Source organism: Amblyraja radiata, chromosome 23 (assembly GCF_010909765.2).
Source record: "Amblyraja radiata isolate CabotCenter1 chromosome 23, sAmbRad1.1.pri, whole genome shotgun sequence".
Classification (NCBI taxonomy): Eukaryota; Metazoa; Chordata; class Chondrichthyes; order Rajiformes; family Rajidae; genus Amblyraja; species Amblyraja radiata.
Genome location: NC_045978.1, coordinates 26,520,681 through 26,664,859, shown reverse-complemented (window position 1 = coordinate 26,664,859; position 144,179 = coordinate 26,520,681). Strand labels below are relative to the sequence as shown.

The 144,179-nt window shown below is 43.3% G+C and overlaps 1 long non-coding RNA gene across 1 annotated transcript; it reads right to left on the bottom strand.

Annotated features, from left to right (window-relative positions):
- Window positions 1-37,804: 37,804 nt before the first annotated feature.
- LOC116986395 lies at window positions 37,805-133,488 on the bottom strand. Its single transcript, XR_004415466.1, has 2 exons — window positions 133,445-133,488; window positions 37,805-38,163 (listed from the first exon to the last, which is right to left on the bottom strand). It is a non-coding gene; the product is annotated as an uncharacterized LOC116986395 (long non-coding RNA).
- Between the last annotated feature and the right edge of the window lie 10,691 nt (window positions 133,489-144,179).

Below are 144,179 nucleotides of genomic sequence, written 5' to 3'. Positions count from 1 at the left end.
GTTTTGCCAAGAATTTATTGTAGTAATTGAAAATTGAAGATATTTCTTCGGCTCAGTTACATTAATTGGGCTAGAAGCATGGGTAATGGCTTTTACCTTCTCTTGAACTGGGTGTAGTCATTTAACATCCTTGCCATGCTCCAAGTACTGTACTTCATTTGCCAAGAAAACACACTTTCTTCTCCTCATATGCAGACCTGCCTTTTCAAGAGTCAAGAGTCAATAGATTTTTATTAAAATAAGTACCAGAACCGAGTAATGAAATTCTTACTTGCAGCAGCAGTAAACACAGGTTTGTAAACAGAGTACTCAATAGATAATATAAGAAACAAACAATAAATCAAAATCCCCATATAATGTAAAAACAAAACAAAGGCCAAAGTCCCTAGTGCAACCTAGGTAGTTCGTAGTCTGGAGTTTAGTTGGAGTTTATAGTGTTCAACAACTTGAAGGTTGTTGGGAAGAAGCTGTTCCTGAACCTGGATGTTGCAGTTTTCACACTCCTATACCTTCTTCCCTATGTCAGGAGTGAAATTAGAGTGTGGCCAGGGTGGTGTGGGTCCTTGATGATGCTGGCTGCCTTCTTGATAGATTGCCTCTTATAGATCCCATTGATGGTGGGGAGGTCAGTACCTGTGATGGCAGTGTTCACCACTTTTTGTAATCTCCTTGGTGTTCGAATTGTCGAACCAAGCCATGATGCCACTGATCAATATATTCTCCACCGTACGCCTATAGAAGTTCAAGGGGTATTTGCTGACGTACTGAATCTCCACAAACTTCAAGGGAAGTAAAGGCATTGAGGTGCTTTCTTAATGATTGCATCAATGTGCTGGGTCTAGGACGGATCTTCAGAGATATGTACGCCCATGATCTTGAAGTTGGTGACTCTATCCACCACCGACCCATTGATGAAGATAGGTCTGTGGTTTCTCTGCCTTTGTCTTCAAAAGTTAATGATCAATTCCTTGGTATTTCTGACGTTGCGAGCAAGGTTGTTGTTCTGGCATCATATAATTGGATGACCAACCTCCCTCCTATACTTTGTCTCATTGTTATCCGTAATTCTTCCAACAATGGTGGTATTATCAGCGGATTTAAATATGGAGTTGGAACGTTGTCAACCTACATAGTCATGGGTATAGAGTGAGTAGATCAGACTGTTCTAGTCTGATCACCATTTCTTTCAGATTCTGCATGTGGTCAACTCCCCAGGATCCCATTTCAAGGATACTGTCCAAGTGTAGACTAGTACTCTGCAGCAACTCCTCCATGGTTTCCCAACAAATGCATATAAAACTTCAAAGGATGGTCAGTTGTACGTGAACAAGTCATTGTAGGGAAGATTTGGATAGAGTTACTGCCTTTCAGCTCTAGAGACCTGGGTTGGATCCTGATTACAGGTGCTATCGGTACGGAGTTTGTACGTTCTCCCTGCGACCACGTGGGTTTTCTCCAGGTGCTCCGGTTTCCTCCCACTCTCCAAGGATGTACAGGTTTGTAGGTTAATTGGCTTCAGTAAGTAGTAATATTGTCCATAGTGTGTGTAGGTCAGTGTATGGGGGGATCACTGATCGCCACTGACTCGGTGGGCCAAAGGCCTGTTTGTGAACAGCATCTCTAAAAATCTGTGGACAGTTAAAACACTTCTTAGATGACTCGTCTTGCGCTGTATATTGATATACGACCCATAACCAACCTTGTGAACTGCTTATGTCCAGCTTAAACTGCAAATAAGTTTGGAGACAGAAGAAACTGCAGGTGTTGAAATCCTGAACAAAACACAAAGTGCTGGAGTAACTCAGCAGGTCAGGTTGACGCGTTGAGTTACTCCAGCACTATGTGTTTTGCAAATAAGTCTTCCATTCAAGGAATAGGACGAGACTTCAGGGACAGATACAAGACATGTTTTGAATAAGCCTCCTATTCTCGGAATGGGATGAGACTCCAGGGATAGGGACAAGATTCATTTAATCGAGTCTTGTTCCACGGACAAGGCTTGTTTAATGGAGTTCTTGTAACCTCCACATAATGGATCCATCCAGCTTTAACAATGGGTGCTGCCCTTTCAAGTACTTAACAGGTTCATTTTGTCTCTGTGGAGCCTGTAAAATTCTGCTTTTCATTGCATAAGGCACTGACCTTGGCTGGGAGAGAACTGTGGTGGAGTGCCAGGATGAAAATCGTTCCCTTCTATGTGTTGAATTGATCTTTGAAAACATTTATATAACTCCGTAGCACTTCCTGTAATATTGCAGCCTTAACCACCTTAACTTAATGAATGTGCCTCAGATCCAGGGAAAGTTCGTTCGGCCAACATTTTCCCAACAGATTTGTTCAGGAACCTGCCACAACAACGAGTAGTGATTTAACTTGTCCTGGGATCACGCTGGTAACTGCTTCACTGCTTTGAACTTATGTAGGTTTCAACGTGCAGTTGCACCCTTATGCAGTGTTTTCTGCCCATACAGTTGCAAACACAGTCTGGTATTTGACAGAATGCTTTGCCCTTCTGTCAAACTCAGGGAGCCAGAGGGTGGTGAATCTGTTGAATTTATTCCCACAGACAGCAGTGGAGGCCAAAGTCTTTGGGTATTTTTAAAATGGAGATTGATAGGCTCTTGATTAGTAAAGGCTGTTAAAGATTACAGGAAGAAAGCAGGAGAATGGGGTTGAGAGGGAAAGATAGATCAGCCATGATTGAATGACTTGATGGGCTGAATGGCCTAATTTTTCTCCTATGGTTTATGAACTTATGAAGTGTCATATTTCTGATATTACCCTACATGAAAACAATAATACAATACAATACAATACAATTCAATTTATTGTCATTTGGACCCCTTGAGGTCCAAACGAAATGCCGTTTCTGCAGCCATACATTACAAACAAATAGACCCAAGACACAACATAATTTACATAAACATCCATCACATTGCTGTGATGGAAGGCCAAAAAAACTTATCTCTCCACTGCACTCTTCCCCCCCCCCCCCCCCCCGATGTCAGAGTCAAAGTCAAAGCCCCCGGCGGGCGATGGCGATTGTCCCGCGGCCATTAAAGCCACGCCGGGTAATGCAAGGTCGCACACCGGGTCTTGGTGTTAGAGCCCCCGGCGTGCGCTCGCAGTCCCGCGGCCACTCCAAGCTGCGCGGGGCGATGATGTAAGGCCCCGCTCCAGGAGCTCTTCAACCCCGCAACTCGGGCGGGAGAAGTCGCCGTTGCGGAAGCCCCGAAAAGCGGTCTCCCTCCAGGGACCCGCGGGCTCCCGGTGTCACTGTCCGCCAAACCCGCAGTTGCAGCCACCGAATCTCCGGAGGTCGGGCCGCAGCAGCGTCCACCACAGCTCCACCCGCTCTGGACTCGGCCAGCTCCGCGACGGTGAGGTGAATAGTCGGCACCACAGCCCCCGGTCTTCCTGTTGGAGGCCGCTCCTCGTTGCAGCCCCAACGACAACGGAGACCCGACAAAGAAAAGGTCGGGTCTCCCGTGCAGGGAGAGATTTAAAAGTTACCCCCTCCCCCCCCACACCACCCCCACCCCCCCACACACATACCCCAACAAAAAATAACAAAAACTACATAAAAACATAGACATAAAATAATAAAAACGCAGACGGACTGCAGAGGCCGCTGCTGACGAAAGTCGCGCTGCCCACCGATGATAGTACTTTTGTTAAGTCAGCTCATTGTTCATTACACATGATGAATATTATTTCGGTAACATGGTCTTTATTCACTTCCTTTACGTGGTGAGAATGGTGGAACATTTCAAAGATTTTGAGCTTTCTTTCATTACATTTGCTCAACCCAATGATGATTCCTACAAGGTCCAGCAGAATAATCTTTCACGGAACACACTGATGAAATTTTTCTCACCTGAACTAGTATTCACACGGCATATATTTCTCTCTCCATCAGTTATAGTTTTGTTTGAGTTTTCAAAATGAAGTTCAAGGCAGCACAATGGCACAGCTGGTAGAGCCTCTGCCTCAAAGCGCCAGAGACTCGGGTTCGATCCTGACCTCGGATGCTGAGTGCGTGGAGTTTGCACGTTCTGTCTGTTACCACATGGACATCCTCTCAGTGCTCCGGTTTCCTCCCACATCCCAAAGACATGCAAGTTTGTGGGTTAATTGGCCTCTATAAATTGCCCCAGATGTGCAAGGAGCGAATGTGAAAGAGTGATAACGTATAACTAATGTGAACGGGTTTTGGATGATCGGCATGGACTCGATGGGCTGAATGGCCTGTTTCTAAGCTGTATCTTCAATCAATTCATTCATCCAATAAACGAATAATGCAACTTGCCTATTGTCCACATGTACACCTTAACACAGAACATTCTCACTGCAAGTCCTGTATGTTGTACCTGCTGACTTTGCAGATGTTTTCAAAGGTCAAATTTGCTTCTGAGAAACATTGAAACATAGAAAATAGGCACAGAAGTAGGCCATTTGGCCCTTCAAGCCAGCACTGCCATTCAATATGGTCATGGCTGATCATCCAAAATCAGTACCCCATTCCTGCTTTCTCCCCATATCCCTTGATTCCGTTAGCCCTAAGAGCAATGTCTAACTATCTCTTGAATACATCCAGGAAATTGTCCTTCACTGCCTTTTGTGGCAGATCTTCTGGTCTTAAGCCAACCGTCTCTGATTCTGATCATCATCATTCGGCACAATAACAGTATCTAAGAGAGTGCTTTGCCATAATTTCTTCAGTTCGGCTACTTACTCACCCATAATTTCGTACGGTTTTACAATCATGAATCAAACTTAAACATTTGCATGGCCTCACTTGAGTTGGGGTTAACAGGATTTTACAACAAATCCACCAAATTAATTATTTTTTATAGTCAGCAGACCTCTTATTAAATGATATGTAAGGTTTCCCACCACACTAATTAGGAACGAGTTCTGTTTATTTTCATCACTGATTTTATTTGCAGGAAAGGGTTGTGACAATTCCTTGCAATATTCCTCCCCTATCTGGATTTAAGAGTCTGATGCTGCAACCAAGCCCATTTTTGCAGGTTATTAGACATTCCTTCTCTTGCCTATGATGTTTTTTAAGAAGCATTTCTCATCTATCCCGTCTGACTTTGGGGCCAATTTTCAACATGGACGGCACGGTGGCGCAGAGGTAGAGCTGGGGACAGGAACTCGGGTTCGATTCTGACTACGGGTGCGGTCTGTACAGAGTTTATATGGTCTCCCTGTGACCACTGGAAACTCTGGTTTTCTCCCATATTCCAAAGCTGTAGGTGAATTGACTTTGGTAAAGATTGTGAATTGTCCCTAGTGTGATAGTGCAAGTGTATGGGGAAAGGGTTCTCACTTCTATCCTATCTGTGCCTTTCATAATTTTATAAATTTCTGTCAGATCTCCCCTCAGCCTCTAATGTTCCAGGGAAAACAATTCAAATGCGTCCAAGCTAACATACCTTCTAATCTATGCAGCATCCTGGTTAAAAACAAAATAACTTATGTACCCCCTACAAAGCCTCCACTTCCTTCCTGCAATGGAGAGACACAATATACACAATACTTCAAATGCAACCTAACCAAAGTTCTATAAAGCTGAATTGACTGAGCTAAACAAGTCTTCTTGACCTTTACATTCAAGGATGCCACCAATGAAGGCAAGCATATTGGATGCTTTTATAACCACTCTATCAACGTGGTGCTACTTTCACGGAGCTATGGATTTGGACCGGAGAAACACAACAGAATTAGAGTTGACCTGAGTGATGTAAAATTGCATTTAACAGACTGAAATTTGCCCCAAAATGAATGGAGTTACTTATGGAATCATCCGGGCAATAGTTTAACACTAGGAAAGCTAATGTCTGAAAGCATATCAAGGATTGGAAGTAACATTCTTCTAAAGAGCAGAGAAGTCACGAAGGATAGTCAACATTGATCGAGAATCAATTGGTCAAACCTCACAAATCTACTGCGATTATTTGAAGAAATAAATAAATTAGTGGCAGAGTTAAATTTAATGGACGTAATATATTTGGAAATTCAGCAGGCATCTGACAAGGTTTTGCATGTTAGCCTTCTGAAGAAGATACAAATGTCTGGAATTAATGAAGAATTAGTCAACCAGACTGAACTTTATTTTGGCAATAGTACTGGAAGATGAGAATGGATGTGTAGCAGTTTGCCTAGAAGCACTGAACTGATGGCGTGTTACCAAACTCTGCTCTGAGTTCCTACTGTTTACATTATTTATAACAATTATAGAGTTGTAATGTTGTTATGACCCTGACCATGCCAAAAACAGATTAGAACCAGAGGTGTCTGATATTTGAGGAGCACTCAAGTTCACCATTAAAATTGTAAGGTAAACATATACCTGCACCCCAAAGACGTGCAGATTGTAGATTAATTGGCCTCAGTATATTGCCCCTAATGTGTAGGGGGGTGCATATGAAAGTAGAATCACATACAACTAGTGAGAATGGGTGATCGATGGTTGGCATGGACTCGATGGGCTGAAGGGTCTGTTCCCTTGCCGTACCTCTAAACTAAGCACTGAAGAGGTGGCATTTTACGAAGCTCTGCTTTCTTTTATGTTTACACTGTTTACACTATACATAACAATTATGATTAATGCTGTTATATTCCTGATTTTCCCAAATATTGTTTCACTGATTGAAATAGAAGTGCCTACTATTAATGGGGCATGCAGGCATACCCTTCAAATGGTGAGATCATTGTTTTCATGCACACCCAGAATTTCACATTTTAACAGCAAAGAATGTTATTTAAACAGATAACTTAAGATAGATAAAAAGGCCTATACCTTTTCACTAAGGAGTATATCTCTGTTTACACAAATATTACTGAAGTTTTAAATACTCTAAAGAAATTTCATATATTGCCAAAAGAAAAATCTATCTCCCAAAATCACATTTTTATCTTTTCATTGAAGAGTTTCCAGCCATATTTAGATTTTGCTTCACTTAACAGCATTGCAAAGTGCTTTGTTAATGGTTTACATCTGATGGAGGATATTGCGGGCTTGAAATGGCAATGTCCATTCATCTGAAACTGGCCTGAAGATAGAGAGGATTCAGAAATTCATTTGCAACTAGAAGGACATAATGGGTGTCAGGGGTTATGGGGAAAAGGCAGGAGAATGGGGTTAAGAGGGAAAGATAGATCAGCCAGAATTGAGTGGCGGAGTGGACTTGATGGGACGAATGGCCTGATTCTGCTTCTATCGCTTATGAACTTATGAAAATCGTGCACTCCACTGATTATCTCTCCTCCCACATTCCCTCGTTTTGGTCCATTATTAAGTCTTCTTCCAGACGCTCAGATGAATTCCTCAAATAAGATAGCTATCCTGAAATAATCAACAAAGAAGAAATATAAACAGTCCTCTGACATCTGAACCACAGTAATCAAATGTTTCATGACTTCATAGATAGGTATGATTTTCAGAATAGCATTGGAAATTCCTAAACTGCTTTCACTTCTGATCAACCTTTATTGCTGCATCAATGCATTGCATAATCCTGTCTCAACCATGGCTAAAACCATATTTTAGCTAACACCAAATGAAGCGATATATATTCAATTGTGTTTTTTTTTTTGCTTTTCCAATCAATCTTTGATATGATCCTGTAATAAAATCTTTAAGAAGCCTATTTACTTTTAAATTGAACAATTGGAAAGACGTATAATCCAAATAATTTGTATTATAATTTCACATACAGTTTATTTTGTCATCTTTTGGAGATCTTAATGAATACTTGTGGCAGGGCCAACGACAGTTTATTGGCTTAGTATAGATTTTCCTGGAGTAATATTGCTCAGGGCCAAAGTCATTGAGCAACATATCAGCTCTCTGCTTCCTCTGAACCAATATTTCTTAATTGTGTTGCATGGAATGAGGCTGGTAATGAAATAGACTTTGCGGAACATCAATGACCCAAATTTAGAAGCTGTATACATGAATGAAGCTTTACAACATTCTTACCTATCTCCTTCCACATTCATTCCCATTTTGTTTTCGAAAGGATAAAGCTGACGATATACGTACCAAAAATCTGCCAGCCAGCTTTTTTATCAAGGAGAAGGAAAAGACTCTGCTCTAAACTATTCTTGCTTTGAAGTACAGTATGTGTCCTTCCCTTCTGATGGAGTAAATTAAGAATGTTGTGTGGGCAGAAATGGGAGGGGACGAGGTGATTGATGTCTATTAAGGTAATGCTTGCCTTTTCATAACAATTACATCTGTGTAAGATCATTCAACATTAACAATTTCTATTAATATAATGCCTTAAATCTCCCATAACATGTCACAGGAGTGGCATTGCTGAAAAATGTTGACAATCTTAAAAAAAAGCTTTCAGTGTCTACTACCATCTGTAAATATCTGCACTCCCTCTTAACAAAATATTGAAGTAGCTTGTTGGATACCTTCAAGCATTTTGACTCCCTAAGTTGATCTCACCTCCCATTGAGAAATAATATAAACCTGGCTTTATAAATAGAGGTGCAGATTGCTACAGAGCCGATACATCCTCACCGAATAATGGTTCAATGGTACTTTATTGTCACATGAACCTAGGTACAGTGAAAATCGTTTTATTCATACAATTCAGCCAATTATTATTGTACACAAGCACAATCATAGCTTAGTACAAGAATGTAAGAATTGTAGATTGCACTGAGACAGTCTACAAATAGTTGCTGTGCTTTTAGTGCTATCTTGTATCCTTCATAAGTTCATAAATTCTAGGAGCAGAATTAGGCCATTCAACCCATCATGTCTACTCTGCCATTCAACCATGGCTGATCTATCTTTCTATCTCAACCCCATTCTCTAACAAAAAAAAATCTTACGCTGTGTGGGTTGAAATTATGTATTCTATGATCGATGACTAATGTCCGTAAATTGCATCATTTTGCACAATTGGAGGTTAATCTGTGCCTACACTTCAGCGTGAAACTAAGGCTGTCTGCGTTGTCAAAGTGCCATCTTTCGATGAGATGTTAAACCAATTTTCACTGCGCATGATGAAGTCGAAGATCCACTCCAACATTTCTCTCTCAACCGAGATTAACAAATTGTAATCTTATGTATTGTATTGGGGCCTGGATTTGTGCAGACTGGCAGACAAACTTGACTGTGTATAACTGTGGCTCCATTCCAAACTATTCATTGCCATAAGGCAATTTGAATTATTCTGGCATAGACAAGCTAATGGGTCATTCTATACTCTGCATGGCCATGGCATTACTAATGCTAACCAGTCTTTGATTCAGGCCTACAATTTCCTGTTCCTGGAGATAATGTTTTTTGGATTTCTTGAATAGAGAATAATGAGACATGGAAAACCGCACATGAAAGATGGTGCAGTGAATTGCAAGGACATTGCCAGAGATGGAGAATTAGTTATGAGGAGAGGTAGCCCTGGTTAGGATTCTTTACTTTGGAACAAAGTGCAGGCACTTTGTGTTTAACACAAGGGGTGCGTTCTTGAAAAGCAGCAAATAATTCAAAAATTAGTCAATTAAACATATATGTGACTACGCAGCCAGCTGTAAATTCACAAAAATATGAGTACATATATCAAGCTTTGGTATTTCAAAAACACATTACTCAAACACACGTAAAACACGAGGTGCCTGTATCGTTAGGAGTGATTTAATTGACAAAGATAACAATAGGAGAGGTTTAAAACTGAAAGATTCCATTTCTCTTTACGGAGAGACCTGTAACCAGGAGATACTGTATTGGTAAAAAAAAGTAAATGTGGATTTGAGAAAAAAAAAATCACTCTATAAGCCTGGAACTCACTGCTGCAAAGGATGGCAGAGGCCGAAATCTGGATGAACATATGAAGCGCGGTGACCTGTAAGTTTTGTGATCAAGAGCTTTATAGAGGCATATAAGATCACGAGGGGAATAGATAGGGTAAATGCACAGAGTCTTTTAGACAGAGTAGGAGAATCCAGAACTAGAGGACATAAGATTTTTTTCAAACTTGAGGTCTGTGACTAGTGTTGTGTCTCAGGGGGTTGGGCCCATCATTGTTTGTCATTGATTTCAACAATTTGGATGAGAAGACAGAAGGTGTGGTCAATAAGATTCACACAAAATGCTGGAGTAACTCAGCGGGACAGGCAGCATCTCTGGATAGTCAGAGTATAGAAGTGAGATTGACCGATTGACTAACTGGTGCCAGCAAAACAACCTGGCTCTCAACATCAGTAAACCCAAGGAACTGATTGTGGACTTTGGAAGAGGAAAGATGAGGACCCACAATCCTGTTTATATCAATGGGACGATGGTGGAGAGAGTCAAAAACATCTCATTCCTGGGCATGCATATTTCCGAAGATCTTTCCTTTCCAGCACACTGTTGCAATTATAACGGAAGCACATCAGCGCCTCTACTTCCTGAGAAGATTACGGAAATTTGGTATGTCAAAGAGGATTTTCTTGAACTTCTGCAGGTGAACAGCAGAAAGCATACTGACTGGTTGCATCGTGGCAACTTGAACGTCCAGGAGCGGAAAAGACTGCCCAGTCCATCACCGGCTCTGACCTCCCCACCATCGAAGGGATTTATCGAAGTTGCTGCCTCAAAAAGGCAGCCAACATCATCAGAGACCCACACGATCCTGGCCACACACTCATTTCACCATTGCCCTCAGGAAGAAGGTACAGGAGCCTGAAAACTGTAACGTCCAGGTTCAGGAACAGTTTTTTCCCTTCAGCCATCAGGCTACTAAACACAACAACAAATAAGCTCTGAACTACAATAGACCATTATTATTGCACAATAATTGTTTGTTCATTGAATATATGTATATGTGTATATATACACACTGAACTTTTTTTTTCTCACGTTATGTACTATATTTACATATTCTGTTGTGCTGCAGCAAGTAAGAATTTAACTGTTTTATCTGGGACTTATGACAATAAAACACTCTTGACTAGAAGGAATGGATGACATTTCGAGTCGCGACCCTTCTTCAGATGGTTAATAAGTTTGCAGATGACACTAAAATAGTGCGGCATCCTATGTAAACAGTGAAGAAGGTTATCGAAAATTACAGTGGGAGCTCTGATCAGCTGGGTAAGTGGGCTGGGGAACGGCAAATGGAGTTTAATTCAGGTAAGTGTGAGGTGTTGTATTTTGAGAATTCAGTAAGGGTAGGACTTTCACAGTGAAGGGTATGGCACTGGGGAATGTTAAAAGCTTTACATGTACAACTGTGTATGCATAAATCCAGCTTAAATGTGAACATTTGGAAACATTAATCTGTGCTCTGGATTTCATTTTGCGACCTAAAAGTTAACTGATCAAGATAATATCGGTGCCTTAAATAAAAAGATCAAATGTAGTCATTGCAGAAATTCAGAAGGGAAAGGCCTTGGGGAATGTTGTAGAACAGGGGACTTAGTAGTACAAGTAGATAGTTCCCTAAAGGGGCTGTCCCACTTGGGCGACCTAATTGGCGAGTTTAGAAGAGTTTAGGAGAGTTTGAAAAAATGTCATGTTGAAGACCTCCTTCGACTATGTTGAAGACTAGCTTTGACTAGCTACGACGAGCTACAACTAACTTTGGGAAAATTGGACACAGAATAGTGGAGAGTGAGGATGACCTCCTTCGATCTCCTTCGACCTCCCTTTGACTCTGATGAAGACTATCTACGACTACCTTCGACTACCCTCGATTACATACGACTAACATGCCGACCTACCACGACCTACTACGACTAAACCTACGAGTAAATAAAGTATCAATTTTTTCCATGGCGACCTTTTTGCTCGCGGGCATTTTTCAACATGTTGAAAAATACGCCGTGACCTAGCTGAGGCCTCGAGTACACGGGGAATACTCTCGAGCATGAAGGAGAGTTACAAAGACTTCCTAGGACCTCGGGTCGATGATGCTGCGAGTATGAGTCGAGGGCAAACTTGCCAGAACTCGCGGATTAGGTCGCCCAAGTGTGACAGCCCCTTAAAAGTGGCACTACAGTTGGACAAGGTGGTGAAGAAAGCTTTTGGTATGCTGGCCTTCATCAGTAAAGGCATAGAGTATAGAGGTTGGGACATATTGTTGCAGTTGCACAAGTTGTACTGTGGTGGCGCTGCAGTAGACTTGCTGCCTTACAGCGCTTGCAGTGCCGGAGGCCGGGGTTCGATCCCGACTACGGGTGTTGTCTGTACGGAGTTTGTACGTTCTCCCCGTGACCACATTTGTTTTCTCCCAGAACAATTAACCTACAGGTTTGTAGGTTAATTGGCTTGGTGTATGTGTAAATTGTCCTTAGTGTGTGTAGGAAAGTGTTACTGTGTGGGGATCATTGGTCGGCGTGGACTCGATGGGCCGAGGGGCCCGTTTCTGCGCTGTATTTCTAAACTAAACTAAACTAAACATTGGTGAGGCCACACTTGGAGTATTGTGTTCAGAGAGCAGTCATGGAGTAAAAAAGACAAAAAGTGCTGGAGTAACTCAATGGATCATGCAGCACCTCTGGAGAACATGAAGAGGTGATGTTTCCGGTTGGGACCCTTCTTCAGACTGATTCTAATCCGGGAGAAAGAAAGAAATCTGGGAGAGAGGAGGAGCAGAACAATATCTGGCAGTCAATAGGTTGAAACAGCTGAGGGGGGTTGATTCTGATAGGCAAATGTTGGACAAAGGCCAGAGATGAAAAGACAGAGGTGTAAGACAAAAGGAATGAAGAGTTGCGAATTGTGAAATTATGAAGCAGGAGGAAGGAATGTGGGTGGAAGGATAGAGGAAAGGGAGAAATAAGTGCGAGTCCAGGTGGGGAACAGGGGAGGAGAGAGTCGAAAGGGAGGGCAGGTTAGGGGGAAGAAGATAGCGGGGGAGTGTTTTGTATTTCGTAAAATTGGAGAATTCAATATTCATACCATTGAGTTGTAAGCTACCCTAGCGGAATATCAATGTAGCCTTTGTTTTTAGGTCCCACAGCACCTGAGATAGTGTTCCTCGAGCTCATTTCCCATGTGACTGTCAACACATTAGTGAGAGAGGTACATTTCTTCTTTCCAGTTACTGTCTGTGAAGATCTTTAATTTGGAAGCAGTTTTTTATGTATTGTGTATCGTTTATATCTGTGCAGCTCTTATCATTAGCACTTACTGGCCTTCCATAAAATGCCTTCAAAACAGAATACAGGCTTAAATTTACCATTGTCCAATGTAATTTCAGTTTAAGGTCTGTGAAAATCACAATCAGGAGATGTTCCATTGAAATTAAAGAAATATACATACATTTGTTTAATTTTCATGTGTTTAATAATTCAGGATAGAAATGAAAAGTTTTTTTACACTGTGGGTCCTAGATAGAGTCATAGAGTCATACAGCATAGAAACAAGCCCTTCGGCCAACTTGCATACACCGACCAAGATGCCATATCAACACTAGTCCCACCTCCCTGCATTTGGCCCATATCTTTCTAAATCTTTCCTATCAATGTACCTGTCCAGGCAGCATCTCTGCAGAGAAGGAATGGGTGACGTTTCAGGTCAATACCCTTCTTCAGGGTGTCACATGCAGATATGGTGGTCAAGAAAGCATTCAGCACATTGGCCTTCATCAGTCAGTGTATTGAGTATGAAAGTTGTGATGTTATGCTACAGTTAAAAAGGGTGGCATAGTGGTGCAGTGGTAGAATTGCCGCCTCACAGACCCGGGTTTGATCCTGACTACGGGAGCTAATATTTCCTTTATCATCCTGCTCTATCTCTCCATCTCTGAAACTTAACATATTCCATTTCTATTGGAAGTCCATTGACTTTAAAAGTTAACCTTGTTTCATTTCCTGTGGATGCTGCTTGACCCGTGGAATTACTCTGTTTGTATTGCAGATTTACATTTTTTTGTTTTGAATTAGAATTCTGTTGGAGAACGTGAGCTATTATCTTAGCATTGCTTGTCAGATAATTTAGCAATCTCACCATCACTCTCACTCATATCCCTGTACTAACATTGCTTCAAGCGTTTATCAAATTCTCTTTCAAAAGCTATGACTGAAATTGGCCAGTAGTGTAAATAAGCTCTTCTAAGCTTCCCCCAGTCTAGTTCAGTCAATAAACCACTGATTCAAGCACTGGAACAACTAATCTTTATTTTTGGATAGCACAACAAATCACCCTATACGATACCTAAACCACTGCAGGTTCTATCCTTGTGTCTGCCTGGCCAAGCCCTTCAGCCTTGTGCAAGCAGAAACACTCCAAAAGGTCACACAGTCCCAAGCGCTCTTCCAGAAGATCGACAAAGGACCTCGTGGGGGATGCCTTTTATAGGTCCCTGAACCTTGAGGGGCCGAACTACAGGGGGGTAGTACATTTACAATCCAATCAAACATATTAATTTCAACAATACATTATTGACAGTTACACAGACCAATGACAGAATCTCCTTACATTGTTGCAGGAGAAGCTTCCAGAAGAAGCTGACAGAACTTCAATAATGCAACATTTACCCTGGGATTCAAACAAACCACACAGGATTTAACATTTCAACCAATCAACAGTCAACAGGGTAATTGTATTGCGACATTATTTACAATATGTACACTTAGTTTGCATTTAACCAATTAACCATGCATTTTACATTTCTTCAGATGTCTTCTGCAGAAATCCCATCCATCTGTCAATTGAATATGCAACACTGATCTGGGCCCTAGACTTACTGGCACCATTCAGAAGCGTGTCCCATTTCTACAGAGCACACCAGACCTGACCAAAATGGCCTAGCAATACATGAGTCCTTATTAAATTTTGGGTACTATGGCTGCTTTAACATTCTATGCCAGGTTTAACATTCCTCCCTTTTATCAAATATGATAACCATCATTTATGATAACTAAAGATACATTGTTAACTAGTACATTATTTAAAAAATTAACAGCAGAATGATGATGTTTCTTCTCAGAATCTCATCAAGCTTCCCGAGTTTTCGTGGGCATAGCTTGATGATTCCCGTCTGATGAGTCATCACCTCCTGAGTTTTCATGGGTGCGAATCCCCTCCCTCTGTGTTGTCAATCCCTCTGTACTTGATCCATAGTTGAACCTATAATTCCTAAGAGAACTTGGGATGAAGTAAGTTACACTCCATACTTTCACTGATGCTTTCCCATCCATTCCTGTCATTCACTATTAACCAAAAGCCCTCTCTCTGTATACTATTACTATTCTATAATATAACCTTTCCCATACTATGATCAACACTAACAAGTAATCAGTTATCTCCGCAGTAACATGGTGGTTTCCAATGTACCTCTAATGAAGGTTTCTCATATAAATTTCAGCTGGGTTCAGTCCAGATTTCCTTACAGGCGTGACGTATTCAAAACAACCATGGGGAATTCTTGAATTCAGCCAAATTCAGTCTCAGCCTTTAATTTACTATTTTAAATTTCAGGGTCTGTCTTACCCTTTTCCAATCCACAGCTTGCAGTCGATAACACAAATCAATTCAATTTCTGTGGAATTCTCAGCTGTTTAATTTCATAAATTAATTTCCATTTGTTGTGGACCATTATTTCAAATCAAGCCAATTAAGAATACCGAATCTAGGGACAATTTTCTTTACGTCTTGATAACAGTAGCCGCTTTATTGTCAAGGGTTGGATACATTTCGATCCACCGGTCAAATACATCGACTCTGCCAACAATGGTTCCTTTTCATTCAATGAATTCAAACTATTGATATGTGCAACCTCTTTACCAAATCATTCATATACTTGTTTGCTGCCTTCTGATACAAAGGGCGGTACGGTGATGCAGCGTCATAGTTGCTGCCTTACAGCGGCTTAGACCCGGGTCCGATCCTGACGACAGGTGCTGTCTGTATGGAGTTTGTACATTTTCCCTGTGACCATGTGGGTTTTCTCTGGGAGCTCCGGTTTCCTCCCACACTCCAACGACGTGCAGGTTTGTAGGTTTACCGGCATTGATAAAACTGTAAATTGTTCCTAGCGTGTTTTAGTGCTAGTATACAGGGTGAACGCAGGTCACACAGACTCGGTGGTCTGAAGGGTCAGTCTCCACGCTGTATCTCTAAAAGTAAAACTAAACTAAAGCAAATGTTACCTCTTATGATCTAGCATTTTAAAGGATTCTGGCGTAATTATGACACTTGGTACTTTGTTTTTGGGAAACTTTATTCCCCTTGAATACTGCCTCTCTGATAGGGTGACAACTTTCTACCCCTACATGTGAAATGGGCTATCTTCTTCCTCATGAACAATTTACACTTGTTTATCCAACATTGAAGATAGTGAGCAAAGTTATTGCAAATTGTGACTTTGTACCATGTGTTATCTTCAAAACTACCTGCTTAAGACTTTGAACTCCAATTACTTTGGAATTCTCAAGACTGTAGTACAAAAGTACAATGAACATTATACCTGTTATAATAAACAGTGTATAAAATGATAAACTGATAAACAAACTATCTCAAATTGCTAATGACTACCTAGCAATTACTCATGCCTACCCAACAATTATCCAACTATATGTAGGAGAGAACTGCAGATGCTGGTTTAAATCAAATGAAGACACAAAATGCTGGGGTAACTCAGCGGGACAGGCAGCATCTTTGGATAGAAGAAATGGGTGACGTTTCAGGTCGAGACCTTTCTTCGGACCAGTCTTACTGTCTCCAACTACATTCTATCTATGTCCTGCCCACTCTCCTAACATCAGTCTGAAGAAGGGTCTTGACCCGAAACATTACCCACTACTTCGCTCCAGAGATGCTGCCTGTCCCACTGAATTATCCAGGTATATTGCTTATCAGAACCCAATGATTAAATGGACATGATCTCCACCAATTGTAGAAATAGAGTCTCCATCTATCATTTCCATTTGCAAGGGAGCAGTATAGTGATTTTTTTTGTTGTAAATGAGAACAAACCGAAATGGAGGGACAAAGGAACTGTGGATGTTGGAATCTTGAACAAAACACAAAGTGCTGGAGTAACTCAATGGGTCAGGTAGCAAGTGGGCAGAGAATATATTAATGATCTGGATGAGGGAATTGAAGGCAATATCTCCAAGTTTGCGGATGACACTAAGCTGGGGGGCAGTGTTAGCTGTGAGGAGGATGCTAGGAGACTGCAAGGTGACTTGGATAGGCTGGGTGAGTGGGCAAATGTTTGGCAGATGCAGTATAATGTGGATATATGTGAGGTTATCCATTTTGGTGGCAAAAACAGGAAAGCAGACTATTATCTAAATGGTGGCCGACTAGGAAAAGGGGAGATGCAGTGAGACCTGGGTGTCATGGTACACCAGTCATTGAAAGTGGGCATGCAGGTGCAGCAGGCAGTGAAGAAAGCGAATGGTATGTTAGCTTTCATAGCAAAAGGATTTGAGTACAGGAGCAGGGAGGTTCTACTGCAGTTGTACAGGGTCTTGGTGAGACCACACCTGGAGTATTGCGTACAGTTTTGGTCTCCAAATCTGAGGAAGGACATTATTGCCATAGAGGGAGTGCAGAGAAGGTTCACCTGACTGATTCCTGGGATGTCAGGACTGTCTTATGAAGAAAGACTGGATAGACTTGGTTTATACTCTCTAGAATTTAGGAGATTGAGAGGGGATCTTATAGAAACTTACAAAATTCTTAAGGGGTTGGACAGGCTAGATGCAGGAAGATTGCTCCCGATGTTGGGGAAGTCCAGGACAAGGGGTCACAGCTTAAGGATAAGGGGGAAATCCTTTAAAACCGAGATGAGAAGAACTTTTTTCACACAGAGAGTGGTGAATCTCTGGAACTCCCTGCCACAGAGGGTAGTCGAGGCCAGTTCATTGGCTATATTTAAGAGGGAGTTAGATGTGGCCCTTGTGGCTAAGGGGATCAGAGGGTATGGAGAGAAGGCAGGTACGGGATACTGAGTTGGATAATCAGCCATGATCATATTGAATGGCGGTGCAGGCTCGAAGGGCCGAATGGCCTACTCCTGCACCTAATTTCTATGTTTCTATGTTTCTAGATGACTCAAGTTGGAACCCTTCTTCAGACTGATTATGGTGGGGGGAAAGGAAGTTGGAGGAGAGAGATAGGCGTGGGTGACTGAAAGAGCTATTTTTAAGATAAAATCACACTTTGAAAACCACAGAAACTGCAGAATTCCCTTTAATCGAACGTTGTTTTCAAACTCCCTCTTTCCAAAGTCTCCCCAGTGCATTAGAACATCAAAAATACTTCACCAGAAAAATATTCTGAAACATTCACTTGAAACTTGGGATTTTTTTCAACAATTCCCATGTGATGAAGGTTCCACAGTGAACAAGCAGACCATCCCTCCCACTATATTTATTCCTGAGTTCCTTTAATTCAAACCTACTTCTGTAAGTTAATCTCTGTGTTGGCGGACTAGCCTTTGTCATTTAATAACGAGTGATATTTTTCTGGTTGTATCCCAGCAACATTGTTGTACTGGAAGTACATCCAGTACTTCCTGAATGTGGACTGGACTTTGGACTCTCGACTTTGGACTTTGGTCTTTTTCTTTCTCTTTGTAAACGACGCCAACAAATGACATGTGTAGGAAGGAACTGCAGATTCTGGTTTAAACCGAAGATACGACACATAAAGCTGGAGTAACCCAGCGGGTCAGGCGGCATCTCTGGAGAGAAAGGATATAGATGATGTTTCAGGTCATGAAGGGTCTCGAGCTTTACGAGCTTACTCCAGCTATCTTTTGTGTCTATCTTTACCAACTTTTGGCAACTGTGCCTTTGTGGGTTGTGCGAAAGGATTACAATGTGCTGTGCATACGTGATAATAAAGAAGCATTGAACCATGATAAATATAAAATAATGTTCAGCATTCAGCAAAGAAGGACCACTGTGCTGAAATATTATCTGTTCCCTTCTACACAGGTACTGCTTAACCAGTTATTGCCAGCATTTTTTTTTTTAAAGCTCAAATTACTGGAGAACTCAGCTGATCAGGCAGCATCTCTGAAGAACATGGACGGATGACGGGTCCGGTCGAGACCCTTCTTCAAGCTGATCTATGTCCACATTCTCCAGAGATGCTGCCTGGCCTGCTGAGTTACTCCAGCACTTTGTTACTTTTTTGTTGTTGTAATCCAGCCACTGCAGTTCCTTGTATCTATATTTGCAGCATTTTCTGGTTTTAGACTGGATTTCCAGCTTCTGCGGTATTTGGCTTTTGTAATATGTCTTTGTAATGACAGAAGAGCATCCTTCGTTACACCAATGTGAATATTTTTATTTCCCACGTGGCTCATCTCTTCTCCTACAATGGTCAGATTTACGACCAGTTGTAATAATGTGTGTACACAGGCGCACAGAACGGGACTAAGACTTGACAAACATAGTGTGTTTCAGAACTTTACAATAAACACACAGAGGAAATTTCAATTTCCAGAAGATTGACCTTGATCTCAATGTGGATAAGTAGATAATGTCCAACCCTCTGTGCCTGTCAGCCCCATCAAACTGAATGAAAGTACATATGTTGTTCTCTCTCTCCTGCATCTTGCAGTCTGTGAGTGGAAACCCAATGTTTTTTTGTTGTTACACGCACAGGGGTACAATTAAATGCGTGTTCTGCATGTTACACATCAAATCATACCGTACACAAGAACAATAGGTCCTCTTCCGGGACAGCAGACAGAGAAGCACCATGTTCCAGTGCCATCTTGCAACTTCCAAGTCTCTGAAAATGCTGATCTAAGCCTAAAGATGCATTCAATTATGATATATCTTCCTTTAAGACCCAGTGTTCTAGTGAGAGTGGATTGATGAAGAGGGGTGCAGGAAGGAACTGCAGATGCTGGTTTAAACCAAAGATAGACACAATATGCCGGAGTAACACAGCGATACAGGCAGCATCTCTGGAGAGAAGGAATAGGTGACGTTTCGGGTCGAGACCCTTCTTCCGACTTCTTCGTCTGAAGAAGGATCTCGACCTGAAGTATTACCTTTTCCTTCTCTCCAGAGATGCTGCCTGTCCCGTTGAGTTACTCCAGCATTTCGTGTCTATCTTTGATGAAGAAGGGCTTGGTCTGGCCCGGCGCGATGCTGTCAGCTCCTTCCATGACCGTTTTGTGCCGCTGCCACAGACAGCACACAAATTGAGTCGCTCAACCGACTGCTATAGGGGCTCTGGTGGCAGCCTCTGCCAGCACCACGACTCGACACCACTACACACATTCCACTTGGAACAGCATTGCAATCCAGCCATGCAGATTCCAAAAGTGTTTCCAAATAAGCATATTTCTCCTTGATTAGCAATACTGATCAACTTTACTGAATGCATCTACAATATTTCTATGTATAAGTCAGTTTAGGGTGGCACAGTGACACAGCAGTAGAGTATTCACAGTGCCAAAGACCTAGGTTCGATCCTGATTACTGGTGCTGTCTGTGCAGAGTTTGTACGTTCTCCATATGATCACGTGGGTTTTTGTCCGGGTGCTCCAGTATACGCCCATATTCCAAAGACATGCAGGTTGGAAGGTTAAATGTGTAGGAAAGAACTGCAGATTATGTAGGAAGGAACACAAATGCTGGTGTAACTCAATGGGTCAGGCAGCATCTCTGGAGAAAAGGAATAGGTGACATTTCAGGTCTGAACCCTTCTTCATATTGTCCTGGCCCGAAACGTCACCTATTCCTTTTCTCCAGAGATGCTGCCAGACCCATTGAGTTACTGCGGCATTTTGTATCTTTCTTCAGGATTGTAGTTTAATGGGCTTCTATAATTTTTCCCAAGTGTGTAAGACCCAGAGCTAGTATATGGGTGACCATTGCTGACATGGTGGGCCAAAGGGCCTGTTTCCATGCTGTATCTCTCAACTAAAGTCCTAAACTTCTCTGGTTATCACACTAAGAGTTTATCACTCATCCATGCAATAGCATAATTGGCGATTCACACTGCTGCATCTCTTCCCAGATCTCGAATGGAACATTGGACGAGCCCATGGGATTTTCCACCACCTTTACTTTAGACTTTAGAGATACAACACTGAAACAGGACTGAGTCCACGACGACCAGCAATCATCCCGTACACTAACACTATCCAACACACTAGGGACAATTTACAATTTTACTGAAATCAATTAACCTACAAACCTGTACATCTTTGGAGTGTGGGAGGAAACTGGAGTACCAGGAGAAAACCCACACGATCACAACGAGAATGTACAAACTCCGTGCAAATGATCATATTGAATGGCGGTGCAGGCTCGAAGGGCCGAATGGCCTACTCCTGCACCTATTTTCTATGTTTCTATGTTTCTATGTTTCAAACAACACCCATGGTCAGAATCGAACCCAGATCCCTGGCGCTGTAAAGCTGCAACTCTACCTCTGCATCACTGTGTCACCCCTAAACCTGTGATCACAGAAATTCACCCTCTCTTTCTCAGTACAGCTCAGCACCATTATAATTGTTGAGGTTTGAGGATATCGTAATTTCATTTAATTGACATTTTCTGGCTTATATAAATGAAAGTTTGAAGAATTAACACAGGAGCATGAATAACAACACATCGATTATGTCAATGTTAAATGTCTGTCACCATGTTCATTAATGAACTATTTAAATAACCTTTTTCTTGAGCATACCTTAGTTAAGCTGTCCATTCAAAAAAATCACCAATTTCACTATTGTTGATGAGAATGGAATTGAATACAGCCAGTTCCAAATTAATGAGGCTGCAAACTAATTCCCCTTGTACTTTTGTAAAAGGGTTACTGTGGCTGCATTGTATACACCTAGAGAGACATAGACACAACAAAATAAAAAGAAAATCTTCGGTTTGGCTTAGGACTTTCTAAGTCATGTTTATGCAAGTATTTCTTAGAGTGTAACTTTTCTCTAATGTAGAGTGGGTGCCAATTCACACCATGTGTGCTCTCTCTAACAAGTGGCACAGTGGTAAAGTTTCTGCCTCACAGTGAGAGTGACCGGGGTTCCATCCTAACCTCGGGTGCTGTCTGTGTGGAGTTTGCACTTACGTTCATCGGCTTTTGTAGGATGTGTAAGATGCCAAAGTGGGATAACAAAGAGCTTGTGTACGGATCCTTCCATAAGCTGCTCGGCATGGACTCGGTGGGTCGAAGGGCTTGTTTCCACATTGTATCTCTAAACTAAAGTAAACTGAACTGAACTAAATTAAACAACAATGTTAAAAAGGACAAATAATTTGTTTTTTTGTCTTAAAAAAAATTGCAGATGCTGGAAATCTGAAATAAAAAAGCTCATCGGGTCAGACAGCATGCGTGGAAGAAGAGTTCATGTTTCAGTTCAAAGACCTACTTCAGAATATGATGTGAGGTCCCGACTCAATATGTCATCTGTCTATTTTCTTCCACATTGACTCACCAGCTGAGTTCCTCCAGCTCTCCATTTTTTTCCTGGTTTGGTGATGTTGGTTGAGGAAGGAACATGGTTCAGAAATGCCCTGCTTTACTTCAGGCTAGTCTCCACCTGAGAGGATAAATGCAGCCTCCTTTTAATGTCTTCTCCAAAAGCTAATCAAAGGCAGCATAGGAGCACAATGGTAGAGTTACTGCCTCAGAGGACTAGAGACCCATGTTCGATCCTGACTACGAATGCTGTCGGTGCAGACTTTGTACGTTCTCCCTGTGACTGCATGGGTTTTCTGCGGGTGCTCCGGTTTCCTCCCGCATTCCAAAGGCATACAGATTTGTAGGTTAATTGGCTTCTATAAATTGCCCTCCCAGTGTGGAAGATGCAAAAATGAGATAACATAGAACTAGTGTACGGGTGATCAATGGTCGGCACTGACTCGATGGGCCGAAGGGCTTATTTCCATGCTCTAAACTAAACTATTAAATATGAATTGAAATCTATACAACTGGTGCATTAAAAAATCCTTGCACCGAGCAATCTTAAATAAATAACTCTGCTGGTTTGGAAAGCCCATTTTTGATCACTTGTAGTTTCCTAAGGAAGAAATAAAGCACCAAAAGCAATGACAGTATTGATATCCCAATCAGATACCTTCTTCAATGGCCACTAAGAGATATCACATTATTTCATGTAGTATGAATGCTGCAACTTAGAATTGTTTTTGATTCTAAGTTAAAATGTAATCCATCAATGATACAGCAGTCCCTGAATGCCTGAAGTTTATTTCATGCTTTGTTTATCTCCATTTTGTTGATTCATGAGGAAAAAGTAGCTTCAGGTCACGAGATGCAATATATCTGATTTACTATGGGGTCAGATTTCCTCTGGTCATTATGTGTTAGTGAACTATTGGGAAGGTTTTCTATGTTCACTGTTACTAGTGGAATTATAAAAACATTCTAACAGGACATGTTTACGATTTTGCTGGAAAGTTGCTTGGAGGCCGTAAATATAATATAGTCACCAAATAAATTCAGTAGAGGATTGGGAAGAGATTTCTTTGTCCAGAGAATGGTCTGAATATGGCACTCATTACCACAAGGAACGCTTGAAGCAAGTCATATAGATTCATTTAAAGGAAAGATTGATTCATTCAGGGAGGCAAATGAATGCGGGCTGAGCTGATGCTCAGCTGTTATCAGGCAACTGAACTATCCTCTCAACAACTAGAGAGTGGTCCTGAGCTGCTGTCTACCTCAATGGAGAACCTCAGGCTATCTTTAATCAGACTTTACTGGACTTTATCTTGCACTAAACATTATTCCCTTCATCATGTATCTGTACATTGTGGATGGCTCGATTGTAATCATATGTAGTCTTTCCGCTGACTGGTTAGCACGCAACAAAATATTTTCACTGTACCTCGGTAATCTCGGTGATAATGAACAAAACTAAAACCTAAAGATAATAATAATAATAATAATAAATTTTATTTATGGGCGCCTTTCAAGAGTCTCAAGGACACCTTACAAAAATTTAGCAGGTAGAGGAAAAACATGTAAGGGGAATGAAATAAATAGTAGAGACATGACTAGTACACAAAGTATAGACAGAATTCAATACAAAACACAATATGAGGCAATTAATGCACAGATGAAAAGGGAGGGGGACGTGGGGCTAAGGATAGGCAGAGGATGAGAGGAGAAGCTAAAGGTTTAGAGAAGCATTAGCATAAACATGGTCTTGTTGAACAGTAAAGTTCTGTCATGTGTACTTTTACCTGCAAGTTGAGGCAGGTACTATCACAATGTATAAGATACAATTGGACAAATACATGGATAGGATAGGTTTAGAGGGATATGGGCCAAATGCAAGCAGCTGGGACTACAGGCCCGTATGAAGCTTTCCAAAAAGGGGGGTGCCATGACAGGATTACAAAAAATGTAATGTGAAATAGAGTGTGCGCTGCACACATCATGAGCACGAAGCGTGAAGTCCCTCGATGCCGGGGTCCAGGCCCGCTTAAGGGCCCTGGAAGCTCTGGGGTTTTAGATGCTCTCTGATGCATTCTGAGCCTTATTTTGGAGCATTTTTACACCAAATTTATGACCAATATTTCAGAAATTAACAGGAATCTAAGAGGTAGCTTTTTCACACAAAGGGTGCTGGGTGTATGGAACGAGCTGCCAGAGGAGGTAGTTAAGGATGGGACTATCCTAATGTTTAAGAGACATTTGGACACGTACATGGATAGGACAGATTTAGATGGATATATGGGCCAAACACGTGTGAGTGGGACTAGTTTAAACGGGACATGTTGGTCGGTGTAGGCAAGTTGGGCTGAAGGGCCTGTTTCCACACTGCATCATTCTATGACTAAACAGTTAAGAAGGAAAATGAATGTAGATAAGTAGAGCAGATTTGAAAGAAGAGTGAAATGTAAAGGCAGAGAGAGGTTTATGGGTGGAAAGGAACATAGGAAAGGAGGGGGGAGAGTGGGCTTGGGAAGATGGGTGAAGGGAAAATAGACACAAAGTGCTGGAGTAACTCCGTGGGTCAGGCAGCATCTGCGTAGAATATGAACAGGCGACGTTTCACAGAGTGCTGGAGTAACTCAGCGGGTCAGGCAGCATCTCTGGAGAACATGAATAGATGACATGTCACAGAGTGCTGGAGTAACTCAGTGAGTCAGGCAGCATCTCTGGAGATTATATTTCGGGTCAAGACCGTTCTTCAGTAATATTCAGAGGGGGTACCAGGGTTACGTTTCTGATTTTCAAACCTGCAGTAAAACTCATTCAGGTCGTTCGTCAGCTGACGATTGTCCAAAGAGCGGGGGGGCTTTCCTCTTGTAGCTGGTGATTTCTTGCATGCCCTTCCAAACTGAAGAAGAGTCACTAGCCGAGAACTTGCTCCTCAACTTCTCAGAGTACCTTTCCTTGGCAGCTCCGATTCATCTTCTCAGCTCTTTATCGATTAGTCTCTTTTAACTCTTTAACGATTAGGCTATCTGCTTGACGCATATTTGCCCTCACCCCCCCACCCCCGATCTCGAAATGGAAATGTTACATCGGTATATAATGATCCCATTTAAATGTATATTTATGTCACAAACTATGGAATTTATATTTTTCAGTATTATTATCAAGAAAAAGAAAGCAGTTCCAATTGTTTGATATTATTTGATATTGTTTAAAATTATTCATATGGAGGAGAAAATATAATAGCTCTAAAACCTACCTTAATTTTGCAATCTCACTAAAGATAATCCCCTTTTCCCTCTTCCCTCCCCCATCTCCCCCTCCCACACCCCCCCCCCCCTCTTTCTGGTGGGGGGGGACGAAGATGAATGTGGCGTGGGCCCAGCGGAGTGGCGTGGGCCCAGCGGGGGTGGCGTGGGCCCAGCGGGGATGGCGTGGGCCCAGCGGGGGTGGCGTGGGCCCAGCGGGGGTGGTGTATGCCCAGCGGGGGTGGCTTGGGCCCAGTGGGGGTGGCTTGGGCCCAGCGGGGGTGGCGTGGGCCAGCAGGGGTGGCGTGGGGGGACGATGGCTTGGGCCCCGGTGGCGGGGGGAGGCGAGGGGAGCGGGCCCCGCCGCAGCGGCATCTGGTGTTGAGGTTACAGCCGCTAGGTTCAGATTCAGCCACTCCCGCCTGGCGATGGGAGGACGGTCTCCTGGTCACCTGGCTGGCCGTTGGTGAGGCTCCGACGCCGCGGATGGAGACACTGGACCGGGCGGGCAGACACCGCACACCCCCCCCTCCCTGGGCCCAGAGAAATGGGCACTCCCTCATCCCGCGGGCCAGATTTTATTTCCGATTTTTTGCCGATTTTTTTTCCCCCTCGGGATTTTTTCTTACTCTGGGGGGGAAAAGGGGGTGCGGTCGCACCCAATGCACCCCCCCTTTGGACGGCCATGGACTATGTGGATTAGGTATGTTGGTCAGTGTGGGCAAGTTGGGCCAAAAGTCCTGTTTCCACGCAATATGAGTCTATAACTATGACTCTATGACCATGGTGCAGAAGGAGGCAATTTGGCCCATCAGGTCTATGCCAGTTCCTGACTGTAATCCCATCAATACAGTTAACCCTTCCATATTTCTCTGTAGCCCTAGCACATATTCTTTTTCACAAAAGTCGCAGTGATTCTTTTGACACGATCAATGCCTCTCATACCTTTTCTCAGGTCTCTGCTCAGCCTCTGGTGCTCCAAAGAAATCAATACAAGTTTGTCCAACTTTATAACTAATATCCTCTAATCCAAGCAGTATTCTGATAAACCTCTTCTGCACCCTCTCCGAAGCATCCACATCCTTCTTGTAATAGATAAGTGATGGAACTGCACACAATGCTCCAGTGCAGTCTAATCAAAGTTTTACAAAGCTGCAACATAGCTTCCTGACTATTACAACCAATGTCTCAACCAATAAAGGCAGGCATATCATACACGTTCTTTACAATTCTAACTATTTGTGCTGCTACTTTTACCAGTTATGGACGTAGATTCCAAGATCCAATTCTTCTAAGAGTCCTACCATTAATTGTATGCTTTCCCTTTACTTTTCGTCTCCCAAAGTGCAACTCCTCACACTTCCTCGGATTAAACACCAAACTCGGTTTAGCATTTTGACAAGTAGACAAAATGTTAGGGGAAGCAAGGGATGAGCTAGCAGAGGTTTAACCATCATTTTCCAAAGACTCCCTGTTTACAGCCATGGCAATTTAGGTCTAAAAAGGTGCAATTTCAAGAGGGTTATTTAAAAACGAATAAAGATATTGATCAGCTAGTTGCAAGGAAGTCCACACAATTTTGGTAGGAAGGTTATTTAAAAAGTGTAAATTTATTTTTGGAAAGTAGCAGAACCTGCTGTTAAAATGGTTAAACATTGATTCGGTATTTGGGAAAAGGGAAGTCATGATAGAATTGTATAAAAGACTGAAGGTACACGTGACAATAAAAGACCTTTGAAACCTTTGCAAAGCTGGAGTAACTCAGCGGGTAAAGCAGCATCTCTGGAGAAAAGGAATAGGTCACTGCATCCAAAGATGCTGCCTGACCCGCTGAGTTACTCCAGCTTTTTGTGTCTATCTTCGGATTAAACCAGCATCCGCAGTTCCTTCCTACACTGTATAAAAGACTGGTTAGGCCACTGATAGAGGGCTGTGTACATTTCTGGTCAGCATGGTGCAGGAAAGATATGATGGCACCTGAGAGGGCGCAGTGGAGATTTACAATCATGTTCCCAGCTGGTGAGTTACAGTTATTATGAGGAAAGATTGGTCGGCCTGGATTTGTTTTCTTTGGAACAGAGGAGGCTGAAGGGAGATTGAATCGAGCTCTATGAATTTATGACAGACCTAGGTGGAATGAACGGGAAAGACCAACTTCGTCCAAACGGAGAGGTTAATAACAAGGGAGCATTGTTTTAAGTTAATTAGTGGGAGGATTGGAGGGGAGTGGAGGAAAAGTGGCTTCAATTGAAGAATGCTGGGGAATTCTCCGCCTGAGCGGATGGCTGAGGGTGAAACTCTCATCAGGAGTAGCATGACTGAGAGCTTATGAGTGGGATTAGTCTTTTTCAGCCTAAGTGAAATTTATGGAGGAAAAAGCCTCTTTTTCACAATATACATTTCTCTCAGTCTTCGTGTGCAGTCTACACGAGACCATCTTAAAAATTGCAAGAAAAATAAAGAAAAATCATTTCTCCCCCATGCTCGCAACATCCCTGCAAGAAATGAACACACAACCACTCTTCACCCTATTATAAAATCAGTAACTTTAGGATTTAATTATGGACCTCATCTTTTATATTTACTGTCCTTTATAGACCTCATCATTCAGTTTGTGTAAAGGCTGCTGCAGCAAATAGCAAAAAAGGACACACAGTGCTGGAGTAACTCATGGTTCAGGCAGCATCTCTGGAGGACATGGATAGGTGATGTTTCAAGTCGGGAGCCTTCATCGGACTAAATACTAAATAGTCCAAATACTAAATAGCGATCAGGAATAGGCACGACAGATATTGGGTTTCACGTCACTCCAACATCACTCACGAATGGGATGATGTACAGGTTTGTAGGTTAATTGGCTCGGTGGAATTGTAGATTGGCCCGAGTGTGTGTAGGATTGCTGGTCGGCACAGACTCGGTGGGCCGAGGAGCCAGTTCCCGCACTGAACTAAATACTTTTGCCAGGCTATTGAATGGACCTCCCATATGCTAAGGATATATTTCTGATCTTCTAATCTACCTTAATGAGGCCCATGCATATTTTTTATTATTAGCTGTAGCACTACATTCTGCACTGTTTATTTTCTCTTTTGCCCTACTTAATGTACCTATGGATGGTATGATTTGTCAGGATACCATGCAAAATAAAGTGTTTCATATATTTTGGCACACCTGACAATAATAAACCAATACTAATACTAATATCAAAGTTGCCGTGAGGTATCTTCTTGAAATGCTGCAGTTGATATGGCAAACGTATTTCCGAATTTTTAGTGTTCCGTGACTTTGATGCATGAAGATAAAGGGACATTTTACTTTTACTTTAGAGATACAGCATGGAAACAGGCCCTTTGGCCCATCAAGTCCGCGCCAACCAGCGATCACCCCATACGCTAGCACCATCGTACACACTAGGGACAATTTACAATGTTACCTCAGCCAATTAACCTACAAACCTGTACGTCTTTGGAATGTGGGAGCAAACTGGAGCACCCGGAAAAAACCCGCGCAGTCTCAGGGAGAATGTACATATTCCGCAAAGACCCATAGTCAGGATCGAACCCAAGTCACTGGTGTGGTAAGGCAGCAACCCTACCACTGCTCCACTGTGCCGGACAGATATCTATTTCCGTGCCAAGATTGGCTGCAACTTGCATACACCCACAATGTGTTGACAGTGGAGTGAGTGAATGTTTAAGACGTTTTAAGTCTTTAAAAATGGGACACTTTCCCCTGGATGTTCTCAAGGCTTCCTTGGTGTTAATGGCAGTTACTCTCATCCCTACACCACCATTACGTTCTCATGGCCAAGTCTGAATCAGGGCTGCGATTGCATCTGTTTTCCGCTGTTTTTCACAAAGCTTTTCACTGTTCCTTGGTACACGTTTAGTTTAGGTTAGCTTATTGTCACGTGTACGAGGTACAGTGAAAAGCTTTTGTTGTGTGCTAACCAGTCAGTGGAAAGACAATACATAATTACAATCGAGCCGTTCACAGTGTACAGATACATGATAACAGGAACAACAAGCATAACGTTTTATGCAGCATTTAGTGACAATAAACTGAATTAAATGGCAATGTGTCGTCCGAGAGAAAGCAGAAACAAACTTTGATGAATACTGCTCAGTAGATGTTGGAGGTAATTAAAAATCTTGTTCTTCTTCTTGCGTATGGTGTGCACAGCCTAAAGTTGTAGGACACCTTGTTCTATTTGATCTTATTTGATTGTGCACGCCGGGTTGATTGCATTCGTCAAAATAGGGCGAACCACGTGAGGGTTGCAATTTTCCACCCCAAGAATCTTGGTGTGCGTGTGTGTGTGTGTGTGTGTGTATGTGTATGTGTTTGTTTTACTAAATAGACCAAACCTGAGCAACTTCCTACATTTTGCCTTTACCTTGACTAGAATACCTGTATTACAGAGGCACTTCTGTTACATAGGTTAGCCTATAACAAAAATCTGATTAAAACATTGCAGATCAGCCGACTTATTGTTACAGGTTCTACATGGTGTGTCATCATGGCGTTCCACTGTGGTTGACAATACAACATATTAACTTACTTTCAGTGGTAATCCATTGTTCCCTGTTGAAATTGTATACAAAAGCACTCAGACCACATTAACAAGAGTCGAGGCAGGGTGTTGTATGGTTATTCAAGTTTATTTATTCAACCACCATCGTTCTATGATCACAGAGAAGCATTGCTACTGACACAAACAGAGTTCCAGATTTGGACCCCAATCTTATCCCAAACCCATCTGGTGCGATCACAGTACATTTGTACAAATCATCTGCAAAACTGCTTCCAAAACAGAAGAAACCCACTTCGATCTGTGTGTTTGAAATTGTTTCTCCTTTACATCTTCTTCACGGAAATCCCCGTCGCATAGCATTATCCAAAACACACAATCAACGTTTGTCACCACTTTTGTCTCTCTCATGGCTTAGTTAGTGAATATCTAAATGCACTCTTTTAATCGCCCTACTCCACCCATGTAGGTGAGAAACCTCCCTCCAGCCATTCCATAACTAAAGCATGCATTTGAGTGGTCTTTATATACACATATATACATAACACTTTGTATCCTGGTCTGCATCTACACTATGTACAATCTACTGAGGAACTGAGGAAAGGCTCCTTCACAGTATGTTATTATTCAGTTAAAATTCCTTAATATATTACTACAGAGCAAAATTCTATAAAAAAAGATTCATGCATAGAGTTTTTTTTAGTTATAAGGTAAGATTGCTTCTTACACGATCTTTCCTTTTGAAGTCAATTCTCTTCACATTGAGAATGCTGTTTCGCCTTTCTTGGTGAAATCAGACGTTTCCTGATATCTTGTCTCATAATTGGAATAATTTCCCTCTCAGCAAATGGTGGCAGCAACGGTGCAGGCCTAATCGAACGAAAGAAGTGACTGATTTTCATCCGGACATTATTTTTGGATACCAGAAGCTCGGGCTACCAAGATCAGGTAGAGTGGCACAGCAAGGGCTAAGTTGTGAGGTGGCAGGGAATGAGGAGTCGTGTCTGCTCGTAATCAAAGTGAAAATGACCCCACCTGTGGCAGCGATAAACAAAACATAAAGCTTAACAGCGAGACTCAGTCCTTAGCATACTGGAGAATAAGCTGTGCAGAATAATATGATGACATTCCCATGGAACTGCTATCAGCTGTAAGTCACATGACTCAGAGACGACAAACACCAATTATCTTGAACTTTGATCTCAGAGAGTCTTGCAGAGTGGAAACAGGTCCTTCAGCCCAACATGCCCACACCGACCAACATGTCCCATCTACACCAGTCCCACCTGCCTGAATTTAGCCCATATCCCTCTTAACCTGTCCTGTCCCTGTACCTGTCTAAATGTTTCTTAAACGCTGCAATAGTACCTGCTTCAACTACCTCCGGCAGCTTGTTCCATACACCTATCACCCTTTGTTCGAAAAGGTTACCCCTCGGGTTCCTATTAAACCGTTCCACACACATTAACCCTATGTCTTCTTGTTCTTGAATCTCCTACTCTGGGCAAGAGACTCTGTGCATCTACCCGATCTATTCCTCGCATGAGTTTGTACACCTCTATAAGACCACCCCTTATCCTCCTGAACTCCTAGTCTGCACAACCTTTCCAACTTACTCATGACCAAAGTCTGTCTTGCTGATAGTCAGTCCATCTGTGGGATCCTGTTGCTCAGTAGCATTATGAGGACAATGTGGTATCCTTCACTGCCCTCAATTCAAATGGTGTACTTCTTTGTTTTCCATAAAGCAGCCCCTTTAGGTCAAGAGAATCAAGAGTGTTTTATGGTCCTATGTCTGAAAACGGAACAATGACATTCTTATTTGCAGCAGCACAGTAAAACATGTAAACGTGCTGGAAATTGGGTGATGGTGGCGGAATTCTAAAATGTTCTCATGGCCTTATTGAATAAAATGCAGAATTTCCAATTGAATCCCAAGAACCTCTGCCCTGTGAATGCTTGAAATGGCAAAGGAGTATTTGTGAAAGGAGATGAAGAGGATTTTTTTTTTTGCCAGAATGTGGTGAATCTGTGGAATTCATTGCCACAGACACATGTGGAGGTTACGCCAATGGATATTTTTAAGTTGGAGAATGAACGATTCTTGATTGGTATGGGTGTCAGAGGTTATGAGGAGAAGGTAAGAGAATGTGGTTGAGAGGGAAAGAATGATCAGCCATGATTGAGTGGTGGAGTAGACTTGATGGTCCGAATAGCCTAAATCTGCCCCTAGAACTTATGAACTTATGATGGTTTGAGTACCATGAGCCCATGCATCAGGAATACATTGAACCCCTATCTAAACAGCGAAAGGTGCTTTACATTGAAGATAGACAAAAAAGCTGGAGTAATATAACGAGTATGACAGCATCTCTGGAGAAAAGGAATTGGTGACGTTTCGTTTCGAAAGCCTTCTTCTGACTGAGAGTCAGGGGAGAGAGAAACTAGAGGTATGAAAAAATACAGAACAAATCAGAGCTGGCACCGATGACCAAGGAAAGGTGGAGCCCACAATTGTCCATTGTCGGCTGTGGTAGAGGTGATAACGAAGGGATATATGTTTGTGAACAGTGGAACTGGCAGGATGACTAGGATGGGGGAGGGGCAGAGTGTGAGGGAAAGCAGGGGTTACTTGAAATTGGAAAAATCACCATTCATTTCACTGGGTTGTAAGCTGCCCAAACAGGCTGTTATGTTTTCCTACATGACATGTCTTTACTTCAAATGATATTTGACTGTAAAACATTCTGCGACATTTTAAGTTTGTAAAAGTCGCAATATGAATGCACAATTGTATTTTCTATCTGTTCTTCTCTCTCTGAGACAAACCTTTTACAGCAAAGTATCTCTCAGAAACTGATCTCTCAGTATTTCTCAGGAACTCAGTAAGGAACACACTGCAATACCTATTTTTATTTTGCACAATTGTTCTAACATGGTCAAGATGGCAACTGCTGAAAAGCTGTGTCCGAAAATATCTTGAAAATGAATGTTCATCACGAGGTTAGATGAGATACCTAATGGTTACAGCTAACTAAAGGGACGGCACAGTGGCGCAGCGGTAGAGTTGATGGCTTATGAAACCAGAGACCCGGGTTCCATACACCCGTGGATGCTGTCTGTATGGAGTTTGCTCGTTCTCCCTGTGATCATGTGGGTTTTCTCTGAGTGATCCATTTTCCTCCCACATTCCCAAAACGTGCGGTTTTATAGGTTAATTGGCTTCTGTAAATTGCCCCTAGTGTGTAGGATAGAATTAGTGAATGGGTGATCACTGATCGGCGTGGGCTTGGTGGGCAGAAGGGCTTGTTTCCATGCTGTATCACTAAGCTAAACTAAACTAAATATTATGCATATCATTTGCTGTCCGGTCTTAATGATTTTAATTTTACGTGTATATTTTTCAGGATACGGGCTTTGCTACAAAGACTAACATATATTGCTTTTCCATAATTTCTCCTACACTCATTTGCTGGGTCATTTCACAGGGTATTATACAATTAGCTACACGTGTAGGGCTAGTTGCTGGGTCCTGCGTTGTCATATACAATGATGTTTTGGATGAGCATGTCTAGTGTGGGACCAAATATTTCTGAGCCGCCATACTGTGTGCATTTTCAAGTTTCTATTAGTAATCAGTTCCCTATAATATTCATGTGATAGCCCACTCCCTCAAACTGCGTGAAACATCAAAGCAATGTTTCTGAAGAGGCACATACGTAAGAGGTTTAGAGGGATATGGGCCAAATGCGGGCAGGTGGGACTAGTGTAGCTGGGGCATCGTGGTCAGAGTGGGCAAGTTGGACCAAAGGGCCTGTTTCCACACAGTATGATTCTGTGACTCTAAATCCACACCTCAATTTGTGAATTAAAGGAGAGCCGATGACCACACCAATCGATATTGGAAATTTCTTTAGCATGATTAGAATTGAGCTGCGTTATTTATCATACTGTAATTTTAGGGGGGTTTTTGTTTTAGTTTAGAGATACAATGTGAAAGCAGGCTCCTCGGCCCACCGAGTCCACCCCGACCAGCAATCACGCCTACACTAGCATTACCCTACACACGAGGGACAATTTACAATTTATCCAAAGCCAACTAACCTACAAACCTGTACATCTTTGGAGCGTGGGAGGAAACTGGAGCACCCAGAGAAAATCCACGCAGTCACAGGGAAAACATACAAATTCCATACAGATAGCACCCATGGTCAGGATCGAACCCGGGTGTAAGGCAGCAGCTCTGCTGTTGCACCACTGTGTGGTCCTGAAATTGTATTCATTTTTTTAATGGAATAGCATTCTAGCGGAGGATTAGAATGAACAGTTTTGCTTAATAAACGAGATGCAAAAAATGCATGTCAGACTTTATGCACAACAGAAATCGAATAAAATCAAGAACTTGACCAATATGAAAGAAGAATATTACTAACTGACTCACTATTGAGAAGATAAAATCTCAATCGTGGGGAAGTGGGTGATGGAAAGAAGAAATGCTATCATAAAAATAAGGCTTAGATCGTGTATATTTGTCATGATACAACATGATATGAATGGAGCAGCTGGGCTTGTACACTCTGGAGTTTAGAAGGATGAGAGGGCATCTCATTGAAACATATAAGATTGTTAAGAGCTTGGACACGCTAGAGGCAGGAAACATGTTCCCGATGTTGGGGGAGTCCAGAACAAGGGGCCACAGTTTGAGAATAAGGAGTAAGCCATTTAGAACGGAGACAAGGAAACACTTTTTCTCACAGAGAGTGGTGAGTCTGTGGAATTCTCTGGCTCAGACGGCGGTGGAGGCAGGTTCTCTGGATGCTTTCAAGAGGGAGCTAGATAGGGATCTTAAAAATAGCGGAGTCAGGGGATATGGGGAGAAGGCAGGAACGGGGTACTGATTGGGTCATGATCTCATTGAATGGCGGTGCTGGCTCGAAGGGCCAAATGGCCTACTCCTGCACCTATTGTCTATTGTCTATTGCTATTGATTTAATCTGTGACTCACTACATCAGAAAGTAAACTTGTACATTGATGTGAATTAGTGACATGTTGTCATGACAACAGATAGTACCACCATACTGGACCTCGGATAGAAGTGAATCATTACACAAAAATGTCTCACTTTTGAGTACCACTACATTGAAAGGCCATCCCTGCATTGGAGAACATGCAACAACACTAGATACTGGTGTTAGACTGTCTTTCATAATATTAGGTACATCGACTCAAAGGATGTGTATCAATATACTGTGATGTGAAGAATCAATGTATTGAGCTTTTCATTGGCTTTGGTACCAGGAAGAATCCATTGTGAACAGGGATGTGGGGGAAGGAATGGAGGACAGTAGAAGGGCAACACCTCCCAATAATCAGTGAACTTATTGAAGGACACGAACGTTTATGTATAATCCACACCTCTGCGTAGATGCCCTATAAAAACTGTCAAATGGAAATGCCTATATACATCATGACACTGAGGAATATTCTTCAATGCCCTTTTAGGTGTTATTGATAAGCTGACAGGAGTGTCATCAATTGTTCCACAGCTTCTTCTGATATGGTCAATTTAGTTCATTTAATTTTCGAACAAATATAAATGCTGGATTCAATTGCTAAGCATGGGCTTCAGCCCAGTTAGACCTTTACCAATGTCCCAGTTGGCAATCTATCTTTAGTTGGCACCTCCAGTGTTGATATTAAGAACTCCTAGATGTTGGGGACATTGTTCATGACACATATGAGAAAGAGCCAATTGTGTTGGAAATCCTTCTTCTCTCTGCAGTCCTTTATAAAAGTTGACAATCTTCTGCAAATTTCAAGCTTATATTTTCCTTACATTGAGATATTTTCCCCAACTACCTCCTCTGTTTTCCCTGATGAAATCTGGCCTGCAGATTAGTTTGACTGTGAATCCTATCACCAGCCAAACTTCCTTGAATCTCAGATTAGTAGTAAATGTGAATGTCTCTGCATTGGCGGAAATCTTCTGTTCAATTAAGACCCTGAACCGACTAAGAACAGCTCACATCAAAATTCCACTGGAACTTTATCATACAACCTCTCTTGCACGAGTCTGCACTAACAAAGCCAACCACAAACAAATTGTTCTAATTTTGGCTCGTTTTTAAAGTTACTTTTATGCATTTGAAAAGTACTGGGGAAATTTTAGAACGTGTCATCTCTCATGATTCTGTTTGAAGATTTGGTCAAATCTTCCACAAAACATGAGTCCAAACAGTAGCATTCTTTTCAGGCAGATGCCTAAAAACACCCGAGTTGCACAGGTTTATTGCTTCTGAAATAGATTGCATCGATTTACCTCACCGCTTTCTCAGATTATCTGTAAACGTAAATGCTTCCCCCCTTTTTCTCCTGATTTCTTTCCTCTCTCAAACGTGCCCTGTATGCGAGCTCAAAACAAATGGAGATTAGCGTGACATGTGCCGGCACAGCAACAGTACAGGGAGAGGAGAATGAATGCTGTTGTAGGTTGTGCCCTGCTGCTAACTACAGCCTCTGCACTCTACACACAGTGAACTTAAGCTGCTAAACCAGAAGAGCCTTTCTTTAAAAATCAAATAGGAAAGAGGTTCATTTAAACAAAGCGGGGAAGACCCTATGACAATCCAGAGCTGCGTTCAGCTTAAATGATAACAAATACATATGACAATCTGAAGTCTATCAGGACACTTGTTCGATGTTCTTTCTTTCTCCTCAGTCTTCCACAGTTCAATTGTAGCCTTTGGCTTTAACCTAATATTCTCCTAAAACATATTACCAGCAGCTGCATGCATAATAAATACAGGCTAGAGCACCATTATTCAAATAGCTTGTTACAAAAGTCTGTTCTAAATCTTTGCTTGATTGCAGAAGTTCTTATTACTTATATGGATGGTTTACATTGGTGGATGCCTCAATGATTAAAAAATAGCACACTCATTTTGAGTGGACTGTGAAATGCAAGCAGTGGAGCTGTGATGTCTCATCTGTCCTGGTCTGGCAGCGAGATAAGACGGCATCAGAGTGACTTGATAGGAGAGCAGAGGTTCGTGAATCACCAGCTGATAAAATACCCTTGAGGTACCAATTTATTTGTGATAAAACAAAGAGGTTTGAAAAGCTGGTGTTGATCGTGGTGATGGGCCACTTTGTCATTTATTGTTATCCCAATGGCAGCCCAGGATCACTGGATGTTGCTTTTACACGAGAGCAAGGATACTGTGTTTGAATGTACTTCGCATTGTCCCTTGTAGTTCAATGGTGCAGTAAAATGGACAACGCATGTATGCTGCAGGCCATTCAGGTGTCAATGCTGTGGAAGGAGTGGGGGGGCTTTTGGGTGTACATTGTCTCATACATTCATGATGCTACTGGGACGTAGATTACAGACACTGTTGGCCTATTTTTATTTGAAAACAAATTGGCTTGTCTTGGCACCTCCATAGGGCAATGTGTCCATATACCACAAATATTGTCATCCTCAATCTTCCCTAACACGGATGTGGAATTCTTCCTTTGTGTTTGGTAGGTAGTGAGGGCCGTCCCCTGTAGGTTGGTCAGTTTCCGATGGCCAGCCCTCATTGAGAGCAGTAAAAACGGAGTTGCTTCACATAGTAAAGGTTTTAATCCAGAAAGGTTTTTGTTTTTCTCTTTGAAGTAGTTCCCATCTGTACTTGTTGGCATGTGTGAGCAGGGTAGGAGCAGAGCTGGGGAAAGTGGGAAAACATGCAAAGAGATGGTTCAGCAAGCAGATGCCGGGCTGTCTCGAAAGAAGATTGTCCACCATTGAGGAAAACGTGTTCAGTATTTTCTCGTCAGAGTCATGCAAGTCTCACTTGTGATGATTAACTAAAGACAACAGCAGGTTTGCTGCAGGAGGATTCGAGCCAAAGTTTAATATTATGCAAAAGCGTACTCAATGGAAGACAAGGTAAAGTCTATATAAAATTATCATCTAAGTAGAAGAGTCTTACACGTCTTGTGCTTTGGAACAAAAGATGATCATCATTCAAACTCTTGCTTGCTGTCGGGAGAGAGAGAGAAAAGGAACACGTATGAGAAATTAGTTTGTAAAACAAATTTCTTAGCAAACAATGCTATTGTTGAAATATAATTCCATATTATTACATAGGTTGGTTCCAAGTTTCCTAAATTATTAATGTAAATCCCTGAATTATTTGTTGAACAATATACCAAAAATAAAACTGTATTTTTCACACTTTCACAAGAAAAGGAAAAAGGAATATCAGTTACTATTGAACCCTGTTACTTTACATATTTCAACCGGGTTGTGGATATTTGATATTGCCAGGAAATTATTCGCTTTGTATTCAGCTGCACCATTGATGTTTCCTGACATATTTTCTTATGTTCATTTGTTCCTTGTCTTTACTAAGTGTACAGTTCCAATTAACATGAAAACAAGAGCGTGGTTATTATACATTATACATCATCCACTTGAAAATGTCTTACAATACAGCTTATGAAAAAGTCCCTTGGCTGATTAAAATTCTCTCCATGGCGATTACTCGTCAAATGTTTGACAAAGAGAGATCCATTGATTTGCAAATGCAATTCATTTTCTTCCTCCCACTCATACCCCATGCCAGCTCACTTCTAATGCAAACCTAATTCTCAGATTTATCCAACATTAAGCGCCAACCTTCAATTTTGCTTAAACTATTAGGGCGGCACGGTGGTGCAGCTGGTAGAGCTGCTGCCTCACAATACCAAAGACCCGGGTTCGATCCTGAACTTGGTTGCTGGCTGTGTGGAGTTTGCACCTTTTCCTGGTGACCGTGTGGATTTCCTCCGGTTTCCTCAAACATCCTAAAGGCATGTGGGTTTGTAGGTTAATTGGCCTCTATAAATTGACTCTTGTGTGTAGCAATTGGATGAGAAAACGGGACAGTAAAATACCATTGAACCAATAAAATCCTCGTCACTTGGAAGGACCAAGATAAACCAACTTGTGTTTCATCCCAAAATGCTTGCTGTTACTCTTCCACGGATGCTGACTGATCTGCTGAAGCTTCGAGTATTTTCTGTTTTTTTTAATTTCTTATTCAAATAAATGCAGTATTAGTCCCAGAACAAATAGACTCCAGATTCACAAAGCTAATGGAGACAATAGGAAAATATTATAAATCCAACATTAACTACTGCAATTAGCAACGTAACATGGATATTTTTAAGAAACGCTTTATTTTGTAGATATAAAGGTGCAGGTCCATATATCATTCCTTGTCTCTGGTGGATTGTCATCCTGTTATAACCTGTGTAAGCTGTTTATGGTGTTTTGGTGAAATGGCAGATGGAGTTTAAGTCTGGGCAAGCGTGAAGTGTTGCACTTTGGGATGTCAAATGCTAGGGGAAAGTAAATAGTTAATGGCAAGACCGCTAAAAACATTATGTATAGAGGGATCATGGGGACCAAGTCCATAACGTCTTGAATGTGGTAACACAGTAGATAGAGTGGTAAAGAAGGCTTATATGTATGTCTTCATTGGTTGGGTAGAAGAGTCCATTGCGTAGGTGTCAGAGGTTATGGGTAGAAGGCAGGAGAATGGGTTAGGAGGGAGAGATAGATCAGCCATGATTGAATGGCAGAGTAGACTTGATGGGCCAAATGGCCTAATTCTACTCCTATTCTTTATGACCTAATGTAGAAGAACCAGGACGTCATGTTGCAGCTTTATGAAGCTTCCGTTAGACCACATTTGGAGTATTGTATGCAGTTTCAATTGCCATACTACAAGAAGGATGTAGAGGATTTGGAGAGGGTACAGAAGAGGTTTAATAATAACAATACACTTTATTGCCATTGTAAATACATACAACAAATTTTCAGGCGCACTGCCCAAGTGAAACTCCAATGTAACAGATAAATAATAACGACAATGGAAATAACAAAAACGGCAAAATCGTTACCATGTAGTGTTTATCAGAATGCTGCCTAGATTAAAGGGTATTGGCTGTAAGGGAAGTTTGGACAAACTTGGATTGTTTGCACTGATATGTCAAAGGTTTAGGGGAGACCTGATTAGATACTAATATTACAAGAGGCATGGATAGAGTAGACACTCAGAACTTATTTTTCCCTGGATGGAAGTGTTAACAACAAGAGGGCATGACCTTAAGGTCAGAGGAAACATGTTCACACAAGATGTTTAGGCAGGTTTGTTAAACAGAGAGTAGTGGGTGCATGGAGTGCACTGCCAGGTGTGGTGGTCAAAGTATACACAATAGTAGTGTTTAAGAGGCTTTTTAAATTATGACACGGATATGCAGGTTATGGAGGGATCTGGATCACATACAGGCAGAGGAGATGAACTTGGCATCATGTTCAGCACAGACTTTGTGTTCCTGTATCGTACTATTCTATACTATTCTACAGTTCTATGTTGTAAGAGTCATACAGTCCTTTGGCCCACTTGTCCATGCTGACTAAGATGTCCATCTAAGCCAGTCCCATTTATCCACATATGACTTGTACAGTCTCTGCCTTTCATACCCACGTACATACCCTAGTACCTTTCAAATTCAGTTATTGGATCTGCTTCAACCACTGGGAGCTTGATCCATGTATGTACCACACTCAGTGTTTAAAATGTTTCTCATCAGGTTCCTATTAAATCTTTCCTCTCTCATCTTAAACCTATGCCATCTAGTTTTTGATTCCCCTACCTGGGAAACAGACTAAGCATTCACCCTAACTTTGCCCCAATGAACCCTATCTATGAGTTGTCCCAGCCATCTCTTTTAAATAATAGCCACAGTGATCTAGGTAGTTGCTGTTCTGAAGTTTAATTTAACATGCATTAAATAGTCCTGTATGCGAAGGAAAGTCAGAGAATTGTAGCACAGAAACCTGCCACTTTGGGGCAGAAAGTGGTTCAGCTAGTGGAGCCGCAACCCAACATCTCCAGCCATCTAGTTTCAATTCTGCCTTGCAGTGCTGCCTGTGTGGAGTATGTTTGTTATCCCCCTGAGTGACTGAGTGAGTGGGCAAAATAATGGCAAATAGAGTTTAATGTGGGGAAGTGTGAGGGTGAGCACCTTTGTAAATAGATTATTATCTAAATAAAGAGAGACTGGAAGTGAGTAAAGTACAGAAGGATCTAGATGTTCTACTGAATATCAGTAAAAGCTGGAAGGCAGATCCATTACATAGTTAAGAAGGCAAATGGCAATTTGGTGCTCATTGCAAAGGGGCGGAGTTCAAGAATAGGGAGGTCTCTTTGCAATTGTACTGGGTATTGGTAATTACCTCATCTGGAATATCAAGTAGCGTTGTAATCCCTTTATCTAAAAGAAAGATAAAGTAACATTGAACACAGTTAAAGGACATTCTTTAGGCTAATTCCTGGGCTGATAGGTTTGTCCTACCAAGAGAAACTAAATAGTTTGGGCCTGGATACCCTGGAGATTAAAATAATGTAAAGTTACCTTATTCAAACCTGGAAAGTACTAAGAGGGGTTGATAGGGTAGTTGTTGGGATGTTTTTGCCAGTCAAACATTGGGACAACACAACAAAATAAGAGGATGGTCAAGTAAAGCTGTGGGTCAGAAAACTGCTTACTTTAGTAGATTTACTTTCGAGATATAATGTGGAAACAGGCCTTTCGGCCCTCCAGCGATCCCTGTACACTAGCACTATCCTACATACTAGGGACAATTTACAATTTTTATCGAAGCCAATTAACCTAGAAACCTGTAGATCTTTGGAGTGTGGGAACGGAGCACCCACAGAAACCCCACGTGGACACGGGGAGAACGTACAAACGTACAAACTCCATACACTCGTAGTCAGGATGGAAATCAGATCTCTAGTGTTGTAAGGCATCAACTCTACCATCATGTCACCTTTTTCTTCCCAAATGTCTTCTCATAGAGACAGGTGAATCTCTGGAATTCTCTTGTCCCACAGGTAATAGAAGATGGATCATTAGAAGTCTTTAAAAGGTGGATAAATGTTTGGAATATCGAAGAATAGAGGCACAGAACAGGGGAGAGCAGCTCAGCATAGATCAGCCATGTTCATATTAAATATTGTAAACCTACTCCTATTGTTCTTGTGATTGTGGGATTTTCCCAGGATGGTCCAGTTTCCTCCCACTTCTGAAAGCTGTGATTGTTGGTGAGTTGTTAACCAAATGTGTAGATGAGTGAGAATAATATTGGAATTAGGGCAATTGATGGCCACATTTGTACCTGGTGGGATGAAGTTTATGTTTCTATGCTGTATGGTTAAACTGATCCTCGTACATATCTAAGATTATCCCATTTACACATCTCGGACCATAGCCTTCCATGTCTTGACAATTCAAGTGCTCCAAAAATATTTCTTAAATATAGGAGCATTTACCTCCATCCTTTGACTATCGCAATGGTATCAAATGCAATGACTTCTTATTTTTGAACTGTGTGTGATGAGCAGTATGGAACAATTTTATTCTGAACATTAAATGCGTGTCATTTAGTTAGGTATCTCCTGCCAAGGGCCATATGAAGGGTGTTCCTCATTCTAAATAAAGTTTCTCCACATTACAACAGGGACTGCACCTTCACAATTTGTCTATATAGCAATTTAGGATATCCTGGAGTCATGAAAAAAAATGTACTGACACGTTTTTATTTCCTCTGGTGTGTATGAAAGTATCGTTTTTCTGTACACGTATATGCTCAGTCCACCTAGGCTTACGCAATCTCACGGTTGCCAAGCACTTAACCCCTTCCCATTCCCATACTAACCTTTGTGTCCTGGATCTCCTCCACTGTCAGAGTGAGGCCACGTGCAAACTGGAGGAACAGCACCTACTGCTTTGTTTACAACCCAGAGGTATGAATATTGATTTGTCTAATTTCACGTAACCCTTTCATCCCCCCCCACCCCACACTAGTCGTCCTGCTTGTTCACTATTAGTATCCCTTTGTTATCCTCCTCCACAACCAACAATGGACCAATATGGGCTCCTTGGCCATCAGTGGTAGCCCTGATCCTGTACCTTTTCTTACCGCTAGTTTCCCTTTCCCCTGACTCTCAGTCTGAAGAAGGGTTTTGACCTGAAACATCATCTATTCCTTTTCTCCAGAGATGCAGCCTGACCTGATGTGTTACTCCAGCATTTTGAGTCTTTCTCCGGTGTAAACCAGCATCTACAGTTCCTTGTCTAGAATGTCTATGTGATGGGTCACAGAATAAAGTTCTCATGGTAATTATTTTTTTTTTTAATGGACATTGAAACCAGAACAGAAAATAAGCAAAGGAACAAATTGAAACTGAAATATCCAACAACATCAGTGGAGAGGAAAAATAACTGATTGCCAGGAAGCTTTTGGTTTCAGTTTTGAGATTTCTTTCCCGTTAACATAGAAACATAGAAACATAGAAAATAGGTGCAGGAGGAGGCTATTTGACCCTTCGAGCCAATCACATTCATTGTGATCATGGCTGATCATCCACAATCAGTAAAGGGTCTGTCCCACGAGCATGCGACTCCATGCGTCAAGTGCGACCTAAAGGGCCTGTCAAACGAGCAAGCGACTCCATGCAGCAAGCGCGACCTAACGTGGTCGCTTGAGCCATACGGCCTCTCGGGGCTAGTCCCACTTCGATCGCCGGAGCCGTACGGAGTTCTGCGGAGCTGGTCCCGTTAAAAAATTCCGCGCAGCAACGGCCTGCCAGCCTGCAGCCGCCTCGACGCCGTATGCACCATCTAGACGCCGTACGTCACGCGCGAACTTCCCGTGGACTTCGCTCGAACTTCATGTCACTCACTCGACCTCCGCGCTGCCCCCTTCTGGTTTGGTCGCGCTTGCCGCATGCAGTTGCATGCTCGTGGGACAGGCCCTTAACCCGTGCCTGCCTTCTCCCATTATCCCTTGATTTCGCAAGCCCCTAAAGCTCTATCTAACTCTCTTTTAATTGGCCTCTGCTGCCTTCTGTGGCAGAGAATTCCGCAAATTCACAACTCTCTGGGTGAAAAAGTTTTATCTCATCTCAGTTTTAAATGGCCTCCACTTTATTCTTAAACTGTGGCCCCTGGTTCTGGACTCCCCCAACATTGGGAACATTTTTCCGGCATCTCGCTTTTCCAGTCCTTGTATTATTTTAAATGTTTCAATAAGATAACCTCTCATCCTTCTAAATTCCAGTGAATACAAGCCCAGTTTTTCCAATCTTTCCTCATGTGACAGTCCCGCCATCCTGGGGATTAACCTTGTGAACCTACGCTGCACTGCCTCAAAAGCAAGGATGTCCTTCCTCAAATTAAGAGAACAAAACTGCACACCATACTCCACGTGTGGTCTCACCAGGGGCCTGTGCAACTGCAGAAGGACCTCTTTACTCCTATACTCAAATCCTCTCGTTATGAAGGCCACCATGCCATTAGCTTTCTTCACTGCCTGCTGTACCTGCATATTTACTTTCAGTGACTGGTGTACAAGGTCACCCAGGTCTCGTTGCACCTCCCTTTTTCCTAATCTGACGCCATTGAGGTAATAATCTGCCTCCTTGATATTGCCGCCAAAGTGGACAACCTCACATTTATCTACATTATACTGCATCTGCCATGCATCTGCCCACTCACTCAACTTGTCCAAGTCACCCTGCAACTTCCTAGCATCCTCTTTACAATTCACACTGCCACCCAGCTTTGTGACATCTGCAAATTTACTAGTGTTACTTTTAATCCCATCATCTAAATCATTAATATATATTGTAAATAGTTGCGGCACCAAGCCTTGCGGCACTCCACTCGCCACTGCCTGCCATTCTGACAGGGACCCGTTTATTCCCACTGTTTGTTTCCTGTCTGCCAACCAATTCTCTATTCATATCAATACCTTCTATCTTTAGCAGTGATATTAGTTAGATTGGCAAATAGCATGTTATTCTCTTTGTTCTTATATGCTCCCTGTTTGCTATCTTACTTATCCAGTTTTGATGAGGGGTCGTTGACTTGAAATGTCAACTCTGTGTCCACCTCACCTACGCTGCCTGACTTGCTGTGTGCTTTCATCATTTCCTGCTCTTTTTCTTCAGATTTCCAGCAACCACCATTTGTAGCCCCAAGTTCCGCAGACCTGGTAATGCACAACATTTAAAAAATGCACGCAGAATTATTCTTTATAGGTTCACTTTTAACAAGTGATAGGAGCACCATTAGGTCATTCGGCCCATCAAGTCTACTCTGCCATTCAATCATGGCTGATCTATCTTTCCTTCTTAACCCCATTTTCCTGCCTTCTCCCCATAACGCCTGACACCCGTACTAATCTAGAATCTATCGATCTCCGCCTTAAAAATGTCTATTGATTTGCCCTCCACAGCCTTCCGTGGCAATGAATTCCACAGATTCACCACCCTCTGACAAAATAAATTCCTCCTTTACCTCCAATTTGTCCATAAAATATGACTAGTTTCTAAAATGGCCCTGAAAAGAATGGGATAGGAGGACACGGATGGGTGACGTTTTGATTTGGGACCTTTCGAGACTGATTCTCAGGATTCTATCATATACAGTTTCTTGGGTCATTAGATTTCTCTTCGCTCTTTATCTAACACGCTTTTGTGCCCCTTTCATCTCTAGCCTCCATCTGCCAATCAACCACCCCCCCCCCTCCCCCTCTCCTCATCTGTATCCAACTATCACTTACCAGGCTTTGTCCCAACCCCACCTCTCTTCCAACTTTCTCTCACCTACTATAATCAGTCTGAAGAAGGATCCCGACCTGAAATATCACCTATCTATGTTCTCCAGAGATGCTGTCTGACACGATGAGTTATTCCAGCACTTTGTGTCTGTACTTTTTTGGTAAACCAGCATTAACAGTTCCTTGTTTCTACAGGAATGTGACAGGGTTGATTAATCTTCTTTTTGTTAATCATCTATTAAAACCAGTAGGTTGCGTCAAAGTAGCGTAAATCGCGTCTTGAAGAGTAAGTCGCTGCTTCACTTAGAATTAGAATGTTCACATCTACGTCCCATGATCAGTTTAACAATACCAAGTGGCAGTGATGAGATCTGATAGTAGGTAGTTGATTATCCTCTTTAAAGTTGATTACCTTAATCCTCCAAATCCATGCAAGGATTTAAACGCAAGGAAGAGAATTTTTAAAGCAAGTCATTTTGGACAGGGAACCAAAGTAGGTCAGAGTTAAGACAATACAGTAGCACTGGGACAGAGCAGTTTATTAATGAACTCGTAGTCTAGGGGGTGCACAGTGGCGCAGCAGCATTACAGTGCCTTACAGTGCTTTACTAGTTCAGTTTCCACCCAAACTCCAAAGACGTACAAGTTTGTCGGTTAATTGGCTTTGGTAAGTTTTAAAAATTGTCCTTAGTATGTAGGATAGTGTTAGTGTACGGGGATCGCTGGTTGGCACGGACTAGGTGGGCCGAAGGGCCTGTTTCCACGCCATATCTCTAAAGTCTAAAGTCTATAGTCTGTGTCGTATGTGATAGTAAAGGGCCTGTCCCGCTATGGCGACCTAATTAGATATAGATATAATTTAGATAGATATAATTTAATTGCCACACAACCAAGGTCGGTGGAATTTGGGTTGCCAGCAGCGGTACAGTAATAAAGAACACACAACCACAATAAAAATTTTACACAAACATCCACCACAGCATTCATCACTGTGGTGGAAGGCACAGAACTTGGCCAGTCCTCCTCCATTTTCCCCCGTGGTCGGGACCTCCACCCTCCACAGCCGTTGCTGCGGGCGTCCAGATGGTAAGGGACAAAGTCAAAGTCAAGGTGAGTCCAGGATCGGCTCTTCCCAACCAGAGACCGCGGCTTCAGGCTGGTGTAGGCCGCAGGCCGGCGGTCAAAGTTTTAAAGTACCTGCCGTGCCGCAGCCGGAAGCACCGCAGTCTGCAGGGCCGGCGGTCGAAGCTCCCCTCCCGTTTCGGCCGCCCGATCCTCGATGTTAGGCCACGGGGGAGGCGACCTGGAAAAAGTTGCCTCTCCATGGAGGAGGCGGCCGAAACGGTTTCCCCCTTACCCCCCCCCCCACACCACCCCCCACACAAAACACACAAATAAACATTAAAAACAGACTTTTAAACATACTAAAAAAATAAAAAAAGTTGAAAAAAACCGGACACGCTGCCGACAGGCTGCTGCAGTGCAGCGCCCCCTTCCAGGAATTGGCGAGTTTAGAAGCGTTTGCCCTCGACTCATACTCGCAGCATGGTCGGCACGAGATCCTAGGAGGTCTTTGGAAATCTCCTTCATGCTTGAGAGTAGTCGGATGACTGCACAAGATGACAGGAGGCCATGAGGGTGGTTGCGAGACACTCAAAACCTGGCATCTGAGGCTATGTCATTATTGACAAACAGCTCACCTTTACAGGATAGTTGCCCAAAGCAAGACCTCAAAGTTTAGAAACAAGGAACTCCAGACCCTGGTTAATACACAAAAGGACAGGGTGCAGAGAATATTTACGAGGATGCTGCCAGGACTTGAGTACCTGAGCTATAGAGAGTGGTTATGCAGGCTAGGACTCTATTTCTTGGTGCGCAGGAGGATGAGGAGTGATCTTATAGAGGTGTACAAAATCATGAGAGGATTAGATCGGATAGATCACTGAGACTTTTTCCCAGCGTAGGGCAATCAAGAGCCACAGGCTAAGGTGAGGGGGGAAGGAATTAATAGGAACCCGAGGGGTATCTCTTTCACGCAGAGTGGTAATTGTCTGGAATGGGCTGCCAGAGGAGGTAGTTGAGGCAGGTACTATCGCAACGTTTAAGAAACATATTGACAGGTACATGGATAGGACAGGATTAGTGGGATTTGGGTCAAATGCAGGCAGGTGGCACTAGTGTAGAATGGAATATGTTGGCCAGTGTGGGAAAGTTGGGCCGAAGGACCTGTTTCCACACTGTAAGACAGCATGACTCTTTGACTCCATGACACAAAGTGCTAGAGTAACTCAATGGGTCAGGCAGCATGTCTGGAGAACATGGATAGGTGATGTTTTGGGTCAAGACCTGTCTGAAGATGGGTCTCGACCCGAAACGTTACCTGTCCATTTAGCTCCAGAGATGCTGTCTGACCTGCTGAGTTACTCCAGCACTTTGAGACCTCAAGGTTGTTTGATGTCACTTGGGCACAGATATATGCAGCTGTCTGAATAGCTGAGGGAAAAACTTAAAACATGGTCCAGATCATGCACGATCAGTCTCACTTCTCTGCAATCGCTTAATCTACATGAATGATAAGGAGCTATTCATTTACTGTTGGCGAGTGAGTCAAATTCCATTGTGACCACAAAGATTTCTCTGTATTGTTAGTAAAGGCATTTCTTGATTCTGGCTTTCTTCCACAAAAATGGAAAATCAATGGCCTGAGATATAACATATAAAGGCCAGACATCCAGGGTAAGAAAAGGGACCAATTTTTCTTGGATAATAATGTATTAACCTCTAAACTCTTTGCATTTTAGCAATGACACAAAATAAGAATTTTGTCAACATCAGTCGAAATGTTGGGGAAATTACGTAGGCTAATTGGAAAAAAAACTGCAGATGCTAGAAATATGAAACAAAACCAGAAAATACATGAAACATTCGGTGGGTCAGGCCGCAGTGTGGAAAGTTATACAGAGTTGATGTTCCAGGTCAAAGACCCTTTGGCAGGAGAACTGAACTTTGCCAGTGTTTCCATTAACTCTGCCTTTCTTTCCACAGGAGTTGCGTGACTTAGAGTCCTAGTCACACAACATGCAAAAAGGCCCTTCAGTCCAACTTGCCCCACACTAGCCAATGTGTCCCAGCTACACTAGTCCCACCTACCTGTGTTTAGTCTGAAGAAGGGTTTCGACCCAAAACGTTGCCTTCGCTCCATAGATGCTGCTGCACCCGCTGAGTTTCTCCAGCATTTTTGTGTGCCTGTGTTTAGCCCATATCCCTCCAGACCTGTCCTATCCTTGTACAAGTCTAACCTGAATGTTGCGATAGTCCCTGCCTCAACTATCTCCTCTGGCAGCTCATTCCATACACCCATCATCTTTTGTGTGAAAAGGTTACCCCTCAGATTCTTATTAAATCTTTTCCCCTTCACCTTCCTGAGTATTTTCAATATTTTCTGCTTATGTAATTGATTTGCTGCATGTTTAGCTTCCCAGCCCACTTATTTTCCCGAGTTCCCTAGAAATGGTAGAGCGAAATAGTACAGGAATAACAACATAAACAACATAAACAACTTGAGTCCAATTGCATTGACACGAGATCGATCACTTTATCTCCAATTTCATCACCAATCTTATCATGCTTTACGTTTACGTTTGGCACTTGTACCAAGGTATGCTGAACAGCTTTATTTTGCACACTCTCCAATTAAATTAGATACTACTATACATAAATACAACCAAGCCGGACTCAAGGACAATAAGTTAATGTTTTTGACTTTTAAACTTTAGAGTCACAGTGCGGAAACAGGCCCTTCGTCCAACCGAGTCCGCACCGATCAGCGATCACCCCAGACACTAGCATTATTCCACACACTAGGGGGGGTGGAAGATTGCAACCTTCACGTGGTCCGCCCTGTTTCGACGAATGCAATCAACTCGGCGTGCACAAGCAAATAAGATCAAATAGAACAAGTTGTCCTTCAATTTTAGGCTGTGCATGCCATACGCAAGAAGAAGACACACATTGGACAATTTTACAGAAGCCAATTATACATGTACATTTGTACATCTTTGAAGTGTGGGAGGAAACCAGAATACCCACAGAACACCCACGCGGTCACAGGGAGAACCTACAACCTCCATACAGACAGCACCCATAGTCAGTGTCGACTAGTTGTGGCACCATTTCCGAGTGGTGGCGCCATCGAGTGTGGCTGCCTCGCCTGCAGCTGTCTGTCCTTTCATTCTTTTTGTTATTTTTAGTCTGTCTTTGGAGGTCTTTAGTCTTTTTTATGTGGGGGAGGGGGAAACTGTTTTTCTTGGTCACTTCCTGGTCAAGGATGCGACTGTTCTCCGAGCCGCATCTTCGCCCCCTGCCATCTGGATTGGCGCGGCCTATCCTGCCGGAGACCGGCCAGAGCTTCAGCTTCAGCTTTGGCAGCGGCTCAGCACGGGGAGAGCGATGCCTTACCGGGAGTCGCCGTGTTGGAGCTCCGGAGTTCTGGGACTGCCGACTTTGAGCACCGTGGAGCTGTGGCCAGCGGAGTTTCCAGCCACGGGCGGCGGGAGCTTCCAGCCACTGGCGGCGCTGACTTTGACCACGGAGCCTGGGATCTCTCGCTGAGGTCACCAGCGTTGAATCTCCGCCCAGCTCGTCCTGTGGACTTCGGGGGCTGCGGTCTCCGGTAGGAAGCGGCCGATTTGAAGGCTCCGGGCCGCTGAGAGTGTTCTTCCATTCGAGGGCTTAAAACATCTGGCCGCCGTGCGGCGACTGCGGAGGCCTCAATAGGTCCCGACCACGGGTGAACAGAGGAGGAGGACTGAACTTTGGTGCCTTCCCACACAGTGGGAAATGCTGGATTCTGCTGTTGGGGGATGTTTTTTATATTTTATGTTAAACTCTAATGTTTATCTTATTTGTGTGCTGCATGGTAACTCAAATTTCACTGCACCAATTGGTGTATGTGACAATAAATGTCCTTTGTCCTATGTCCTTTGAACCTAGGTCTCTGGCATTGTAAGGCTGCAATTACACCGCTGTGCCACTGCACCACTTCTTAGGCCATTCAGCCCATCAGGTCTACTCCGCCATTCAATTATAGCTGATTTATCTTTCCTCCTCAACCCAATTCTCCTGTCTTCTCCCCATAACCTCTCACACCTATACTAATCAATAGGTACAGCAACTGGAAATATATGGAGTGCAGAACATAGTTCTTGAACATCGTAACTGACCATTTCCATTGACAAAGCCCAATGTCCACAGTGGGATAGAGGTGAATATCTGACAGTACCCAGTTTATGGAAGGAGCGATGCTTGCAAGTTTATGGCCTCGAGATAATGGCATTTAACAATATCGTTTTTGAAACTGAGCCAGTGATTGAGTCAAAACCTTAAGTACTTGCTAACTTACTTTTTGACATAAAAGAACATGCTACTCAGTAATGCTTCAGTGTTTCACTATGCCTGTTGCTAGGATGTCAAATCTGAAGCTGCTTTGCCCAACTGTCTGAAGTTCTCTTCTCTTTGAGAGTGGGAGCTACGTGAATGCCTCTTTCTCTGGGTGCTTTGGTGTTTCTAAAGTTTGATTTGAAAATTCCTTCCGATAATTAAATTCAGCCTACACACATATATATATATATTATATATATGTATATAAAAAAAGACTGCCACTTGCAGATCAGGTACAATAAGCTATTATGGGCCTGTGCTACTGTGTTACAGTTAACACAGAACAAAACCCTGTCTGTTTGAGGCTCCCTGCCCGTTGCCATGGGGAGAACAACAAAAAAAAATTAATCTATTTGTCAATGATTTTTTTCCCTTCTTTTATTCTATGTTGGGCTTGGAAATGTGCACTGCTGCGGTGAATAAATAGAAGGAGAGGTTTTTAATGTGCGCTGATTTTAATGACTACGCTTTGATCCTCAATAAAGTGACTTTTGATTCTAACGGTAAAAGAGTGACTGAGCCTGTACAGCGCTGGACATGACTCACAACCTCAGTCAATGCAAGTCTGGGCACTTACAGCTTGTAGCCTAGAGTTCTGGACCATTCCCCTCATTTGTCAATGCACTGCTACAGAGTCTGTACAGAGCCCTGGCCATATACGAACCTGGCTAGTAATCCAAGAAGGGAACTACGATTGAACTTTGTGCGCTGGTCCCTGTAGATAGAACAGCGGAGGGGAGAGGTTTAATGTTTAACCTGTTCACTGCCTAGATATTTTTTCACTATTGGCCACCCTGGACCAGTATGCTTTCCAGGTTAAGGACGACTCATCACACAGCCATAGCATGACACAAAGCTGAAACTAATATACTCGGGGGTGACACTGAACAGTTTAAAAGGATGCAATGATCACTGCCTACATTACACTTGTTCTCCCTCTCTCTCTCTCTCTCTCTCTCTCTGTCTGTCTCTATCCCCCTCTCTGTGTGTGCGTGTATGTGTGCATGTGTGAGCGTGCGTGCGCGTGCATGTATCTGTGTGTGTGTGTGTGTGTGTGTGTGTGCGCGTGCACGAGTATGTGCGTGCGTGTATCTGTGTGTGTGTGTGTGTGTGTGTGTGTGTGAGCGTGCGTGCGCGTGCATGTATCTGTGTGTGTGTGTGTGTGTGTGTGTGAGCGCGTGCATGTGTGTGTGTGTGTGTGTGTGTGTGTGTGTGTGTGTGTGTGTGTGTGTGTGTGTGTGTGTGTGTGTGCGCGCGCGTGCATGTATCTGTGTGTGTGTGTGTGTGTGAACGAGTATGTGCGTGCGTGTGGCAATGTAACAAATTGAAGTCCTTGATGATGATGATGACATTTTATTTTTCAAGTTATGAAATAGGACGTACAACATAGAAAAGAACCTCCTACAGATACATTCAGATCGTTGGTGTAATAACAAACAGCCAATGTCCCCAGTTCCTATATCTGGGATGTACCAGTAGCAACAGGCTTCCAATTACAAAAGCAATCCTTGACCATCACCCTCTGCCTCCTACCACCAAGCCAATTTCAGATGCAATTTATCTTATCTTTTGCACAAGGTTCCTTTGTGGAACCTTGGCAAAAGCCATGTTGTCTAGTGTATGTGAACTATATCAACGGTACCACCCTCATCGATGCACTGTCACCTTCTCAAAAACAACAGTAACTCAGCTGGGCAGATAGTACCTCCGGAGAAAATGGATAGGTTACGTTTCGGGTTTGGGTTCAAAACAATCTTGAAATATACAGAGTTATTGTCACTGACTCTACAGTGCACTCTCACCATCATTCATCCACAAGATTGATGATTGATGATTGAAATTGAAATGTCCCTCTAAACCTTTCTTATCCAAGTACCTGTCCATATGTCTTTTAACCACTGTGATAGCAATGTGACAAATAAACCGTATTGTATTGTATTGTATTGTAGTACCTGCCTCAACTACCTCCTCGGGCAGCTCATCCCATATTGCCACCTCCCTCTGAGTGAAAAAGTTACCTTTTGGCTTTCTATTAAATGGAAACCTTGGGTCGCGGGCAAGGTCGCCAGAGGTTTCCATTCAGGTTACCTAAGTGGGACAGGTGCACTAGGATTTTAAATTCACTACCCTGGTTAAAAGACTGTGCATTCACCCTATCAATTCTCCTCATTATTTTATTCACCTCTATAAGATTACCTCTTAGCTTCCTGCCGTGCAAGTAATAAAGTCCTAGCTTTCCCAATCTCGCCCTGTAGCTCAGGCCTCCAAGTCCCGGCAACACCCTTGTAAATCTTCTCTGCACTCTTTCCAGCTTAATGACATCCTTTCCACAGCGGGGTGACCAAAACAAGAACACAATAACTCGGCCCACTGAATTCACACTACATCAATCAGCACATAATCCTCCAACACTTTTGCCACCTCCAACGGGATCCCACTCAAGGCCACATCTTTCCATCTCCACCCCTTTCTGCTTTCCGCAGAGACCATTCCCTCGACAACTCCCTGGATAACTCGTCCCTTTCCACCCAAACCACCCCCTCCCCAGGTACTTTTCCCTGCAATCGCAGGAGATGCAATACCTGACCCTTTACCTCCCCCCTCGACTCCATCCAAGGACCCCAACAGTCTTTTCAGGTGAGGCAGAGGTTTACTTGCACCTCCTCCAACCTCATCTACTGCATCCGCTGTTCTAGGTGTCAACTTCTGTACATCGGCGAGACCAAGCGCAGGCTCGGCGATCGTTTCGCTGAACACCTCGGCTCAGTTCGCCTTAACATACCTGGTTTCCCGATTGCTCAGCACTTTAACTCCCCCTCCCATTCCCAATCTGAACTTTCTGTCCTGGGTCTCCTCCATTATCAGAGTGAGCCCCAGCGCAAATTGGAGGAACTGCACCTCATATTTCGCTTGGGTAGCTTACACCCCAGTGGTATAACCATTGACTTCTCTAACTTCATATAGCCCTTGCTTTCCCTCTCTCTCCATCCCCTCCCCCTTCCCAGTTCTCCCACCAGTCTTACTGTCTCCGATTACATTCTATTTCTGTCCCGCCCATTCCTCTGACATCAGTCTGAAGAAAGGTCTCGACCTGAAACGTCATCCATTCCTTCTCTCCAGAGATGCTGCCTGTCCCGCTGAGTTACTCCAGCATTTTGTGTCTACCGTTCACAATAGTTCCATGTTACCCTTTTCTCATCCACTCCCTACACATGTGGGGCAATTTACAAATGCCAATTAACCTACAAACCCGCACATTTTTGGAATGTGTGGGAGGAAACCGGAGCAGCCAGAGGAAATCTGCACGGTCACAGGGAGAAGGCGTTAATTTCACACTGACAGCTTCCAAGGTCAGGATCATACCTGGATCTCTTGCTCAGTTACATTCCCACAGATTAGATCCAGTACTTCCCCTTTTGGCTTTTCTGATTTATTTCAGGAACTCATTGGGACTTGATTCAAAGTTCAAAAGATTCAACTTTCAGCTTACGTCTATCCATGTGTAATTAAATTGGAAATAAAAGAGGCTATTTCCCTACAGCCATTAGGCTATTAAACACCACAACCTTCAAATAGGCGCTGAACTACATTGACTTGGGGGCACTAGCTTTGTCTTTTTGCACTATTTTAATGTCTGTTTTTATGTGTATGTATGTGTGCGTATATGTATATATACACAGAACTTTTTTTTCTAGTTTATTAGATTGTTTACAGAGTACTATGCTTACATATTTTCTGTTGTGCTGCTGCAAGTAAGAATTGCATTGTTCTGCCTGGGACTTATGACAATAAAAGTGACTCTATTCACCTGCCCAATTTTCCAAATTCTCTTCTGTCCTGTAACATATTTCAACATAACTAAATGAGGCAGTAAAGGTGTGGTGACGGAGTGCAATCAATGTTCCATAATTGTTCATTAATTAATGCTGTCACTAAATCCTGCATAAATCAGTCTTCCAACATCGCTAAACAGGTAGTGAGGGGTAAAAATCACATTTGTAAGATTGATTTTAATTATTTGCCATGAGTGACAGTGACCTGATTGTGATTTCCACTATGAATCTTCAATATTCTCTTTTCGTTAATTCTAATGAAAGGTGGCGCAGCGGTAGAGGTGCTGCCTTACAGTGCCAGAGACCCGGGTTTGATCCTGAGAGGGAACATTGAAAGTACGTACAGACAGAACCCATAGTCAGGATCGAACCCGGGTCTCTGGTGCTGTAAGGCAATAACTCTATTGTTGTGCCACTGTGCCACCCTTTATGTATGGTATTATCTGATTTGATTGGATGGCATGCAAAATAAAACTTTAACTGTAGCTCGGTATACACGACAATAATAAACCTAAACTTAAACCTCAAGCCAATGGCCATGAAAATCAAAAACTGTCCTGTACTGTTTTACTTTTAGTTTTTTTAGAGATACAATGCGGAAACAGGCCTTTCACCCCACCGAGTCCATGCCAACCGGCGATCCGCGTACAGTAGTATGACCCTACTATTGACTATCTTTACTGAAGCCAATCTTTGGAGTGTGGGGGGAAATCGGAGCACCCGGAGAAAACCCACGTGGTCACAGGGAGAACATACAAACTCCCAGCCGACAGTCCCCGTTGTCAGGATTAAACCTGGGTCTCTGGTGCATGAGGCAGCAACTCTACTGCTGTGCCACTGTGCCGCTTCTGAATGTTCCTTTTGCTGGGAATTATATTCAATCTTTCCCTTTGCTCTACCTATTGTACTTATGTTTGGCTTGATTATATTAATGTATGGCATTATCTGATTTGATTGGATAGTATGCAAAATAAAGCATTTTAACTGGAGCTCGGTATCCGTGACAACAATAAACTTAAACCTAAACTCAAGTCTACCCATTGCCAATGGCCACAAAAATCAAAAACTGGCCTGTACTGTTATACTGTAGTTTTATTTTCAGGCACACTCCAGCTGGGGAAATCAGTTACTTTGGTCGTTCAGGTATGCACAGTTGCATTAAGTAAATCACTCATGCATTTGCTGCCAGAGCTAGTAATATTATTTCACTCCCATTGGAAATCAACTGTAGTGCGTAAAGGACAATTTGGGTCATGACAGGACCGTTCAGTTGCAAAGTTCATAACATAAATGGACAAAAGAGCTGAGTTCCAGAGGTAAACTGAAAGTGACTGCTTCAGCGTTCCTGGCAGTATTGGATTGAGCGTGGCATGAAAGGGCCCAGGTTAAATTGAAATCAATAGAAATCTGTGGGAATACTCATGACAGGCTGCAGCTGTGCTGAAAACGACAGGAAGATGGTTGTGGCTTTTGGAGGACAATGATCTCTTTCCCCAGAACTACTGCAGGAAAATCTCGAGGCAATCTTAGGCCCAACCAGCTGCCTCTGAGAAAAGGCATTGTCCCTCTCACAACCTTGGTGGCACGGTGGCACGACTGGTGGAGCTGCTGCCTCCCAGTGCTAGAGACCTGGGTTCGATCCTGACCTGCGATGGCGCCGGTCCATGTTTGTGTGGAGTTTGTAGGTTCTCCCTGGACCACGTGGGTTTCCTCCAGCTGCTCCAGTTTCTTCCCACATCCCAAAGACGTGGTTGTAGGTTAAATGTCTTCTATAAAATTAATTGGTTTCTACATAATTAGTGAATTGGCTTCTATTAAATTACTCCTAATCTGTAGGAAGTGGATGTGATAATTGGATAACACAGGGGGAGGGGGAGGGGGAGGGGGAGGGGGAGGGGGAGGGGGAGGGGGAGGGGGAGGGGGAGGGGGAGGGGGAGGGGGAGGGGGAGGGGGAGGGGAGGGGGAGGGGGAGGGGGAGGGGGAGGGGGAGGGGGAGGGGAGGGGAGGGGGAGGGGAAACAGAAGAGAAACCAGAAGGGTGTAAGTTTGGGGGAGGGGATGGGGGAGGGGTTGGGGAGGGGTAGGGGAGGAAGGGGAAGTGGAGGTAGGGGAGGGAAAAGGAATCTAAAAGGAATAGAAAGTGGATTCAAACAGCTGATCCAAAGTTCATTTAACTTGATTTGCAATGAGCGAAACGCCGAAGCATGGTTGCAGTAATGATAATTAATTTGACATCTGTTAATCAGAAACATATTCTTTATCAATCAGGCTCAAAGTTTACATGTTATAAGGAAATGTCCTCGAATGTTATTATCTGAACAAAGCAAAAAAAAAATTTGTCTGAAAGTATTTCTGTTCTTGGACTGTTAGAGATATGAATTAACAAAAAGGACACATGTTGTATACTCTATTCTGAAGATATTTGGACAACGTCTACGATATAATGATAGGGATGGCCCTCAAGGGTTTTACACTTGATTAAGTCACGAAGAGACAATTACGACATGAGTACTGTGTGGAACTCACTGTAACATTCATTATAATCATCAGTGGGTGGGCTTATAATTTACTTTAGAAAGTAAGGTTTGTTTGGTCACTAAGAGACAATTAGAGGATCAGTACTGTGAGAAGCTTACACTAACATTTATTATAATCATCGTTGGATGGATCTATAATATGTTTGAGAATGTAACATTGCTTTGGTCGCTAAGAAACAATTAAGGGATCAGTACTCTGTGGAATGTACTGTAACATTTGTGTAGGAAGGAACTGCAGCTGCTGGTTTACACCAAAGATAAACACAAAATGCTGGAGTAACTCAGCGGGACAGGCAGCATCTCTGGATAGAAGGAAAGGGTGATGTTTCGGGTCGAGACCCTTCTTCAGATCTGCGTCTCCCTTACTGTAACATTTACTATAATTATCAATGGATGGCCTTATAATTTCTTTTCAAATGTATGGGCTGGTGAGAAGTCCAGGCCTCACTACATTTATTTTAGGAATTAAACCTTTCCTCTAATACTCCATCGTGGAACCTTCCGCTTGATTTAGCTATCTAATCCCTTAACGCACAATGGTTCAAGTTGCACAATTGATTGAAGAAGCTTCCAGAATAAAAGCACCACATCACCTGTAGGCCTAACTGGCAGCCCTTGTGAAAGGTGAAGCAGTAAATTGCAGACATTAGACTTCTTATCCGTCAAATGTAGAACAGAGTGGCAATAATAAATATTAATTATTTCTGATCATATTAATGATTAAAGATCTTGTTCCTCTCCACCTTTATCCAAGTCTACTTTATTATCGTCACTCTGCCAGATATTAACAGATATCTTCACCTCTTCACCTCTGCCTATCCTTAGCCCCACGTCCCCCTCCCTTTTCATCTGTGCATTAATTGCCTCATATTGTGTTTTGTATTGAATTCTGTCTTTACTTTGTGTACTAGTCATGTCTCTACTATTTATTTCATTCCCCTTACATGTTTTTCCTCTACCTGCTAAATTTTTGTAAGGTGTCCTTGAGACTCTTGAAAGGCGCCCATAAATAAAATTTATTATTATTATTATTAGATAATTAATTTTGGCTGTTATAAAACGATCCATCTGGAGTTTAGTTTGGAGAGCTGCAAAGCACACACAGTACTCTGAAAGGTCAGAACTTTAATATGGCGAAGGAGGATAGGACTTCAAGACTTCAAGTCACAGCCAGTCCATGTCATTAGTCCGTGGCTGAACCAAACCCAACTTAATTTAAAGCATAAACACTGCGAATATTAACTGCAGTTCAACTTGGTGTAATGAGAGCGATTTTAGGTTGGGACCACGCATTCCAGCAAGAATTTAGGACACCACAGTGGCACAGGGGTAGAGTTGCTGCTTTGCAGTGCCAGAGATCTGAGTTCGATCCTGACTACGGGTATGGAGTTTGTACTTTCTCCCTGTGACCGTGTGGGTTTGCTCCGGGTGCTCTGGTGTCCTCCCACATTCCAAAGACGTGCAGGTTTTGTAGATTAATTGGCATCTGTAAATTGCCCCTAGTGTGAAGGTATCAAAAGTAGGATATCACAGAACTAGTGTGAACGGGTGATCATTGTTCGGTGCGGACTAGCTGGGCCGAAGGTCCTGTTTCCACGCTGTATCTTTAAACTAAACTAAACTAAACTAATTTTCAGGAGATAATCTGGGCTGATATTTGGATGTACAATGAGAAATTGTCTTCAAGATGAGATGCTAAACAGAAGCGCCATCTACTAATTCAGACAATCAGCAAATCAGTCTTGCATTAAGTAAATCACCGATGTATGGGTTGCCTCAGCTAGTAATTTTATTACCTTCCCAATGGAAATCAACTACAATTGATATAATCCCATGATGCTATTTAAAGAACATTTCAGCATCCTGGCCAACATTTATCTTTCAATCATCAGATTTAGTTTAGTTTAGTTTAAAGATACAGCACGGAAACAGGTCCTTCGGTCCAGCAAGTCCGCGTAAACTAGCAATCCCTGTACACTAGCACTATCCTACACACACTTTTTTTTACCGAAGACAAATTAACCTACACACCATGACATCTTTAGAGTGTGGGAGGAAACCGGAGCACCTGGAGAAAACCCACGCGGTCACAGGTGGGACGTACAAATTCCATACAGACAGCACCCGTGGTCGGGATCGAACCCTGGTCGCTGGCGCTGTAAAGCAGCAGCTCTACCACTGTGCCACCGTGCCGCCCCTAGTGTGCAGGGCTTAGCCTGCACAGGGGATAGACAGATAGCATCTCATTACTGAGACCCGTGAGATCTTGCCCTATTTCAGAATATTGTACAGTTTCCTTGTTGGCTATGTTTTGAAGAGTCCTCCATCAACTATGAAAAACAATTTCTGAGCACATTTACAGCATTGCATTAATTAATCTTCTGTCAGGATTCTTTTACTTAATACAGCTATCAGAAAGAATATTAAAGAGATTGGATTTCACAACCACTTAGCTGGAGTGAAACACCTTTAATAGCATCCCTGCCACTGAAGTTTGTATTTACTCTAGACACCAGCGTGTAAACATAGCAAACACTGCATCCAGAATTTAAATATTTGCTGTCTGATATACTTACATAACCATTTGATAATGGTTTTTGAACACGAATGGACTCTCTAGTTGTGTTATTTTTATCAATCTTCTTAAGGGTTTAATCACAATTAGTCCCGCAATACAAATCCTTTCATCGGGTTTTAAGAAAGACGCTCTACTGCATAGTAAATGTTTTGGTCATCGGTTTCCTCTTGTCGTAAACCCAATAAAATGGACAAATACCACTATATCCTAAGCTGCTTACTGGTTTCCTAATTGCCTGGGACTGAACCTAGCACTGTCAACTATCCATGATTTTGCTAAATTAAAATTAATTCACTTGATTTTCCCAATTGTGATTGTCCCTTTGAGCACCTTGTGCATTGGTTATTAAAACACTGGAGATGGAATAAAGACACAAGGAACTGCAGATGCTGGAATCATGAGTGAAATACAAAGTGCCAGAGTAACTCGATGGGTCAGGTATCATCAGTGGAGCGAATGGTCAGGCGATGTTTTGGATCAGGACCTCTCTTCAGACTGGAATAAATTAATCTGTCCACCTGTTGAATGTCGAGACATGCAAGAAAACAGACCTGGAAATGGGATTGTTCTTAATACCCCGCCATTCCAGTAAATATCACCTGTTCCCCATGCTACCATTGGGACGGCATGGTGGCGCAGTGGCAGAGTTGCTGCCTTACAGCGCCAGAGGCCTGGGTTCGATCCTGGCTAAGGGTGCTGGCTGTATGAGGGTTTGTACATTCTCTCTGTGACCTCGTGGGTTTTCTCTGGGTGCTCTGTGGTTCTCAAGCTGCTTTGTAGCCCATGTTGCCTTGATGGCTGTCTGCATTCATCAAATATACAAGCCTTCAAAAAAAAATCTAAGAAGCCACCCAAGTTCATGGACAATTAAGGATGGGCAACAAATGCAAGCCTTGCCAACAAAGATCGCATAGCATGTTTGTATGTAAAACCATGCCTGGTAGAAGATGAGATTAATTCATGATTTGTCTAATCCCCATTTTGCAGGTCCAACTCAATTTAAGAGAACAATCAAGTTTGGTTGCATGTACCTCTGAATCATTGATTACAGTGAATGTATTCACAGCCGAGGTAGACAGAGGCACAAGAGACTGCAGAGGCTAGCATTTGGACCAACAAACCGTCCACCAATAAAGGGATAGTGGAAGGTAGACACAAGGAATTCCAGATGTTGGTTTACAACAAAATACACTAATTGCTGGAGTAACTCAAACAGCTCAGGTATAATCTCTGAAGAACATGGACAGGCGACGTTTTAATGTTCAGGATTCGTGTTCTACTGAGATGCTGCCTGACCCGCTGAGTTGCTTCAGCACTGTGTCATTTTTCGTGGGAGAAATGGCTATGCACCAGGGTTAAAATGGTTAGCAACCTTTATCATCACTCCACCCATCTGCCTATCAAAGCCCTCTTACCTATCACTTGCCCGGTTTGGCCCCATCCCCATCTATTTTCCAGCCTTCAACCCCATACTACAATCAGTTTGAAGCATGGTGCCAGCCTGATTTATTGCATGTCCATTTCCCTCCAGAGATGATACCTGTCCCGCTGAGTTAATCCAGCACTTTGCGCTTTGCTCAAGATTCCAGCATCTGCAGTTCCTTGTGCTTCCAGGTCAATCAATATGTTGAACTGGTGTCGTTTCAGCCTTGTGTGGTTGAACTGGTGAAAGCTGCGGTTGTATTTTTAAATTGATGTCGGTATAATGTCAACAACCAGGGCAATGCATGCACCTGAGAGTTAATAAACAAAACATTAGTCAGGAAGCCTACTGGATTAGCCATAGCTGGATAATCCCATCAAATTTACATTATAAATGACATGCGTATGTTCCAACGTATAAATAAATACTGAGTGGATTAAAAAAGATCTAATCAGTAGTGTACACACACATAGTGACAACTCGAAACGCCAGTAAGTAATTTGAATTTACTATATTAACCCTCCACACACCAAGTACTTGTCATGGGGTGGCACGGTGGTGAAGCGGTAGAGTTGCTGCCTTACAGCGCCAGAGACCCGGGTTCAATCCTGACTACGGGTGCTGTCTGTACAGAGTTTGTACATTCTCCCCGTGACCTGCCTGGGTTTTTCCCGGGAGCTCCGGTTTCCTCCCACTCTCCAAAGACGTACAGGTTGGGAGGCAAATTGGCTTTGGTAAAATTGTAAATTGTCTGTGGTGTGTGTAGGATAGTGCCAGTGCACGGGTCGATGCAGACTCGGTGGGTCAAAGGGCCTTTTTCTGCGCTGTATCTCTAAACTAAACTAAACTAAAAAAAGAACTCCAGAACAAGGCTGAGGAACCTCCTTGGTACAAAACCCCTTGAAACTACCAGAAGTGTTTATAGGGTAATGGACACATTACACTGTAACCACTTAAACTGTGGATTAAGGTCAGATCTAGACATAATTAAACTGACCCAAATCACTTCCGCCTTCAGAACCGGCAGGGACACAATCTATTAATGGTCTCAGATAAGGTCTTGAAAGAGCAGCTTTCCACCCTGAGCAATATAAGAAAGCCTTTTCCATGGCAAAGTAACAGCTTCCTGTCTCCAACCGTTTTATATCCTCAGTGACCATGGTCTGAAAATCCTTCCCCAGACTCATTTCTGTCTTAAGTGTACAAAAATGAATGTCAGCATCTTTTGGGAGAAAAACAATAAAAGTTGATTTTGATGAATTTGCAAAAGATAGTGCCCAATTTGCAAAAGATAGTGCCCAATCTATCACAGGTTCTGACCTCCCCACCATCCAAGGTATTTACAGGAGTCGCTGCCTCAAAAAGGCAGCCAGCATCATCAGAACCCCACACTATCTAAGCCACATACTCATCTCACTCCTGCCCTCAGGAAGAAGGTAAAGGAGCCTGAAAACTGCAACGTCCAGGTTCAGGACCAGCTTCTTCCCTACAGCCATCAGGCTACAAAACGCTACAACCTCCAAGTAAGCTCCAAACTACTGAGACTTGGGAGCATTACTTTTGTCTTTCTGCACAATTATTATTTGTTTGTTTTTATGTATATGTATGTGTGTGTTTACTGATTTAAAGTAAAAAAAATCAAAATACTTTGAATTTAAAATGACCAGCTTCACAATGGCTTGGCCAGCAGTGATCAGCTTCACAGAAGATTTTATCCTATATTTGACAAGTTATTTGCGATTAAACTTTAAAAAATGCCAACTTTCACAAGATTCTTACATATTCTGATTCACATTTTTCTCCTCTAGGCAGAGACACCTTCACTGCACATTTTATGCTTTATTTCTTGACCTATAACTGATTAAAGTTTTAAAAAATCAAAAGATTTTTAATTTAAAACGACCAGTTTCATCTGATGATGTCACAATGGCTCAGCTAGCAGTGATCAGCTTCAATGAAGATTTCATCCTATATTTCACATTATTCGCGATTATTGCTTTAAAAATGTCAACTTTCACAAGATTTTTACCGTTAAAATCATTCCTTCCAGCTACCAACACACTTTGATACCAAGTTGCAAGACAGAAACACTCTGAACGTTTTACCTCAATGGGATTTATCAACAGGAGGGGAAGGGCCAAATGGTATTGCAGTTGGAATTGATGCGGCAGGCAGGGAAGTGCAATCAGATTTTTTTTAAAGTCCACTGCTGAGGTAGGCAGGGGAATGGTGGAATCTTACATTCGGGAACGGGTTAAGTTGCATTGGGGGAACAACTGAATGGTGGTATATTGCGTTGGGAGACCACACCGTTGGGGGCACAGACGTATTCTGATTCACATTTTTCATTAAAATCATTAAAGTCATTCTTGCCAGCTTCCAACACACTTCGATAAAATGTTGCGAAACAGGAACACTCTGAACTTTTCACCCCACAGGTGGGGGAGGGCGAATTGCTATTGCAACACGCAGGGCAAGTGCAATTGGAATTTTTTTTAAACCCACTGCTGAGGGAGGCAGGGGAGTGCTGGAATCTTATGTTCGGGAACGGCTTGAGTTGGAGGACCATGTGGGGGGTACGGGTAGGGAACGGGTGCATTGGTGGAGTACACCCCCAACGCACCCGTATGCATGGTCTAGTATATGTTAAAAAAACAATATAATGAATGAGTGAAAAAGTTCACTATATGTATATGTGTGTGTATGTGTTTGTGTGTCTGTGTGTGGCGTTGGCTGCAAGTAAGAATTTCATCATTCTATCTAGGACATATAGTATAACAACAAAAGGGTCTCAACCCGAAACGTTACCCATTCCTTCCCACCAGAGATGATGCTGTCCCGCTGAGTTACTCCAGATGTTTGTATCTATCTAACAATAAAACACTCTTGATTCTTGACCCAGCAGGTTAGGAAGCATCACTTGAGAACATGGATAGATGACGTTTCTGGTCCAGACCTTTCTTCATACTGCCTTGAAATGAACTGCTTAGGGATTTTTATTTATCAAATTTATTGGGGCTTTTATTTATCTTTTTTAAAATGTTTGGTTATTATATTATCTACTGAGTAAGAATACTTGTTGTGCTGCTGCGAGTAAGAATGTAATTGTTCCATTTCAGTACATATGACAATAAAACGTGCTTGACTCTTGACTCTCTGTGTGAAAAAGTTGCCCCTCAGGTTCTTATCAGATCTTTCTCCTCCCACCTTGAACCTATGTCTTATGGTCCTTGATTCCCCTTCATTGGGAAAAATCCCGGTTTACAAAAAAAAGACACAAAGTACTGGAGTAATTCAAGCGGGCCAGGCAGCATCTCTGGATAACATGGATAGGTAACGTTTCAGGTTGGGACTCATGTTCTGCTAAGATGCTGCCTGACCCGCTGAATTGCTCCAGCACTGTGTCTTTTTTAGTAGTAGAAATGGCTGCGTACCAGGTTTAAAATGGTTAGCAACATTTATCATGATTCCACTCATCTTCTTATCAAACCCCTCTCACCTATATCCACCTATCAGTTGCCCAGCGTTGTCCCATCCCCACCTATTTTCTAGCCACCAACCCCCTAATACAATCAGTCTGAAGAATGGTCCCAACCTAAAATATTGCCTGTCCATTTCCCTCCAAAGATGTTAACTGACCCGTTGAGCTACTCCAGCATGTGTGTTTTGCTCAAGATTCCAGCAACTGCAGTTCCTTGCGTTTCCAGTTCAATCAATATGAAGGTAAAAGAGTAAACTTTCTGTCATTCTCAATCACCAAAATTGAGTGAACGATCTTCTTCCATGTTGTATTCTCAAAATAAATGTTGCACTTATTTTGATTGCTAGAGATTAATCATTATTCCGCAGATGTTCAACAATTTGAGATATTAGTTCCACAAAGACTGCTGATCCACTGAAGGTTTCAAACCTTTTGCTTTCGACAGAATTTTACTTCTAATATCTTAACTGTTTTCATCTTTGATTTCTATGTATTGCAAATAGCCTGGTTTCCAGGGAAATGTTCTAAAAATCCAGCTGTAATTTGATAACGGGTTCTCAAAACTATTTCTTAAGCAAGTCATGCATGAAAAACAGATAAACAGATTGCAGTATCAAAGGACATGAGGTTGGGACAAATATATCACAGGATATATTTTCCATGGATGTCCAGATCAGACTGGACAATTATTGGTGGAAATGCCAGATAGATAGGGGAGTTCAGTCTACACTCACTGAACCCATCCCTGTGAAAAGTTAGAGACGGTGATTGGATCTGGGAGCGGACCGATACATCTGTAAATAAAACTGAACAACTCAGACATCTTTTCATTTGCACAATTGATTTCATGGTATTAATTTTAATATATTATTGTTTAAAATCCATGCATTGAAGGAAGAATATTTTTCAGCCCATCTCTGGTCCCTAATCCTAACCCTAACCTAACCTTATCCGGATGTCACCCGCAGAACAGCATACGGCAGCGTGTGACAGGGCGCACGACATGATGAGACACCCAGATGTCGCCCTGGATTTTGAACACCGTGCATCACCCGCGCGTCACTACATGGGTCACCACGCGTCACAACGCGTCACGACCCGACCACGATGCAACAACCTCTTTTCAGTCTGTCGCTTAAAATGTCGCCCAAGTGGGACAGGCCCTTAAATGTTTCTTAAACATTGCGATATTACCTGCCTCATCTACCTCCTCTGGCAGCTCACTCCATACACCCTTTACGTGAAAAACGTAACCCTCAGGGTCCTATAAAACCTTTCCCCCCTCATCTTAAACCAATGTTCTCTGGGCAAGAGTGCATCCACTCGATCTACTCCTCCCATGATTTTGTACACTCATGAAAGTCCTGGGGATCATTTGATATCTATAATAAAATGACTTCAGTCAAGATCACAAATGTGTGAGGCTTTTTTTTTGGAAGATGTACTCTTGTTTGTAGCTATCCAATGATAAAACTGAAGTCTGGCTCAGAATTTTAACAGCAGAAAACCAACCAAACTGATAATAAGGCAGGAACGAGGAACTGATTGTGGATGATCAGGCATGATCACATTGAATGGGGGTGTTGGCTCGAAGGGCCGAATGGCACCTATTTTATTCGTTTCGGCTTGCCTTGATTAACTGATTAAACAGTTAATCAAGGCAAGCAGCCCAGAAGCTTGGTAAACTGCTTCTCTCTTTCAGAACGCTGAACAAAGACAGCATACACTGCGTAGACAGGCACACCAAGAGAGACAGTGTGTGTGTGTTTTGTGTTTGTGCGCGGGAAGAGAGTGGGAGTCAGACAGATACAGCGAGATCGAGGGAGAGGTGGCGGGAGAAAGAGAGGGAGCGACATACACACACTCACACAATGACGAAAGGTCAATCAAGAGAGAAGTACTGAGAATGATGCACGTACGACATGAGAGCGATATACTAACAGAGAGACCGAGAGTTACTGAAAGAGATATACCAAGCAGCACTCAGCATCTCTCACGCACGCAATGACACAAAGAGAGAGAGAGAGAGCAGGGAAAGAGAGGGTGAGGGAGGGAGAGGGGAAGTGAGAGAGAGAGACAGAGGGAGAGTTTAAGAGATGCAGCCAAAAAGAGAGTTTCTCAAAAGAGTAAATGTATTGGTTTAACTTGGGAATTCCAAGGTAGCTGAAGGTAGAACCACTGATGGGATAAGAAGTATGGGATGCCCCTAGAGGCCAGAGTTGGAAAGAGATGTAAACCATGGAGAGAGCTGTAGGACTAGAGGAGGTTAAAGAGATGATCAGGGGCAAGGCCAGCCTTATTTGAGGATCATCCCTTTATGTCAAGAAGCCAGAAATGGAAAATTATCCCCTGATACTCTCCGAATGCTTAGCACCTGAAAACTGATCTCCTGTGAATTCCCTTCTCCCCACCATCTCAGTCTTTAAACCTTGTCTCCCCCCCCCCCCCCCCTCACTGCTTGATTCATCTCATCTGTTTTCCAGCTTCTTCTAACTTTGATATCATCCTATTTTGTGGTAACATTTGTACATCTCCACACAGAAATGGTGAATGAGGAATGTACACAACACACATTTTGAAAACATGAATGATGGCTGTACAGTGGCGCAGCAGTAGAGTTGCTGCCTTACAGCGGCAGAGACCGGGTTCGATCCTGACTTTGAGAGCTGTCTGTAGGAAAGTTTCTTTGTTCTCCCTGTGACCTTGTGGGTTTTCCCTGGTTTCCTCCAACACTCCAAAGACTTGCTGGTTTATCGATTAATTGGCTGGCTTCTGTCAATTGTAAATTGTCCCTGACGTGTAGGATACTGCCAGTGTACCGCCATGGACTCACTGGGCCGAAGGTCCCATTCCAACATGTATCTCTAAAGTAAAGTCTAAAAAAGCAAGTCTCTGATAACATTGTGTTGAATTAATTAATCAATATCGTACAACAGAACATACTGAAATATTTTTCAGAAAGGGTTAATGGTTGAAATGTGACTGTGGAAAGTGGACCTGATTTGATGATGGTCATGATACTGTGAAGACAACATCACAGGCATACAGACGAGCATGTCCTCACCAATCCTCTCTGGCCAGCCCCTTGTCTAATCCCACAGCCCCTGAGTTACCCAAATCACTATGAGCTGGTCGAGTCAGGGTTAGTAAGATTATATTTAGAAGGGGCTTACCGCCTTTCAATACTGATGTTGGTAATTTATTTTAAAACTAATCAAACTCACACTGAGGTTCAGCTACACGATTCACTCAGAGAATGTCTGGAACCGTTGATTGCAATTCATCTACAAAAAAAGCTCACAAACTGGCCTTTAAAGCTGCCAATTTTTGTCTCTCTCTCTCTCTCTCTCTCTCTCTCTCTCTCTCATGTCGCTTCTGAACAAAAGCAAACTGGAAAAAAAAAAAATCCGAACTTTTAGAACATTTGATTCCGAGTGGAGACGCCACAGAGTGAAGGATTTTTTTAAGGGGGAAAAAAAAACCTATGGACACCCCTCGTGTTATTAAATATCTGTTTGGTTTGGAGGCTCCAGACTGGGGATGATGCTTTCTCATTGTACTTGTTGGCAGAGGGAATGCTTTCAACATCACTGGTGCAGTGGTATGGAGCGTGAGTGAGCTGACGTTGAAATGCCTTGCCAAGAAACGTTCTGTTAGACCTAGGTTCTCATAAGCTGAGGTAAAAAAAGAGCCAATTTATAAATCTCCATAGAAAAGCACATTAAATCAGTTGTTCACCAATTCAATTAAGACAACAAAAAAATTGGCAGGAAGAATTAAGCACCACATATCCTCATCCCAAGCATGGGGATTTCTACAACATGTTGACATCTCAGTGATATTTTACAGAGGACAATTAAAAATATAAAGAGGGAAAGAAATAATTGTGTAGATTGCTCATAGTCTGAAGAAGCGTTCTGACCCGAAACTATATTTAAGAGGGAGTTAGATGTGGCCCTTGTGGCTAAAGGGATCAGGGGGTAAGGAGAGAGGGCAGGTACAGGATACTGAGTTGGATGATCAGCCATGATCATATTGAATGGCGGTGCAGGCTCGAAGGGCCGAATGGCCTACTCCTATTTTCTATGTTTCTATGAAATGCCACCCATCCTTTTTCTCCTAAGCGGAGGTTGGGCGATCGTTTCGCCGAACACCTCCGCTCAGTCCGCAATAACCAACTTGACCTCCCGGTGGCTCAGCACTTCAACTCCCCCTCCCATTCCCAATCCGACCTCTCTGTCCTGGGACTCCTCCATTGCCAGAGTGAGCAACAGCGGAAATTGGAGGAACAGCACCTCATATTCCGCCTGGGGACCTTGCGTCCGGATGGCATTAACATTGAATTCTCCCAATTTTGCTAGTCCTTGCTGTCTCCTCCCCTTCCTTAACCCTCTAGCTGTCTCCTCCCACCCTCCCATCCGCCCGCCCTCGGGCTCCTCCTCCTCCCCTTTTTCCTTCCTTCTCCTCCCCACCCCCCATCAGTCTGAAGAAGGGTTTCGGCCCGAAACGTCGCCTATTTCCTTCGCTCCATAGATGCTGCTGCACCCGCTGAGTTTCTCCAGCAATTTTGTGCACCTTCGATCTTCCAGCATCTGCAGTTCCTTCTTGAACACCTGCTGCCTGACCCACTGAGTTATTCCAGCACTTTGTGTCGTATTTTGTTAACCAGCATCTGAAGTTCGATTTTAATCAAAATCAAAAACCTTATGTTTCTAATGCAACTAAAGACATTCCATGTGTGGAGGAAAGAACTGCAGATGGTGGTTTACACCGAAGATAGACACAAAAAGCTGGATTAACTCAGCGGGTCAGGAAGCATCTCTGGAGAAAAGGAATAGGTGACGTTTCGGGTTGTGATGCATCTTCTGACTAAGAAACAGGGGAAAGGGAGGCAAGAGATATAGATGGTACATAGAACAGATTAATAAAAATATGGGAAAACCAACGATGATCAAGTAAAGGAGGCAATAGAGCATTGTGGGCTCCACTTTTTCTTGATCATTGTTGCTTTTCGCATATCTTTCATTCATCTGTTCTGTGTGCTGTCTAGATCCCTTGTTTCCCTCTCCCCTTACTTCAGCATCAGAGATGCTGGCTGACATGTTGAGTTACTTCAGCTTTTTGTGTCTAAAGACAGTCCATAGTTTGATTCAGAGACAGTTTCTTCCCAGCTGTTGTCAGGCAACTGAACCATCCTGTCGCCAACTAGAGAGCGGTCATTGTTTGTTTAGGCACGGCTCGGCCACATTGCCCCTCTGGGAGCAGTTCACTGTACTCTACTCTGGCCAAGTGCAGCCTAGGACTTAGCTTTGCAGACATCCCACTGCACATAAAGAGCAGCTGTAACAGCCGAACAGTCTCCACAACTCCAGACACATGTCATTGTGGTTGAGGCCATTTGGGGATGTATGTTAGATTAAGTGTATCTGTAAGAACTGTGTGTACCATCCAGTGTAACCTTTGACACATTCATGTACCAGTCCCTGTCATTAATTGAGAGTTTATGGACTCATAGAGTCAGAGAGTTTTTAGCAAGAAGGGTCCTGAAGCATCTGAAGTAGGTCCCAAAGCGAAACGTCACTGATCCACATTCTCCAGAGATACTGCCTGCCTGAAGTTATTCCAGCACTTTGTATCTTATTTTGTTAACCAGCATCTGAAATTCTGTCTCTAATCAGAAAACCTATGATTCTGGTGCAATTAAAGACAGTCCTGAGTTTAATTCAGAGACAGTTCCTTCCCAGCTGTTGTCAGGCAACTGAACCACCCCATCACCAACCAGAGAATGGTACTATCCTACTCTCTACCTCATTGGAGACCCTCGCTAGGCACAGGACTTTAACTGGCACTGGACATTATTCCCTTTATCTTGTATATCGGGTTTGCTCCGGGTGCTCCGGTTTCCTCCCACATTCCAAAGATATGCAAGTTTGGAGATTAATTGGGTTCTGTAAATGTTCCCATGTGTGTAGGATAAATCGAGTGTATGGGTGACCATTAGTCAACATGGACGCGGTGGGCCACAGGGCCTGTTTCCACACTGTGTCTCTAAATGAAACTAAACTTGCTCACAGGATTAGCTCACAGGTGCTGGAAGACTAAGTTATTGGGCTGGAGGTCCAACTAAATATTAAAGGAAAATGGTACTTTAATGGTTACTATATAACTATATGGATCAATGCCAAACTGGGATGGCAATGCAGCGATAATAATGCATATACCTGTGTCGAGTGTCCTTTAAATGCTGTTATTGTAGCTGCACTGGCAACTTATTCCATACATCCACCACCCTCTGAGTGAAATAGTCGCCCTTCAGGTTCTTGATAAATGTTTCACCCCTTACTTTAAACATATGTCCTCCAATTCTTGGTTCCCCTACCCTGGGTAAAAGATTCTGTGCATTCACCCAGAACCTTTCCACAAAAACACTGCTCAAGGTGACAGATAGCAGATGATTGCAGAATTTCCTCCGCCATTCAAACCAGGTCACCACACCACAGTAACTAAAAGCAGAGATGCTATAAAGGTGGAGCAGCACGTGTGGGAAGAGAACCAGTTAATACTTCAGGTCTGGGAGTTTCATCAGTTAAAGCCAACTTGTTTCCTGCATTTGTCATACCATTTTTATTTCCGATTTTCAGTGTGTGTCGGTTTTTTTTAAATTTCATCATTCTAAATGACTGTGAATGACTCAACGCATTAACTTTAAACATATGTTTCCCCCATTCACTTCAATTTTGGGGGGAGTTTACCATACTTTTATTGGAGATGAGGCTGCAGTTTTGGTTTCCTCTTCAAATGAACTGTCTTCTCGGTAAGTTGGCTCATTTGCGGTGAATTAAACTGCCAGGCATTTGGTTCACTCAATCTCTAACTCATTGCTCAATGCAGTGCTGTACATTAACACTCCATTCCACTAAATAACTCAACAAGATTTTTTCCCCCAGGTTTAGGGAATCAAGAACTAGAGAATATAATTTAAAATGAGAGGGGAAAGATTTAATCTACGTGGCAACATTTTCACAAAGAAGTTGGTATGACAATAGACAATAGACAATAGACATTAGGTGCAGGAGTAGGCCATTTGGTTCTTCGAGCCAGCACCGCCATTCAATGTGATCATGGCTGATCATCCCCAATCAGTACCCCGTTCCTGCCTTCTCCCCATATCCCCGGACTCCGCTATTTTTAAGAGCCCTATCTAGCTCTCTCTTGAAAGCATCCAGAGAACCCGCCTCCACCGCCCTCTGAGGCAGAGAATTCCACAGACTCACCACTCTCTGTGAGAAAAAGTGTTTCCTCGTCTATTGCAAATCTCCTAGTGGCGGCGCGGCTCTGGCTGCAGCGGCTCTCCGGCAGTCCTGTTTGTTTTGTGTTTTTTGGGTTGTTTATTTTCGTTTTGGTTAGTCTAGTTTTGGTTTTTAGTTTGTGTTTTTTGGGGGGGTGGGGTTGAAACGGGGCTTGCTGTCTCTCCCTGCGGGGGAATGCGACGTTTTTGTCGTATTCCCCTTCTCTGCCTCCGTCTGCGCTGAGGCCTAATGGCGGAGCTGGCGACCTCGAGGCTCAGGAGGCAGAGCCCGCCAGGACTCGCACTGAGCTCGCTCCCGTGAGGACGGCCCGGCACGGGGCTGGAACAGGGCTTTCGTGAGGACGGCCGGCCCGAGGAAGGAATGGTGCTCCCGTCGGAGTGGCCGAGCTCGGGGAGGTACGGCGTTCCCAGCCCGAGGGAGAAGCGGCGCCCGGTCGGGGCGGCCCAGCCCGAGGGAGGAGCGGTGCCCGGTCGGGGCGGCCCAGCCCGAGGGAGGAGCGGTGCCCGGTCGGGGCGGCCCAGCCCGAGGGAGGAGCGGCGCCCAGTCGGGGCGGCCCAGCCCGAGGGAGAAGCGGCGCCCGGTCGGGGCGGCCCAGCCCGAGGGAGGAGCGGCGCCCAGTCGGGGCGGCCCAGCCCGAGGGAGGAGCGGTGCCCGGTCGGGGCGGCCCAGCCCGAGGGAGGAGCGGCGCCCAGTCGGGGCGGCCCAGCCCGAGGGAGAAGCGGCGCCCGGTCGGGGCGGCCCAGCCCGAGGGAGGAGCGGCGCCCAGTCGGGGCGGCCTGGCGCGAGGGAGGAGCGGCGCCCGGTCGGGGCGGCCCAGCCCGAGGGAGGAGCGGCGCCCAGTCGGGGCGGCCTGGCGCGAGGGAGGAGCGGCGGCCTGGCGCGAGGCTGAGACGGTGGCAGTACTCACGTGAGGGCGATCCGGCTCGGGGCTGGAACGATGCTCCGGGGGCTGTGACGGCAGTTCTGGTGGCGGTGGCCTGAGACCGGGGTTCGGCCGCGGGCCAGCGGCTGCGTCAGCAGGTCTGGTGAGCGGCAGCTTCGACCATCCCGGGCCGCGGTGTTTGAGCCGCCGGACAGGTTTTAACATCGCCCGGGGGGTATCGCCTCAGCGCAGAAGGAGAAGAGGAGGGAAGAGACTGCAGCCCTAAGACTTTTGCCTCCATCACAGTGAGGAGATGTTGGGTGGACTCACTGTGGTGGATGTTAATATGTGTTTATTGTTGTTTTTTATTGTATTGTATTGTATGTATGACTGCTTAAATTTTGTTCAGACTTCGGTCTGGATGACAATAAAAGGCTATCTATCTATCTATCTATCTATCCATTCTAAATGGCTTACTCCTTATTCTTAAACTGTGGCCCCTGGTTCTGGACTCCACCAACATCGAGAACATGTTTCCTGCCTCTAGTGTGTCTAAGCCCTTAACAATGTTATATGTTTCAATGAGATATCCTCTCATCCTTCTAAACTCCAGAGTGTACAAGCCCAGCTGCTCCATTCTCTCAGCATATGACAGTCCCGCCATCCCGGGGATTAACCTTGTATGGATATGAAATGAACTGAGGCATGTACAATAACAGCCTTTTGGGGACATTTAGGCAGATACATGGAGAGAAAAAGTTTAGAATATAAGTCAAATGTGGTGCTAGAGGAGATAGTCGTCTAGGTCAGCATGGAGGAGTTGGGCTGAATGGTCTGTTTGCACAAAGAAACAAAGAACTGCAGATGCTGGTTAATACACTAAAGGATACAAAGTACGGGAGTAACTCAATGGGTCAGGCAGCATCTCTGGAGAACATGGATAGGTGACATTTTGCGTCGAGACCCTACTTCAGACTGATTGTAGGGGGGGAAAGAAAACTGGAAAAAGGGAGAGGCAGGACATAATGTGGCAGGGTGGTAGCAGATAGTTGGAACAAAGATATCTTTAAAATATAGTTGCATCGTAGGAACAGTTTAGTGGGATATGGAACAAAACACAGGTAAATGTGATGGACAAACTTAGATGGGTCATCTGAGTCGGCATGGGCGGGTTGGGCTGATGGGCCTATTTCCATGCTGAATGACTCTCTGACTACAGCAGTCCAAAAAACAGCCGTGCTTTTCCCTTATCCTCAATGGATAAAACTCCAGGAAGTATCATTTGTTGCCATTGGTTGACTGCATTAAAGCATTTGTTTCAAATTCTGGCAACTCGGTTTTAAGATGCACGTAAGAAAAAAAGCTGTTAAATCATGTTGAAGCAGGGCTAAAACTGCCATTTAAGAGTGCATTGTGCAAAAAAAAGTTGAATTTTTATTGCACTGAGGAGCTCTGTGGGAGATAGTGGATAATTTAAATAAGGGCCAATTCCGAGCAGCATTATTCTGCTTATCTAACTACAAATTCCATTTGAAAAGAGTCAGGCAAGCTCACTTGGAGCAATTTAGGAGAATAACTTGCTGCCTTTTCAGTATGCAGCCAACAGATAGACTTCTTCACAGAGTGCAAGATTAATCGTGGCATGTGCTTGCAATGCCACTGCATTAAACCATTTAATTTTGTCGGCAGGAATTCGACAATATTGCTTTAACATCATTTCTTTCCTGTTTCCTGTTCAAATGTAGAGGACCTCATTCATGGTATCAGTGAACTACGACCTTTAACTGTGGTTACAAATCAATGTTTTAGAGATAGCTGAATCAAACATCCATTTTAACCCTTGGCATTCTTTAAGGCATTTTTTAATTCTTTCCAACACAGTCCCTTGGAGTGAAATTTTATGACCTTTTTTTTGCAAGGTATTCTATCACTAAAGTCAAAACCTTGCCCAGCAGTACACAGTTTCATCACAGCCAAAGAGCTCTACATTGGGGGCGTCACAGTGCCGTAGCGTTAGAGCTGCTGCCCTACAGCGGCCGAGATCCGGGTTCGATCCTGACTATGGGTGCTGTCTATACGGAGTTTGTACCTTCTCCCTGTGACCGCGTGGGTTTTCTCCCGGTGCTCTGGTTTTCTCCCACACTCCAAAGACGTGCAGGTTTGTAAGTTCATTGGCTTCGGTAAAATTGTAAATTGTTCCTAGTGTAGGAAGGATAGTGTTAATGTACGGGGTGATCGTTAGGCAGTGCGGATTCAGTGGGTCGAAGGGTGTGCTTCCACGCTGAGTCTCTAAGGTCTAAAGTCTAAAGCCCCATTAATATAGGGACATGTTTATTTTCAACTAAAACTAATCCCATTGCATTCAAGCACTACATCGCATTGACCTAATCAGCTTTGGTTCATTTGGGAGCTTTTTTTTTTGTTGAGTCAAAGGATTGTTGGTTCATGTCCTGTTTGAGAGATCTGGGTGACTTTGCAATGTCGTACGCAAGGAATGATTCACTGTCAGAGGGTAACAGCCTCAATGTTGATCCTCAGCCAGTGATTGTAAAATTGCTACAAGGAAGTGATGTTGAATGTTGATAACTGCTATTATACAGATTATTAAACACCACCAACTATAGATACATTTCTGGGAAATTGGTCCTTTATGTTTAATTTATCTTAGTTTAGTTTAGTTTAGTTTATTGTCACGTTTGCCGAGGTACACCAAAAAGCTTTTTTTTGCGTGCTATCCAATCACCGGAAAGACTATACTGTACATGACTATAATCAAGCCATCCACAGTGTACAGATACAGGATAAGTGTAATAATGTTTAGTGCAAGATAAATCTAAATACCTAGAACAAAGTGAAATTACTCCAAATACTGGAATCTGCATTGTCCTCTAGAGATGCTACCTGACCCATTGAATTATTCCAGCGCTTTATAAGTTCATAAGACATAGGAGTAAAATTAGGCAATTTGGCCCATCAAGTCTACTCCGCCATTCAATCATGGCTGGTCTATTTTCGCTTCTCAACGCCCATTCTCCTGCCTTCTCCTGATGACTTTGACACCCTTACCAGTCACAAACCTATCAATCTTCACTTTGAAAATACCCAATGAATTGGCCTCCATGCCATTTGTGGCAATGAATTCCACAGATTCACTGCCCTCTGATTAAAGAAATTCCTCCTCCAGTTTTCAAGCTAAAAACCTAGCTGTGCTGTCATGTTAGAAAACGTCCCATAACACTATATTGAAGATTATTGAGGGGAAATATTCTCCTGGCTAATAATTAATATTCAACTGGCATTATTAAAACAAGATTAAACTATTGTGGGAGGTTGCTATGTATAAATTGGCTGTTGTATTTATTATACTTCAAAAGGTATCTCTTAGTTTCAAACCACAAAATGATGTCCTAAGATTGGAGTATCATGGAGGCATGGAGTTGTACAGCATAAAAAAGGCCCTTCAGTCCACCACATCTATGCCTATCATTATGCCGATTAATTGAATTTCTCTTTATCCCTTGCTCTTTCACACACCAGTCCAAATGCTTCTTAAAAGTTGTTATTGTTCCTGCTTCCACCATCTCCTCCGGCAGGTCCTTCCAGATACTAATAATTTGTATGAAATTATTTACTCCACCTCTCTCACCTTAAACTTATTCCCTCTAATTTTAGAGAGTCTTACCATGGGAAACAGACTCTAGCTATCTACCTGATCTATGCCTCTCATAGTTTTATATGCTTCAATCAAATCCCCAGTGGAATCTCGTCAGTGGATATTTTTATTTTATTTTAATTTATTTTTAATTTATTTATTTATTTATTTTTTAATTAGAAGTACAGTAAATTACAATAATACACATCACATATATCTTAATACATTTGTTGTACCACTTCGTTTTTCGAGCTTTAAAAAAAATAGAAATAAAAGAAGTAAGGAAAGTGAGCAAGAATCGTGAAGGTGCAGGAAAGTGTAGGGAAAAGAAAGCCCCTTAGTGAAGAAGTTAGAGAAGGAAGTAAAGAAAGGAAATTAGACCCTAGAAAGAAAAGAAAAAAAAGGAAAAACAATCGCTCTATTGTAACACAAAACTCCGCAAACAAGGATATACCAACCGTATTTTTTTATTTATTTTTTAACTTTATTTTATACCCCCCATTACCAGATCCTGGCACCATTCATATTTTAAATTACTATTGCACCTTATACTTGTAATAGTTCCATAAATGCAGACCACGTCTTTTGGAAGTGGTCTGCTTTGCCTGCTAGGAGGAGTCTCCTAGGATATTTTTGATGCGGAGATTAATAGTTTCTTGATTAGCTCTGGTTTCAGGGGGAGAATGGCGAGAAGGCAGGAGAATGGGGTTGAGAGGGAAAGATAGATCAGCTATGACTGAATGGTGCAGTAGACTTGGTGGACCAATTGGCCTAATTCTGCTTCAATAATTTATGATCTTAAGAACTTCTCAGCCGCCTTTGCTCCAGGGAAAACAGACCCAGCCTATCCAATCTCTCCGTATAATGCAATTTCTCCAATCCAAGCAGCACAGAGGTGCAGCTGGTAGAGCTTCTGCCTCACAGCTTCGATCCTGACCATGGCTGCTGACTGTGTGGAGTTTGCACGTTGTCCCTGTAATCACTTGGGTTTCCTCCAATAGTTCAGGTTTCTTTCCAAATCTAAAAGACATGTAAGTTTGTAGCTGGCTGCTGTAAAATATCTCCAGTGTGTAGGGAGTGGATGGGAAAGTGAGTTAACATAGAGCTAGTGTGAATGGGTGATCATTGTTTGGCATGGACTTGGTGGGCCAAAGGACCTGTTTTCATGCTGTATCTCTAAGCACAGGCAATATACTTGACAATCTTTCCTGCACCCTCTCTAGCTTATTCATATTTTTCCTATAGAGTGGTGATATGACGACATACACAGTATGTTTCGCCAAACCAATGTTTTTATGCAACTGTAATATGATGAACCAACTCTTGTACTCAGTGCGTCATCTGATGAAAACAAGCTTGCCTTATGCATCATTCACCAAGTCAAGTCAAGTCAAGTCAAGTTTATTTGTCACATACACATACGAGATGTGCAGTGAAATGAAAGTGGCAATGCTCGCGGACTTTTGTGCAAAAGACAAACAACCAAACAACCAAACAAACTATAAACACAATCATAACACACATATTCTTTTACATAATAAATAATGGAAGGAAAAACGTTCAGTAGAGTTAGTCCCTGGTGAGATAGGCGTTTACAGTCCGAATGGCCTCAGGGAAGAAACTCCTTCTCCACTTCATCACCCAGTCTATCAGCGTTATCACTTTCAGGGAACCATGTCTCTCTGTTCAATAACATTCCCCAGGGCTCTGCCATTCACTATGTGTATCCTGCCCTAGACAATAGACAATAGGTGCAGGAGTAGGCCATTCGGCCCTTTGAACCGGCAACGCCATTCACCGCGATCATGGCTGATCATCCACATTCAGTACCCCATTCTGCCTTCTCATCATATCCCATGGCTCCGCTATCTTAAAGAGCTCTATCTAAGCTCAAAAAGTAACAAAGAACTCTGCACTGGGGGAATGATTATAGGCCTTTAATCAGAAAAACATCCCTCTGTCACCCACCACCAAGCCAATTGACCAGCTCACTATTGTGTCCAACTTTCCAGGCCAGTTGTGATAAACAGTACACGAGTCTTTCCTTTTAAGTGGATCAGATTCATGAAATATTTTCACATATGAAGTGCTTTTCTTATGTCAATGCTTTTCTGGGCTAGTGCGTTTCAGGAAACCAGTCACGCTCCATTTTTTTTAACAAAATGATCATTTGTCATTTATACAACAGTTAGAGCTAATTAACTATTTGGTGGCAGGGAAATAATAGCCACTCTTTACCCAATTTTCATTTTAGATTGTAACTATTCCTTCATCTTTAACTGTATCATTGTCCTTTGTTTGAGAGTTGGATTATTTGTCTTCTCTTTCTGAACTCCTCAGTAACACCCTTGTTTTGGAAGGAATATGGTGCTGGAGTAACTCTGCGGGGCAGGCAGCATCTTTGGAGAAGTGGATAGGTTCTGTTTCGGGTCGGAAAGCTTCTTCAGTCTGATGAAAGGTTCCGACACAAAATGTCACCTATCCATGTTAGTCTAAAGAAGGGTGCTGACCTGAAACCTCACCTATCCATGTTCTTCAAAGATGCTGCCAGACTCGCTGAGTTACTCCTGCACTTTGTGTATTATTTTTTGGTAAACCATCATGTCAGTTCCTTGTTTCTGCCCTTGCATTCGATTCCATTTATGAGATTTAAGAGCCATTTCAAAACCTGTCTATATTCTATATGTAAATATGTATCCATTAATCAATGTTACAAAAATGTGTTCAGTATCACCTGGCTGTGCAGAAATTGCTTGCTGCATTTCTATCATTACATCAATGACATTACACCAATGCGGGCAAATCCAACCATAATACAAATATTCACTTGCATTTTGGCCAAACAAACCAGGGCAGGATTTACATAGTAAATGGTCCTAGTGGGTTGCCAGGAGGTCGAAGATTCTCGGAGGTTCTCGTAGGTTGGAGCCAGTGCTGACTTTCATTGGTTCATAGGCAAAAAAAAGGTGAGCAGTAGTTTTCAGAATTAAGGATACCCGACCGGTAATGTTAAATGTCTGCCGACCTTCACAACCGTGTATCTCTGGCCCCTCCCCCACCCCCTTTAAAGGACTTACCAACACTGCGCTTACACCACCAACCTTCCTGTTCATCGCTGTGTGTGTCTGTATCACCTTGGCTTTGCACCGTGTGAATTTTTTAGAAAGGGCAAGCGGGGGGAGTGCTGTCTAAAAAATTCACTGGTGAAGGAAGCGATGTGTGTGTGTGTGTGTGTTCCACTCTGACAGTCGCCGTTCCAGTTCCCGGTTTTTCAGGCGACTGCCGGCAACTTGACAGTCGCCAGCAGTCCACTGAAAAATCGCCTAAGTGGGACAGGCCCATTAGTTTTAGTTTAGCTTAGAGATACAGCACGGAAACAGGCCCTTTCGCCCACCGAGTCCACGCTGACCAGCGATCCTCGTACTCTAGCACTATCCTACACACTAGGGACAATTTACAATGTTTACCAAAGCCAATTAATTTACAAACCTGTACATCTTTGGAGTGTGGGAGTAAACCAGAGCACCCAGGGAAAACCCATGCGGTCACAGGGAGAATGTACAGACTCCATACAGATAGCACCCGTAGTCAGGATCGGACCCGGATCTCTGTGGCAGCAACTCTGCCACTGTTATAGTTCTGGTCACCTTGCTACATGGAGGCTGTTTTAAAGCTGGAAAGGGTGTAAATAATAAGATTTACAAGGGTGTTGCTGGTCTGGAGAATTTGAGTTTTCAGGAGAGGCTGGCTCTATTTATCCTGGAGAGTAGGAAGCTGAGAGTTTACCTCATAGAGGCATATAAAATCATGAGGGGCAGAGATGTTAAATAACCACAGTCTTCTCCCTTGGGTGGTGGAATCTCTCAGATTTAGGTTCATGGTGAGAGGGGAAAGATTTAATAGGGACCTGAGGGGCAACTTTTTATTGCAGAGGATGGTACCTATGTGGAACTAACTGCTAGAGGAAGTTGTAGAGACGGGTGCAATTAGGAACATCATTTAAAAGACATTTTAAAGACAGGAACATCATTTAAAAGACGTTTAAAAAACAGGTTCATGGATAGGAACATTTGGAGGGTGGTGGGGCATGCATAGTCAAGTGGGACTAGCTTAGTTAGGCAACTTGGCTGGCAAGATCTATTTCCATGCTGTTCAGCACTATGTCTACAACATTGATATTGCCAGTTCATGCATAGAAACATAGAAACATAGAAAATAGGTGCAGGAGTAGGCCATTCGGCCCTTCGTGCCTGCACCGCCATTCAGGAGGAGGAGGCGCTGTCCTGAACGGCTGCCTGTCCTGCAGCTGTGCATTTTTTTCCCTTCTTTTTTATTATTTTTAGTTTGTTAAGTGTACCGTCAGGGGGTCTAAATCTTTTATGTGTGGGGGGTGGTGGGGGGGAAGGGGGAAACTGCTTTTCTAAGTCCCTACCTGGTCGGAGGGGTTGCCTTCCTCCGAGCAGCGTCTTCGACCTGTCCTCGTGGCCTACCAGCGGGTCCTGGAGAGACGTTTCCCTGAGGGGACCTGGCCAGAACATCGGCTTTGGCGGCGGCGCAGCGCTGGAGCGCTGTCGTGGAGCGGGCGATGCCTTTCCTGGGTCGCCGCGCTGGGACTCCAGTATGCTTGGTACCGCCGAGGAAAACATCGTGGAGCCGCGGTTCTGCGGAGCGGCCAGCTGCGACGTTGAACTTACATCTCGCCGAGATCACCAGTGTGCGGAGCTCTGTCTGCCGTGGTCTGTTGGCTTGGAAGCCGCGGGCTCCGGTGGGAAGGCGGCCGTTCCTGGCACCCCAAGCCGCTGGGGGTTCTCCCGACGCCGGAGTACCATCACCCGGCGAGAACATCGGGCACCGTGGCGGCGACTGTGGAGGCCTCAATAGGCCCGACTATGGGTGGACAAGAGGATGGGGACTGGACTTTGTGCCTTCCCCCACAGTGGGAATCACTGTGGGGGGATGTTTTTATGTTTTGGTGTTGAATTTTTTCATGAATACTGTGTTGTATTTTTATTAGTGTGCTACAAGGACATCAGAATTTCCCCTGAATAAGGGGATTAATAAAGTCTATCAATCAATCAATCAATCAATATGATCATGGCTGATCATCCAACTCAGTATCCTGTACCTGCCTTCTCTCCATACCCCCTGATCCCTTTAGCCACAAGGGCCACATCTAACTCCCTCATAAATACAGCCAACGAACTGGCCTCAACTACCTTCTGTGGCAGAGAATTCCAGAGATTCACCACTCTCTGTGTGAAAAATGTTTTCCTCTCCTAACATTAGTCATTAACACCTATCACATCGGAGCACTACTATGTATATATATCTATGCGTATGTGTTAGATGCCTGCAATAGGGCCCGGTTTCTGGAAGTAAGGAACTGCAAATGCTGGTTTGCAAAAGAAGACACAAAGTGCTGGAGTAACTCAGCAGGTCAGGCAGCATCACTGGAGAACATGGATAGGTGACGTTTCAGGTTGAGATTCTTCTTCAGACTGGTTTCTAAATAACTTGAACTGCTCACCAAGATCTTCTATTAAGATCATGTGATAGTTGGTGTATAATGACCACCCCATGTTAAAGGAAAGCAGACATATCTGCCCTTCAGCACAGTAGAAGCCAGTCTACTTTAGAATGGAGATGAGGAGGAATTTCTTTAGCCAGTGGGTGGTGAATCTGTGGAATTCATTGCCACAGACGGCTCTGGAGGAATTACTATTAAAACACAAAGTACATGTTGACAAACACACAAGCTAAATGTTTTAAACCCCTGTCCCACAGTACGAGTTCATTCCAAGAGTTCTCCCGCGTTTGCCCTGATTCGAACTCGGAGATTTACGGAAATAGCCACTCGTCGGTACTCGGGGCTCTCGTGTACATTTTTCATCATGTTGAAAAATCTTCACGAGTCTTCCCGTGCTTACCTGTCGTCAGCGAGTCTTCCTGAGTACCTGCCGTTAGCGCTAAGAGACGTCCCCGAGCTCCGACGTATCTGCTACGTTCATTCTTCATGCTTACCACGAGTTTGATTTTTTTTTAACTCGGGAGAGAGCTTGGAATAACAAAGAAACCCAAACCCAATGCCACATGTGTATCTAAAATGCCTTTACACAGGTAAACTATGGGACAACAACAACCAGGCGTGTAGATGCAAGTATGTCATTGGGGTTATCAAGTGGACACTTCCCTTCACTGGTATTTCATTGAGTTAAGGCCACAACACCTTGGGAAGCCTCAACAGTTAGTTCTGGCATCCCAGAACTACTATCGCACCGCAACACATGCTCTCACAACCTATGCTACCAGTAGGCGCTACTAAGCAACTAACTATGTAAATATCTACTAAGTAAAAGAAACTGCAGACGATTGATTCAACACTCAAACAAATGCTAAAAACCCACATTCTGACGAGGCATTGGGTATTTTAAAGCAGAGATTGATAGATTCGTGATTATAAAGGGACTCAAAGGTTAAGGGGGGGAAGGCAGAAGGATGGAATTGAGAGGGAAAAATAGATCAGCCATGATTGAATGGCGGAGCAGACTCGATGGGCCTAATTCTGCTCCTATGTCTTATGACCTCTTATGGTCTCATGCTTGACCCTGGGGGACTGCCTAAGAAGAAGGAAACACTGTGCCCTAAGGTGTATCAGCCAGCTTTAATGACAGGGAGTGCATTGAGGCCATAAAATATGTATCTAATCAGCATCAAAATACAAAACCTGCAGGTGCTTCTGTACCTCTAGGCTAAGTTTGATACAGTAATCAGCAATTACGCCCCAAATTATGTGTTAAAACTCTATTCATACAAGCATACGTTCATGGTACAGCACCTGTTCCCAACCTGTCATCAAAATATGATAATGACCTAATTGAATAATCCTTAAATATCACTCAGTGTCTTTGCTGTCTTCAATCTTTTTATTAGTGCCAAAAACAACTATTCAAAGAAAAGGACAAAAGATTGCAATTTGTTTTAATTACCCCTATGATATTTCTCATGGGAATTACCTGTACTAGTGTCCAAGGAATTACATTTCAACATATGAACCCAGGTTTGCCCTAGAGAGTTGGTACGCCTGGTTTGCACTTCTGTTGATGAGGAAACAGGGTTTGGCAAGAGAAGGAGGATGGGGTAAAATAGGGACTTCTTAGCCACGGATGGAAAGCATAAAAGAAAGTTCTTCCAATCTGGCAATCTCTTCATTGTATCTAACTTCCTCGGTGAGGCTGGCGTTAAAATGGAAGTCGGAGTCTGATAACATCACAGTGTTAGGGCTAAAAACCCCAGTCTAATTCTCTCCTGACATCTTGCAGACAGTGTAATATAGATTTACCAATTAGATTGTTGAGATGAGGGTCTTGTCATCCAGGGAGAGATTGAATAGGATGAGTTTACCCTCAGTGTGAGTTAGAAGGCTGAGAGCTGATCTTATCAAAATGAACACAATTCTGAGAGGACCTGACAGGCTGGTGTTGGGGAGTCGACTGCATGCCCCTCTTCCGGGCCCACATCCATGCCCACGTGTCCCCAGAGAGGTGTCCATGGTGACTCTGGAGGTCTTCCATGAACGCTGGTCGCCGCAGGGGGTCAAGAGTATTGTGGATAAGGACAATAATATTGTAATTTGATGACTGTTTCATTGATGTTTGCAAACTGCCAGGCAGTTTTGATCTTTCCAGTCCCCTGTATCTGTGATCAATTGAATAACAGCTACTTGTTTAGGAAAAAACAAAAGTTGGGATTGGGAACCTGTACTGCTGTCTCAGGAGTTTAGAACCAAGAGCCATAACCTTGGCTGAAATAAGGTAATATTTCCCCACTCAGAGGGTTGTGAGTTTATTGTTTAGTTTGGTTTAGTTTAGTTTATTTTAGTTCACATTAGTTCACTTTAGGTTGTTGTCATGTGTACCGAGGTACAGTGTAAAGCTTTGTTGTGTGCTAATCAGAGAACGGAAAGACAATACATAATTACAATCAAGCCACCCACATTGTACAGGATAAAGGAAATATTGAATTCTGAATATTGAATATTGAAAATGGAAAATTGAATTCTCCATCTCAGAGTGCAGTGGATGGCCAGGTTTATGCAACATTGAGAATTATACATTTTTGGACGAGAGGAGTCACAGTACAAGCAGATTGTGTGGGAACATGGGCTTGGAATAAATGATCGCCCATTGTTTTCAACCGTTTGAGAGATGATAAAATCTACTCCTGCTTCTGTTCTTAAACTAAAATCTTTTTGACTTTCTACCATTTCACTGCCACCCCTGTACATTTGTTTGCTTTTATCTTCCCATTTATCTTTTGGTCTCAGGCACATTTTCTTTTCTTTTAAATTGTTTATGTACTTAAATCTGCCCAGTCTATGCCAGTTACTGACCCCCCCCCCACCACCATCGAAGGGATCTACAAGAGACGCTGCTTCAAAACAAAAAGGCAGCCAGTATTATCAAAGACCCGCATTACCCAGGCCCATGCTCTCATTTCACTCCTACCACCAGGAAGAAAGTACAGAAGTCTGAAAACTGTGAACACCAGGTTCAAGAATGGTGTTTTCCCAACAATCATCAGTCTCTTGAATGCTACACAACACTAACCTCAACAATCAGCTATGGACTGTCTTTGGTTGCACTATGGACTTTGTTTTTTTATTAGTGGTATTAGAGTTATTAATGTATTGCCTTTACTGGTCTGTTGTAAGTAAGAATGTCAATGTTCTGTTGTTGATAAACATGCCAGTTAAACACTCCTGTCTTTTAGCTTAGTTTAGTTTAGTTAAGAGAAAACAGGCTCTTTGGATCTTCATTGATGTTTGCGCCGACCAGCGATCCCCGTACACTAACCTTAAACTACACACTGGAGATAATTTACACTTTTACTGAAGCCTATTAACTTACAAACCTGTATGCCTTTGGAGTGTGGGAGGAAACCGGAGTACCCGGAGAAATCCCACATGGTCACAGGAAGAATGTACAACTCCGTACAGACAGCACCCGTAGTCAGGATCGAACCCATGTCTCTGGCGCTGTAAGGCAGCAACTCTACCGCTGCGCCACTGTGCCATATCTTAATGTCAATCATTTCAGTGTTCAGGAATTCATATATCCTGAATAGCCACATAAAATGTCCACATAAAATGGCCGATATAATTACATTGAGCAACATAATAAAATGTCATAAAATGTCCGATATAATTACACATAAAATGTCCGATATAATTACACATAAAATGTCCGATATAATTACATTGAGCAACATAATGTCCTCAACTGTCATAAAAACCATCTGAGGGCCACTTTTATAACCGTTAATATTTCAGCAGAGGGGTTTACAGTATTGCTTTAAGCAAATATTTATGTAGGAATGCAAAATAACTATGAACCTCTGATAAATATTCAAGTTGGAAAAATCAAAGAACACACAGAGCATCAAATAAGTATGTGATCTTTACTTATGATTTTGTAGGTTTGGCTAGCTGACTTTATTTGCAAGCAAAAGTTGTATGAAAGCCCATGGGACTTTGCTGCATACCGCAGAGATGTTTAAGAAGGTTTTGTTTTTACTGTTTTCGTGTTTCTCAAATGTAATATCATCCTGCTGAAAGTTTTCAACTTTAAGATGATCATAATCCATTTGTGCGCAGAGCTTCTGTGTGACAACAACTTTCTCCTCCTTATGCGGGAAATGTCAGTCCTAATTTATTCCTTGTATTGGTATTGGTTTATTAGTCTCAGATGCAGAAAAACTTTATCTGCATGCTATCCAGTCAAATTATACAATTCATGAGTACAATCAAGCTATACCCAAGTGCAACCGAAATTGCAAAGAGAAATATACCAGGTGCAGAATATAGAGTTACAGTGTTATAGTGTTATAGCTACAGAGAAACTGCAGATTAAAAAAGTACCACGGGTGCAACATGGTAGGCTGGAAGATTGGAACTACTCTCTAGTCTGTGATAGGACCATTCAGGAGACTGATAACTGTGTGAAAGAAGCTGTTCCTGAATCTGGTGGTACATGCTTTAGAGCTTTTAGCCGGTGTGGGCGAGTAGGGCCGAAGGGCCTGTATCACTCTATGATCACCTTGTTTAGTTTAAATTGAAGAAACAGCATGGAAACAGGTCCTTCATCCCACCGAGCCTACATCGACCACTGAATACCCAATAACGCTATGTTCTATGTTATCCCACTTTCTCATCGCCAGGGGCAATTTACAAAGGCCAATTTCTTGATAAGTATGAGTGTTAGGGGTTATGGGGGGCGGGGGGAGAGGACAGAGAATGGGGTTGAGAGGGAAAGATAGATCAGCCATGATTGAATGGTGGAGTAGACTTGATGGGCCGAATAGCCTAATTCTGCTCCTAGAACTTAGGAACTTATGAATTAACCCTCAAACCAGGATGTCTTTTGAATGTGGGAAACTAGAGCACCTGGGGGAAACTCACACACTCACAGGAAGAACACACGGACACAAGGCCGACAGTCCCAGCGGTCAGGATTAAACTTGGGTCACTGGGATGTGAGGCAGCAACTCTACCAGCTACAACACTGTTATGGTGTGGAGCTTCACCCTACTTCAAAGCAAGCTTATAAAGCTGGAACTTTCATGACACCTTAGCTGAGTTGTGGTTTGCGATCCCACCAGAGATTTTCTTTTCAACGTCTAGTCTGATGTTTCAGTATAATATTGATGGAAAGCTACACTCTCATTATCTTTTGGATAAGATGGTAAATGCAACCCTGTCAACTCTCACAGAAGGTCTCAAACAATTCTATTCTAGCATGTCAAAGATGAGCAAGGAGGTTTATTGATGTATATTGGTCAACATCTATTCTTTAATCAAAAGCAAAAAAAGACTATCTGGTCATTTTGAGACTCCTGTTTACGGAAATTTGCTATGTACAAACTGGTTGTTAAATTTAATAAGGAAAGACGAGGAGTGAAATGTAAAGCCAGATGGTGGGATATGGGTTGTTGGCTACAGGGGGATCAGAAACGAGAGGAGTTAAAAGGAAAATATGGGACTCGGGAATAAGTTAATCCGTTCATAAATTCTAGGAGCAGAATAAGGGCATTCAGCCCATCAAGTCTACTCTGCCATTCAATCTTTCCCTCCCATCCCCATTCTCTTGTCATTAACCAATAACCCCTGATGGATGGGAGATGGGTGTCAGAGGAGGGGAAAGGAGTAGGGTGAGTGGGAAATGGTGGGAGAAATGTGTGGCAGCACCGGGGTGCAGCGGTAGAGTCATTGCCTTACAGCGTCAGACACGCAGGTTCGATCCTGACCACGGCTGCTGTCCGTATTGCTGTTTGTACATTCTCTTTGTGACTGTGTAGGTTTTCTCGGGGTGCTCCGCTTTCCTCCCACACTCCAATCGCGTACAGATTTGTGGGTTAATTGGCTTCGGTAAGTTGTAAAATTGTCCCTAGTGTGTCTAGGTTAGTGTACGGGATAATCGCCGGTTGGACCGAAGGGCCTGCTTTGCAATGTGTCACTAATGTCACTAAATGTGAGCAGACTGGGGCGTGCGGGGAGGGGCGGGTAGTATCACATGAAATGGTCAAACCGTTTGGTTGGATCTGTCCTCTGTGATGGAGGCAGAGAGATTGGGGAGGGGAGAGAGGTGCAAAAGGGCTGTCCCACTGTGGCGACCTAATCTGCGAGTTTAGAAGAGTTTGCACTCGACTCAAACTCACAGCATGGTCGACACGTGGTCCTAGGAGGTCCTATGAGGTCACTGGAACTCTCCTTCATGCTCGAGGGAAGTTCCCGAATACTCGCGGCTCAGTTTGGTCGAGGAAGATTTTCCGCAAGTAAAAATTGGTTGGCATGGTTCTTTTGAACTCGTAGTGCAGTGGAGTGGGGTCGCTATGCAGTTACAGGCAGTCGAGGGTAGGCGTAGACAATCTCCTTCGCTGACCGGGCATTTTAATTGGCTCATTGGAGTTTTCAGGACCAAGGAAAACTGACCGTTAAGTTAAATGCCCGCTAAACTTTATTATAAGTTGTCTGGCTTCTTAAAAATATCTCCACTCCTTCTCCCCCCCTTCTCCCCCCCTTCTCTCCCCTTCTCTCCCCTTCTCTCCCCTTCTCTTCCCTTCTCTTCCCTTCTCTCCCATTCTCTCCCCTTCTCTTCCCTTCTCTCCCCTTCTCTCCCCTTCTCTCCCCTTCTCTCCCCTTCTCCCCCCCTCCACGCTCTCTAAAGGACTTACCGTACACTGTGCAGCCGTGATTTACCTTCCTGTTCATCGCAGGTGTAAATTTCAGACAGTGTTCCCCCGCTTTCCCTGGCCCCCACCTTTGCGATGTGTTTGTGTGTGCACGGTCGGTCGATCCAGCTCGTGGTTTCATCGCTGACGGTCGATCCAGCTCAAGGTTTTTCAGGCGAGTGCCCTCGAGCTTGAAGGTCGAAGACAGTCGCTGAAAGGTCGCCGCAGTGGAACAGCCCTTTTAGAGATAGTACGTGAATTTATGGGCAAGGGGAATATTGGTAGTTGAAGTTGGTTAAATCAATGCACGGGTTCTGCACGGGAGCAAGATGCAGCCCGGATGCAGTTGCCTTTGTCCCTGAAAAAGAATTGGGGAGTGGTGCCGGGATAAGTGTGGAACAAGAAACTTAATTTTAGAGCACTACCTCTACTTATCTAACAGCTCTATTGTTAAGCTGGAAAAGGGGACGAGAGGATTCATAAGCATGTTGACAGGACTCGAGAGCCTGAGCTATATGGAGAGGTTGGGTAGGCTAGGATTTTATTCCTTGAAGTGCAGGAGGATGAGGGATTATCTTATAGTGTAGGAGATCATCTGAGGAATAGATTGGGTAAATGCACAGTGCCATACACAGAGCAGGGGAATTGACAAATAGAGGACATATAATTTCAAGGTGAGGGGGAAAAGATTTAATTGGAACCCGAAGAGCTACTTTTCTTCTCACACAAAGAGTGGTGGGTGTATGTAACAAGCTGCCGGAGAAGGTAGTTGAGGCAGGTACTATCAAAACATTTAAGAAACATTTAGATAGATACATGGATAGGATAGGTTTAGGGGGACAGGGGCCAAATGGGCAGGTAGGACGGATGGGGCATGTTGGTCGGTGTGGGCAAGTTCGGCCAAAGGGCCAGTTTCAACACTGTGTGACTCTATGACTCTAAGTGCACGGCGAATTAAACTGGCAAGACCATGAACACACTAGGTTCCTTCTCTCATGTCTGCAATCACTCGTCTAACTTAATTAGGTTCCTGTATAGTATTATAACAACAATTTACATTTGTTAAGTGTCTTTAATCTAGTAAAGGGTCCCAAGGCACTGTACAAGAACATTATTATGCGCAGTGGGACCAACAGCATGGTCCAAGTGGAGACATCAAGCACAATTGGTGCTTCGGAGTTCCAGAAAACGATGACTATTGCATCAACAGATCAATTAGTCCTGCACTTTTGCATCCTAAAATACAATGGTGCCTGACGAACAATCAGAAATCATGCCAAAACCCAATAAATCAAAGCCCTTTCTCTGAGGTCAATGACCAAAATGAGCATCAAAAATGATATCATTGCAATCTATTAAATAGTCTTTTCACGTGGAGCTCACTTTAAAGCATCCACCACTACTACACCCCAGCTCCACCCCAGTATATGGATATTCTTTATGAATGTTGAAACCCTTACTTTAAACCTGAGTTGCAGTTGAGCAGTGCTCTCTTTCATTGGGTCAAAGTTGGCTACTTGTGACTGATAGCACGTTAAAGATGGAAATAAACCTTAGATAGACACAAAATGCTGGATTAACTTAATGGGTTCAGGCAGCATCTCTGGAGAAAAGGAATAGGTGACGTGTCAGGATGAGACTCCTGATGCGATTTCGATTTGGAAGAAGTGGGAGGGCTCGAAGGAGAAGTTGTTGAGAGTGAGGACCAACTCCGCTAGGAGGAGGAGAGGATTTGTAGGCAGAAATTGGCTGGTTCTGTGGTCGAGGATGAAACTGAGGGCTTGAGTACCTTCCCGGTGGGGGGTGGAGGTATAGAAATAAACCCTGCTTGACAGGGATGAAGCCTACACATAGGTCTTGCCCAAAACTGGAGTGTGTTCAGCGATGGGCTTAGGCTTGGATGGAGATGAGTTAACTAACTTGCCCTGTTTCACACCATTCATTGAAGCTAGGCCTCTGTTATTATTGGCCTGCTCACCCACAGTCAGATATGCCACCTACCCCGATCACCCCCTCTTCTCCCCTCTTCCATCAGGCATGAGGTACAGAAGTATGAAAACACAGACCTCTAGATTCAGGTACAGTTTCTTCCCAGCTGTTATCGGGCAACTGAACATTCCTCTCGTGTGTAGGAAGGAACTGCAGATGCTGGCTTGCACCCAAGGTGGACACCAAATGCTGGAGTAAACTCAGCGGGTTTCTCCAGAGATGCTGCCTGACCTGCTGAGTTACCCCAGCACTTTGTGTCTATGAACAGTCCTCTCATCAGCTAGAGTGTGGTCCAGATCTCCCATCTACCTTATTAGAGACATTTGATCTTATCAGAATTAGACATCGGACATTATCGGAATTTATCTTGCACTAAAAATGCTGTACCCTTTTTCTTTTAACTGTGCAATGTGGACAGCTTGAATGTGATCAATTTCTTAGACAGGATAGCACCCAAACCTCAGTACTTGACAATAATTAACAAAACTAAAACTAAAAGTTACCACAACCAATACATTTAAATGGACTAATCTGCCTTCTTACCCAGTTTCTTAGCCTGACTTCACCCTGTGTCCATATCTATGATAAGTTAGCACCTTCTAAACAATACAAGATTCTTCACAGGAGCTACTTCAGACAAAAAAAAGACCAAAGCTAAGGGTCTGTCTCACTTGGGCATCATTTGTGGCGCGCGAGGATTTTGAGAATCCCAAAATCCTGGGGTGCCGCGCGCTACCGCGGGTCACTGCCTATGCCACCACGTCTCACCACGCGCCATGTGCGCGTAATGTACGCCATGCGCACGTCGTGCGTCGTGACGCGGAAATGATGTCGCGTAGATGACGCGCAACTAACGTCCAAGTGGGACAAGCCCTTAAGAGAGAAGTGGAGACACAAAGAACTGCAGATGGTAGAATCTTGAATAAAACACAAAGTGCTGGAGTGCTTCCGTGGGTCAGGCAGTATCTGAGGACAAATGAATAAACAACGTTTGAGGTAGGGACCCATTTTCAGACCTATTATAGACTTTAGAATATAGAGATACAGCACGGAAACAGGCCCTTCAGCCCACCGACCAGCGATCACCCTGTACACTAGCACTATTCAACACACTATGGACAATTTACAATTTTACCAAAGCCAATTAACCTACAAACGTGCATGTCTTTGGAGTGTGGGAGGAAACCGAAACACCTGGTGAAAACATATGAGGTCACAAGGAGAACATACAAACTTTGTACGGACAGCACCCGTAGTCAGGTTAGAACCCGGGACTGTGGCACTGCAAGGCAGAAACTCTGCTGCCGCGACACAGTACTCCCCCAATATTTTAGCACGGGGGAGAAAGATGGAAAAGAGGTGGTGGAAGAACAAAGTCTGGCAAGTGAAAGATGGATCAGAATAATGTCAAAGTGCAGGGAGCAGGAGAGCACGAGGAATCACAGTGGTGGAGCAGTGAGAGACAGTCTCACAGAACTCCCATCGGAGAGAGGAGGAGAACTTCTTCAACGTAGGCATACTTCACGGTGGGGCAGACAAATGGAGACACCAGGAACTGTAGATGTTGGAATCTTGAGCAAAATCTTGCTGGAGCGACCTAGTGGGTCAGGTAGCATCTGCGGAGGAAATAAATAGCTGGTTGGGACCCTTCTTCACCAAACTATTCAGCTAAAGTGTCGGCATTGAGGAGGAGGTTTTTTGAGACTAGCTCCTCCAGGTGTGCAGTGCAGTGCCGCAGATAGAGTTAAACACCAAATTAAATGAGTCAAGGCTCCTATAATAACTGCACAAAGATAGCCTTCACTCCCACTCACTCCCCTTCATCGCCCCAGCCACCAAATACCATGCAGGCAAGCAACCAATCCAATCCCCAACTCCAACCAATAAAAGTAATTTTACTTCGGAGTCACGTGAGTGACTACGTGAAGAACCCCGCCAGGACGCATGCGTGTCATATCGCTACACGCATTGCGAAACGTCAGACGCGGTGGGACGACGTTCCCCCGCAGCGGCAGTTTAAAAGCCGCTAATTGCAGGTAAGCTTTACTCTGCGGTCTTTTTTGTTTCCATTTCCAACTACAGGTAGGAACATGGACAAAACAAAGAAGACAAGGGCTGTGACAAAGCTGGGGAGGGAGGACCGCGGAGCAGCGGGCAGCCAGCAGCAGCAGCTGACGGCACTTGGATCACCGATAGTGGGATCAGCTGTGCCCGATGTCGCCTCCGCACCGGCCAAATCCACGCCGCCGGGCGGCTAGGCTAGACACAAAACAAACAAGGTCGTGGACTCAGAGGAGTCCGACTTTGAACCACCGCGGGCGGCCAGCGACCGAGAGCACTGGAGCCGAATGGAGCGGTGTATGGAGCATTTGCTCCAACGTGACAGACTCCGGGAGATGTAGTCGGGTCACTGTGGGCCCTATGATAAACCCACAGCAGTACCTTTTCAAGGGCTGCACAGTGCTTCTACCTCATCGGAGGGGAGCACTGCGGGTCAGTTCTGGGCTGACCTGGAAGAGGGGTCCGCAGAAGAAAAGACAAGTGTGCATGGGGTGCAGGAAAAAGAGAACCTACTGGACATGGTGGCCAATTTTATACAGCCGGACCAGACTGGACAAAATCTGGAGCCAAAGCTTGCTGCCAGTATAGACTACATGTCTTTAAACCAGTTACAAGAACAGGCTGTACTGGACACCACAGGAAGACACCTGGCACCGGGCAATTGCATATCTCTGAATGTTCCAATAGTTAACAACTGTATATGGAAACACATTGGAACAGGAGTCAGGAGTATGGACGTAAAATTGCAAAAAGTACTGAAACTACTGACCGCAGGGATAACAGCATTTGCCCGTACAGTGGACGACAAGCACATGTCCCAGGACCAACAAGATGCACTGGCACTATTCTGTAACACCCAACATGAAATAAATAACATCAGGAAAAGTGCCATACAACCCACACTGAACCCAAAATTCGCGGGACTGTGTAAACCTGGGACCACAAAACCACCCATACTCTTGTTCGGAGGCAACCTATCGAAGCAAGTAAAAGAGCTCGATGAGGAAGCAAAAACCCTGGGATTAATAAAAGGAACACCAACAAAAACCCACTACAGCCAAAGACAGCACCCCTACGCACCCACCAGCAGAACTGGTGAAAGCTCGAAGGCACGGTATTCAAAACATGAGTCTTTTTTAGGCCATGGCCCAGGCCGGCCTTCTTGGAAGATGCGGGGACCTCCAACGCCAACCAAACCGAAAATCCAGACACCAGCGCAACAACAACAGCGAAGAAACTACAAAAAGAAGTAAACCTGCCACTGGTAACAATGGAGGTAGGTGGGTCTGGTTCCCTAAAAAATATGGAGAGCATGGAGGTTGAGGGGAGACTACACTGTTTTCTAAATGCATCGAGCATGTTAACAACCGATACTTACATCTTAAGCAGTATCCAGAAATATACAATAGAGTTTATACACATGTACAGCCCTCCAGTTCAACATATACCGAACCGAGTGTTCGTGCTCTCTGATAAAGAAAAATCAGAGGCACAAGCTGAACTGGAGCGGCATTACATAAAAGGTGTAATTGAGAAAACTCAACACGAACCATTAGAATTCGTGTCCAATATATTTACCAAAATCAAAAAAGATGGTGGTTGTCGCATCATCATCGATCTGACAAAATTGAATACATTTGTACAATATACTCACTTTAAAATGGAAACCTTTGTTACTGCTAAACAATTAATTTCCAAAGGTTACTTCATGGCCAGCATCGATTTAAAAGATGCTTACTATACAGTGCCTATACGAGGTGACCACAGATGTTACTTAAAATTCAACTGGATGGGACAACTCTGGCAGTATAAAGCACTGCCAAATGGTCTATCATCAGCCCCCAGGCTGTTCACAAAAATTTTAAAACCAGCCCTAGCGTTTCTACGGAAACGTAAACACATGGTCATGGCATATTTAGATGACATACTCATTGTGGGCAAAACTTTGGAATTGGCCATACAAACTGTAACAGCCACAAAACAGTTATTTGAAAAACTGGGATTTATCATCCATCCAGTTAAATCTAAACTAACACCTTCCACTACTATGGACTATTTGGGATTCACCATTGACTCAGTTCACATGACGGTGACACTACCTAAGGGAAAGGCTAGAGATTTAATAGAGGCTTGCAATAACCTCATTGACATCAGAAAACCATCCATCAGATTGGTAGCAAAAGTAATTGGTAAAATGGTGGCTGCGTTCCCAGCCACACAATTTGGACCTCTACATTACCAAAACTTACAGAGAGCAAAAATACAAGCGCTCAAAATTAATGCAGGTCACTTTGACAGACCTATGAAACTACCAATCCAAGCCAAAATGGAACTAATATGGTGGATAGATAACATCTGGCTTTGTTCCAACCCAATCATTGTCAGTAACCCTTCCATGGCACTACAAACTGATGCCAGTCCACTTGGGTGGGGATCCACCAATACCATCACCAGCTGTGGAGGTAGATGGACTGCACAGGAGGCATCTTTCTTACTCACACTGGGCATAAACTACTTGGAAATGTTGGGTGCATTCCATGGCCTAAAGTCATATTGTACTGGGTCATATCATCAGCATGTTAGACTACAAATAGACAATACCACCGTGGTAGCATACATTAACCACATGGGTGGAAACAAATCGATATCATGTGACAATCTGGCTAATTCAATTTGGCAATAGTGTATCCAGAGAGATATTTGGATATCAGCCACTTACCTGCCAGGAAGACTAAATTTAGTGGCAGACACCAGGTCACTCAAATTTAATGAAAACACCGAATGGATGTTGAACAAAAAAGTATTTGCTGATATTACAGCAAAATATGGAACACCAGATATCGATCTATTCGCATCCAGACTAAACCACCAGATACCAAACTATGTTTCATGGGAACCAGACCCTGGGGCAGCAGCGACAGATGCATTTTCGCTGCATTGGGGGAAATTGTTTATTTACGCATTCCCTCCTTTCTGCCTCATCAGTCGGGTATTAAGGAAAATACAACAAGACTCTGCGTCTGGTATTTTGGTAGTACCCGATTGGCCTACTCAACCATGGTTTCCAGTGGTACAAAACATGGTATTAGAACCATGTATTACCATCCCACATAGACCAGACTTATTGCTACATCCCGTAACAGGGGATAGCCACCCATGCCATAAATATTTGAACTTATTAATTTGTAGAGTTTAAAAACACCACTACTACAACTGGGACTAACGGACCGAACGGCGAACATGATCTCGGCGGCCCAAAGACAATCGACTAAAAAACAGTATCTGGTCTATATCAGGAAGTGGGAAATGTACTGCCATAAAACAACATCACCAACAGAAACATGAACATCCCGTCTGTTCTGGAATATCTGGCAGGCCTCCACTATGCCAGAGTTACAGTGCCATCAACAGCGCCAGAAGTGCCCTGTTGACTTACCTATGGCAAGGGACAGAGCGTTACTCTGTAGGGACTCACCCACTGGTAACAAAGCTCATGAGGGGAATTTTTAATACTAATCCCCCAAAAACCAGGTACTCCCAAATTTGGGATGTAAGCATTGTCCTGAAGACGCTCAGAAATTGGTCTCCAGCAACAGCTCTGTCCCTACACAGACTGACTTTAAAAACAGTCATGCTAATGGCATTGGTCACGGCACAGAGGGTACAGTCACTGCATAAACTTAGACTGGACAACATGACTTCCTCACCTGACAATATTACGTTCCACATCTACGAGCTAGTAAAGTAGAACAGACAGGGATCAGCAGGCCTCAATATACAATTTAGGTCATACCCTACAGATGACCGTCTCTGTATAGTTAGACACCTGTCATTATACATAGAGAAAACAAAAATCCTAAGAGGCAATGAGAAGGGACTTCTGGTCAGCCACAAGCAACCACACAAAAGAGTGACGGTCCAGACCATCTCTAGATGGCTGAAACAGGTGCTTACACAGGCTGGGGTGGATACTAACATTTTAAAATCTCATTCCACCAGGGCTGCAGCTACATCGGCAGCAATACAATTGGATGCATCCATGGACCAAGTCCTCGAAGCAGCAGGATGGGCAGGGGAAAGAACATTCCAATTATTTTACAATAAACTAGTAATGAAACCTGGAACGTTTGCAGAAAAAAATTCTGTAAATTAATTCAAACCCATAAAAGGGTTATAATTTTGTGTTAATAAATTTTATGATTTCAATGTCGAATTCATGTCCAAATTATGTTAACACAATTCCTCCTACAGTCAAGGCAGACGTGATGCATGGACTCCTTTCCACGGCATGAAATCACAGAGCTTTAAAATCTTCACGTAGTCACTCACGTGACTCCGAAGTAAAATAGTAAGATTAAACGAGAACTTACCAGTTTGAAGTTTGATCTGTATTTTATGAGGAGTTACGATGAGGGATTACGTGCCCTCCGCTCCCACCCTTGATCATATACTTAACTGGTATCTCTTCTCTAATCTTACTATGTTTAGTCATTACAGTTATCTGTGATTTCACACTGCTGCTTTGAAGAATGACACGCATGCGTCCTGGCGGGGTTCTTCATGTAATCCCTCATTGTAACTCCTCATAAAATACAGATCAAACTTCAAACTGGTAAGTTCTCGTTTAATCTTACTATTTCCTTTTGTCCTGACTGTTTTTAGAATTTTTTTGAATCGCTGATGTGTTTTCATTGTGGCGTCTCCCTGGGGTTAAATCTGATAGCTTCTAGTTTTTGTACAAGTATAACACGACTCAAACAACAGTGTGAGTAAATGAACAGCATAGACATTTAAACAGCTATCTGTATTGCGCATTATGAGATCTGACAGATGACTAAATGCCCTCTCAGTAGAACTCATTTGGGAAGAGCTGTCAGATGAATAAAAGCAATTATGATATTATGTTTGTTTGAAAAGCTTGCTTGTATACTTGCAATGGCAAACCAGTGGCAGTGAAGAATTCTTGACTGCCTCCTGTGCAGAACTGGAGAGAGCTGGCTCTTTCACATTGCTGAGTTGAAATCATCTCAAAATTCAGACTGTGAAGGGCTCAGATGGAAGAATACAATCAGGATAAACTTGTCACAAGGCCATTAACATTGTCTGTGAAACAAACGCTCTATGTAAATGTGGACGAAGGAACTGCAGGTGCTGGTTTATACCAAAATTAGACACAAAATGCTGGAAGAAACTCAACGGGTCGGGCAGCATCTCAGCATCTTTGGAGAAAAGGAATAGGTGATATTTCGGGTCCAAAACGTCACATATTCCTTTCCTCCAAAGATGCTGCCTGACCTGTTGAGTTACTCCATTATTTTGTGTCTATCTTCTCTATGTAAATCCTCTGCATCTGCTTCAGAATTTTGTTGAAATGTGCATATCATACTGTGTTCAGAATATATCCTATCGGCACTCAATTCTCTTGTCACAGACCTGTTGGCCTGAAAGATTAAATGCTCAGGTAAATGAAACTACACCCAGGTCACATGCAAACTGGAGGAACAGTACCTCATATTCCGCGTGAGTAGCTTACAATCCAAAGGTGTGAACAGTGAATTCTCCAAAATTAGGTAACTAAGCAATAACAGCCCACTCCCCACTTTTTCCCCCTCTGTTCCCTGTGCCGCACCTAAATGTGCACCATCGTCCCCATCATCCCGCTTCCCCTGTCCTTTTCCCTCATCCCCTTCCACTTATATCCCTTCCTCTGGCTTCACATTTCGTGTATCCTTTGACTTCAGCCACGAGATAGAGCGTGGAAACAGGCCCTTTAGCCCACCGAGTCTGCACCGACCCCAGCGATCGCCCAGTACACTAACACTATCCTACACACTAGGGACAATTTGCAATGTTAAGAATGCCAATTAACCTGCAAACCTGTATGTCTTTGGAATGTGGAAGGAAACCGGAGCATCAGGAGAAATCCCACATGGTCCTAGGGAGAACATACAAACTCCTTACAGACAGAACCTGTGGTCAGGATCGAATCCGGGTCCCTGGTGCTGTAAAGCAGCAGTTCTACCGCTGCGCCACTTTACTGCCCTGTGCTATTTTCTCTCCTTATCTCTCAGGCTTTGGTTTTCTTCTTATCTCTCGCCTTCATCCACCCATCTACCAAGCAAAAAAAATCCCTACCCCTGTATCCAATTGCCAGGCTTTGTCCCACCCCCACTTCTCTCCCATCTTTCTCACACACCCCCACAATATTATGAGTCTGAAGAAGAGCATCAACCTGAAATGTTGCCTGTGTATGTTCTCCAAAGATTTTGACTGATCTACTGAGTTACTCAGCACGTTGCGTCTACTTCTGAAGCTTCATGCATTCGCTTTAGACAACCCAAGTTGCAGAAGCTGGTATTGTCTCAACAGAGCTTGAATTGCTGCCTTGCATTGTGGAAGGAGAGATGCCAACCAAGCCTTGGTCCTTCCCAACATTCTCCAATATAAACCAAATCAAACTCCTATTCTAATATGGGGAGATAATTAGGTCTCCATTGATGGTTTCCCTTTCAAAAAGAACAGCACTTTATTATTCCCATGTGCCAGCAGAGCATAAAAGCAGTCAACATTTCATTAACAATCCCATTGCATTAAAATTACATTTTTGCTCCATAATTAAACATTTAAACTGTAGCCACTGTTTTCAAAAGATAGATATAAAATGTTGAAGTAACTCAGCAGATCAGGCAACACTGGAGAAAAGGAATAGGCGACCTTCCTGAATAACCTGAAGATGGGTCTCAACCCTATAAACGTCACCTATTCTTTTCTCCAGAGATGCTGCCTAACTCGCTTAGTTACTCCAGTGTTTTGTGTCTATCTTTGGTGTAAACCACTATCTACAGTATCCTTCCTACACTGAGGTAAGTTTAACACTAGCTCTTTGAAAAGGAAATATTTCTGCTGGTTAACAGAGGGTGGTCGATTAAAAATCTTCTCTGGAAAGAGGTGTTGGAAGAAACCTACGCAGAGACATGTTGGAATATAAAGACCAATTTTACATTTTATTTTTCGGAAAAATGGGCTGAATGTTTAAACAAGAGGAAAATATCAAGGGATAAATCTACCATTAATAAAGTATTTATCTATCTATCTATCTATTAATCACTAACCTGAAATAAATGTCAGATTATAAGTCATTGAATGTGCTCACTCCTGACACCGACTTAACCAGTAATGGAGCTGAGTACTATTGAAAGACGACACTCTCTCATCTGTTTATCATTAGTAACAAAATACATGTTTCTCTCCTTATCAGTACTAAAAGAAGGTAGCAGATTAGTTAGCCCTGAACTTGGATCACTCTGGCATTCACAATGAATCAAGTGGACACATTCTTCATCTTTACCTTTAAATAACGAGCTCCTCAGAAATAACTAATTTAAATCTCTTTAAGTCTGATCCAGGATTTGTTTGTAAATTTTCCTTTCTTCCTGTGGATGTAAACTTTTAGATCTAGCAGCACAATTACATTTAGCGTCATGGGTTGAAGATATTAACCTATGCACATCCTGTGGTTGTTTTGTTTGTGTGAATTTGTATCAGTTTTAAAAGACTTTTGGAAAAGTGTAGAGGGATATGGGCCAAACATGGGCAAATGGGACTAGTTTAGATGGGGCATCTTGGTCAGATGGACGTTGGGCCGAAGGGTCGGTTTCTATGCTGTATGACAATGACATCACCCCCTCCAAAAGGAAAGATGGAAAACTAAATGTACAAATAAAAAGTAGTGAAAGGTAGTGCAGTTAGTAGAGAGAACCTCGGCCTCACAGCATCAGAAACCTAGGTTCAATCCTGAATCATGTCTGTGTGGAGTTTGCACATTATCCCTGTTGACCACATTTCAAATAGGTTGTTCTAATTTCCCCTCACATTCCAAAGACTTACAAGTTGGTGGGTTAATTGGCCACAGTAAATTACCACTTGTGTGCAGCTTAGTGGTTGAATCTGGGGGAGGTTAATAAGAATGTGAGAATAATAAAATGGCATCAGCATAATGGTTGGTGGCCAGCATGGACTCAGTAGGCTGAAGGACCTGTTTCCATGCTGTATCTCTCCATGCTACTTTGGCTCTAAGGACGAACTATGGAGGGGTAATGAAAGAAGGATCAATTAATCTCAGGATTGGTCTGTAGCACTGAGGCAAGGGTCCCACAAAAAGCTCAAATGGAAGAAGAGATAGAGCTAGTGTGAATGGGTGATTGATGGTCAGTGTGGACTCTGTGGGCCAAAGAGTAGAAACACGGAACTGCAAATGCTGGTTTGCCAAGACTCAAAATGCTGGAGTGACTCAACATGTCAGGCAGTATTGCTGGAAGACATGGATAGGTGATGTTTGAGTCATGGCCCTTCTTCACCTCACCACCACAGTTCAATGGAACATGTCACTTCATGCAAACAAAGAAAGGCCATTCAGACCTTGAATATAATCATGGCTGGCCATCCAAATTCAATACCCTAATCCAGTCTTCTCTCCCTATTACTTGATCGCTCTGCACATAACATAAAACACATTCTTGAATTAATTCAATTATTTTGCTTCAACTGCTTTCTGTACTGATTAATTCCCTCATTTATTATTTATCATTGTATTAAGTCAGTATGCTGCTTTGTAGCAGTGGTTTGCTTTATGGTTGAATTGCCTATTTTTGTTGATTTAGTTTAGTTTATTGTCACGTGGACCGAAGTACAGTGAAAATGCTTTTTACTGCGTGCTAACCAGTCAGCAGAAAAACTATACACGATTACAATTGTGTTCTCCACAGTGTACTGTAGATACATGAAAAAGGGAATAATGTTTAGTGCAAGATAAAGTCTAGTAAAACCTGGTTTAAATATAGATCAAGGGTCTCCAACAAAGCAGATAGTAGCTCAGGACCGCTCTCTAGTTGTTGAAGGGATGGTTCCTTCCTGATAACAGCTGGGACAAAACTGTCCCTGAATCTGGAGGTGTGCGTTTTCACACTTCTGTACCTCTTGCCTGATGGGAGGTGGGGGAAAATGGAGTGACCGGGATGAAACCCGTCTTTGATTATGTTGGTGGCCTTGCCGAGGCAGCGTGAGGCAGTTATTACTTTATTATTGTCATGTGTATCGAGATATAGTGAGAAGCTTTTTCTTGTGTGCTATCCAGGCTTATCATGCAATATATCTAGGAAAATAGAAACAGAATATAGAATATAGTGTTTAAGAAGGAACTGCAGATGCTGGAAAATCGAAGGTACACAAAAAAGCTGGAGAAACTCAGCGGGTGCAGCAGCATCTATGGAGCAAAGGAAATAGGCAATGTTTCGGGCCGAAACCCTTCTTCAGACTATCTATATTACTAAAAGTCTGTTCTTGACCGGTTTTGGCCATCTGTGCTGCGATTTCCGAGAGAACGCCGCCACCTACGGCCGTTATTTTTGGCCACCTTGCTTAGAGCCCCCCTCCGCCGTATGTGTGCCGAGGATTTTTCCCATCGATGAAAAATGACAGAGATATTAATGATTTTACAAAATTCCCCATTCTCTCTGCTGCCCCTGCTGGCGGCAGGGGGAGGGACTATAAAGCCAGGAAGTGGTGTGCCCCAATCAGTCTCTTCCAGATGGAGGAAGGCAGAGGGTCACGTTTCTCTGAGCTGTGAATAACACTGAACACATGTCTACTCAAATGTAAGTGTCCTTAGTGGTTCTAAAACGTTTGCAGAATGTGTCTATTGGTTCTAAAATGTTTGCAAAAAGTGTTTATTGGTTCTAAAATGTTTGCAAAAAGTGTCTCTTTTGGTTCTACAATGCTTGCAGAATGTGTCTTTTTTGGTTCTAAGATGTTTTTTAAGTTCTCCCCCCTTTCCCCCCCACCCTCCTCTCCCCCCCCCCCCTCCTCTCCCTCCCCCCTCCTCCTCCGCCCCTCTCCTCTCCCTCTCCTTCCCCCTCTCCTCTCCCCCCCTCTCCTCCCCCCTCTCCTCCCCCCCTCTCCTTCCCCCCCTCTCCTCTCCCCCCTCCACCCCTCACCTCTCCCCCCTCTCCCTCCTCTCCTCTCCCCCCTTCTCCTCTCCCCCCCTCCACCCTCCTCCCCCCCTCTCCTCTCCCCCCCTCTCCTCTCCCCCTTCTCCTCTCCCCCACTCCCTCCTCCCTCCCCTCTCCTCTCCCCCCTCTCCTCTCCCCCCCTCTCCTCTCCCCCCTCTCCTCTCCACCCTCCCCTCTCTCTCTCCCCTCCCCCCCACCCCTCCCCCACCATTCCTCCCCTAAACCCCCTCCCCTCCACACACCCCTACCCCCTTCCCTCCACCTTCTCTGCTCCCCACCTCCCCCCCTCCCCTCTCAGCACACCCTCTCTCTCCCCCTCTTTCCACTCTCTCCCCCTCTCCCTCCCCCCCTCTCCCTCCCCCCCTCTCCTCCCCCTCTCCTCCCCCTCTCTCCTCCCCCCTCCCCTCCCCATCTCTCCTCCCCCCTCCCCTCCCCCCTCTCTCTCTCTCCCCTCCTCCCCTCCATCCCCTCCCTCCCTCCCCTAAACCCCCTCCCCTCCACACCCCCTACCCTCTTCCCTCCACCCTCCCCCCTGCCTCCCCCTCCCTGCTCCCCACCTCTCCCCCTCACCCCCTCTCAGCACCCCCTCTCTCTCCCCCTCACTCTCACGCTCTCTCTCCTCCCCTCCTCCCCCACCTTTCCCCCCTCACCCGCTCTCCCTCTTCTCCTCCTCTCCACCCCCCTCTCCCTCTTGCCCCTCTCTCTGTGTCTCTGTCTCTCTCTCTGTCTCTGCCCCTTCTCTCTCTGCCCTCACTCTCTACCCCCGCCCCACCCCCTCTCTAGATGTGACTGCAAGTTGGGGGCTATGCATCAGTAGATAGGGTGTGTATGGGGTAAAAGGAGAAAATTAATAATATTAATATAATATCAAGGGGGGTAATTAGCGTGAGTGCGGGGGGGGGGGGGGGGGTTAGTTAGTGAGTGTGACGCTGCATGCCGCCTCCAACCCCCCCACAACCGCACCTTGGGGGAACAGACCCAACGGGTCTGCACTTGGTCTAGTATAGAATATAGTGTTACAGCTACAGATAAAACAGAGCATAATAGAAATACTCAGTGGGTCAGGCAGTACCTGTGGAGGCACGAACGGAGCTAACTTTGGTGGGGGAGGGGGGGGGGGGGCAAATATCTTTCTTCACAACCAAGAAATGCTACGAGTAAAACAAATTTTGAGTTGTGCAAAAAGGAGGAGGGACTGACAGAGTGCAAAAAAATGTGTGAACCTCTGTGATGGGGTGAAATGCAGGTGATGTCGGTTGAAAGAGTGCAGTGTAGGTATTAATGAATATTTAAAATTACATCGGAGGAAAGGTACAAATAAGTGAGGATAAATAAAATTTGACCTATTTTTGACCTGTTGTCTCGTGCCCTCGGCTACTTTGATTCCACAATGCTCCTATGAAGCACCTTATTCATTAAGCTGTTATATGAATGGAACTTCTTACTCAATCTTACTCCCAGTGTTTAATGGAAGAGAAAGACTGAGCATTTCCCGTAACAAGTATCAGTTCCACATTGCTTGGCTAGTGATTAAAGTCACAAGTCAATGGTCAGAGACCCTGCTAAAAATGGCTCAAGTGTAAAATCACCAGGCACTGGCTAGATGTTGTTTAATATAAGCACCAGTGAAATCTGTAAAACACCTTACAGTTTGTTTAGTTTAATTTAGAGATACAGTATGAAAACAGGCCGACTGAGTCCACACCGACCATCAATACCTGCACACCAGTTCTATGTTACCCCATTTTCTCATCTACTCTAGCGGAATCGAGCAATAGCGGAATCAAGCGATATGGGGAGGAGGCAGGCACGGGTTACTGATTGTGTATGATCAGCCATGATCACAATGAATGGCGGTGCTAGCTCGAAGGGCCAAATGGCCTCCTCCTGCACCTTTTTTCTATATTTCTATGTTTCCCTACACACTAGGGGAAATTTACCTACAAATCTGCATGCTTTTGGAATGTGGGGGGGAAACGGAGCACCCTGAGAAAACCAGCGCGGTCACGGGGAGAACGTACAACATCCACACAGACAGCACCCGCAGTCAGGATCAAACCCAGGACTCTGGCGCAGTGAGGCTGCAGCCTTATCACTGTGCCACTGTGCTGTATATTCTTGAATTTCTTGATGTAGTTAGTTCTGAAGCACAGTGACTGTTGTTACATTGTTTATTTATCCAGGAATATTAGATTTAAATATTGGAGTACATTAAATTTAGAGTGTATATCCAACATTGGTTTACTTGTTTAAAATGAGAAGCAGAAGAAAATTGTTCTGGTGTCTCCTGGGTCTAAATTACTGAGCACTAAAATCATATCCATATCAAATGACTCGAGTGGAGAGCAATGGAGAGTCATCAAGCCCTAAATGTACAAGCTTTCCTCAGCTGTTAATATAATATTTGACCCGAGTGATAAAATACAGTTTAGCTTTTTTTCTGTCGGAGATAACAAAGGGACTGATTGAGAAAGTGCCTGATTAGAAATGAGAGTGTGTGTGTTTGTGTGTCAGATGGAGAGTGAACTTGTTGGGTGTGTTCCAACATGACATGATTTCTAGTGCCTGCTGAATAGTTCAGTAGGCTCAATTTAGATTGAACAATTTGTTGGATTAATTCCACACAAAAGCTTTGTTTGAATTAACACGTGTAATGTTGGGACACTTAGAATGCCTTAAACTCTTCTAATGAAGAAAAGAATGTTCTTACAAGGCCTCTCCAGATCGTCTTTTAATAAAAAATGACGTTAAGATGGATGGCCGTAGTAAATAAAGAATGATAAGCTCCCAGCTTTATTCATAGCATCACAAGAAATGACTGGAGTGCTTGAAGTTATAAAGGGCATAAATAAGGTGAAATCTGAGAAGCAACTTGTGTACTCTCGGGGGCATGGTTATTAAACAAGGAAAATCTCGGACTAAAATTAACTTGAGGCGTGATGCCAACTGTTCAAGAAGGTCTGTGTTACATGGAATGAACCCTAATATAATCCCACCAGCTGCTCACAGCAAGGAAGAACTGCAGGGCAGAGTGCCTCACTGTAACCCTGTCCAGAGAGATATATTGGCAATGCAGTCCTCTACTGTGCTTATATCCATCACCAGTTGTAACTGATCAGAGTGGCACTCCAACACAGTGGCACAGTGGCGCAGCGGTAGAGTTGCTGCCTTACGGCAACGGAGGCCCATGTTCGATCCTGACCATGGTCATGGTGGCGCAGCGGTAGAGTTTCTGCCTTACAGCGAATGCAGCGCCGGAGAGCCAGGTTCGATCCTGACTACGGGTGCTGTCTATACGCAATTTGTCCGTTCTCCCCATGACCTGTGTTGGTTTTCTCCGGGTGCGTCGGTTTTTAAAAATATATATATTTTTATTTAATTCTTTATTTCGAACAGAATAAAAGAATAAAAAGCAAGTGTGAAACAGCATACAAAAAACAAAGCAAGAATATTTATAAAGTGTCATAAACAATATCTATAAATAAATGAAATTGTATGTGTCCGAAAAGGAGCAGGCAGAAGCCAAAGCTTATTAATTCCCACCCCTTATTCAACTGCTTATAATTATCTTATACAAATTTAGCAGCTATATGTACGCCATATGTACACCAGCAGCTATATGTACACCAAATTATTTACATTTATACACAAATCAAATATTTACAAAGCCATACAAAAAAGAGAGAAAAAAAGAAAAAAGAAAAGAAAAAACCCTCATATACTATACAGTATCTTAGTCATATATACAACCCATCACCCTATAATCACCCTTCCCAATACAATCAGTATAACAAATATCCCACTCACAATCACCTATCCTCATTCCAATATCCTTTAAAAAAAGTGTTTTGTACATCTTTTTTAACTGAATTATGTTTGTGCTAAGTTTTATCTCCTGTTCCAGACCATTCCACAAATTCACCCCACAGATTGCTATGCACATACTTTTAAGAGTTGTTCTGACATTGAGTATTTTTTAAATTATGTTCCCCTCTCAAATTATACCCACCCTGTCATTCAATAAACAGTTTTTGTATATTTCTTAGAAGAAAATTATTTCTTGCTTTGTACATGATTTGCGCAGTCTTAAATTTAACCAGATCGGTGAACTTTAAGAATAATAAATTGGTATGTTCAAGATATCCAACGTTATTGATAGTTCTTATTGCTCTTTTTTGTAATGTGCATAACGTTCCTCCCATGTTCTAAAGACGTGAAGGTTTGTAGGTTAATGGGCTTTTGTAAATTGTCCAAGTGTGTTGGATAGAACTAATGTACTGGTGATCGTTGGCCGACATGGAATCGGTTGGCCAAAGGGCCTGTTTCCATGATGTATCTTTAAAACTAAAACTAAATGATGACATAAAACTTTATGGGTAGCATAGTGCGGGTAGCAGAATTATTGGGATAGGAATCCCACAGACTGGTCCAATTATCCAGGTCAAATCCTGCTTGTAAGTTTAAATTCAATTACGTTAAGTTATTTTAAAAGCTTTTATCAGTTGTGATGACCATAAACCTGTTGTTAAAAAGAAACAATTGATTTATTAACTCTTTTAAAGATGGAAATGTACTTATATGCGACTCCAGGCCTAAAATAATGTAGCGAAATGTTCATCGCTCTCCTTCTATGCCTGCCCATTGAAAGAACATATTAAAAGAGATGATAGAAACATAGAAACATAGAAAATACGTGCAGGAGTAGGCCATTCGGCCCTTCGAGCCTGCACCGCCATTCAATATGATCATGGCTGATCATCCAACTCAGTATCCTGTACCTGCCTTCTCTCCATACTCCCTGATCCCTTTAGCCACAAGGGCCGCATCTAACTCCCTCTTAAATATAGCTATTTATGATGGGGCAGAGAGATTTCACTGTAGAATTCCAGAGCTAAGGTTGTGTCGGAGGCAACCTTGCAGAACATTTAAGAAGCATAGGCACTTGAATCACCAAGGCATAGAAGACTATGGACCAAATGCAGGTAATGAGGATGGTGGGTAGATGGAAAGAGCTGCCAGAGGAAATAGTTGCAGCAGATACTATAGCAGCATTTAACAGACACTTCTGCAGATGCGCTGTTGAAAGCATTTTACTGGGATGCATCACGGCCTGGTTTGGGAACAGGGATCATTAGGAACATTGACTCCATCTATATTTTACGCTGCCTCGGCAAGATCCCTAGCTTAAATTGAGACTCAAGGATGAGTCTCACTCTCTCCTCTCCACCTCTCCCATTAGGTAAGAGGTACAGAATTGTGAAAAGGCAAACCTCCAGATTCAGAGACAGTTTCTTCCCAGCTGTTATTGGGCAACTGATCGGTCATCTCATCAGCTAGAGGGTGGACCTGACCATCTATTTACCTCATTGGAGACCTTTGAACTATCTTTATTTGGACTTTATTGCATTTCATCTTGCACTAGATATTGGAGCCTTTATCCTTTACTTCAGCACTGTGGGTGGCTTGATTGTAATCATGTATAGTCTCTCCTTTGACTGGACAGCAGGCAACCAAACACCTTTCACTGTACCTCGGTACACAAACTAAACTAAACTACATTTGACTTGGACAGGTACATGGATAGGAAAGGTTTAGAGGGATATGGGCCAAATGTGGGCAAATGGGACTAGCTCAGATTGGGTATGTTGGTCAGCATGGACGAATTGGGCTGAAGGGCCTGTTTCCGTGTTGTATAACTATAACTTTTAGGAACTATAGGCACAATCTTTGATGAAATGCATGGATGCAGAGAGGAACAGAGACATCTGAAGGTTGCAGGTCAGGGAGAGGTCACATAGGTAGCAAGGCACATGGGACATGGAATGATTTAAACGCTCACACATTATGACAGAAGTCACTGGATATCTGGTTACCACCCCCTCCCCGGGCACTTTCCGTTCCACCCCCTCCCCGGGCACTTTCCGTTGCAACCGCAAGAAATGCAACACCTGTCCCTTCACCTCCCCCCTCGACTCCATTCAAGGACCCAAGCAGTCGTTCCAGGTGCGACAAAGGTTCACCTGTATCTCCTCCAACCTCATCTACTGCATCCGCTGCTCTAGATGTCAGCTGATTTACATCGGGGAAACTAAGCGTAGGTTGGGCGATCGTTTCGCCGAACACCTCCGCTCAGTCAGCAATAACCTACCTGAACTCCCGGTGGCTCAGCACTTCAACTCCCCCTCCCATTCCCAATCCGACCTCTCTGTCCTGGGTCTCCTCCATTGCCAGAGTGAGCAACAGCGGAAATTGGAGGAACAGCACCTCATATTCCGTCTGGGGACCTTGCGTCCGGATGGCATTAACATTGAATTCTCCCAATTTTTCTAGCCCTTGCTGTCTCCTCCCCTTCCTTAACCCTCTAGCTGTCTCCTCCCACCCTCCCATCCGCCCGCCCTCGGGCTCCTCCTCCTCCTCCCCTTTTCCTTCCTTCTCCCCCCCCCACCCCCCATCAGTCTGAAGAAGGGTTTCGGCCCAAAACGTCGCCTATTTCCTTCGCTCCATAGATGCTGCTGCACCCGCTGAATTTCCCCAGCAATTTTGTGTACCTTCACTGGATATCTATTTGGATGAAGACCTGAGAGTGATTTTGTGGAAGTAAAGAACTGCAGGTGCTGGTGTACACCAAAGATAAACACAAAGTGCTGGAGTAGCTCAATGGGTTAGGCAGCATCTCCAGAGAAAAATGATAAATGATGTCTCTGGTCGGGACCCTACCTCAGACTCAATGAAGTCTAACTCCGACTGAGTCTGAAGAAGGGTCCTGACCTGAAACGTTACTTATCCTTTTTCTCCAGTGATGTTGCCCAACCCGCTGAGTTACTCTAGCACTTTTATATCGATCTAAGGGTGATTTTTATTTGCATCAGGAACCTTAATACAAATTGCAACTCTTCTGAGAGTGACCCACCCAAAAGCAACAAGCTCAGCGCCCGGCTATCATTCACAAGCTAACCTTTGTGTATGTGCTCTATAGCAAGGGGTCTCCAAGATTCATTTGCAAAAGAATAGAAGCAATTGGACAATTCCCTGACTGGTGGCTGTGGAACCTATCCTGCAAATACGAGTTCTTTATTTTTTTTAGTTTAGAGCATAGAAACAGACCCTTCAGCCACACCGACCATTGATCCCCTGTTCACACTAGTTCTGTTATCCCACTTTCTCATCCACTCCTTGCACGCTAGGAGCGGTTTACAGATGGCCAATTAGCCTACAAACCCGCCCGTCTTTGGGATGTGGGAGGAAACAGGAGCACCTGGAGTGAATAGGGAGAAAGTGTTATCTGTGAGTTCTGTGTTTACAGCCCTGCTATGCTGCTACGAGTAAGAATCTAATTGTTCAGTTTTTGGAGCACTCGAAGGAAACCCACGCGGTCCCAGGGAAAAAGAGCAAACTCCACACTGACAGCACCCGAGGTCAGAATCGAACCTGGGTCTCTGGCGCTGTGAGGCAGTGGATCTACCAGCCGTGCCACTGGGCTGCCACTAATTCTTTCGTTCTGGCATTTCTGACACTAGTATAAACATAATCTAGTGTTTTGCTGATGTAAATGGGCAGGAGATCAACATGAAGACTCATGTGGGTCTCTGAGTTTTGTTTCACTTCCATACTAATATACTGCTTCCAAAGGAATTCACACAGCGGGAGACAATCCTTCCTGCTGTGAGGTTAAGAGTGAGCTTATCATTCTGATGCCTTATGTCTCAGAGGGGTATCAGTTTGAGCTCACAACACAGATAGGCCCAGGATCTGCCTATAATTACTGAAGTACTCAATCTATCAAGCTGCTTACATAACGGGGCTCTCTGCTCTTTGACCCAGAATCACACATTTATACCCAAGGCTACACGAGTACACATTTCACATTAAAAGTCATCTCTCGTCTGTCCGCACGGATTTTTTTTTAAACCATTCTTTGTGTCCAAAGCCACTTGTTGGCAAGTCTTGATCTTAACAAAGCATTTTGGTGAAGTATAATTGAAATGGTGTTCAGAGGTTAACTGGGCTATTCCTTTGAAATGGCTCTTTTTGCAGCTGTGCTGAATAAAGTTGCTTGAGACGAGAGCAGCTGATGACCTATGTCTCTTTACCCTGTCACAGTCTGGGACCTACTTTCTGCAAGATGTCTAATCCAAACTGGGATGCTCACATTAACGTCCTCACAAAAGAGAGGCAACAAAATGCTGACTTTGGGAGTTTTGGATGCAGAAAACTTTATTTTCTGGTCTGTCTGAGTTGATTGCTTTCGTCTACCATATCTTATTTCTATCTGTGTTGCTTTTCTTTTCTTGTCTCAGAAGTGCTAAGTTGGATAGCAGACAGAATTTTTGTGGTTCAGTCCCTCTCTTTCTCAAGTGAGCTATTCCATCTGTGTAAACTGCAAGCTGCCTTCCTCTGGATCACAGCTAAAGGTATATTTTGGAGCAACGACTATCAACCCTTTCATTGCCAAAGTGTGCCCGCAGGCAACTTGATAGCTCCAGTGTTTCTGTTTCAGTGGCAGAGATCTTTGAAACAACTCCAAGCAACAGGGCGATTCACTTTTAGGCCACACACACACACACACACACACACACAGACTGACACACACACACACACACCCTCCTGACTATGGGTGCTGTCTGTACAGAGTTTGTATTTTCTCCCTGTGACCGTGTGGTCTTTCTCCGGTTGCTCTGATTTCTTCCCACATTCCAAGGACGTGCAGGTCTGCAGGTTAATTTGGTGTGGACTCGATGGGTCGAGGGGCCTGTTTCCACGCTGTATCTCTGAGCTAAACTAAACTAAATTGCTGTTCGTGTCCCGTTATCCCAACCAGTAGGCAGCTATTCAGATTCTGTGACATAATATCTCTGTAATTAAAGCAATGCTCTACAAAACTTGGTGCCAAACCTTGCTGCATGGTGTCTTAGGAAAGCAGAAACACTTTTATGATGAAGGGGATTGAGGTTAAGAAGTGAATGAGTAGCACACAATGAAATCTTTACCACCTACAGTATGTGTCACCTACTGTTTTAGACAATGTGCTACGATTTAAAAAAAATATGGAAGAGACCATGGCAACTATAGAAAGTTAAACAAATCACGGAGAACAGGCAGATGCAATCCTTCGCCTAGGCCACTTATTTTTTCATTCATTCACACAAAAAGATCCCTACAGTTCAGAAGATTAGAAGCTCCTACCAACAGTTTAATTTGATTAAAAAGAGGTATTTCAAAAAGTACACTTGACCATATACTGGAACATTTCGACTCATTACTACAGTTGTTGAAATCCCAACTATGTCTTAGTGGATAGTTTTCCAAATTCTTAGCTGGAAAATTGTGGATGCGGAGTCCATTTCAGTGATTTTACGACAAAGGTATAGTCTGTGACTATAATGTTTAGAGATTGAGCACGGAAACAGGCCCTTTGCCCAGGCACTCCGAGGCCTTCCGAGTCCACACCGACCACCAATCTCCTCGTGCACTAGCACTCCTATGCACTAGGGATAATTTACAATTTTACCAAAGCCAATTAACCTTCAAACCTGTACGTCCTCTAGTATGGGAGGAAACTGGAGCACCCGGAAAAAACCCACGCAGTTACGGGGAGAATGGACAAACTCCATACAGACAGCACCCGTAGTCAGGATCGAACCCAGGTCTCTGGCGCTGGAAGACAGCAACTCTACCATTAAGTCAATGCTGCACTGAAGGAGTGTGGCATAAATAGAGAGCTGTCTTTGTGATGAGATGTTGAACCAAGCCTCTCTGTGTGCTTTTAAGTGAATGAAAAACATCTTATTTGTGGCCAGTATTATGTTGCCGCTCCTAAGGGCTTGCTGTCCACACATTGCCTGATGATTTTCCCATAATTCCTGCATACTATAACCTGGTTTGCCTCAATGGTCATCGTTCAGAAGAAATGCCTCTTAAACATGAGGGACCCAACCCGAAATATCACCTGTCCACCTCCTCAGGTTGTGGTTTCTGGTCGGGTCTGAAGAAGAGTCCTGACCCAAAATGTCACCTATCCAGAGATGCTGCCTGACCTGTCAAGGTACTCCAGCACTTTGTGTTTTACTCACGATTCCAGCATCTGCATTTTCTTTTGTCTTCGTTCTAAGTTTGAGAATGGGGCTATTTTAATGCAAATCTTTCTTCCATGGTGTTAAGTACTGTATCACCATTACTCTTCTCAAAATGTTTTACTGATTAAATTCAGAAATAATGCAGATATTATGGGAGATATTCTTTCCTAACATATTGTCTAACATTCTGTGAGGAGAAACCATGGTCAACATAAATAAAGTAAATAATGAATAATGTTTATCATCCCAAAAATTCACCCGCCTTAAGTTATTTTGACCAATAATTTAAGACAGAGGCTGGTGCGAGATTGGTAACTGTGTGGACATTTTAACGCTTAAACTTGAGTTGTGGCTACTGTTGTCAAGCTTTTTTACACAGAGGGTGGTGAGTGCCTGGAACATGCTGCTGGGGATAGTGGTAAGGGCAGGTACAACAGTGGCATTTAAAAGGCTTTTGGATAGGCACACGGATAGGCACACGGATGTGCAGGGAATGGAGGGATGTGAATTATGTGCAGGCAGATAAGAGTTATTCTTGACATCATGTTCAGCTCAGGTATTGTGGGCCAAAGGCACTGCTCCTGTGCTGCACTGTTCTATAGACACAAAATGCTGGAGTAACTCAGCAGGTCAGGCAACATCTCTGGAGGAAAGGAATAGGTGACGATTTGGGTGGAGACCCTTCTTCAGGTCAGAGATCAGTCTGAAGAAGAGTTTGCCTATTTCCTTCGCTCCATAGATGCTGCCGCACCCTCTGAGTTTCTCCAGCACTTTTGTCTACCTTCAGGTCAGAGATGCTGCCTGATCCGTTGGAGTTACTCCAGCTTATTGTGTCTATCTTTGGTGTAAACCAGCATCTGCAATTCCTTCCCACACTTTTGTCTGTACTGTTCTATGTTCTATATTGAGTTATCTGTGACATGATCAAAATTAAAGGAGGGGTTATTGAGTGTGCTGAGTTGCGGTGAAGGGTAATCATACCTTGAGGTGAAATTTCATTGGTAAACAAGTCATTTACAAGTTATCAATTTAACTTCTTGCTTAATTCAAATTCAGTTCCCCAATGAACTATTTTATGAATGAGAATATTGGCAGATGTTGAATTCAATGTCATGTTAGGAGTGATACAGAAAGGGGAACCAAAATTAGGCTGGAATCATTACTTTTCTCCCTCTCCCTGCCTTTATTTTTTACACTTCTTCAACAAAAGGGTACACAGCAAGTTACAGGCCCGCCACTGACTTTCACGGAGGGAAGGGAATCGGAAAAGGGAACAGGAGTTAAATAACTTTGAGCTGTGCAATTTTCACAGGAAAGACACAATTTCGAATCAGAAAATCATGCCTGTTATTCCAGCAGCTGACGGAGATTGTTGTGATGTTGTTCTACTGAGGGAAAGTATAACTTGGCCTGAGGAACAGATTAAAATCTCCCAGTCTGTGCCTGGAGTCAAAACGTCTACCCTAGATTCCCAGGTGTCTGGTAAGTTTACATTACAGTCTCTTCTTTCATTCAATTTTGCGGTGAATTGAAAGTGGTGGAAAATGCATTCCATACAAATATAATATTTGCAGATTGCCAAAGCTGATCTTTAAAGTCCTGAATGTACATACTAATAATCCCGTACACAATGGTCCATATTTGCACTGTGCTTGCTTCTACAAGTTTCTTTCAGTGTGTCTTTTATGACAGGCTGCCTTGAGTTGAACAGATTTGCAAACAGTCCCTTCATCAGGCCATCTTCAAGCCTCATTCCAGTCAACGACTAACCTTCTGTGAAGCACTGAGCAGGAATATACTTGCCTGAAGATGTTTATTGGCTGCTGCAAAGCAAAGTACAGCAGACAGTACAATCAAAGTACGGTCATACCAAGTGTAATACAAAGAACTGCAGATAGAAACAAAGTGCTGGAGAAACCCAGCGGGTCAGGCAGCATCACTGGAGAAAAATAAAAAGTGACGTTTCGGGTCGGAATACTTCTTCAGACTGAAAGTAGAAGGTGGGAGGGTGTTGGGGGGTAACTAGAGGTAGGAAAGAGCCAGGACAAATCAGGGCGGGCAACAGCACCGTAGGCGGCTGTGGGACCCAGCGGCAGTGTGAGCTTCAGCTGCAACGGGAGCCTTGGTGGGGCCTCGCGATTGACCCGACCAACGGTCGATGAGCATGACGGGTGGGGGTGGGGGGGGGCGGGGGGAGGGGAAGACAATGGGGATTCAGTGTCGGGGGACCGCCGTGAAGAACAATGGAGGACCCGGCATGGGGTAACCGCCGTGAGAGACAGTGGGAGAATAAAATGGGACCCGGTGTGGGGGAGGGGCGGCACTCTAGTTTTAGAATCCTCTGCCCAGGTGATAAGTCTGTGTTTGCTTGTTTGTTCATTTGTTCTGGTTTAGGCACCATGCACACGGCAGCCAGCCAGCTTGTCATTTTCTTTTCTTTTTCTCACTTTGAATTTAATTTTAATTTCAAGTTTTCGTGTACTTTGTTGTGTGTTGTGACTGTTGGCAGACAATTTCCCTCCGGGGATGAATAAAGTTTTATCGTATCGTAGATGAGCAAGGAAGGGTGGAGTCCACAATGGCCCATTGTTGGCTGGGGAAGAGTTAATAATGAAGGGATACTTGGATGCGAACAGTGGAACTAGTAGGACGACTAGGATGGGGGAGGGTGGTTTACCAAAGAAAGACACAAATTTGCTTGAGTAGCTCAATGGGTCAGGCAGCGTCTCTGGAAAACCTGGATAGGTGGCGGTTTGGGTCAAAGCTGAAGAAGGGTCCCAAACCAAAATGTCACCTATCCATGTGCTCCAGGAAGGCAGCAGGACCTGCTGATTTGCTCCAGCTTTTTGTGTCTTTCTACAGTCATACCAAATAGTGGGAAGCCATGTAATATTCCAGAATGTGGGAATCAGCAAGAATCTGGAGATCCTGCAGTAGCCCTTGACGTAAAGTTAAAGAGGCATACAGAACGGAAATTAACCCGACGGACATTCGAGATCACTCTGACGAACAACCACTAATCCTACACTAATTGAATTTTATTCTCCTAATATTCCCATCAATTCCCCCCTGATTCTAACTGTCACCTACGTACTGGGGGCAATTTGCAATGCCCAATTAACCTGCCAATCAAGGTGTCTTTGGAATGTGGGGAGAAACCAGAGCACCCAGAGGAAGCCCATATAGAAACATAGCAAATAGGTGCAGGAGTAGGCCATTCGGCCCTTCGAGCCTGCACTGCCATTCAATATGATCATGGCTGCTCATCCAACTCAGTATCCCATACCTGCCTTCTCTCCATACCCCCTGATCCCTTTAGCCACAAGGGCCACATCTAACTCCCTCTTAAATATAGCCAATGAACTGGCCTCAACTACCTTCTGTGGCAGAGAATTCCAGAGATTCACCACTCTCTGTGTGAAAAATGTTTTCCTCATCTCGGTCCTAAAAGATTTCCCCCTTATCCTTAAGGGAGGGAGAAAGAGGGAGGGGGAGGGAGAGAGAGGAGGAGAGGGAGGGAGGGAGAGAGGGAGGGAGGGAGGGAGAGAGGGAGGGGGGGAAGGGGGTGGGAGGGAGAGAGGGTGGGAGGGACGGAGGAAATGGAGGGGGAGGGGGAGGGAGGGAGACTGGGAGAGTGGGAGGAAGAGAGAGCAGAGACTGACACATGAGAGCAGGTTGAAAAAACGAAGACAACAAAAGCTGTTGGAGGCAACAAAAGCTGCCTTGCATAACACTGTACAAGTGAGTAACAGAAGCAGGCAGTTACAGTGTAGTTACATGGATCTATTTTGCCTAGTTCTCCTTTGTGTTGTTAACGTGTGCACGTGGACAGAAAACAACAAATAGCGTGCAGGAAGCATTTCGGAAAATTTTAGGAAATACCATCAAATTCCAGGAAATTTGGGATTCTATTTCAGGAAAAAAATATTGAGGTGTGGAAGCACTGGAACCAACTGAGAAGGGAGATGGGGAAAAGAAGATAGGAGTTACATATATATGATTATCTTGATGACAGAGAGTCTTTCACTTCTAAAGTGTAGTCACTTTTGTCAGAAACATGAGGGCCATCATGCACACAATTATCTATTTTTCAAGGGAATGTGTTTGAAGGATGAATATCAACCAGGATTCTGTGGAGATTTATCTGCTCTTTACATCACTTTAGACTTTACAGAGAAGTGCGGAAACAGGTTATTTGGCCAAGTCCGTGCCAACCAGTGATCACTTGCACTATCCTACACACTGGGGACAATTTTCAATTTCTACTAAAGCCAATTAACCTTCAATTTTGCATGTCTTTGGAATGTGGGAGGAGTCCGGAGCACCGGGAGAAAGCCAACAAAGTCACATGGAGAACGTACAAAGTCTGGACGTGCAGCACCCATAGTCAGAATCAACCCCAGGTCTCTGGCGCTACAAGGCAGCAACACTACTGCTGCACTACTGTGACACGCTTCTTTATGGTAATTTTTCCTGTTTACTACGGTGCAGCCAATGGGCCCCTATTGACATCCTATCTGAACAAAATCCTTACTCTGTGTAAGTATTTTATCCCACAACTCATCAAATGAGTAAATTGTAATGCTGTTTATGTTTGCATCAGTCATGTGCACAATGAATACCTTAATCGGAGAAAGGCACTCCCATCAGTGCACCACTCCCACCAGTGCAGCATTCCCAACAGTGCAGCACTACTACCAGTGCAGCACTACCACCAGTGCAGCACTACCACCAGCGCAGCATTCCCACCAGTGCAGCACTCCCACCAGTGCAGCATTCCCACCAGTGCAGCATTCCCACCAGTGCAGCACTCCCACCAGTGCAACACTCCCACCAGTGCAGCACTAACACCAGTGCAGCACTCCCACCAGTGCAGCACTCGCAACAGTGCAGCACCACCACCAGTGCAGCACCACCACCAGTGCAGCATTCCCACCAGTGCAGCGTTCCCACCAGTGCAGCACTACCACCAGTGCAGCACTCCCACCAGTGCAGCACTCGCAACAGTGCAGCACCCCCACCAGTGCAGCATTACCAACAGTGCAACACCACCACCAGTGCAGCACTCCCACCAGTGCAGCATTACCACCAGTGCAACACTCCCACCAGTGCAGCACTCCCACCAGTGCAGCATTACCACCAGTGCAACACTACCACCAGTGCAGCACTCCCACCAGTGCAACACTCCCAACAGTGCAGCACTACCAACAGTACCGCACTGAAGTGTCAGCTTGGAATTACTGCCAGAATAGAACTTGAGCCCATAACCTTTTCAGTCAGAGGCGAGAACACCATCAGTAAGACAAGGGAGATAAAGAATTACAAGAAATAGAAATATCACACCATGTTTCTACCAGTGATCCGAATAAGAGATTGGCACCATGTGGAAGAGTGACGGGGGAAAATATTTATCTTTGGTCTTTAGTTTGAGTGGGAGAATAATGGTGGCTGGTTGCATTTGGCTCCACATACCCTAGTTGCACAAAGGATCTGGAATGGTGAAGTCAGTAACAAGTGACTTCAGTCGATACTTGTACATGTCTTTAGCACAAGTGACCAAAGATGAACATTCATTTTCTTGAAAGAAATGTTGTTGGGATTCGCTTAGAACATAGAACAATGCAACACATGAACAGACCTCTCGGCTCACAATGTCTGTGCCGAACATGATGCCAAGATAAACTCATCTTATCTGCCTGCACCTGATCCATTTCCCTCCATTCTCTGCATATCTAAAATCCTGTTAAAAGCCACTCCAAAAACATACAGGTATGTAGGTTAATCGGCTTGGTGAATGAGAAAAAAGATGTCCCTAGTCGGTAATAGGATAGTGTTAATGTGCAGGGATCGTTGATCGGCGCGGACCCGGTGGGCCGAAAGGGCCTGTCTCCGTGCTGTATCTCTAAACTAAAAATCTGCCTCCATCCCCACCCCTAGCAGTGTGTTCAGGCATCCACCATTCTCTGTAAAAAACTTGCCCCGTTTATCTCCTTGAAACTAAGTCCGTCTCATCTTAAAGCTATGCCCTCTAGTCTTTGACATCTCCACTCTGGGAAAGAGGTTATGACCGCCTACCTTATCTATACCTCTCATGATTGTATGATCTCTGTCAGGTATTCCCTCAACTTCCAGCATTTCATAAACAAACTACCAGTAAGTTTGTCCATCCTTTCCTTGGAGCTAATACCTTCTAATCCAGCCAGAATTCTGGTTAATCGTTTCTGCACCATCTCCAAACACTTCGCATCCTAAAAGATGCGAAACTTGAAAAAATCTAGAGTCATATTCAACTAGTCATACAACGTGGACACAGGCCCTTCATCCCTACTTGCCCATGCCGACCAACATGTCCCATTTACACAAGTCCCATCTGCCTACATTGGCCAATATCCCTCTATGCCTATCCTTTCCATGTACGTCTAAATGCTTCTTAAATGTTGCGATAGTACTGTAGTTCCTTCCATACACCCTTTGTGTAAAATAGTTGTTCATCAGGTTCCTATTAAATCTTTCTCTCCTCACTTTAAACCTCTGCTTCTCGATTCCCTAACTCTGGGTAAAAGACTGTGTATTCCTTTCTATTTCGCTCATGATCTTGTACGCCTCTATAAGATCACGCCTCATCCTCCTGCGCTCCAAGGATGAAATGCCTAGCCTGCCTAACCTCTCCCTAAAGCTCAGGCTCTCGAGTCCTGGCAACATCCGCATTAATCTTTTCCGCAGCCTTTCCTGCTTAATAACATCTTTCCTATAACAAGAATATGGAGAGTTTATTTTTATTCCATTCCCCATACAATAAAAACACCGTCTGAATCATGAATAGAAAATAAATGGGCACAAATTATAATCCTAGAATTGTACATGACAGTGTGGCTGCACACAATTTGATGAGAGCTTTTACACTAATTGTTGGACTATTGTTCACGGGTATGGAACACTTCAGATTAAAATAGTTATTCAGTCAATAAAAGGGAAGTTAGTTGCAATCTAACAGTCCATTGAAGAAGTAGTGCGCATTTGAAACAGAACCCATTCTACCTCATCAGCCTGTTAAGATGGAGTACAATTTGAGAAGTCAGATGCAGATGGATACTTGATGTAATTGCTCCTAAATGCTATTGTCTGATAATGTCAGGCTGCTGTAAGTTGTCACAGTTAATGACATGATTGGAAACATATGAGTAACGGCAGCATAGCTCCAATCTAACTCAGTGGCACTAAAGGTTAATTGGCATGGATAAACTCTCGTGTTTCCAGGCACCAACTCCATGGTGTGTTTATAAGCCAACCCTCTATCATTGACATGCCTTCAGTATGTCTCTTATAGATATGCTTGCAACGTGCTACAGTGGTTTGTGGGCCTGACTCGAATAATACAATCAGTTCATGTCATCTTGCATCTGATCCTTTCCCACTCTCTATTTCTCGATAAGACCTTGATTATCACCCTTTATGAATGACCCGAGCATACTTTATAAGTATTGATTGCTCAGGCCATATGTTTGAGAATGTTATTGCTGCAAAGCAGTATCTATCCAACACAATTTTCTTTCCATGTCTTATTTATATATTACTTAGATGCACAATTACTAATCCAACAATGATTTGTTTTTAAAACTATTGGACCTCACTCAAAGACATAAATTGAATGAAAAGATCTTGTCTGAAATAATCCTGGATGTACATCTGTTTTCACGGCACTGTAGACCAGAAACATTTTCGTAAAAGGAAATATGTTCTGCTATCTCCTTCTAAATAGATTGAGCCCTGCACATACATTTAAGGATGATGACCTTTGAAGCAGAACGCACAAACATGCTTCACTTTCTGGGGGTAAAACATGGGGGCTAATATCCCCAATCGTATATCCTAAATTTATATTTATTTTGATGATTATGTCTGCTTAAGGTCACTAGGTCATAAGGAATAGTAGTAGAATTAGGCCATTCGGCAGATCAAATCTACTCTGCAATTCAATCATGGCTGATCTATCTCTCCCTCCTATCCCCATTCTCCTGCCTTCTCTCCGTCACCTGCTTGAGCCTCTACTTCATAGAACATGGAACAGTACAGCACAATAACAGGCCCTTCGATCCACAATGTCTGTTCTGAACATAGTGCCAACAAGACCCTTAGATCTGCCTAAGTGCTGAGTAACAACATAAAGGTAATATCAATCCGGTTCATTGGGTATCACAGCTGTTGAGCTACGTACTTACTAAACTGCACTCACTGCTGTGATTGATTTAAATGTCCACTGAACATTATTGCTCCAGTTATTTCCTTTCCAGCACAACTTGACCTAACGTAGCAGCAACTGCCTGTAGTTTTGCCAGTCCACTAAAATTATTGTGTGATGATTTTTTGTTAAGTGCAAAAATATCATGGAGAACTGGGAGACACTCTGATGAGTATTTATTCAATTGATGGCAAGTTCAGTTAGCAAATTGTTTTTTCACATCTGGCAATTGGGACCTAAAGTAAGCTCCAATTAATGAATTGAAAGTCTCATTCTGTCAGCTGTATAGTGTTTAGATAGTCTGAATCTTCGAACATTTATTAGTATATATTCCCAAATGGTGAGTGATATTGGAAATAAAGAAATGTTTTTGTGATTGGGGTTCAGGACCATTGTTGCCAAATAATATCAAAACATTCAGAATTCCACCAAAACCAAAGTGTCTACACTTGTGAGGATTTTAAAGTTCTCAAGATTAGTAGATTAGGGAGAGAGTGATGTAGCATAGAGACAAGCCCTTTGGCCCACAGAGTCCACGCCGGCCATCGATCACCCATTCACATTAGTTCTATGTCATCCCACTTTCTCATCCGCTTCCTATACACTGGGGGCAATTTATCTGCAAACCCAAATAACCTACCAACCCTGCACATCTTTGGGATGTGGGTGGAAACCAGAGCTACCTACCGGAAGAAACCCACGTGGTCACAGGGAGAACGTGCAAACTCCACACAGTCAGCACCCATGGTAGAATTAAACCAGGGTGTCTGGCGCTGTGAGGCATCAAGCTTTATCAGCTGTGTCACTATGCCACTGAGCTTCAGCAGAGAATACATTTCATTTGTTCAATGCTTGGTGTTCTCTTAAATATTCATAACCTGTTAAAAATTAAAAAAAGAATGAAAAATTTAAATCATTATTTGATATTCTTCATCTGCTCAGACGGCCCTTCAGCATTGAAGATGAATTGCTTTCACTCCAGTTCTGTGGGTTCCAAAGGGATTGATGAAGCCAAGGTGGGGAATGGAGGTGGAGCAGGAGGTATTTTGATGAGATGGGCGCCTGGATTGTTGTGAGGAGGTGCAATGCTTCTAACATTTACTTTTGTGAGCTCCTGATGGATGGATCTAGGTTCTCATCACTTCCCAAATGCTAATTTCCACTTTGAGCATCCATAGGCCAAAGATTCCCAGTAATAGATGGAGATGTTGCACTTTTCTCATGGACACTTTGAGAACGTCTTGTCTTGGGTGGAATTCTTGACAAGAACAAGGTCTTGTCCTCTTTATTACATGGTAATCTCTACCTATGCTCAGATAGAGAGGCTATTCAGGTGGAGATCGTATGACCAAAGTGGGCACAGGGGCACAACTTGTAAAGCTGCTGCCTCACAGTGCCAGAGACCCAGCTTCGATCCTGACCTTGGTTGCTGTCTGTGCAGAGTTTGCATGATCTCGCTGTGGGTGTTCCAGTTTCCTCCCACATCCCAAACACGGGCGGTTATGGTGGCGCAGTGGTAGAGTTTCTGCCTTACAGCGAATGCAGTTTCCCGGAGAGCCAGGTTCGATCCCGACTACGGGTGCTGTCTGTACGGAGTTTGTACGCTCTCCCCGTGACCTGCGTGGGTTTTCTCCAAGGTCTTTGGTTTCCCCCCACACTCCAAAGACGCACAGGTTTGCAGGTTAATTGGCTTGGTAAATGTAAAAATTGTCCCTAGCGTGTGTAGGATAATGTTAATGTGCGGGGATCACTGGTCAGTGCGGGCCCAGTGGGTCGAAGGCCTGTTTTTGCGCTGTATCTCGAAACTAAATTAAACTAATCGTGTAGCTTTGGATATTAACTGGCCTCACAGTTGTGCAATTTAGTGACTAAGTAGCTCAACAGTTGTGATACCTAATGAACCATATTGATACTATCTTTACATTGTTCCACTGTTCCTGTTCTGAAACCCAACATCTTTAATGCCCCTAGGGGGTAGGGTGTGGGAAAGTGGGCTGACAGAACAATGTAAATGTGTGATCGATGGGTGGTGTAGACTGGCGGGCGGAGAGGCCTGTCTCCATGCTGTATCTCTAAACCACACTACACTAAACAGTAGACACAAAGTGCTGGAGTAACTCAACAGGTTCGGCAGCATCTCTGGAGAACCAGTATTTAGACCCTTCGTGAGAGTGATTGTTAAGGGGACCAGGGGAAAAAAAACTTGGGAGTTAAGAGGGGCCGGTCAAATCATGGCCGGCAATAAATGACCTCAGGCTAGGGGGTTCCCTGATAGGCATATTGTTGGACATAAGCAGTTGTAAGACCAACAGAAATACATAGTTGCGAACTGTCAAGCTTGTTGAACAATTTTCGGCTGGATGGGGATGGGAAGAAGCTGGTGCAAGATCAGCTGGGGTTCGGGGGAAGGGGGTGGAAAGTAAGGGGGGGAGAAAGGGGAGGCGGAAGGGAGGTATTGTAGAAATTAAGCCATTCTTGTTTATCATCAGTGACTGGCACTTGGAGTTCAATTATGTCACGTTTTAACATGTAAACCTCACAGGAGTAGTTTTGGCATGATAGGGACGAGAGAGAGAAAATGTTTGGCTGAGGCTAACACTTTACAAATTAAATAACATTTATTCCAAAAGTGCCAACATTCAGGGATCATGGGGTCTACCTCTTTTGACCAACACTGTGGCCTAACTGAACTAAGACTGTCATGTAAAGACCTAATGTTCACCTTCTCTGTCTCTAAAACAATATTACTGTATTTTGTGCTGTTATGTTGCAAACATATCTCTTTCTATACTGGAATTAAAATGCATAGCATTGGGCCACAACACAATCTTAAATATTTAAAGGCCGTGTCAAGTGGTTTGCTGTTAACTTTGAATTGCAGTCTTTTGCAATGAATGTATCAGTAATTTTGTGATACATATTAACAATAATTCAGAATCGGTCCTCTTCACATCTCATATTAACATAGAATAAATTGTACAGGGTATCCCGATTAGTGAGGGGACCATCAGCAGCGAATATTATATTACAATGCTACAGGGGGGATTGCAATTTAGAGATAGTGCTGTAAAGTGTAGATCGGGATAGCTAAGTGGGTAAAATTAGAAAGACAAATGAGGCAGAGAATAGGTAGAATAGGAGCCATAGTTATAAACAAAACTTACAGGGAGAACCACTTACAATAGGTTCCTGTGCAGTTGTTGTGTTTTGCTTACCAATGCAAAGAAGCTGTTACAAGCTGGCTTTGTGTTGCAGTGTGATGTGATTATTATGGATTTGAATAAGAAATCATTAATTCCTACTGGGAAGAACTGTTACCCTTTGCTCTGCGTTAATGCATTAAAGTAGAGGGTCAATACTCTTGCAAAAATAAACATTAATCTCAATCTATAATCAACTTTTATATTAAATACTGATTGCAACCACAGATAACAGTGAAAATATTATGTTAATGTGGCTCTAATTCATAGCTTTCAGTTCCTGAACAAATATTTTTCTTTGGCAATCAATACTAATCTTAGTTAAATGACTGAAAGTCACATTGTAATGGTAATATTTGTTCCATGCATTCCATGAGGGAACTGTGTCGTGTAGAAACTAAGATTTCTGGTTTTCACTTTAATATCAATGATAGAGTGATGTTGTACTGAAGGAAGCCATTTGGCCCATCATAGCTACGACAGCTCAGAAAGAATGACCCACTCATCTCTGGCTCTGGAAATATTTCCTTCACAATTTTTTTTTTTTGGTTTTGGAAGTTTCTATTGAATATGCTTCTTTTATACAGTGCATGGAAAATATCCATGTGAATCAAGTTTGTTCATAAAAAATTGCAACACATGGATATTTTCCGTTCCTGTCCTCTTCTATCTGAGGAATGAATGAAGTTAATTAAGTTATTAAGAAAGTGGAATGAAGGATATTTTAGTTTAGTTTTATTTAAAGAAACAGCATGGAAACAGGCCCTATGGCCCACCAAGTCCACACCGACCCCTGTACTCCAGCACTATCCTACACACACTAGGGACAAATTACAATCTTTTCCAAAGGCAATTAACCTACAAACCTGCATGGCTTTGGAGTGTGGGAAGAAACTGGAGCATCCGGAGAAAACCCACGTGGCCACGGGGAGAACATGCAAAATCCATACAGACAGCATCCATAGTCAGGATTGAACCCAGGTCTCTAGTGCTGTAAGGCAGTAACTCTACCACTGCACCACCAGAACTGCAGATGCTGGTTTACAAAAGAAGACAAAGAGTGCGAGAGTACTCATCGGGTCAGACAGCTTCTCAGGAGAAACGTCAACAACTTCTCCTTTGACTCCTCTCACTTTCCCCACATAAAAGGAGTAGCCAAAGCTTGGAGCATTCACATGGGCCCCAACTACACCTGTCTTTTTGTTGGTGAGTCGGAAGAAGAGTCCCGACCTGAACCATCGGCTTTCCATGTTCTCTTGAGATGCTGCCTGACCCACTAAACTACTCCAGCACCCTGTGTCTTCTTTGATATATACATCTTTGACCACTGCAATCTTTCCTTCTTCAGCTCAGGCACCATTAATTAGGATTGAACCCTCTCTGTTGCTGTCATTCTTTCCTCACACATGTGCAGTATGGTGGCGCAGCAGTAGAGTTGCTGCCTTATAGTGCCAGATACCCAGCTTCAATCCTGACTATGGGTGCTCTCTGTATGGAGTTTGTGGGTTCTCCTGTAATTGTGGGTTTCTCCAGGTGTTCCAGTTTTGTCCCACATACCAAAGATTTAGTTTAGTTTAGTTACATAATTACAGCACAGAAATAGGCCCTTAGGCCCAACGGGTCCACGCCGACCAGCGACCCCTGCACATTAACACTACCCCACACCCACTAGGGACATTTTTTACATTTACCTAGCCAATTATCCTACAAATCTGTACGTCTTTGGAGTGTGGGAGGGAATCGAAGATCTCGGAGAAAAACCATGCAGGTCACTGGGTGTACGTACAAACTCCATACAGCCAGCACCCGCAGTTGACATCGAACCTGGGTCTCCGGCGCTGCATTCGCTGTAAGGCAGCAACTCTACCGCTACGCCACCGTGGTCGCCCAAACAAAGATGTACAGGTTTGTAGGTTAATTCGCTTTGGGTAAATTGTAAAATTGTTCCTAGTGTGTAGGATAGTGTTGATGGGTGTGTAGGGGTGGCCATTGGTCGGTGCAGACTTGGTGGGCTGAAGGGCCCGTTTCCGCACTGTAACTCTATAATCTAAAGTCTAAAGTCTATGAGCTAAAGTCTTCTTCAAACTTTGAGGAGATTTTTTAATGGAGCAGTAGAAAGGAACTGCAGATGTTGGGAAGCTGAGCAAAACACAAAATGCCTGAGGAATTCAGCAGGTCAGGCAGCATCTGAGGAGGTAATGGACGGACAATGTTCTGGTCGGGACCCTTCTTCAGACAGTTAATATAGAGGGGAGAAAGCTGGAATCACGGTGGGGGAGCAATGTGATAAGGTCTCACAGAACTCCTGTTGGAGAGAGGAGAACCTTCTCAAAGAAGGCATACATTGAAGAGATTTTGTAGTGGAGCAGTAAAATGGAGGCTGAAGGAAATTCACAATCCAACTCCCATAGATGGATGTGGGTGAATCAGGGTCAAAGACTCCTATCTAACTTGCTCATTCAAGCTTCTGAATCCACTGGTTGAAGAATGATAGCGCTAACTCCAGGTTAATGGAAATTGCCAGCAAGACGTTTGTCGTTCACCAATCTGGGTTGATATTCAGAGCTGCAGATCGTAAAGAAATGTAAGGAGCAGTGACAAAGCACTCTGCTTTATTGTAGTCAGTCTCGCTTAAAGTACTGAACTATCCATGAAATATCATTTTCCCTTGACTGCCACCAAATGCAGAATTCTCCAATATTCAATCATGTTTACTTTTACTCAATTTATGCTAATTGAACTATTGACCAGATTTAATCTAGGAAATGGGATATACTACCATAGTTACCTGTTTTATTTTTCATTCAGTATTGACACACAAAAATCTATCCACTTTCTGAAATCCTTATAGAGATAATGAAAAAGAAGGAAAATATAATGGTCGAAATTAAGAAAATGGAATTGACATGATGTCAGTATTTGGTAGAGTTTCTGCAACAAATTTAACAAATTGTATTTTCTTAAATTCTTCATCGCATGTTAGGCCAGCATTTATTATATACCCTGAATTACCAATTCAAGGTGGCTTATTGAAGCAAGTTAAGATTCAATTAAGTTGTTGAGGGTTTCGAATCATACAACCTCGTCTGGGTCACGACAGTAGATTTGATTCATCGAACAACACAAAAAAAAACAGATGGGTTTTCTGTAACAATCCAACAGTTTCACTTTTTAGCTTTTTAATTCTAGATTTAATTAGTTTCTTGAATATCAATTTCCCTTATGTCGTGATGGGATTCAAACTCGTAACCAGATCAATAATCCTTTGGCTCTGAATGCTTGTTCAGGAGCTCAACTGCTCTGCAACTAAACTACATCACATTGGATAGAGTAAGGCAGCAGGCGGAGTCACGCTGGTGGTTCCAGATTAACTGAAGTCTCACAAATGTTACAAAAAAGTAAACTTTAGATTTAGAATCCAAATTTCAGAAATCATTATAAATATAATGATATGATTCAAGATTCATATGAAGAAAGACTGGATAGACTCGGCTTGTACTCGCTAGAATTTAGAAGATTGAGGGGGGATCTTATAGAAACTTACAAAATTCTTAAGGGGTTGAACAGGCTAGATGCAGGAAGATTATTCCCGATGTTGGGGAAGTCCAGAACAAGGGGTTACAGTTTAAGGATAAGGGGGAAGTCTTTTAGCACCGAGATGAGAAAATCATTTTTTTACATAGAATCTGTGGAATTCTCTGCCACGGAAGGTAATTGAGGCCAGTTCATTGGCTATATTTAAGAGGGAGTTAGATGTGGCCCTTGTGGCTAAAGGGATCAGGGGGTATGGAGAGAAGGCTAGTATGGGATACTGAGTTGGATGATCAGCCATGATCATATTGAATGGCGGTGCAGGCTCGAAGGGCCGAATGGCCTACTCCTGCACCTATTTTCTATGTTTCTATGTTTCTATAATATAAACTCTCCAAATACTATAAAGCTCCTTAATTGTTAGCAAACCATAAAATGATTCCAAAGTCTAAAGTCTAAATATGGAGGAACTCAGCAGGTCGGGCACAATCTGTGGAGGGAATGAATAGGTGACGTTTCAGGTCCGGACCCTTCTTCAGAAATTTCAGATTGGGACCCTTCTTCAGAAGAAGGGTCGTGACCTGAAATGACACCTATTTATTCCCTCCACAGACACTGCCTGACTCGCTGAGATCCTACAGCACTTTGTATTTTGCTCAGGATTCCAGAATCTGCAGTTCCTTATGTCTCCTTAATTGTTAGATTTGATCAATAGGCTGGTTGATAGTGGGTGGAAAGGAAATGTAAAACTTGCAGATGTTGGAATTACAGCAAATGCTGCAAACATTCAGCAGATGGGACAACATCAATTGGAAAAGAAACAGTTTTAGGTCAACAACACTTGGGAGAATCAGACCGTGGTTCTTTGACCTGAAACATCAACTCGGTTCCTCTTTCAACAGATGCTGCCTGACCTGTGGAGTGTTTCTAGAATTTTCAGTTTTTAGGTCAGTTAAGCCACTGTCCCACTATGCGAGTTCACCCAAGAGTTCTCCCGAGTTAAAAAAAAAATCAAACTCGTGGTACTTCATCATACTCTTGGAAATTTTTCACACTGTTGAAAAAACTTCACGAGTTTCCGCATTTCCCAAGTACCTGCTGTTAGCATTACGAGCCGCTACGAGACATCCACGAGCTCCGACGTACCCGCTACGTACATTCTATGTACTTACCACGAGTTTGATTTTTTTTTAAACTCGGGAGAGCTCTTGGGTAAACTCGCGTTGTGGAATAGCGGCCTTTAGCAGATTGAATTGGGTAAAATGAAGTAAAAGAGGCTGAGACACCAGACAAAAACAGCCAGACAAACTGGAGGCATAAGGAACTGCAGATGCTGGTTTACAAAAAAAGACAAAAAGTGCTGGGAAAACTCCGTGGACAGAAAGACAAAATGATATGTTTCTATATTACAGGCTCCCAATTAATTAATGCCATTTGGTTAATCACAATTCACACTTAATGATAGGACTATTTAATTAGCTGAAGTAAGGTCCTAGGATGTTAGATATCACTGATATCCTCTACAAATAACGTAAAATAAAGGGTGGTTAGAGAAGGGAAAGAGAAACATTAATGTCAACCTTAGTTTTAATTAAAGTTGCATCTCCTCAATGTTAGCGGGTAGTATTTTTTGCCAAGGTAATGTAACAAGAAAGGATTTAGTTGTGAGGAGATATAAGAGAAAGAAGGGCCCTTGATAGTGAAGGTTAATTGGAGACTTAATAATATGTTCACATTTTTTAAGATCTGGTCAATAAGAGGGCAAACATATAAGATCATCAAAAGAATAAAGGGAAAGGTTGGAAGGATTTTTCCTAATAAAATTATGTTGGCGCACAGAACATCCTATCTGAAATTGTGGATGAAACTAAATCCTTATTGCTTTTATAACGATGAATACAAAGATTTAAACATTTAAAATGACACGAGAATATGGGAATGAAACAGAGCCAGTAGCATAGGCTGAATGTTATATTTTGTGCAGTAAACTTCAGTGATACAATGGGAATTATATTAATGTGTCACATGTTATCAAGGAGCAAGAACAACCTTCAGCAACAATTTTAATGGAGTAGGAATTCATTGGTAATGAATCTGTCCTGGAATAATAAATAGTAAAGTAATACCCCTGTCCCACTTACGAAACCTGAACGGAAACCTCTGGAGACTTTGCACCCCACCCAAGGTTTCCGTGCGGTTCCTGGAGGTTCCCGGCAACCACCTTCAACTAGCATCGCAACCGGCTTCGACTAAAAAATTACAGATTTTTAAAACGGCAACCTATTTTTAGTTGCGGCCGGTTTTGAATTTTTTGAAATAATCGCCGGAACATAGAAGAAGCGGAAACCACTTTCGACCATTAGGGAGACTGACAAAAACCTCCAGGTTTCCTAAGTGGGACAGGGGCATTAATGAATGCAGTGTTTCTCCACAACCACAATTTTGGTGACCATCATCCCAAATTCTCCATCGGGAACTTCAATCTTCCTTTGTCGTTTGACCCTTCTTCATGTATGAGTGATTTTATTATACACAAAATGCTGGAGTAAGTCAGCGGGTCAGGCAGCATCTCTGAGGAATGTGGATAAGCGACGTTTCATAAATTCATATGTTTATAAGTGATAGGAGCAGAATTGGGCCATTTGGACCATCAAGTCTACTCTGCCATTCAATCATGTCTGATCTATCTTTCCCTCTCAACCCCATTCTCCAGCCTTCTCCCCATAACCCCTGACCCATACTAATCAAGAATCTATCATTCTCCGCCTTAAAAATATCCATTGCTTGACCTCCACAGCCATCTATGGCAATGAAATCCACTGATTCATCATCCTCTGACTAATGAAATTCCTCCTCATGTCCTTTCTAAAGATACTTCCTTTTATTCTGAGGAGCCAAATGTGAACAATTGAAAATTGATATGGGCAATAGGAAATTGATATGGCCTCTGGTCCTGGACTCTCAGGCCTGGGCCCTTCTTCAGTTTCAGTCTGAAGAAGGATCCCAACCCGAAATGTCACCTATCCACGTTGTCTGGAGATGCTGCGTGCCCCACTGAGTTATCCAGCACTATGCGTCTTTTTCTTTTGTAAACCAGCACCTGCAGCTTTTTGTTTCTACATTCTGCTGCTTTTATTACACATTCCTTATATGTTATCGAAACCTGGGTGAAAGCCAAAATGACAAAACATCAACACCATTGGTAGAATATGCCACAATTGGATATTAGAAGCTTGTAGATGGAGGGGAATTCTCACAGTCATGCACAGGAGATTCATTTTTGCATTGGTTCTATGCTGGAAACATTACTTTATATCTCGACGAAAGAGGTGAAGGTTTGGCCAGACTAGGGCAGCAGGAATAATGTGGCCTGGTTTATCATACAGTAAATACAAAAATGGCAGGCTGATTGTGCTTCTTCTCAAGAGTCAAGGGTCAAGTCAAAAGAGTTGATTTGTCAGGTGGTGTCGACACAACAATTACAATTTTGCTTGTTGCAGTAAAACAGGCCCAAAGATGTGTATAGCGACACAAATGTATTGTACAGAAAATTATGAGGGGCATAAATAAGGTAGACAGTCTGAACCTTATTTCCCCAGGATGGAAATATCAAACACTAGAGGGTGTTGAAGGTGAGAAGGGCAATGTTTAAGGAAGATGTCAAAGACAAGTCCTTTACGCAGAGGGTGTCGAGTGCCAGGAAAGTGCTGCCAGTGATGGTGGTGGAGGCAAATACAATATTGATATTTAAGAATCTTTGGGTAGGCACATGTATATACAGGGAATGGAGGGATATGGATTATGTGCAGCTAAATAAGAGTTGATCATGTCATTATGTTCAGCACAGATATTGTGAGATGAAGGGCCCGTTTCTGTGCTGCACTCTTCAATGTTCAAGGTGTAAACATGTTTCATTCATGAACCTGTGGTTGCTTAAATAAAATGCATATTATGTAAAAATACCCCCAGCTTGCAGTGAAAACAAAACATAATCATAAAGTAAGGTTGCTTATTCACCCAGCTATAATTCCAAGCTTTGCAATAAGATTTGTCTCCTGAGTCGGATATAACTCACTGTCAGTTAGCTTTCACATATGGCTGCATGGTGGCACAGTGGTGGAGTTGCTGCCTTTATTACAGTGCCAGAGATCCTGACTATGGGAGTTTGTCTCCTGTCTGTACTGAGTTTGTACATTCTCCCCATGACTTGCGAGGGTTTTCTCCGGGTAGCTGCGGTTTCCTTCCACACTCCAAAGATGTACAGGTTTGTAGGCGAGTTGGCTTGGTAAAATTGTAAATTGTCCCTAACGTGTGTAGGATAGTGTAAGTGTGTGGGGATCGCTAATCAGCAAGAATGAATGAATGAAAACTTAATTGTCATTCAGATATACACCTAGACACAGTGCACCTTGAACGAAATTTCGTTGCATTTGACTCTCCAAATCAGGTAATAGTAAAAGTAAAAGTGCTAGGTGCGTCCATAAAAATGCCTCATGTGCATGGTTCTGTAAAATAAATATATATAAAAAGTTTTTTTAAAGTGTCGATATTTAAAAAGTTCTAGCCTCGGTTTTGTTGATTGTTCAGTAATCTTATGGCCTGGGGGATGAAGCTGTTGCAGAACCTGGTTGTCCCGCTCTTCATGCTGCGGTACCTCCTCCCAGAGTTAAGCAGTATAAACAGTCCAAATTGTGGTTGTGTGGGGGCTCTGGTAATGCATGGATTCGGTGTGCTGAAGGGCCTGTTTTTGTGCAGCATCTCAAGTCTAAAGTTTAAAGTCTAAAGGATATGGGCCAAATGCAGACTGGTGGAAATAGCGTGGATGGGGCATGTTGGTTGTTATGGGCAAGTTGGGTCATACGGCCTGTTTCCGTGCTGTACGACTCTATGACTATAAGGTGGCATGCTGAAGTTTTGTTGAAGAGTAATCATCCTAAAATTTTAGCCCTGTGTCTCTCTGCAGATACTAACTGACCTGCTGAATAATTCCAGCATTTTTGTTTTTTTATGCCAAACTGAATTCTGGTTCGGTATGTTATTCACAAAGCCAGCTGAACATTTGTGGAAGAATATACTTGTGATTATAATGTTTTGTGCACGATATCTTTGCAGTTGAGAAAAGCTCTGGTACATTTATTTATATATAGATGAAAACAACAAAGATTGCAAAGCAAAATAAATCTCTAAATCTAAAAGTAATTTACCTGCTCTGTTGAGCTTCTTTATAACTTGTCTTCAATTAGCTAAAGAGAAATGAGAGGGAAGAATTATTAAAGGGTTATGTGGTGAACAACACTAACATGGACGTAATAGAACATACGTAGTATCGGTAAACATACACAAAGAACACATAAATTAACACAACACATTAATTCCCAGGTTGTAATATACTGTCTGAGCTGCCTTGCGATAGACCTGAAATAAACCTTTAGCAGCACACCTGAAATCCAATAAAGGTGATATAGCAAGGTTGATGGCATATACTTGTCTGGGTCAGAATGTTGTCGATCAAGACTTTGTGTGCCAAGGTGGCGCAGAGGTAGAGTTGCTACATTACAGTGCCAGAGGCCCAGGTTCGATCCTGACTAAGGGTGCTGTCTGTGCGGAGTTTGCATGTTCTCCCTGTGACCACATGTGTTTTCTCCGGGTACTCGGATTTCCTCCCACATTCCAAAATGTGCAAAAAAGGTTTGTCGATTAATTCTTTAAATTGCCTCTAATGTGTAGGATGTGAACGTGAGTTAACATATAACTAGTGTATAGGTGATTGATGGTCAGTGTAGACTCAGTGGGCCGAAGGGCCTGTTTCCATGATGAATCTCTAAACTAAGCTAAAACTATGACCCAGCTTCTGCTGAACATCTACATTGAGTCTGAGAAGGGTAGCTCGACCCAAATCGTCACCCATTCCTTTTCTCCAGAGATGCTGTCTGACCAGTTGAGTTACTCCAGCTTTCTGTGTCTATCAACATTGATTCCCTGGTGCAAGTGTGTAAAGTGTGCTGCAGTGTTGGAGATGTTGTCTTCTCTCTGAACTCCATACAAAGATTAAATGACATCATTTTGAAAAATAGGAGTGATGATCCATGTTGCATTTATATCTCTTTAAAATAGCGGATCTGCTGCTTGTCACAAAGTGCTGGAGTAACTCAGTGGCTCAGGCGGAATCTCTGAAGAACACGGATAGCCAACGTTTCAACTGTCTGAAGAAAGGTCCAGACACAAAACATTACCTATCCATGTTCTTCGGAGATGCTGCCTGACCCACTGAGTCACTCCACCACATTTTTAGTGGACCACAATCTGCAGTTTCTTGTATCTGCTATTTGTCACCTCACTTTTTTTGTGTGACTTTTCAACACCATAAATTTCAATCACAATTTGATGTACGGGTTCTCCGCAGGTTATTAGCCCCTGACTGATGTTCACATGAGCGAGCATTTGGGAGACGGACGGACTGATTTTTCAGCCACTGCGGGGCTTCAGGTGTTTTCTGCTGCAAGGGAACTCGGTTTGTGGCAATAACTGAACAATTTAATTAAAACGTCCTGCTTTTAACAACGCGTTTCCCTTGATCACCCCATGTTTTCATTGAAACACATTGCCGGGCGACCATATTTCCGACCTCAGATTACGAAAAGTTGTTTGAAACGGAATTCTGTCCTTAAAGCAGATAAAAGCAAGGTAAGACTCAATGAGGTGTTGCCAATAGACTTGCAAGACTGGTCCCTGTGAACCAACAGAGCCTGCATGGACATTACAGTTGGTATAGTGACTCTGCAGTAGACATTAGGAGAAGCAGACTTTTGTTAGGAAAAGTAAAACATCTCACATCAAACTGCAGATTTAGATAATAGATAATAGACAATAGACAATAGACAATAGGTGCAGGAGTAGGCCATTTGGCCCTTCGAGCCAGCACCGCCATTCAATGTGATCATGGCTGATCATCCCCAATCAGTACCCCGTTCCTGCCTTCTCCCCATATCACCTGACTACGCTTCTTTTAAGAGCCCTAACTAGCTCTCTCTTGAAAGTATCCAGAGAACCGGCCTTCATCGCCCTCTGAGGCAGAGAATTCAACAGACTCACAACTCTCTGGGTGAAAAAATGTTTCCTCATCTCTGTTCTAAATGCCTTACCCTTATTCTTGATCTGTGGCCCCTGGTTCTGGACTCCCCCAACATCGGGAACATGTTTCCTGCCTCTAGCATGTCCAACCCCTTGATAATCTTATATGTTTCAATATGATCCCCTATCATCCTTCTAAATTCCAGAGTATACAAGCCCAGCCACTCCATTCTCTCAGCATATGACAGTCCCGCCATCCCGGGAATTAACCTTGTGAAGCTAAGCTGCACTCCCTGAATAGCAAGAATGTCCTTCCTCAGATTAGGAGACCAAAACTGCGCACAATACTCCAGGTGTGGTCTCACTAGTGCTCTATTACAACAGCAGAAGGATCTCTTTGCTCCTATACTCAACTCCTCTTGTTATGAAGGTCAACATGCCATTCGCTTTCTTCACTGCCTGCATGCTTATTTTTAATTGACTGATGAACAAGGACCCCCACATCCTGTTGTACTTCCCCTATTCCCATCTTGACACCATCTAGATAATAATCTGCCTTCCTGTCTTTGCTACCAAAGTGGATAACCTCACATTTATCCACATTGATCTGCATCTGCCATGCATCTGCCATGCATCTGCCCACTGCCCCAACCTGTCCAAGTCACCCTGCATTCTCATAGCATCCTCCTCACAGTTCACACTGCCATCCAGCTTTGTGTCATCTGCAAATTTGCAAATGTTACTTTTAATCCCTTAATCTAAATCATTGATGTAGATTGTAAATAGATGCGGTCCCAGCACCGAGCCTTGCGATACCCCGCTAGTCACAGCCTGCCATTCTGAAAGGGACACGTTAATCCATACTCTTTGTTTCCTGTAGTATCCCTTTTATCCTTGTAATATTACACTAAGAAGTGATGGGCATCAAGCTTTAGATATTAAGTTGGGCGTGCAACGTAGAGTCACAAGTCAGCATTCTACTGCCAGAAGAAGCTGATTTAATTTTAATATTCACTGTATATCTCAACCAACGGTATAAATATTACCAATGTGAGCATTACAGTACGAGGCCTGCAACCAATAGCAATATTGCGCAAGCTTAAAGAGACAGCATGCAAACAGGCCTTTGAGCCCACCGAGTCCATGCTGACCATTGATCACACATTCACACACTAGTCCAATGTTATCCTACTTTCCCATCCACTCCCTACACACTCGGGGCAATTTACAGAGACCAAATAACCTACGAACCCACACATCTTTGGGATGTGCGAGGAAACTGGAATGCACGGTGGCAACACAAGAGGTCACAGGGAGAACATGCAAACTCCACACAGACAGCACCCGAGGAGAGGATCGAACCCAGGTCTCTGGTGCTGTGAGGCAGCAGCTCCACCAGCTGTTCCACTGTGCCGCCACCCAGGTTTTTCCACTCTTGATTCTCATGTCAGAAGGTTACAAATATTTCAGTTCAGAATCAGAATCAGTTCAGACTCTTTATTTTTGATATCTTTCATTGCAATGCTGCATGGTGTGGTTACGATATCAAGAGAGTTTTGTAGATTTTCCTATTTACAGACAAAGTCGATTCATGGACGCCTGTATGAACAGGACGTGTCTGTTACCTGGAGACAGCCTGCAATCAATGTCATAATTCTTGGTATAAGGTATGCATATCGAAGGAACAAAGAGGGATCCGGCATTAGGGGGTCTGCCAATAATGAAGAGGGATCCAGCATGGGAGGGCCACCGAGAGAACAAAAGGGAACCCAGCGTGGGGGGTGGGGGGGGGGGGGGGTCGAGGACAAAGGGGGACCCGGCGCGGGGGAGGGGCATTGAAAACAAAGGGTGACCACATTGAACACGTTGTAACTGGGTCGGCGCCCTGCACGTGGCAACTCATTGTATACTTTATGTATGGTACGCAAGACAAAGAATTTCACTGTGACATGTCACATATGATAATAAAGTGTCATTCCAATTTAGACATCTTGGTCAGTATGGACAAGTTGTACTGAAGTGCCTGTTTCAGTGCTGTGTGACTCTATGATTTTATGGGACAATATCTTTCTGTAAATTTAAAGCATAATTTGCTTCATGTAGATTGTAATGATGTCCAAAGCCCCTGTTCCACTTTCAAAACCTAATTGGCGACCTCTGCCGAGTTTGCCCTTGACTCATACTCGCAGCATGGGCACCACGAGGTCGTAGGAGGTTGTAGGAGGTCTTTGTAACTCCTCCTCATGCTCGTGAGTGGTCTCCGCGTACTCGTGGCCTCAAGTAGGTTGCGGCGTTTTTTCCAGCCTGATAAAAATTGGCCACGAGTAAAAAAATGGTTGGCATGGAAAAAATGGATACTTTTTACTTGTAGGTAGGTCGTAGTAGGTCGTGATGGTAGTCGTAGGTAGTTGTAGATAGTCGTAGATTGTCGTAGGTTGGTAACTGGCCCGAGAAAGAAAAGGCAGACAAGACATCATTTTATCATGTGATAATTTTCCACTCGTAGCTAGTCGTAGTTGGTCTTAGGTGTGGAAGACTGAGGTCGAGGGGTGCTTGTAGGAGGTCATAGACATAGTCATAGGTCGTCGTAGACATAGTCGTAGGTGGTCGTAGACATAGTCGCAGGAGGTATTTTACTTCAGCGAGTCAACACTACCTTGACATTTTTTTTCAACTCGTCTAGGGTCTTCTAAACTTGTGGATTAGGTCGCCCAAGTGGGACAGGCCCTTTACACAGCCTAACAATAGATATGTTGCCAAGTAATAAATGTTTCAGAACACTCTGGTTTATGACGTATGTGATGGACCAAATGGCTTACTTCTGTGTCATAAATTTTCTACGATTATATAAATGCGATGAAATTATATTGTGTGCAAACAGCTATGATACTAATCTTAGATCCCCAGTGGTTGGATTGTAATCTTAGACTTGCCAAAGATAAGGCTGCGTTAAGTATCTAAGAAATTCCATTCATAGGATATCTTCTTACAAGATAAAGTCTATCCAGTTTTGCTCATGCCAAACGTGTAAATATTAATTGTGTTTGTTCCTTATCTCACTCAATGTTTCACTGTAATGTGCATTAGTCACTAAAACAATTAACACTCAGTTTCCCTTTCAATGTCCAAACCAATCTATTGAATGAGTTAAACTGCAAAGGATGATAATAAGATTTTGGATATATGATATATTATGTGCACATGAAAACAGCTGAACAACAGCTGGATAATACATTCAACCGAGCTGATAAACTCCATTACTGTAGGAAGGCACTGGGCAATTTATTTGATGGGGTGCCATACAAATGCAGAGCATTGACTATGAACTAATGAGTCACAGTATTAAAATATCCAAATTCTAAATAACCTGGTCTTGAAACTTAGCCTCACAAAGTGGCACAGTGGTGCAACGAGTAGAGACACTGCCTCATTGTGCCAGAGGCGCAGGTTCGATCCTGACCTGGGTGCTGTCTGTGTGGAGTTTACGCATTCTCCCTGTGGCCTAATGGGTTTCCTCCGAGGTGCTCTGGTTTCCTCCCACATCCCAAAGACATGAGGGTTTATAGGTTAATTGGCTTCTGTAATTAGCTGCTAGTGCGTAGGGGGTGGATGAGGTAGTGGAATAATATAGAATTAGTGTGATCGATGGTTGACATGTACTCGGTACACCAAAGGGCTTATTTCTATGCTGTATCGGTCAATCAAATAAAAAGCTAAAGGCTCCAGATCAAGATCTATGTGTATCTTTTTTCAATAGGAGCACAGTGTCTACTATAATATCCAATGTACAAGTAGAATAAGAATTAATTCCAATGATATTGAGAAATCAGGTGATTCCATATATCGATCCATCCCACCAACTGGAATAGCAAATTGATTAAAAGTAGAGCCCAAATCTGGCACTACAGGTTGTAGATAATACACAACCGTCCCCAAGGGAGTTGGTTGTCCCCTGCCCAAATACAGTCAAATAGAGAAAGAAGGGGGGACCTAGTGGGACGTCGTCGAGAATGAAAATGGACCTGGCGATGGGCCACTGACAATGAAGGGGGGTTGCCTGGTTTGCCACATGCAGTGGCAGGCCTGGTCTTGCCACTGCGAGCAGAATATATGTTTGATTAACTTCTTGTAACTTTGTCAGCATCAGAAACGTAGCGACCCTTGTGCACTGCCCAGGTGAGGTCCGCTGTATGATTTTACCGGGTTGTATTCAGAAACCAAGCGTCTCACTGTAGATGGGGATGTGTGACAATAAAGTCTCATTGAATCATTGAATCACTGGATTGAATCAGATGGAGCTACAATGAAAATATTGCTTGCAGCAGCATCAGATGCGTACAGTCTCTATACCTTAGACTGAATAATTTGATATTTGCCAACGGTTTGAGATTCATAATCAGATGTCAATATATCATAATGGATCTAATCACTTGTGACTGGAGATAGGAATTGTTCTGTGCTTGTTTTGTCTGAGCTTGAGAGCAGTGAGCAATCACAATCGATTATCATTCACAATATCACTGATTTTGCATCACCAAAAGAGGCTCTCCAGCACAATATTTTGAGCGGCATATTTTTATGATAATAGAAACATAGAAAATAGGTGTAAGAGTAGACCATTCGGCGCTTCGAACCAGCACCACCTTTCAATATGACCATGGCTGATCATCCAAAATCAGTACCCCGTTCCTGCTTTTTCCCCATATCTCTTGATTCCCTTAGCCCTAAGAGCTAAATCTAACTCTCTCTTGAAAACATCCAGTGAATTGGCCTCCACTGCCTTCTGTGGCAGAGAATTCCACAGGTTCACATCTCCCTGGGTGAAAAAGTTTTTCCTCATCTCAGTCCTAAATGGCCTACCCCTGATTCTAAAACTGTAACCCCTGGTTCTGGACTCCCCCAACATCGGGAACATTTTTCCTGCATTTACCCTGTCCAATCCTTTAAGAATTTTATATGTTTCTATAAGATCCCTTCTCATCCTTCTAAATTCCAGCAAATACAAGCCCAGTTGACCCATTCTTTCATCATATGTCAGTCCCGCCATCCCGGGAATTAACCTGGTGACCCTACGCTGCACTCCCTCAATAGCAAGAATGTTCTCCCTCAAATTATGAGACCAAAATTGAACACAATACTCCAGGTGCGTGCAGTCTCACCAGTACAACTGCAGTAGGACCTCCTTGCTCCTAAACACAAATCCTCTTGCAATGAAGGCCAAGATGCCATTAGCTTTCTTCACTGCCTGCTCTACCTGCATACTTACTTTCAGTGACTGATGTACAAGCACACCCAGGTCTCTTTGCACCTCCCCTTCTCCTAATCTGACACCATTCGGATAATAATCTGCCTTCCTGTTCTTGCCACCAAAGTGGATAACCTCACATTTATCCACATTATACTGCATCTGCCATGCTTCTGCCCACTCACCCAACCTATCCAAGTCACCCTGCAGCCTCATAGCATCCTCCTCGCAATTCACGCTGCCACCCAGCTTTGTGTTATCTGCCAATTTAGAGATGTTATATTTAATTCCCTTGTATAAATCATTAATATATATTGTAAACAACTGGGTCCCTTGTGGCACCCCACTAGTCACTGACTGCCATTCTGAAAATGACGCGTTAATTCCTACTCTTTGCATCCTGTCTGCCAACCAGTTCTCTATCCATGTCAATACCCTACTCCCGATACCATGTGTTCTAATTTGGCACACTACTCTCTTGTGTGGGACCTTGCCAAAGGCTTTTTGAAAGTCCAGATACACCACTGGCTCTCCCTTATCCATTCTACTCTAGGGACATATTATAATTTTACCAAGCTAATTAATCTACAAACCTGCACATCTTTGGAGTGTGGGAGTAAACCTGAGCTCCCGGAGAATACCCACGTCACGTGGTCACAGGGAGAACGTACAAACTCCATACAGACAGCACCCATAGTCAGGATCGAAGCCGGGTCTCTGGCGCTGTAAGGCAGCATCTTTGCCACTGCGCCACCATGCCGCCCCTATTTTTTGTAAAGCTAACTACAATCAGCCTAAAGGTCAAGTCCCATTTAAATGATTTTTTCGGCGACTGCATGTCACAGCAGGTCACCGAAAATGTTCAACATGTCAAAATACATCCAGCGGCGACCAGAAAAATGTACGACTCTTTAGGCGACTACTCACGACCATATAGGCGTCACCCCATGACCAGCTGCGACCATGACGGGTGCCTGCAGTCGCCGAAGAAATCGTGTAAGTGGGACAGGGCCTTAAGAATCCTGTAAGATGTATTGAGAGATCTTCATTATGGTCTAGTTACCAAGTATAACTGAAAATGTATTGCATTATTGGTTATTGTATATTTATTTCTTGTGGTGTTGCGCTAATATGCTTGTGAAGTTACAAGTAACATTTTAATTGCACCATTCCTGATGTGTATCTATATACTTTTAAACCTCTGTGTGTGTGTGTGTGTGGGTGTATGTCATTTTGATTTTGCCTTTGATTCGATACTCTGCGAAAACCAGACGCAAAAACGCCGATATTTTTACCATTTCGCTAGCGATTTTACTTTTACATTCGCAAATCCACTCCTCATTAAATTTAGTCATTTTTCTGTACACATTTTTAATAAAATCCTTCCCCCCCCCCCCCCCCACTCAGTCATTTTTTCGCCTCCCGCTGGCCACCTTCTCATCGCGTGCCCCGCGCGACCATAACGGCTGCTGCCGCCCGGCTCTCCTCCACGCCCCCCCCCCCCCCCGGCCCGGCTCTGTCACGCTGGCGGAAGCCACAGATCGGCTGGTCCAAATCGCAATCGCGGGAACAGACCCAACGGGTCTGCACTTGGTCTAGTGACAATTAAAAACTTGTGATTCTCATATGCTCCGTTGAACTCGCTTGTAAGGTGTAAGGTGCCTCTAATCCAGGCAACATCCTGGTAAACCACTTCTACACCATCTCTAAAGCCTCCACATCCTTCCTATAATTTTGCTCTACAATAATCAGTAAGAGCTTAATATTTTCCTGTCCATTGAATTATCTCAAATAAGCGACTTTGAAACCAATTTTCAAAACTCCTGGTGATCTGTGTATTAGATTGATTGAGAAATGTTAGTGTTTCATTTTATAGTTGAGTAAAGGAAATAATCCTTTGATGATACTTTCTTCAGTATCAACAATCAGTACCCTGGAGCTGGTGAGCTGGCCAATATGCTGAGGTTCAACTGTCCATTGACTCCAGGGAGTAATGCTGTGTAATTGCCAACTCCACAACAGGAGAATGAAAGTGTGACCCATCCCCTTAAATTAAATTGCATTCATCCAAAACCAGGAACCTCATAACTTCCCCAATCAAACCCTACTCACCATCAAGCCAACAATCGCTTAGAACAGAAAGAATATCCTTTAAGACAGAATTAAATAAGACAAAACAAAAGCCTGGAGATACCCAGGAAGTAAGACAGCATATAGGGGTCTCGACCTGAAATGTCATCTATTGCTTTCCTCCAGAGATGCTGCCCGACCCGCTGAATTACTCCTGCATTTTGTACCTATCTTCGGTGTATGAAGAATGCTCTCGACCCGAAACATCACCTATTAAGTTTCTCCTGAGATGCCGCCTGACCCACTGTTACTCCAGCCTTTTGCGACTGTCATCAGCATATAGGGAAAGCCATTCTGATGATCATTGACCTAAGGCATTCTGACTCTTTTTCCCAAGTGTTGCCCAAATTATTCAGATTTTTTTTACTGGTCCACATTGAAATGTTGATTCTTGAACTCATAACTTAGAAATGTTTATCTTTATATTTATTTTGTTATGGTTGCTCCATTTCCTCTATGTGTTCCTATCCATGACCTCTCGATCCCCACCTATTCTATCGCTGCCTACCAACTGTCTCTACGAGGGCCCCTTGTGCCTTCCCTTTCCATCATTGTGCCTTCAGCCGCCTCAAGAATTAAATGCTGAGATTCCATTAATTCCATTGTCATTCATTCTCCATCAGTTGGTCATGCCTTCAGCTGCCTCAGGAATTCCTAAATACATCCCTAAATCCTGCTGGCATTATCTACGTCCATTCCCCACCCACCACGATTGGCCACGGCTCCAGTTGCTTCAAGAATTCCATTCCTACTTCCCTCTGTCTTGTCATCTCCTTCTCCCATTTTAAAAAACCCTCCCAGCAACTCACTTCTCATCAGGCTTTTAGTTCCCTCTCCTCAGCTCCCTTTCTTTGGCTCTGCGCCATCATTTATCACCCCCGTTAAGGAGCTCAGAATTTTTTTCACTTTGTACCGAAAAATCCTTTATGTGCGAATAATTGTTGTGGCTGTATTTCCTCATCCAGATTGTGTGGAGATTTCCCGAGACTCTTGTTTCAAGGTCTCTGGCAAGCCTTGCTGCAGACGATATTCCTGAGACTGTTGGTAAAATAAATGTACCACTTCCATGATAATATATCGGCTGCTACAGCTTAGTAGACTTACGGGATCTCACAGATATCAAAAGTCTCCCCTTTGAAGCTGAATATTGTGACTGCAGGTGAGAGTTCTTAATCTTAAGTCATACTGAGAATTGTAGTTACATTAATAAAAATAAAATCGTTCGAGCTTGTGTGTTGAATCATACATCAGAGAATTGCTGTGTAACTATAAACCTCTTAGTCATTAATAATGCATCACAAAAACAAAACTATATTGCAAAACCTGAAGTATATCATAAACAGGACAAAAAGAAATTACAACAAAAACATAGTTGAACTGTTTTTTTTAAGACTTGTTACAATGACCAACTTTGTTCCGTGATCCAGCAGGAAAGGCATTCTCTTGCGCTCATGAGATAATAGTTGTTTAACGGCTTGCTGTGGCACTTATAA